This window comes from Salmo trutta, chromosome 8, assembly GCF_901001165.1.
Source record: "Salmo trutta chromosome 8, fSalTru1.1, whole genome shotgun sequence".
NCBI lineage: Eukaryota > Metazoa > Chordata > Actinopteri > Salmoniformes > Salmonidae > Salmo > Salmo trutta.
Genome location: NC_042964.1, coordinates 22,376,759 through 22,520,937, shown reverse-complemented (window position 1 = coordinate 22,520,937; position 144,179 = coordinate 22,376,759). Strand labels below are relative to the sequence as shown.

The window sequence follows — 144,179 nt, the reverse complement described above, 5'->3', positions numbered from 1 at the left end:
CATCTGTCTATAAAAAGTCCCACGGTTGACAGTGCATGTCAGAGCAAAAACCAGGCCATGAGGTCGAAGGAATTGTCCGTAGAGCTCCGAGACAGGATTGTGTCGAGGCACAGTGGCCTCCATCATTGTTAAATGGAAGAAGTTTGGAACCACCATACTCTTCCTAGACCTGGCCACCCGGCCAAATTGAGCAATCGGGGGAGAAGAGCCTTGGTCAGGGAAGTGACAAAGAACCCGATGGTCACTCTGACCGAGCTCCAGAGTTCGTCTGTGGAGATGGGAGAAGCTGCCGGAAGGACAACCCTCTCCGCAGCACTCCACCAATCAGGCCTTTATGGTAGAGTGGCCCGACGGAAGCAAGTCCTCAGTAAAAGGCACATGACAGCCCGCTTGGAGTTTGCCAAAATGTACCTAAAGGACTCTCAGACCATGAGAAACAAGATTCTCTGGTCTGATGAAATGAAGATTGGCCTGAATGCCAAGGGCCACGTCTAGAGGAAACCTGGCACCATCCCAACGGTGAAGCATGCTTGTGGCAGCATAATGCTGTGGGGATGTTTTTCAGCGGCAGGGATTGGGAGACTAGTCAGGATCGAGGGAAAGATGAACGGAGCAAAGTACAGGGAGATCCTTGATGAAAACCTGCTCCAGAGCACTCAGGACCTCAGACTGGGGCGAAGGTTCACCTTCCAACAGGACAATGACCCTAAGCACATAGCCAAGACCACGCAGGAGTGGCTTCGGGGACAAGTCCTTTAGTGGCCCAGCCAGAGCCCAGACTTGAACCCAATCTAACATCTCTGGAGAAACCTGAAAGTAGCTGTGTAGCGTCGTTCCCCATCCAACCTAACAGAGCTTGAGAGGATATAAAAATAAAAAAAATAATTATGTAACCTTTATTTAACTAGGCAAGTCAGTTAAGAACAAATTCTTATTTACAATGACAGCCTACTCCAGCCAATTGTGCACAGCCCTATGGGACTCTCAATCACAGCTGGATGTGATACATCCTGGATTTGAACCAAGTACTATAGTGACACCTCTTGCACTGAGATGTAGTGCCTTAGACCACTGCACCACTCAGGAGCCCACTCAGGATCTGCAGAGAAGAATGGGAGATACAATCTTGGCACACCTATATTTGGGGAGTAAGGTCATACCCAACAAAACTAGCAGAGCAATATGATGCTTTCCTTAAGTTCACTCACGATCAGCTAATGCGTAAATTTGGAGAGCAACCTGCTAGCTATGTTTCCTGAGTGAAACCCCATGTTTGATGGAATACCAGTTTCCCCATTTTATACACAGTCTTGTGGCCTTAGAGAGTGCTTATGTTATTTGTTTAATTATGTCTTCCCTTTCATCATTTGCAATTTTTCAACACATGCAGATATGAAAGTCAAAATCTATTCAAAGTGCAAAGGTACTTCCTTCATTCAAGGGCAAATGTAAAAAAAACGCACACCTGGCCTAATCATAAGCCCCGTGCTTCTCCACCCCGTGCTTCTCATTACGCACACCTGGCTCCCATTCCCCCAAAAAATACCAATAACCATTGTGGCACAGGTCAAACATAAATTCAAAACAGGTCACATGAAATGTCTCATACAAAATAAAATGCTTAAAAATAATGTACCCTGTAATCACTGTCAAACGTGCTTTAAGAAAGTACTGAGTAAAGGGTCTGAATATTTATGTAAATGTGACATTTCAGTTTTAATTTTTTTATTAATTTGCTAACATTTCTAAAAACGTGTTTTTGCTTCATCAGGTAGGCTAATAAACCCACCCAGCAAACTGTCGTTAAAAAGACGTTGAAAAGACGACTATGCCCGACAGCTAATATATGTTCAGTTTTGGTTGAAAGGGAAAGTTGAAAAGATGTCTTTTTTGTGTCGTTGAAAAGACACCTATAAAAAGACGTCCGTCTATGGCCCATTTTGGTTGAAAGTGAAAGTTGAAAAGATGTATTTTTCAGGTCGTTGTTTTAACGACTTGCAAAGAACATAATGTCTATGTAGCCTATACACATGGACACAATAACCCAAAAAATTGTCTGTAATTTTATTTTTTATGAACAATCACGCTACTCATTACACTACTCCAGTATTTGCATGAAACATTCAGTCAAATAATGCTATCTAGTACAGAAATAAGTTCAAATTAATATAATTTATTATATTATATATTCATCTTACAGGTTCCCCACGGCACTTAAATCCGCATTCAGGGTTTCAAACCACCGGTTTATCTTGAATCAATGGTGACTATTATGTGTTGTGCAGTAATAATGATAATGTATTACATTTATTCTGAATAATTTAGAAGTGGATAAATGTGTTTGCTTTTCTGTGTCTATCAAAGACAAAAACCTATTTACAAGATACATTTGGTTAAAGTTGTTCTTCTCGGGCTGACAATTGATTACGGCCGGGCTCAAACTTGCACGCAGTGTAGAAAAGACGAGGGCCTGTTTGAATGGCGTAAGCTGTCTCTTTCACTGCTCCTTAATAAACTTTTATAATCACATTCCTTGGTAAACTCTGAACACTGTAGCCTAATAGATTTGTCAGTATGCGGAGATCGCAAGAAAAAAATTATACTTGAAATGGGGGAATGTTTAGCCGACTGGTTGCGCAGGAGACAAAGGCAATGTCAAACGTATGGAAGACATTTCACTTGAGCTCATAGAAAAAGGAAGGAGCCAGCACTGTGCCAAACAAGTGCTGTAGGCTACTATATATATTTTTGGGGTCTGTGTGTGCTCTTTAGTTACTACATAACTGCTCTCACCTTGTCTGGTAGAGTAACAGGATGGATATGGAGAATGTCTGTGCTCTCTGCTCTGGAGGTGGGACTGGCTAGTAGAAGCCCTGGATGATTCTGCAACATTCAAAACCAATGAATAAATCTTTTTCAGGACTTGACCGGTTAGCTGATTAAGATTTCTGGACTTGTATGGCAAGCTGTACTCTTGACCTATCGTGTGTGAAGTGAGATGGGGAAGGAGAGCATCTGGAATGGCCAGCTGAATCCCTGGATTGTGCAAATCTCTTCAACTCTGCTCTCTTCAAACTACATCTAGCATATTGGCTGATATAGCCCAGTAATACAATGTAAGGATCATGTTAGAATCTCTGGTAATTTAACCTATTTTTGCTCGTTTGGTATTACCAATAGGGCACAAAATTGCTGGGATCATGGCTGGCAAGTGAGCAGCGTCACATACGCCTAAAATAACATTACAAGACTGTGGTTGGGTTTCGGACCAGCTTTTGCGGTTGTGGGTGGGAGTCAGACAGAAAGCCAATCAGTTTCCACATAATTTCAACCAAGAAAATCTATGATGACATTGAATTGACACGGATTCCCCCGGTACTGCTGCTCATTCCATTCACCAGCTCCGGAGGTCTAAGTCATCGGCCTTCTAGGCGTCACTGAGCTGGATCATTACCACCAACCCCCGGACTGTCTTGTCTCATTACGCACACCTGGCTCCCATTCCCCCTGATTGGTATGTGTATATATGTGCCCTCATTTCCCCATTGTCCTGGTTGATTATTGTTCCATGTCCGTTGGTCTTGTGAGTACCTGTGCTTTGTTATATCGGCTTTCGTGTTAGTGTGCACTTGTTATTACGGGTCTCGTCCCGTGTATTGTTATCACGGGTCTCGTCCCGTGTATTGTTATTACGGGTCTCGTCCCGTGTATTGTTATTACGGGTCTCGTCCCGTGTATTGTTATTACGGGTCCCGTCCCGTGTATTGTTATTACGGGTCCCGTCCCGTGTATTGTTATTACGGGTCTCGTCCCGTGTATTGTTATTACGGGTCTCGTCCCGTGTATTGTTATTACGGGTCTCGTCCCGTGTATTGTTATTACGGGTCTCGTCCCGTGTATTGTTATTACGGGTCTCGTCCCGTGTATTGTTATTACGGGTCCCGTCCCGTGTATTGTTATTACGGGTCTTGTCCCGTGTATTGTTATTACGGGTCTTGTCCCATGTATTGTTATTACGGGTCTCGTCCCATGTATTGTTATTACGGGTCTTGTCCCATGTATTTATTAGAGGTTTACACCTCGTGCTTTGTTTGGGTTACAGTCCTGTGTTACAGTGTGTGTGTGTGTGTGTGTGTGTAATATATATATATATATATATATATATATATATATATATATATATATATATATATATATATATATATATATATATATATATATACACACACACGTGTTTGTTTAAGGCTTCGTCCCCATCATGTTCATGACATACTCTATTTTGGGTGGAGAAAAAATATATATATTTCGTATTACTGCGCCTGTCTCCTATCATTATACAACGTGAGGGCATTATTTTGTATTTTTTTTCACCCAACTTTTAACCTAAATCCAATGACATGGTGACATTTTTTGTTGATTTCACATAGCATTTACGTTAGTTGACAGCTCAACCACATGTAAAATCAAAACTAGACGTTAAACTGACATCAGTGGGCTGTGTCTACATAGTTATAAGACATTAACATGGTTAGGATGAGGGGGTGTAGCTCCCTTTTTAGGTGTGAGAGTGAAACTGACTGAAAGGAAGCTAAAAAACCACAAAGCACACTTCCTGTTTATTTGTATGACGAACACCTGTTCAGAAGTTATCTGGTGTGAATATACTCTGATGTGTTCTGCATCACTGTTTTTCCATTGCAAGAAGAATCAACTTTATCAGGCCCACTTTTCATATAATAACTTGGAAAAAGATATGAATCATTTCCTGGCTGATATTGACTCATAGGTGCTTAATTTAGAAATTGATCTTTCCTATATCTAAATATAATTTAGGACCCTAGCAGGTCCGGTTACTAAATTTAGAGTTTTGTCTCGGCTCTGGGTCGGGGCTGATATAATAGCCACGGCTCTCAAATATGTGCAATTAAAATGTATTTACAGGCTGGACCCGTTTACAGACATTTTTGTTGGCTAAACGTATTTAGTTAGGTTAAAAGTAGGCCTGTTGTAAAATAAATTGTGTTAGCCTATTGCTTTCCTTTGTTGGGTAGGCCTACAGGAGACACTCACCTTTTGTTGGTAGGTCTAATTGCTGCAATATAAGCCTGTTCAAAACTTTGAAGGTTTAAACCATTTCTTTAAATATGTAGCAAGTGTTTTGTTTCATTCTGTTGAGACATGTTCTTTGGCCAAATTAGGTTCCAACTGTAATGTTGTGTTTGTCGCAATATAGTACAATTACTAGTAGGCCTACTATGCTACTCGCACTCAAACCATGAAAAGGAAAAACCAGAGGACAAGATGCAAAACTTAATTTAATGACGCAATATAATAACATTTTCACTAAAACAATGACTTGACTGACTTTTGAAGTTACCCTAAAGAAGTTAAGAATCTTTTGTGAAGGTTTATGGTACATGTATGGCTATTATTAAACTTAGCTACTGCAGGGCTATGAAGGCAGTGCACACCAGCTCTCCAACTGACTCTGACTGTTGAACTTGAGGTGAGGAAGAATGTTTTAGGCCTACCAGAGTTAGATTAAAGGACTAACAATATAATGCTTATCGAAATTAACGAATTAGCCTCCTGTACGCCTATACCTTTTATAGTAGTAGTAGTAGTAGCCATTTGACAATTATCTTTCTCTATGGCTACACTGTAAAACATTTCATGTACAATTTACAGTAACTTACTGGCAGCAATTGGCCAGTAAGTTACTGTAATTTATTTTACATTACAGCTACTGTAATCCATTTTATGGTAACACACATTTTAATGTAATCTTATCTACAATACAAAGTCAGTTACTGTAATCTATTTTACAGTAACAATACAGCATATTACTGTAATTACCTAGTGACATAAGACCTGGTGTTCTTTGCAAGTTTTCATTTTTACATTTATGTTTGGAAGGTCAACTGTAAGTGCTGTTATTTTGAAATGGAAACGTCTAGGAGCAACAATGGCTCAGCCGCAAAGAGGTAGGCCACACAACCTCACAGAATGGGACCGCCGAGGGCTGAAGCGTGTAGCGCATGAAAATCGCCTGTCCTTGGTTGCAACACTCATGCACAGTCCCAACTGTAAAGTTTGGTGGAGGAGGAATAATTGTCTGGGGCTGTTTTTCATGGTTTGGGCTAGGCCCCTCACTTACAGTGAAGGGAAATCTTAACGCTACAGCATACAATGACATTCCAGACGATTCTGTGCTTTCAACTTTGTGGCAACAGTTTGGGGAAGGCTCTTTCCAGTTTCAGTATGACAATGCCCCAATATACACTGCTCAAAAAAATAAAGGGAACACTTAAACAACACAATGTAACTCCAAGTCAATCACACTTCTGTGAAATCAAACTGTCCACATAGGAAGCAACACTGATTGACAATAAATTTCACATGCTGTTGTGCAAATGGAATAGACAACAGGTGGAAATTATAGGCAATTAGCAAGACACCCCCAATAAAGGAGTGGTTCTGCAGGTGGTAACCACAGACCACTTCTCAGTTCCTATGCTTGGCTCAGGTAGTGCAGCTCATCCAGGATGGCACATCAATGCGAGCTGTGGCAAGAAGGTTTGCTGTGTCTCTTTCAGCGTAGTGTCCAGAGCATGGAGGCGCTACCAGGAGACATGCCAGTACATCAGGAGACGTGGAGGAGGTCGTAGGAGGGCAACAACCCAGCCGCAGGACCGCTACCTCCGCCTTTGTGCAAGGAGGAGCAGGAGAAGCACTGCCAGAGCCCTGCAAAATGACCTCCAGCAGACCACAAATGTACATGTGTCTGCTCAAACGGTCAGAAACAGACTCCATGAGGGTGGTATGAGGGCCCGACGTCCACAGGTGGGGGTTGTGCTTACAGCCCAACACCGCGCAGGACTTTTGTAATTTGCCAGAGAACACCAAGATTGGCAAATTCGCCACTGGCGCCCTGTGCTCTTCACAGATGAAAGCATGGTTCACACTGAGCACGTGACAGAGTCTGGAGACGCCGTGGAGAACGTTCTGCTGCCTGCAACATCCTCCAGCATGACCGGGTTGGCGGTGGGTCAGTCATGGTGTGGGGTGGCATTTCTTTGGGGGGCCGCACAGCCCTCCATGTGCTCGCCAGAGGTAGCCTGACTGCCATTAGGTACCGAGATGAGATCCTCAGACCCCTTGTGAGACCATATGCTGGTGCGGTTGGCCCTGGGTTCCTCCTAATGCAAGACAATGCTAGACCTCATGTGGCTGGAGTGTGTCAGCAGTTCCTGGAAGAGGAAGGCATTGATGCTATGGACTGGCCCGCCCGTTCCCCAGACCTGAATCCAATTGAGCACATCTGGGACATCATGTCTCGCTCCATCCACCAACGCCACGTTGCACCACAGAATGTCCAGGAGTTGGCGGATGCTTTAGTCCAGGTCTGGGAGGAGATCCCTCAGGAGACCATCCGCCACCTCATCAGGAGCATACCCAGGCGTTGTAGGGAGGTCATACAGCCACGTGGAGGCTACACACACTACTGAGCCTCATTTTGACTTGTTTTAAGGACATTACATCAAAGTTGGATCAGCCTGTAGTGTGGTTTTCCACTTTAATTTTGAGTGTGAATCCAAATCCAGACCTCCATGGGTTGATAAAATGGATTTCCATTGATTATTTTTGTGTGATTTTGTTGTCAGCACATTCAACTATGTAAAGAAAAAAGTATTTAATAAGATTATTTCTTTCATTCAGATCTAGGATGTGTTGTTTAAGTGTTCCCTTTATTTTATTGAGCAGTATATTTATCCTGTCTTGAATGAAAAGGTCACATTTTGCAATCTCCCAAAATAAATGTGATCTCTGATGCAAAACAGGCTACCCTCCATCTTGCTTGACATGCACTACACTTGTCAATTCAGTGGCGGGGCAAGACTGTGAAAATGACATATGGCGTAATGAAATTCGTCGTGATGTAAACGGGGCATAAGCAGCTAACGTCGAAGCAGTGTGCTGATCCATGTGTCACTTTATCAGAAGTTCGTCATCAATGACAACCGAAGCTTCATTTGATCACGTGCTTTTTCAAACCGTGTGTTGCAAAATTTGAGATCCCAATGATTTTTCCGTGGTTATGGTGCTTCCATCAATTCCAAGCTGCTTTCAAACACCGACCTCTACTGGACACCGTACTTACAAATATAGTTAGGATTTTGTACAAACGTTTCACCTGACCGGTAGCTTATTAGGTAGAGTATGGAACATTCAGGGACATGAGGTCGAGTCCTGTTGAAGGCACACTATTTTAAAATGTGTTATATGTGTCTTAAGCATCCTAAATAATGCCATAGATTCAATTTTTGAAAAATAGTCAACAAAGACAAAAATGGAAGCATGAAGTAAGATGCATACCTGGTATTTCAACTGTTTATAGGCTACTAAAGCCAATGACTTACCCCTGCACCATAGTTTTGATATAAACAATGGAGAAAATAAAGTATATCTGATTATGTATTGCTGGAAAGCAGATGTCACTGATGTGCATTGTGAACAGATAATGAAGCTGTGAGTAATTAACCGTTTTTCGGCACAATTTGGTGAAAGCGCTAACGCCTTCAGGAAGCCTCAGTTTCCCATCACTACAATACAAGACTTTGTTGAATTGTATTACAAAAACTATTCAGCAATTGCTAATAGTGAATATGTAATTATATATTACAGCATAAAAACTGATATTTGGTGTTTTACATCACTTGATTTAAGGCCTTAAAGGCTTCTAAACCAACAGTGACTACAGGCCAAAACAGATGAAAAGGACATGTCTAGCCATTCAACCATTAAAGGTTTTAGACTTGCTGCCACTGATCTGTCCCCTATATAAATTAAATTGTTAGGGAACCACTACCACATATCAGTTAAATTCTGTAACGGTTCTGTAACCACAGACGCTGGGAGACAGGAAGCAAGTACAGGGTGAGGATTTAATAATAAATAGACATGAAACTAAACAAGAACAGCATCTGGACAAGAGAAACAAAACAATATCAACGCAGACACGGGAATGAAACTGAGGAAGTGACAGATATAGGGGAGGCAATCAATGACATGATGGAGTCCAGTTGAATCTGATGAAGCGCTGGTGCGCGTAACGATGGTGACAGGTGTGCGTAATGATGATGAGCAGCCTGGCGTCCTTGAGCGCGAGAGAGGAAAAGGGAGCAGACGTGACAAAATTTGTACAGCATCCTCACTAACGAGTGCAAAAAAATATAGCCTATTACAAGACATACCTCATATATTGTTTTATAGATCAGCTTTAATATTGCAGATAGATTGTAGGATCATTTTAATTGTTTGCGTCATTTCTAATCCCCCTTATTTTAATTTTTTTCTCCATACTTTTTCCCCCCAAACTCGACCATCCCTATCGTGATTGAAGTAAACTAACGGACAACAATACTTATACTGCTACTTACAACTATTTTCGCTCACATCTACTGTACCTGTAGTTAAATAACTATTAATATATTCCTAATTTTCCTTTTTCTTCAAGTGCTGAATTTTCACCCACAGCTGCCAATCCACCATTCATTGCTATCTTAACTCCTACCCTCCAGTGTCCACCTATCTTTCCCAGTTTAATGCTATTTTGTTATTTCCTTTTGCAATACATTTCAAAATATGTTAATGAGTCAGAAACAACAATACCATTCACCCACTAGTGTTCAAAAGGTTTTTGGCGCTCCTCTAAGATGCCGCCGTACTGGATGGCCACCGTTTTGGAAGCTCCAACCCAATTTAGCTTTGTTGTGATTCTTTTGTAGTTTATTTTTACTTTCTTTTCATGAAACTATTGAACATCAGATCGGCAGTTACTTACCGCAATTCCGGCTTCAACTTCGACTTTGACTTTGATTCCCAACTCATCTGCCCTGGGCTCTTCCTGTAATTCTGACTAAATTTTTAGTCTACCCAAGTGGAAACGTCAATGTTACACAGGCAAGAAAGGGTGGATACTGGCGAGATTAGGGTGAAGGGAGAACCGGCAACCTCTTCCCTCCATTCTACTGGCCAATGTAGTCACTTGATAATAAGATGGAGGACCTCCAATCGCGCATTTCCTACCAATGGGACTCTCAAAACTGCAATATTCTCTGCTTTTCTGAAACATGGCTCTCAGACAAGACCCCACATGGCTATCCAAGTCAATGGATTCTCCATTCATGGTGCAGACAGGACAGTAGAGTCGGGAAATTGACTTGAGCGCGGTGGAAGTGTTGACCCATTGTTCACCCATCTTGGAATACCTGATGATCAAATGCCGACCATTCTACCTCCCGAGGGAGTTTTCAGCTGTTATCGTGACTGTTCTATACAATCTACCTCAGGACAAGAAAAACAACAAGCTGACACTTAACGAACTGTACGAGGCTATAACCAAGCAGCAAAACTTACATCCAGAGGCTCCTTTTCTGGTTGCTGTCGATTTCGACTCCGCGTCATTAAGACACATGATGCCCAATTTCCATCAACACAACTCGCCACTAGGGACCGAACAGCTGGCAGGCATAGTCAGTCATTTTCAACCTCTCCTTGTCCCAGACTATAATCCCCACATGTTTTAAGATGTTAAGATGACCACCATCATTCCTGTTCCCAAGAACTCTAAGGCTTCATGCCACAATGATTACTGCCCTGTAGCACTCACATCTATAATCATGAAGGTCTTTGAGAGGCTGCTTATGGCACACATCAGTTCCATCATCCCAGACACCCTAGAGCCACTCCAATATAATTACTGCCCCAACAGTTCCATAGACAAAGCAATCTCAATTGCACTCCACACTGCCCTCACCCACCTAGATAAGAAGAATATCTATGTGAGAATGTCGTTCTCACATAGCTATTTACTGTGCATTCTACAGTGTTTTACTGTAGAACTTACTGTGTGCTGTAAGACACATTTACGGTATTCTACTGTGCATTCTACTTTTTTACCACTGTTGAAATTACAGAAAAATATTACATTGTGGGCCTAAGCTTCTCTTCCTTTATATTTATTTTTGGAAATATTAATGTCATACAGTGGATGCCTACTGTAGGCCTATATGCATGCAATGCCCTGACGCACTTACCACAGTTGAACCGTGAGGTGGACAATTATTGTTTTACAAAGGATAAAAACAATAGGCTATAAAGTTTTCAATATGCTACGCATCAAAACACACAAAATTGTTTAATTTGTTATATGCCGTTTTTAAGGACGCGTAACGTTGGATTCTTCCTTCATGTGGTTTTCGGCAGACTAGACGCTTTGTTGCGTTTTGCTGCTTTTCACTGTTCAGAAAGTGCATTGCACATTTGTTCATATATACCACTATCCCCTATTCACCCCACCACCCCTTCCCACTACTTTGGCCCCAACAGATCCTACATCAGGCTGGAACCCCTTCTCTCAAAACTGCAGTTCTTCTGTACTAAAATGTCTGATCTCCAAAGACTTCTCTGCTGCTGCTGCTACCAATTCAATCTTCTGGGATTTCCTTTCCATCTCTGCGGTACAATTAATGACAATAGCAATAAACACCAATAGGCCAACCTTACTAAAGCACAAAATGTTTGGGTCACTCTGTACTGGCCTACTATTCACAGGGATCCTCTCAGGCTCCCTCACCCTTTGCCTACCATGCTCTACTTTCCTCACTCCCTCAGCATATGACAGTTTCTGCACTGCTCTCAACCTGGAAACTTCCACCTGTCTCACTCGCACAGGACATTTCTGATCCCCAGCAACATGGCCACCCCCACAATTGAAACACTCCACTTTTTCCACCGAAACGTAACACTCCTTTGTTGCATGCCCTCCTGCACACTTCTCACACCTTGGAATCTCTCTCCTACAGACTGTTGCAACATGAGTATAAACCTGAAACACTGTAGTGGGTTCAACAACTTATACACCCTAGCGTGACTTTATCCGGCAAACACTCTGCATCAAAATTCAGCAGGACAGACAGGGTCTTCTCAGTCTTGCGCTCGCCACCAGGTCTGCATTTAAAATAAATTCGGGACAACAGGATGATTTTGCGGAACATTTGCGGACAGTGTAGCCTACATGAAAAACAATGTTAGACACGTTCTGCATAATGGCACACGCAGTTGTGTTTTGGCCACATGATCATTTTTGGGGGACTATTCAACTAACCATCTTAAAATTAGGTGGTGTTTCTGGTGTAACAGTAACATTATACTATGTTATTATGTGACCCACCACCCCGATTTGGTCCGATGTAACAACATTTTAAATTCTGTTTTTTACATTGGATAAAAGTAGAGACTCAGAGGTAGAAAATGGTATATCATGCACTGCAGTTGAGGAACAATGGGAAAGTAACTCTGCTTTGAAAGTTGATAGACTTGTAACCCCACTTGAGAAAATGACCTGTGAATATTTTGGTACACCTACTGGAGAGCTCTTTGTCTACACCCATCCAGCATCGTTCACACCCTCTTAAGCCTTAGCCCCACCCATCGCTTTTATGATTCACATGTGAGGCCATGTGCTAAACAGAGTGAGTAAGGTAGTGTAGTAAACAACCAAAGATTTCAAGACTGAAAGTGGTGAAGTTAGTAACAAAAAGTAGTTGTAAAAATACACTTTATCTAGTCCTTGGCCTATATCCTAAACTGGCTTTGGTGCAGGTCATGTTGTTCTCCACATTACTGAACACACACTATATCAAATAAAATCAAGGTTTATTTGTCACATGCACATGATACAGAAGGTGTAAATGGTACAGTAGAATGGTTACTTGCATAGTGAAGTCTTTTGTTTAGACTTCTAGCTAGCTAGACAATGAACCATAATCCCAACCCATACTACCATGCATGGATCTGCAGGTAGCTAAAGCTAAGTGTTAGCTAGCTAGCTAACATTAGCCTTTAACTAGCAATGCAAATGGTTTTCTGAGATACAAATAATATTACTACACCAGGGCTGCCAACTTTTGAAGAAAGTTGTAGTTATATATGGCTTAGGCCTATGACCAGGGTTGGGGAAAAAACACAGATCAGGTGTATTCGGAACGCTTTGAACATTAAATGAACACAGAATTCGACAACTCTTAATTTGAGATTTGTGGGGGATACAATTTAAAGTATGCTAATATCTTGTTCAACATATTTTTAGGGTGGTTTGACACTATTCAGACAGTAATGAAATTAGATGGGGAGACAGGCAAATGTGAGAACAGTGGGAATGTCAGTGGGAATACTCTGCACAAGAAAAACGAATATTAATGCTTATGGCAGTGGGTAACCAAATCATAGATTGCAGTTTCCTTGTCCATAGACTGCTTTCAAACATTTTGTATTTTGTAATCTCTTTAAAATAGGGTTGAAATATCAAATTTACATAAATATTCAGACCCTTTACTCAGTACTTTGTTGAAGCATCTTTGGAAGCAATTACAGCCTCGAGTCTTCTTGGGTATGACGCTACAAGCTTGGAACACCTGTATTTGGGGAGTTTCTCCCATTCTTCTCTGCAGATCCTCTCAAGCTCTGTCAGGTTGGATGGGGAGTGTCACTGTGCAACTATTTTCAGGTCTCTCCAGAGATGTTCAATCGGGCTCTGGCTGGGCCACTTAAGGACATTCATAGATTTTCCCCTAAGCCACTCCTGCGTTGTCTTGGCTGTGTGCGTAGGGTCGTTGTCCTGTTGGAAAGTCACCCCAGTCAGGTCCTGAGCGCTCTGGAGCAGGTTTTCATCAAGGATCTCTCTGTACTTTGCTCCGTTCATCTTTGCCTCGATCCTGACTAGTCTCCTGGTCCCTGCCGCTGATAAACATCCCCACATCATGATGCTTCCACCACCATGCTTCACCGTGGGACTGGTGCCAGGTTTCCTCCTGACGTGACTCTGGCGTTCAGGCCAGAGTTCAATCTTAGTTTCACCAGACCAGAGAATCTTGTTTCTCATGGTCTGAGAGTCCTTTAGGTGACTTTTGGCAAACTCCAAGTGGGCTGTTGTGCCTTTTTACTGCGGAGTAGCTTCCGTTTGGCCATTCTACCATAATGGCCTGATTGATGGAGTGCTGCAGAGATGGTTGTCCTTCTGGAAGGTTCTCTCATCTCCACAGAGGAACTTTGGAGCTCTGTGAGAGTGACCATCAGGTTTTTGGTAATTTCCCTGAACAAGGCCCTTCTCCCCCAATTGCTCAGTTTGTCTGGGCAGCCAGCTCTAGTAACAGTCTTGGTGGTTCCAAACTTCTTCCATTTAAGAATGATGGAGGCCACTGTGTTCTTAGGGACCTTCAATGCTGCAGAAATGGTTTGGTACCCTTCTCCAGATCTGTGCCTCGACACAATCCTGTCTCGGAACTCTACGGACAATTCCCTCGACCTCATGGCTTGGTTTTTGCTCTGACATGCGCTGTCAACTGTGGGACCTTATATAGACAGATGTGTGCCTTTCCAAATCATGTCCAATCAATTGAATTTACCACAGGTGGACTCCAACAAGTGAATGTGTCTGATTACTTCCAAATGTACTGTATATCAATATTCAGGTGGTTTATTCATATAAGCTGAACACTCATGCCATCCTCTTACTCTACATAGACAAAAATATATGATGCGTTTGTGAGTCCCCCTCTACCATCGTTGCCTAGCATGTGCACTATACTAAATTAACCTGGAGCATTTAATATCCAATGTGTATTTGTAGGAGTTATTCAAAACTGTCCATGAATGGCTGAAAAAATACATAGTCACATATAAATAATTTTCAAAGACACAAGTAGGCATGTCAGACACTGGCAAAATTGTGAAGAAGCGGATTAATAAGATACTGTAAGTGTGGGGAATAACAGTAGGGTTCTTGCTGGCAAGTTATTAATTACACTTTGGATGGTGTATCAGTACACCCAGTCACTACAAAGATACAGGCGTCCTTCCTAACTCGGTTGCCGTAGAGGAAGCAAACCGCTCAGGGATTTCAATATGGGGCCAATCAATGGTGACTTTAAAACAGTCACATGGCGGTGATAGGGGAAAACTAAGAATGAATAAACAACATTGTAGTTACTCCACAATACTAACCTAATTGAACAGAGTGAAAAGAAAGAAGCCTTTATAGAATAAAAACATGCATCCTGTTTGCAACAAGGCACTAAAGTAATACTGCAAAAAATGTGGCAAAGCAATTCACTTTTTGCCCTGAATACAAAGTGTTATGTTTTGGGCAAATCCAATACAACACGTTACTGAGTACCACTGTCCGTTTTTAGTGGTGGCTGCATCATGTTATGGCTATGCTTGCAATCGTTAAGGACTGGGGAGTTTTTCAGGATAAAAAGAAACGTAATGGAGCTAAGCATAGGCAAAATCCTACAGGAAAACCTGCTTCTGTCCGCTTCCACCAGACACTGGGAGATGCATTCACCTTTCAGCAGGACAATAACCTAAAACACAAGGCCAAATCTACATTGGAATTCCTTACCAAGAAGACAGTGAATGTTTCTGAGAGGCTGAGTTACAGTTTTGACTTAAATCTACTTGAAGATCTATGGCAAGAACTGAAAATGATCAACAACCAATTTGACTGAGCTTGAAGAATTTGGAAAATAATAATGTTGCACAATCCAGGTGTAGAAAGCTCTTAGAGACTTATCCAGAAAGACTCACAGCTGTATTCACTGCCAAAGGTGCTCTACAAAGTATGGACTCAGGGGTGTGAATACTAGATATTTCTGTATTTCATTTTCAATACATTTACACCAATTTCAAAAAAACACATTTTTACTTTATCATTATGGGGTATTGTGTGTAGATGGCTGAGAAATTTAAGCTGCAACACAACAAAATGTGGATTAAGTCCAGAGGTATGAATACTTTCTGAAGGAACTGTATTTGCTATTCTGTGAGGGCCTATGTTCTGAACCCACTTTGGTGCTTTAGGTGCCAAGGATTCTAACATGTTGCAGCAGTGTGTAGAAGGGAGATTCGACGATGTGAGAAATGTGCAGGAGGGCATAGTCAGATCGAGTGCACAGTTGGGATAGAGAAAGCACTGTGTCAACTATGGGGGTGCCCATGCAGCCTGGTGTAAGATTGTTTAGGGCCAAGTAGTGTGATGGGGTGGGTTTTTGGAGGGGATAGTGTATAGGTGCAGGGTTAGATAGTGGTGCAATTTAAGGTTTTCTCCTTTTCCCTTTTTTATAATACTTTTTTTAGGGGAACTGAGAAAGGCAGAAATATCATAAGCGTCTAGTCTGCTGGAAATTCACAAGAAGTCCTTCACCATAGCAATCATTCTGAGTGCAGGTTTTGGGTGATAAAGGATTCAAATTGTTGGCTATTCATTTTCTGGCTGGATTCCGATAGGAATTACTAATCACTTCACAAACCAGCGTATTGTGACTTGCAGGTCTGATGTGGTCCATGAGCCAGGATCAGACTATAATGTCAATGATAACTAAGCCATAACTAAAGACCTTATGAAATGTATAATTTGTGGTCATACAGGGTTTACTTTAAATTGAAACGCATTAACTTAGGCAGGCGCTTGGTGAAGGCTTCATTGAATGCAACAACCATTTCACTGTCACTAACAAATACAGTCATGGGTGGGTATCTCTCACATTCACTCAAAAGACATGCTGTGTTGTACAGTATGCAAATAGGGCAGTGTTCAAACACCCTCAGTGTTTAAAACCTAAATGCCTTGTGCTGAATAAACGTGTTTATGTGACTAAAAAGTGTTACAGCGAATAAAAATGTTGCGGTGTTTACAATCTAAACACTGTGACGTGTTTTCATCTGAATTATTTGACTGGTTTAAATCCAAATTCAGATCCTAAACACTTTGTTTTACGGTGTAGGGGGAAGATGTTCCATTATTAGAGATGGGCCCTGGCCTGGCAACACATTAAAAACAATCACAGACATGGGGCACGTTCAGCAGGACATAGCATGTAAAAATATGCTATGTAAAACAAACATCTCTGTCTGACATGTAGAATAAGGAATCAGGTCAGCTCTATTCGTGGTATTTCTATCTGCAACGTTTGACAACGTTTGACTACTTAATGTGGCCCTGAAGAACCAAACCATCTGACCTACACAACTCTGACAGGCATTACAAAATACATTTACTGGCACCATAGAAAAGGACTTCAAAATCCTCTGAATGGCAATGCTAATGATATCATAAAAGAGAGGAGTTGGTGTAATGTACAGTCGATGCCAAAAGTTTTGAGAACGACACAAATATTAATTTCCACAAAGTTTGCTGCTTCAGTATCTTTAGATATTTTTGTCAGATGTTACTATGGAATACTGAAGTATAATTACAAGCATTTCATAAGTGTCAAAGGCTTTTATTGACAATTACATGAAGTTGATGCAAAGAATCAATATTTCCAGTGTTGACCCTTCTTTTTCAACACCTCTGCAATCCGCCCTAGCATGCTGTCAATTAACTTCTGGGCCACATCCTGACTGATGGCAGCCCATTCTTGCATAATCAATGCTTGAAGTTTGTCAGAATTTGTTGGTTTTTGTTTGTCCACCCGCCTCTTGAGGATTGACCACAAGTTCTCAATGGGATTAAGGTCTGGGGAGTATCCTGGCCATGGACCCAAAATATCGATGTTTTGTTCCCCGAGCCACTTAGTTATCACTTTTTTCTTATGGCAAGGTGCTCCAACATGCTGGAAAAGGCATTGTTCGTCACCAAACTGTTCCTGGATGGTTGGGAGAAGTTGCTCTCGGAGGATGTGTTGGTACCATTCTTTATTCATGGCTGTGTTTTTAGGCAAAATTGTGAGTGAGCCCACTCCCTTGGCTGAGAAGCAACCCCACACATGAATGGTCTCAGGATGCTTTACTGTTGGCATGACACAGGACTGATGGTAGCGCTCACCTTGTCTTCTCCGGACAAGCTTTTTTCTGGATGCCCCAAACAATCGGAAAGGGGATTCATCAGAGAAACTGACTTTACCCCAGTCCTCAGCAGTCCAATCCCTGTACCTTTTGCAGAATATCAGTCTGTCCCTGATGTTTTTCATGGAGAGAAGGGGCTTCTTTGCTGTCCTTCTTGACACCAGGCCATCCTCCAAAAGTCTTCGCCTCACTGTGTGTGCAGATGCACTCACACCTGCCTGCTGCCATTCCTGAGCAAGCTCTGTACTGGTGGTGCCCCGATCCCGCAGCTGAATCAACTTTAGGAGACGGTTCTGGCGCTTGCTGGACTTTCTTGGGCGCCCTGAAGCCTTCTTCACAACAATTGAACTGCTCTCCTTGAAGTTCTTGATGATCCGATAAATGGTTGATTTAGGTGCAATCTTACTGGCAGCAATATGCTTGCCTCTGAAGCCCTTTTTGTGCAAAGCAATGATGACGGCACGTGTTTCCTTGCAACTAACCATGGTTGACAGAGGAAGAACAATGATTCCAAGAAACACCCTCCTTTTGAACCTTCCAGTCTGTTGTTCGAACTCAATCAGCATGACAGAGTGATCTCCAACCTTGTCCTCGTCAACACTCACACCTATGTTAACGAGAGAATCACTGACATGATGTCAGCTGGTCCTTTTGTGGCAGGACTGAAATGCAGTGGAAATGTTTCTTTGGTATTCAGTTCATTTGCATGGCAAAAAGGGACTTTGCAATTAACTGCAGTTCATCTGATCACTCTTCTTAACATTCTGGAGTATATGCAAATTGCCATCATACAAACTGAGGCGGCAGACTTTGTGAAAATTAATATTTGTGTCATTCTCAAAACTTTTGGCCATGACTGTACTGTAAAAATTACATTGGCATATCAAAAGGCATAGTTAAGTGGCACGTTTTAGAATGGCCACAGAAGTGTTCAGGTTTTGAAGTGCAGTATGAATAAGAAGTACATACACATTCAGAATTGCACTCACATTGACTCATATAAACATGCTTGCACACACACACGCATTTGCATGGCACACAGACACATGCAGCGCATGAAATTAGGAAGTTAGTCCCATTACTCTCCATTGTGTAAAGTACAATTTTCCACCAAGTTAAAGTGCTTTTAGTATTGTTAACATACATCTTCAATGCATATATTCCAGTGAAAAGAAAACATAAAAGAACAAACTCTAGACATCAGGGTTGGTGTCAATTCCATTTCAATGCCAGACGATTGAGGAAGTACACTGAAATTAGAATTATTTTCAATGCTTTTCAAGAAGGACCATTTGGATTTGGAATTTGGTTTACTTTTTTGACTGGAATTGAAACGTAATTTACCCCAGCCCTGCTAAACATATATTCAGAAGAATGAGTACTGCCATTGTTCGCATCGATAGGGACAAATACACATACATACAATATGATATATTCAGTCAAAATCCTTAAAGAAAAATAGTTTGTTTTCCAGTGCTTCCACTCCCATCTCCTGCGGACAGAGTACCTTTTTGTGTAAAAAACAGAAACAGTACCATGATTCTGTGATTATGTCCAAGTAAACCATGTTATGTTCACATAAACCAGTCAACCTTTATAGTTACACAAGTACTTTCATAAAAAAAAATACAGACATATGAAGTTTAAAAAGCCCCCTTAGTCCCTCTTTGATTACAGTACAGTAAACCCAGATGGGATGTACAGTATGTTGTCCCTTTCCAGGTTATCGCTTGTGGAATCCTTATCAACCACAAGGGGTGATACATTCCCATCAAATCCAAAACACAAGCGCGTGTGTGTTTTGTGTTCACGTTTCCCAACAGGGGAGCAGCTCATCTCTATTGCATTCAATAATGTTTTCTCAATTGATAATTGTTCAATCTCCATACATATAATTTCTCCTTGCTCTCTCATTGCATCCTACTCATGCTCTCTCTCTAGACATTGCTGATACGGACACTGAGAAGACTACTATCTCTCCCCCTGCCCCTCCCCCTCTCCTCCCCTCTATAGCTCTCCTCCAGTTTGATCTTCTCCGGGTCTGCCCCTTCCTCCGCGCCCCCTCTGCTGCTGCCTTGGTAACGGGAGGAGCGCATGGCTGGGCTTGGGGGCGAGGACTGTTTGAAGAGGGGGGTGGTCTTTGTTTTGGCCACCTTGTCGAAGAAGGCGAAGTCGGCCACATACTTCCCCGAGGGGGACAGGGAGACCACGGCGGGGAACTCATACCCCCACAGGATCTCGTCAGGCAGGTAGGAGGTGCGCACCTGGCAGGTGGCGGAGGTGGGCTCTACCGTGGCACTCATGATCACCAGCAGCTCAAAGTCTGCCAGATCCGGATCCGTCCATCCCCCTCCTACGACAGAGAGAATGAAAGAAAGATACAAACTCTTTAGCACTAAATATGCATAAGCCAGAATGGGCTGTAACAATAAAAGGCTAAATGTTATCTTAACCTACCATCTGATTTCTCTGCTGAATCCAGATCACAAAATATATGGACTAAATGGCGTGGGACTTCCTTGTGTAAAACCAAAGCTAAAGTGCACCATGGCGACTGAGATATAAACACAGTCCAATGAGAGAAGTTAGTGTGTGGCCTCTTACCATACACACACTCTCTTTCTACAAGCATGCTCCAAAACATAAAACCCACACAGCTACTCACAAAAACACACACTTACTGTAAACACAAATGACAAAACTCATAAAGAACATCAAGCACACAAACACTAAAGATAAAGATACACGCCCCATTCAAACACACTGTTCAAGCAGTTGTTCCTGAAATCCGATCACACATTCATACCAAGACCCATAAAGAAAACATATACATAAGGATACCATTAACATGCGCATCACCTTTTACTAACACACAACCACCATTACACAAATAATACGCTACAAGACATATACACTCCCAACAAGCACACACCTGCGTCAACAGCCCACACTCAGAGATGTTCCGTCATCTGTGAAAACAGCCATTATCCTAACCTGAACCCAGTACTGCTCTCACTGAGGCAAAAACAGTGTTTCGTAACACACACACATGCCCATGCACAAACGCACAAGCACACACACGTACGCATGCACCAGTGGAGGCTGCTGAGGGGAGGACGGCTTATAATAATGGCTGGAACGGCGTGAATGGAATGGCATCAAAGACATGGAAACGATGTATTTGATACTATTCCACTCCAGCCATTACCACAAGCACATCCTCCCCAATTAAGGTGGCACCAACCTCCTGTGGCAAGCACACACACACATACAGCACACAATGCATGGTATGTGGTAGACAGTCTAGTTAGTCAGAGGGGCTATTTCTTCAGAACCTGCCCCAGTTCCTACGCCGGCAGGCCAACACCATAACACCACTCTCTCAAACGGCTAACTCCGCCCTCTCTTGGCACAGGCCGAGGAGGGCCTGAGAAGTGAAACAAATTACCCCAGCTCGGAGCCGTTTCACTAGAGAAGTAGACAAAACTTGAGACGCTGCTGACGGTGTTTCCAAGATGCCGAACAAAAGGCAATTCCCCCAAACAAACAAAAAACAACTCTCTTAGAATGAGTGCACAACTGGTAGTTGCTTATACAGTCGCTTAACAAACTATAGTTTTGGCAAGTCGGTTAGGACATTTACTTTGTGCATGACACAAGTCATTTTTCCAACAATTGTTTACAGACAGATTAATTCACTGTATGACAATTCCAGTAGTCAGAAGTTTACATACACTAAGCTGACTGTGCCTTTAAACAGCTTGGAAAATTCCAGAAAATATTGTTGTGGCTTTAGAAGCTTCTGATAGGCTAATTGACATCAGTTGAGTCAATTGGAGGTGTACCTGTGGATGTATTTCAAGGCCTATCTTCAAACTCAGTGCCTCTTTGCTTGACATCATGGGAACATCAAAAGAAATCAGCCAAGATCTCAGATAAAAATGGTAGACCTCCACAAGTCTGGTTCATCCTTGGGAGCAATTTCCAAACGCCTGAAAGTAACACGTCCATCTGTACAAACAATAGTATGCAAGTATAAACACCATAGGACCACGCAGCCCTCATACCGCTCAGGAAGAATACGCGTTCTGTCTCCTAGAGATGAACGTACTTTGGTGCGAAAAGTGCAAATCAATCCCAGAACAACAGCAAAGGACCTTGTGAAGATGCTGGAGGAAACGGGTACAGAAATATCTATATCCACAGTAAAATGAGTCCTATATTGACATAACCTGAAAGGCCGCTCAGCAAGGAAGAAGCCACTGCTCCAAAACCGCCATAAAAAGCCAGACTACGGTTTTAAACTGCACATGGGGACAAAGATCGTATTTTTTGCAGAAATGTCCTCTGGTATGATGAAACAAAAAAAGAACTGTTTGGCCATAATGACCATCATTATGTTTGGAGGAAAAAGGGGGAGGCTTGCAAGCTGAAGAACACCATCCCAACCGTGAAGCACGGGGTGGCAGCATCATGTTGTGGGGAGGGGTGCTTTGCTGCAGGAGGGACTGATGCACATCACAAACTAGATGGCATCATGAGGAAGGACAATTATGTGGAACCCACTGGGAATGTGATGCTGAAATAAATCACTCTCTACTATTATTCTGACATTTCACATTCTTAAAATAAAGTGGTGATCCTAACTGACCTAAGACAGGGAATTTTTAATAGGATTAACCTCTTACATCTAGACGTTCCGCTAGCGGAACACCTGCTCCAATATCCAATGATAGGCGTGGCGCGAATTACAAATTCCTAAAAAATCCCAAAACTTCCATTTTTCAAACATATGACTATTTTACACCATTTTAAAGACAAGACTCTCCTTTATCTAACCACACTGTCCGATTTCAAAAAGGCTTTACAGCGAATGCAAAACATTAGATTATGTCAGCAGAGTACCCAGACAGAAATAATCAGACACCCATTTTTCAAGCTAGCATATAATGTCACAAAAAACAAAACCACAGCTAAATGCAGCACTAACCTTTGATCTTCATCAGATGACACTCCTAGGACATTATGTTATACAATACATGCATGTTTTGTTCAATCAAGTTCATATTTATATCAAAAAACAACATTTTACATTAGCATGTGACGTTCAGAACTAGCATTCCCACCGAACACTTCCGGTGAATTTACTAAATTACTCACAATAAACGTTCACAAAAAACATAACAATTATTTTAAGAATTATAGATACAGAACTCCTTTATGCAATCGCGGTGTCCGATTTTAAAATAGCTTTTCGGTGAAAGCACATTTTGCAACATTCTGAGTAGATAGCTCGCCATCACAGGCTAGCTATTTTGACACCCACCAAGTTTGACCCTCACCAAACTCAGATTTACTATAAGAAAAATTGGATTACCTTTGCTGTTCTTCGTCAGAATGCACTCCCAGGACTTCTACTTCAATAACAAATGTTGGTTTGGTTCCAAATAATCCATAGTTATATCCAAATAGCGGCGTTTTGTTCGTGCGTTCAAGACACTATCCGAAGGGTAAAGAAGGGTGACGCGCCCGGCGCGTTTCGTGACAAAATATTTCAAAATATTCCATTACCGTACTTCGAAGCATGTCAAACGCTGTTTAAAATCAATTTTTCTCGTAAAAAAGCGATAATATTCCGACCGGGAAACCCTGTTTTCGTTCAAAGATGAAAAAATAAAAACATGGTGTCGGCTCGTGCACGCGCCCCCAGTCTCATTGTTTTCTGATCGACCACTATCCAAATGCGCTACTGTTTTTCAGCCATGGCCTGCAAAGTCCCCATTCAACGTTCTGGCGCCTTCTGAGAGCCTATGGGAGCGTTAGAAAAATGTCACGTTACAGCAGAGATCCCCTGTTTTGGATAGAGATGATCAAGAAGGCCAAGAAATAGTCAGAGAGGGCGCTTCCTGTTTGGAATCTTCTCAGGTTTTGGCCTGCCAAATGAGTCCTGTTATAGTCACAGACACCATTCAAACAGTTTTAGAAACTTTGGAGTGTTTTCTATCCAAAGCTAATAATTATATGCATATTCTAGTTTCTGGGCAGGAGTAATAATCAGATTAAATCGGGTACTTTTTTTATCCGGCCGTGCAAATACTGCCCCCTATCCATAAAAAGTTAAGGCCTTTTTAACGTAAAACTTCAGTAATATTCCAACCGGACGATTCCAATGTCTTGAAAAACGTTATGGAACACAGCTACCTCTCACGTGAATACGCGTAATTGTGGCCTGTCATTCTCTCGGTCATCAGACTCCAGGAGGTCTTGTTCGCTCTCTGTTGACTGCAAAAGCCTGAAACACGTTCTAAAGACTGTTGACATCTAGTGGAAGCCTTAGGAAGTGCAAATTGAACCCTAAGTCACTGTATACTGAATAGGCCCAGTCTTGAAAAACTACAATCCACTTCCTGGTTGGATTTTTTTCTCGGGTTTTTGCCTGCCATATGAGTTCTGTTATACTGACAGACACCATTCAAACAGTTTTAGAAACTTCAGAGTGTTTTCTATCCAAATCTAATAATAATATACATATTCTAGTTTCTGAGCCAGAGTAGTAACCTGTTTAAATTGGGTACGTTTTTCATCTGGCTGTGAAAATACTGCCCCCTAGTCCGATTTACAATAGCTATTACAGTGAAAACATACCATGCAATTGTTTGAGAACAACGCCCCACATCAAAAATATTTTTCCACCGGCACAGGTTTCATAAATTCACAAATAGCGATTAAATATTCACTTACTTTTTGAAAATCTTCCTCTGATTTGTCATCCAAAGGGTCCCAGCTATAACATGTCATTTTGTTAGATAAAATCCTTCTTTATATCCCAAAAGGTTTGTTTAGTTGTCGCCATCGATTTCAGTAATCCACTCGTTCAACATGCAGAGAAATGAATCCAAAAATCTACCCCTAAACTTTGTTTCAACAAGTCAAAATACGTTTCTATTTACTCCTCAGATACCCTAAAATGTAATCAAACTATAATATTTCTTACAGAAAGAAGTATGCTCAATAGGAAACCAATTTTTAGCAGGTGTGTCCTGTCTTCATGGCGCACGCAAACACAAAGTTCCAAGATGGTGTCCCTGTACTAAAACTGATATTTCTTATTTGTTTTGGAAGTTGCAAGCCTGAAACCTTGAACATAGACTGCTGACACCCTGTGGAAGCCATAGGAATTGCATCCTGGGAGCTCATTTTCAGTATGCCCTTATACTTGCCATTGTAATAGGATGGTCTCTCAACAAAAAAAATCTGGTTGCTTTTTATTTGGATTTTCTCCTACCATATCTATTGTGTTATATTCTCCTACATTATTTTACAATTTCTACAAACTTCAAAGTGTTTTCTTTCCAATGGTACCAATTATATGCATATCCTGGCTTCAGGGCCTGAGCAACAGGCAGTTTACTTTGGGCACGTCATTCAGGAGGAAATTGAGAAAAAATGAGTCATAAGAAGACATGGAAACCAATCCATTGGTCAAAAAAACAAATGACTCTCGGTCAACCAAGATTTTTTTTTTAGTCGAGGGACAGCTCTAGTTGGCTTATTGATGTAATTGCTTATTATTTATTGAACTGTTGATTTACTGAATGATTGATTATCTTTTAACATGAAAAAACAAATAAAATGACCTTAAATGATTGTGCATTTTGCCATGTCCTTTTGCCCTGTAGTGGCTGCCAGTTTGGAAGCCTTTGTTAAGGCCTCTAGAAGTGCAAGTAATATAAAACAACAAATATTCATTAATATGCTGTAATGTGTAAACACTTTACCTAGCAGCCAACCTGCTTGCACTAATTCCTTGTAATTACAGTAAAATATTGTGAAATTCAAACCCCTCCTCTCAATGAATTTCATTCATCCATTCATTCATTAAATTTGTCCGATTTACTTTTTTACAGTATAATACAGTACATTTTACGATTTTGTACTGTGTGCGTCATTACACAGTACTTGCTTTGATACAGTATATTACAGTAGGTCTACTGAAATATTAAATAGAGAATTTGACTTGCCACCGAGCTGCCTGACAATTACTGTCAAATTCATGGTAACTACTTTCCAGTCCCTAGAGTTCCAGATATATCTACAGAAATGCATCATGGGGAGTTGCGAGCAGAGCTACTGTGAGAGGAGGACGTAGTAGAAACTAGATCCATAGATACTGCAGGGGAAATTACTGTAGTATTATGTACTATTAGTATTATGATACTTCTAATAGTAGTATTATGCATGCTACTTTTATATAGTATTAAGATTTGTTCAGATATTACTTACATGTTCAAGGTACACAGTGTGAAGCCAAAGCAAAATGGAGTGTTATCTGGGGTCAGGCATCATTAAAAAGCCTTATTAAGTGTACAGTAATACAATACCATATAATCTGAGCACAGTCAATTTAACAGGAGGAGTCTGGCAGCTCAACTAGACAGAAATTCATAATAGACAGGAAAGAGAGAGAGAGAGAGAAAGAGAACTGCTTCGTTGAGTAGAGAAGGATAGGGTGCACAGGAAGAGAGATGTGGAGAGATAAGCATACATACATACCACACAGTACTGCAGATAAAACAGATAGAGAGGAGTGAGTCAGTATCAGAGAGGAGTGGAGAGGTAGAGCAATGGAGGAGTGGAGAGATAGGAGTGAGAGTCAGTATCAGAGAGGAGTGGAGGGGCAGCAAAGGAGTGGAAAGATAGAGGTAGGGCAGTGAAGTAGTAGAGAGTTAGAATCAAAGGAGCGAAGCAATAGGGCAACGAAGGAATTGAGAGATACGCTCTTAGAAAAAGGGTTCCAAAAGGGTTCTTCAGGTGTCCCCATAGAATAACCCATTTTGGTTCCAGGTAGAACCAAAACTCCTCTGTGGAAAGGGTTCTACCTGGAACCAAACCTAGTTCTTCAAAGGGTTGTCTATCCTATGGGGACAGCCAAAGAACCCTTTTAGGTTCTAGATAGCACCTTTTTTCTAAGGGTATAGTTCAGTGAAGGAGTGGAGAGGTAGAGAGAAGTGAGGAGTGAGAGTCAGTTTCAGAGAGGAGGGGATAGGTAGAGTAGCGCAGGAGTGTAGAGGTATATCACTGATCAGTGTGGGTCAGTAATAGCCCTGTGGTGAGTGGTGATGAGAGGTGTGGTGGAGAGGTAGAGCAGCGTAGTAGTGGAGAGGTAGAGCAGCGTAGTAGTGGAGAGGTAGAGCAGCGTAGTAGTGGAGAGGTAGAGCAGCGTAGTAGTGGAGAGGTAGAGCAGCGTAGTAGTGGAGAGGTAGAGCAGCGTAGTAGTGGAGAGGTAGAGCAGCGTAGTAGTGGAGAGGTAGAGCAGCGTAGTAGTGGAGAGGTAGAGCAGCGTAGTAGTGGAGAAGCGTAGTAGTGGAGAGGTAGAGCAGCGTAGTAGTGGAGCGGCAGAGCAGCGCAGTAGTGGAGCGGCAAAGCAGCGCTGGAGTGGCAGCGCAGCGCAGTAGTGGAGAGGCAGAGCAGTGTAGAGGTAGATCAGCAATCAGAGTGGGTCGGTAATAACCCAGTGGTTAGTGGTGATGAGAGGCCTGTCCTCCTGTAACAGGATCCCCCACCCCTCACTGTATCGGACTGTACCCCATTGTCTTCTAATGAGACACCCTGGCACCCACTTACACACACATTCCACAAACACACACACACATACACAGAGAGAGAGCCCTCTCCCTGGTGCGGTCCCTCAAAACACACATAGTATGTAAGAATACACACATAAACATTCAGTACGCATATACACACATACAGAATGCGCACACACACACACACACGCTCCCCCATCCCTCTACTGCCATGTCCCCTCTCTCCATCACAACACTAATCTCTAACCTCCTAAATTCACCCTTCTCTTTCTCTCCACACAGATTTGTTTCAGTTCCCACACCCCAACGGACCCTCTCCTCCTATTGAGGATCAAGACATGTGAGACGTAAACGATAGCAACAACTTCACCTACTTTACACAGACTGTACAGTACTGTAGTTCACTAAACCAAAAACCACTGCTACAACAGCACCTTGGGAACAAGAACACTACACTGTACCTGTAACTACACTCTACCTGCCTACTATATTACTCCCGTGTAAAGACATGGCTTTAAGGACACTTGACATAAAATGGGACCTATAGAACAAGAATACACAAGTCCAATAACTCTTCAGGTTTCAGGAAAGGTTACTTGTCGTACATGCTCTAAGAAAACATAATGGGAGCTTTTTCCTGCAGTCAATGACCAAAGGCACACTCTTTGGCCTTGTGTGTGGAATGTTATTCATATTTTTCATCATTAATCAAGATTATAATTTTTTTTAAATGTCTAAAATCCTGTGTTTCTATGTCAGACTGTTTAGTTATATTTCAGTCTTCTGCGATGTATATAAAGTGTAATATTGGGATGCAAACTCAAAATGTAATACATTTCAACTCTATATCTGACATGGTACAGGTGTCTTCTTTTTTTAAGCCCATAACCATGTGTGTGAGGTGTATACTTTTGTTTCAAAGTAGATTTGTTTAAGACTACTAAGAAACACTCTGTGTGACCCTGATTTAGCCCACTGCAGTAAAAGTTTCAACGTTATTGAGACTCGTACCCATGGAGGCCCAGGCTCTGAGCGGGCTGCTGTCGTCAATGATGTGGTAGAAGGTGAGTGGGAGGATGAGGAAGGGGCTGTCGCTGGACATGTCCACCTGGAAGGGAACATTCCTCTGGTCCAGTCGCACCGTATCCCCCTCCTTGGTCTGGGATGTCTGGAGCAACTTCCCTGTTACCTGGGAGCCAAAATTGAGTCATATTAAATTGGAAGGCGGTACATGAGTGAGAATCCTGAACAAGCTTAACATGACAACAACCTATATCTACCATGGTGATCCATTTTTTCATGAAATATTTTTTCTGTTTGTAATACTCAAACTTAATCACTAACACACACACACACTGTCTATACCGAGCAGCCCAGTAACAGGCTCTTGCGCATGTTGGCCACTCGGATCATGAGGCAGGGTCGGCCCTCGTGATTGGACACCACGGCGTGCTGGCTGAACTTCACTGTCTCGCCTCTCTTCTTGGGCCGCGCCACCTGAGGAAGATGGGGGGAAGAGTGTGTCAGAGCCACACAATGTAGCATGGTGAACTACACTACCCACAATGCTATCTGTAACATATCCTGTTGCACCCCATTTTGCCCTCAGAACAGCCTCAATTCGTCGGGGTATGGACTACAAGGTGTCGAAAGCGTTCGACAGGGATGCCGGCCCATGTTGACTCCAATGCTTCCCACAGTTGTGTCAAGTTGGCTGGATGTCCTTTGGATGGTGGACCATTCTTGATGCACACAAGAAACTGTTGAGTGTAGTGTGGTGCTAGGCTTTATTAATGAATGGGATGGTAATAGTAACCATGATATTGATATGCCCAGGACATGGTGAGGTACCTTGGCGAGGAAGGTTCCTGTGATGAAGATCTCCAGAACCATGGTAATGACAAGCTGGAGGATGAGGAGGATGATGGCGGCAGGACATTCCTCTGTGATGCAACGGAAGCCGTAGCCAATGGTGGTCTGGGACTCCAGCGAGAAGAGGAACGCCCCCGTTAGGGTCTGCACCTGCATCACACACGGGGTGTGGTTGGACGGCGGGTCAAACTCTGGAAAGAGGGAGAGCAGAGATACAGGGAGAGAGGCAAGGTTCTGAGCAGATAGTTTGATATACAAGGTGGTTGAGGAACAAACTGTTGATATGACACGAGAAAGGGCTAAACTAAGGAAGGCACATTCTTACACCTCTCTCGTTTCCCCTCTTTTTGACTAACGTTCTGTATCTCCGTTTCTCTCTTTCTCCGCCCCTGCTCTTTCCACCCTCTGCTCCCCCTTTCCCCTCCCTCCATCCTCACCTAGCAGGTCTCCATGCACCAGCGCCACCAGGTACCACAGAACCCCGAACAGGAACCAGGTCCCGGCGAAGGTGGCCGAGAACAGGAAGAGCTTGTAGCGCCACTGCATGTCCAGGAAGGTCGTCCAGATGTCACGCAGGTACAGCGCCCCACGCCCGCTCACATGCTCGATGCGCACGTTGCTGTGCCCGTCCTTGGAGAGAACACGCCGTCTCCGTCGGAGCGCACAGACCGCTGTCGCTGCCTCCCCTGCCGCCACCCCCACCGCCCCCAGCAGCGGCTTCAGAACCTCCGTCTGAGTCATTGAGTGACACACCTTCTCGGGGGAGGAGCCACGTGAGAACGGGGGAGTGGCCGAGGTCATGGCAGCAGCTTTATGGGAGGAGAGGGAAAGGGTTGAGGGGGAGATTGAGTGGATAAATGGGAGGAAAAGGAAAGTGAGGGAGAGGGGTGAGGAGGGAGAGGTGGGTCAGAAAGACGAAGAGATAAAGTTTATGAAAAGCAAGTTGAAAAGATGGGGTTTGTGAGAAAGGAGAGAATAGGAAAGGAATAGAGGAGAAAAGCTGATAAGGGAATGAATGAAAGAGATGACAGGAGTGGAACATTTTGGGGGGTAGAGGAAGACATTGAGAGAGGGAGAGAGAAAGAGAAAGAGAGGGAGATTATAAATGTGACACACAATAACAAAATTTCAAGTGGACAGAGGCAGGCCTGTTGCTGTCCAAGGTGGTCCATTTAAAACTCTCTCTTACTCGTTCTCTTCATCCTTCTCTTTTCAGATGGAGCAGCAGCTCCCCTTTCAAAGTCAAATCCCCCTTTCAGAGTGCAGTTGCAGCTGTCTTTTCACGTTAAAAAACCCTCTATAATGCTAAAGGACTCCTGTGTCTGCAGCACATCAGGCTGGCTGGATCGAGAGGAACAGAAACAAGGCTTACTTATTCCCCATCCAAAAACTGGAATAGAAAAGCAGCATGTAGTATCAAATTGCATTTGTCACATGCGCCGAATACAACAGGACTAGACCTTACAGTGAAATGCTTACTTACAAACCCTAACCAACAATGCAGTTAAAAAATATATATACCAAAAAAAAAAAAAGAAGAATAAGAAATAAAAGTAACAAATAAAGACAAAGAAATATCTATGAATGAGAGATGATGGATCAACCATTTCCAAATGTGCTTTAATCCCTGATATGGTCTACATCTCTTTCATTATCCCTTCATCCCTAACGATGAAAATAAAATCATTTAATCGTCTTACTGCTTTACACTTTTAGTGGTTGTGGACTTTCATAAGACCTCAAACTATTACCCTAACATGAGCCTATAATAATTGATGACTTTGATGATTAGACCCTCACTACCGCGGTGGTCTACTACCATGTGCAGCTCAAATGGGACATTCATCAGGTCCCATCAGGTGTGTCACTCATTGAGCTTATTTTCACCTCCCATTAAATGTGTTCCTGTGTCAGAGAATGAATTACGTGGTGTGGTTTGTGGAGGCAGGATAGCCAGAGAATATAGCTTGTGTGTTATCAGGGCTAGTAAGAGGCATGTTTTTCTCCTTGTGGATATGGATACTTGTTGTTTGTGTGCGACATTGGCCCGAGCATCCTTCTGGACGTCCTGCTGTATCCTCTCTCTCTCTCTCTCTCTCTCTCTCTATCCTTCTTTCTTTTGCTCTCACACTCTCGCCCTCTTTCTTGGCTAAACGGTCCTTTTGTCTCTTCCTGCATCTGCTTTCCGGATCCAATAAAAAATAACCAACCATAGCAAAGCCAGAGAACTAGGCAGTCGGATACACACTCTCCTTTCTGACCTTTCTCTCTGTGTGTCCCCACTCGCTTACTCTATTCCTCCCTCTTCCCTCCCTCCCTCCCTCCCTCCCTCCCTCCCTCCCTCCCTCCTTCCTCTCTCTCTGGTGCTGGAGCTCACATTGTGAGTATGAATAGGGATCTGTCTACATTTCTGTGCTCAGAATACTAAGATGGGGAGTGAGGAGGCACTTGTGACTTGTGATAGGGTAAGTGCATTCACAGCTGACCTCTGAACCTTATTGAGGCCATACAGTAAACACACTCACATATACGGGGACATACACAACACGGTCATCTCAATGGGCTATACTAATGTTAACTTTTCCCGAAACAATGTTTGTGACACTTTATCATTGTCATAGACCAAACTGTTACAATTATTTCCGCTCCCTTCAGTATTCCTTTTAACACTTCTGTGTCTTCCTCTCGACTATAATCTCTCTTCCTCCATTTCTCCCTCTCTCCATCTCCCTCTCACTCTGTCCTGTGTGCACAAGAATCCTTTGTTTAGAGAGTAGATGAAAGGGACAAAAGCCACCATTGAAAAATACGACTGAGTGAGTGAGAGAGAGGGAATGTGTCTGTGTGTGACTGTGTGTGACTGTGTGATCATATGTGAGTATATGTTGGAGAGTGTGAGGGGGCAACGAAAGGGAAAGAGAGGATTGAGAGAGAGAGAGAGAGAGAGAATCCGAGAGAAAGATATGTGGAGAGAGGGATAGAATCCATGTGTGTGAGAGAGAGAGGTGTATTAAAACAGATTGGTGACAAAAAGATGCTCATTAGTATTCCTGAGTGTTGCACTTCACCACACTCCTTCCTTCCCCTGTGTGTTCACCCTACCAAAATCCCCAAACAACCTCTACACAACACTCCAACGACCTCCGAGCAACCCTTGCAAACACTACAGCAACAGCCCCGCAAAACAAATGGAAAGGACAGTGCAAACAGGACGACAACTTCTCAACCAAAATAAAACTTGTCCAGAAGTGGAGATCGTTTAGTGTCGCACTATGCACCAGCCGGTTTGATGAGGATAAGTTTGAGAGTCTTATGTACCCTACACAGGCTTTCAACGACCACTCAATATGACACCTGAACAACTCTGAAGATAGTTTTTTGTCGGGGGGGGTCATTTTTTCCCCCTGCGCTGCTGACAACTATTTCTGTCTGCTCATACAGGAGTAATAAGGCCCAGTACACTAATATTGTGAAAAAAAGCCGTTTTTATTCTGATTTATCAGCACCCCTACTTCCATGTACATGAACTGTATAAGGTGTAAAAATCCCCACACAGCCTCTCCAAACACTGCAACAAGTAATCCATACAAATTCTAAAACAACTTCTTAGCCAAACTATTTGTGTTTCAAGTACTCAAACTACCCACACATTGACCCTTAACTAACGTCTCCAAATAATCCTTACAGTATGTCTTCCACACTGTACCCTTACCAGTCTACTGAGGACAACGGTGTCAGTTTTACACATTGTAGACTTGACTTGTAAACTGCAGCCAGTGAGTGAGTGGTCTGGAAAGTCCAATTTAAACATTGTGCCAGGGAGATGTTATAATTTGTCGGCACACTCAGTATCCATGGTGATCTTCCTCAATGTGTCCCGGGTCAGGTTGTCTTCCAACAGGTGTGATTTAGAACACTCATCATCGCTAATAAAGTATCTACTGTATAATATATTGTCTACACTAAAATACAGTATCTAAAACTTTTCTTTTCCACTTTAGACATGAGGCTGTAGTAATGCTGCTACTGTATTTAACAGAAACTCCAGAAACAGCTGGGCCTCCAGCAAAGTGAGGATTGATTCCTAAACAGATTCAACCAAGTCGCCAGAAATGATTAATAAACACCTGTAGGATCCATTCAAATCAAATACTGTCACTAAATACAGAGTTTTATTGATTGACTGTGTAGTCAATGCTGTAAAGGTGACTAGAAAATGGACTTATTATTAAGGGGTGATGGAGAGAAGGAAGAAAAATTATTCCAGCATCCAAATGGTAATTTTAGATGCATGCAGGTGTTCACAAACTGCAGCCCCTTTTATAAATGCCACAGACACAGTGGGCTACTGTAAAAACACTCACCTGTAGCCAACATAGGATCTTAATTTGATCACTCTTTTGATTGCTGAGAATTTTCCTGCACAGCAGGAAATGCAAACTTGTAGTGTATTCAAGGTTTAAAAAAGCTTCTCCATTTTTTGATTTGCCCTAATTTTTGTAACAAAAAATTCCCATTAATTATAATCCACATAATAATTCACGTTTACTGTTCCTGCAGGAATGTTTCCTTCTGTAACAAACTGGCTCAAATTAAGATTCTACATCTGTAGCACTGATATGCTCATCCTGTTATCTCTGTGTGGATGCACCTGTGTTCTCTCTGCTTATGTTCTCTTTGCAATACCAAGCTAAAGTAGCATTCAAATTGTGTATTTCTTTATTCTATGGTTATTTCTCATGAAGAGGGTGGAACATGCATACAAACATTTTTTTTACTTAATAACTCTTCATCAAGTGAGTGCTGGCCTTTATATATAGGTCATATATCTACCTATCCCTGCTGTCGCTCATGCGAGAAGTCACCACATCCTGTTGCTCTGTCGCTATCATAACAACTTGGAGATGCATTCAGTTATGTGAATGATGATTTAGTAGTAAAAACGAATTGAATTTAGGCCTATTGATTAATGTGCTGGTCATCACTCACCTTTTGTTGCAATTGTTGAATGCAATTTTGAGACTTGGAAAATGTAGTTTGTATCGCCCAAAAACCATGAAAAGAAATTGATGTAGCGGAATGAGCAAGTTGACTATTTGCCTTTTTGGTTGATCAGAGCGACCTCATGCATTGAAGCAATGCGCACTTGTTGACAGTTCTCTCACACGGATGTTCACAAGACCCAACTTTCATTGTCTACAGATTTCGATCCTGATTATAGTTCTACATATTTCCATTGTAATTCTAATAGGCCTAACAACATTACAGTTATTACAAAAAGTTAAATCAACCACGTTTCAGTAGCTAAGACCGAATTTAGGCTACCAAACACAAATCAATGGTTGCTCTGAAGCTGAAGTGTCAGTCGGTACCGGTTCCGATTGAATGTTACAGAGTTTTCATGTAATAAAATAGTTTCAATGTCCCCGTCGAATCTAAAGCTGTGATGGTTCTCGGGTTCATGTAGAAGTTGGAGTGTCTCTCTTCTCTGACATTTTCTCTTGTCTCTCTTTATAAATGAAAAAGTAGCCTATTCAGTCACTCAACTGGACTCAGGACATTTTAATTCATTAATTCAACTCTCCTCCCAGTTTCTCCTCCCACCCTATCTCTCTCTCTTTCTCCTTCCCTGACTGTACACTGTAAATGGTTCCCTTGTTGAGGGTTCCTCGACTGTTCAGCCTTTGTCAACTTTCTCATGTAAATTTCTGATGGTTAAGATACAAGCCTGGAAGTTATTTCACTATTAGAAAGCATGTAGGTAGTTACAAATCAGAAGTAACAAAATACACTTTATTGTGGCCTTGGCTCCTCGCAATTTTGCATCGGCAAAGTTGGCCAATGGTTTGACTGAAAAAATGTTGGCTTCGCTCTGTGAGGCCATGTCATGTCCGCCTGCAAGGAGAGAAACGCTAGCCTACACGTGCTCCTACTGCAAGGACATCATAGCAAATAAGACAACTGGACACTTATGCCTACCCAGAACAGTGAAACATCTATTACACGTTCATATTGATCTCCTCTCTTATAGAATCCTGCTTCTTAGAAAAATGAAAGGACAACCTTTGAAGTTTGTTTTGGCGAGAGCTGAATTTACCGCGTGCCCCAGCTGAGCATCCCTGGCTGGACCTTTTCACATGCGCATCAATCTCATGGATCCACCCACCTGCCAACAAGTATTGTTCCATCCTGTAGTCTACATCCCGCTGAGTGTGGGGTTCCCTCGTCCGGGCACGGGGGCCCCTAAAGAGTGTGCTTGTGTGTACAGTTGAAGTCGGAAGATTACATACACTTAGGTTGTAGTCATTAAAACTCATTTTTCAACCACTCCACAAATTTATTGTTAACAAACAATAGTTTTGGCATGTCAGTTAGGACATCTACTTTGTGCATGACACAAGTCATTTTTCCAACAATTGTTTACAGACAGATTATTTCACTTATCACAATTCCAGTGGGTCAGAAGTTTACATACACTAAGTTGACTGTCCCTTTAAACAGCTTGGAAAATGCCAGAAAATTATGTCATGGCTTTAGAAGCTTCTGATAGGCTAATTGACATAATTTGAGTCAATTGGAGGTGTGCCTGTGGATGTAAGCATTTGAGAATGGAACAAGGAATGATGATTACAACCTGTAGGCCTATCAGGGTGTCAGAGTCACACTGCCAATACCTGTGTTTCTGTTCTATTTCTTGTTTCTGCATCTTTTACAATCAATAAAACTGAGTAGTCTCAGTTGTCTAAGTAACAGTCCTCTAAGGAATGAATGCGATGATGTCACTCAGTTCATCCAGGCTCTCCTGTAGCTGTTCAGCTGTCTGTCTGATCGTCTGGATGAACTTCATGGTCTCTGACTTGACCTCAGCCTTTGGTTCTTCACATGCAGGGTTCAGCTCAGTGGTGGAGTCTGTGTCCATCCCTTCTAACTTACTGGTATCACCCGGCTGTTCATTCGCCTTCGCCTGTCGGATGTTGTGATCTCTTTGGCAACCATGGCGATGAGGAAGATATCAACAGATACAAAAAAAGCTGAAAATATTCCTGTTGCCACCTCTGCCACACAAACTGTACTGGAAGTTTGGGCTACCACATTGCCAATGGTGCCCACCCGGAGAAATCAGAAGAGCTCTGGTATGCACCCCAGGCCCCTCCCAAACCCGCCCCAGCATTTACCCCAGCATTTGCATTGAAATTGTCTATGTTAAGAGCCACTTGCCCTCAGTGTCTCCAAACCCTCAGTGATGTATTGTAGAGATGTCACCACAGAGTTCATCTTCTCCTGGAACTCCTTGATGATGTTCTTGATGGCTAGGCGGTCGGTAGACTGATTGACCATGTTGGTGATTTTCGATACGCCTGCTGTGGCTCCACCAGCGACAGCCACCCCAATACCTACCCCAGTGACGATCAGGGAGGCGCCCAGAGTGAAGGGAGCCAGGATGAGCCCCACTATAGAGGTGATTCCTCCAGCTGCCCCAATAACACCTCCCGTCAGACTACCTATGGTGGTGCCTTTGTGCATACTCTCCAAGCCATCTGCCAGAGTTCTCAGCTTGTACAAGGTGATCTGGAGTTCCTCCACAGTTCTCACTCAATAGAACATTTGTTTAGACAGATCAAATGATTGAATTAATTAATTTATGGATTAATGGATTAATTAATTAATTAACAATCAAATTATATGAAAAGTTAATATGGTCTTGCATAACAAACCTTTTTTTGTGATGAAACTGATAATGAAGGGCTTTGCCATGATGTCACCAGCTGAAGGCCTAATGGTCGGGTTTTGTTGGAAGATGTCACACAGGAGGTCGCGGAGCTCAGATGAGAAGCTCTCTGGGAGAGATCGGTAAGAACCTTCCAATATTTGGGGGATGAGCTTGATTGTGCTTGCTGCAGCAAACTGTCAAGAAAGACTGGTTAATATTACACCGCATTTTGCATTATCAAGAGGCAAATATGGAGATAGAGGTGTTACTTACTGTACACTGAAGCATGTTTAGGATTTTTTCAGGTGAAGAACAAAAATGATTATTATTTTTGGCGATGGTTGATAGATGTATTGTTGTGTCATTACATAATAATGTTCTCTCTCCTTAGTAAGTTATTTTTTAGAATGCTTAGATTTGATTCGAATTTTAAGTCACATGTACAGGGTTTCAGGTTTATTATACGGTACAGTGAAAATGTTCAACTTAGAGCTCCAACAATGCAGCTCAAAGTGAAATAAAACAGTAAAAGTAATAAAGAATATAAATAAATACACAAAATATATATATACACATATTAACACTGTAAAAATTGTAAATGTCCTGCATATGAGGTTGAAGAAAGGAGTAAAAGAATGAGAGAGACCGGGGGAGAGAGAGGTATAGAGAGGAGGGAGAAAGCAGAGGATCAGAGAGAGAGAGAGGGAGGTATAGAGAGGAGGGAGAAAGCAGAGGATCAGAGAGAGAGAGAGACACACAAGAATTCACAAAATGGGACAAACTGTGACGCTCGTCGTAAGGAGTAGACCAAAGTGCAGCGTGTTGAGTGCTCATGATAGATATTTATTTTTTAACTCAGAACACTATACAAAAACAATAAACAAAAAAAACACGAACGTCACGTTCTGCAGGCTTTATAGAGCTGTGCAAAAACAAGTTCCCACAACTGAAATTGGAAGAAAAAAAAACTACTTAAGTATGAGCTCCAATTAGAGACAACGAGGACCAGCTGCCTCTAATTGGAGATCATCCCAAACAAACCAACATAGAAATACAAAAACTAGAACCTAACAAAGAAATATAAAACATAGAATAAACATAGAAATACAAAATCTAGAATGCCCACCCAAATCACACCCTGACCTAACCAAAATAGAGAAAATAAACGGCAATCTAAGGTCAGGGCGTGACACAAACTCGAAATTGAGACTCTGCATGCAGAATTCTGCAAAAATATCCTCCATGTACAACGTAGAACACTAAATAATGTGTGCAGAGCAGAATTAGACCGATACCCGCTATTTATCAAAATCCAGAAAAGAGCCGTTAAATTCTACAACCACCTAAAAGGAAGCGATTCCCAAACCTTCCATAACACAGCCATCCCCTACACAGAGATGAACCTGGAGAAGAGTCCCCTAAGCAAGATGGTCCTGGGGCTCTGTTCACAAACACAAACACAAACACACCCCACAGAGCCCCAGGACAGCAACACAATTAGACCCAACCAAATCATGAGAAAACCAAAAGATAAATACTTGACACATTGGAAATAATTAACAAAAAACAGAGCAAACTAGAATGCTATCTGTCCCTAAACAGAGAGTACACAGTGGCAGAATACTTGACCAAAGTTACTGACCCAAACTTAAGGAAAGCTTTGACTATGTACGGACTCAGTGAGCATAGCCTTGCTATTGTGAAAGGCCGCCGTAGGCAGACCTGGCTCTCAAGAGAAGGCAGGCTATGTGCACACTGCCCACAAAATGAGGTGGAAACTGAGCTGCACTTCCTAACCTCCTGCCAAATGTATGACCATATTAGAGACACATATTTCCATCAGATTACACAGATCCACAAATAATTAGAATACAAACCCAATTTTGATAAACTCCCATATCTACTGGGTGAAATATCACAATGTGCCATCACAGCAGCAAGATTTGTGACCTGTTGCCACAAGAAAAGGTCAACCAGTGAAGAACAAACACCATTGTAAATACAACCCATATTTATGCTTATTTATTTTCCCTTTTGTACTTTAACCATTTGCACATCGTTACAACACTGTATATATACTGTACATAATATGACATTTGTAGTGTCTTTATTCTTTTGGAACTTTGTGAGTGTAATGTTTACTGTTCATTTTTGTTTATTTCTGTAATGCTTAGGCGTAGTGGAGGAGGAATCAGACGCAGGAAGCAGCGATACGGGTGAGGGCTTTTTAATGTGCGACACAGCTAAACACCTGCCACCCCAAATAGTGAACTCAGTGCACACAAAAATCAAAGTGCCCCAAACACAGGGGACAAAACACAGTGAGCGACAACCCACGCACTAGCGCTAAATACAATACAGCGCATAACAAAGCAACTAACAGATAAACAATCCCGCACAAAGAGCAGGCGGGCCAACTAGCTAATATAGCCCCGCTAATCAACCCAACTAAGGACAGGTGCAAACAATAACAGAAAGGGGGAAACAAAAAGGAATCAGTGGCAGCTAGAAGGCCGGTGACGACGACCGCCGAGCGCCACCCAAGCAGGAGGGGGCGCCACCTTCGGTGGGAGTCGTGACAATTTCACTTTTGTATATTATCTACTTCACTTGCTTTTGCAATGTTAACATATGTTTCCCATGCCAATGCATCTCATTGAATTTAATTGAATTGAATCGAGAGAAAGAGAGAGGAGAGGGGGTAGTGGAAGAGGGTGAAGGAGAGAGAGAGAGACAGAGGGAGGGAGAGAGGGATGCAGAAGGAGAGAGCAGGGAAGAAGGAAGGTGAGAGGGAGGGAGAGAGAGAGCGGAGAGAGAAGCATGAGGAGAAGATGAGGGTGAAAAAGAGAGAGAAACAGGGGGAGGAGAGGAGGGGGAAGAAGTGATTGGGCAGGTCAGACCACTTGTAGGCTTGGTGCTGGTCCATCGGAAGGATTGTTTCCTCCTTTTCTTGCTTTGTTGAAAATGTTCCCTGGCGATGCATTCGGTTTGTTTTTCCGTCACATGGCTCCCCCTTCTCTCTCTCTCTCTCTCGCTCTCTCCACTTTCTTCCATCTCTACTTCTTGACACCTCTTTCTGTGTTGTTGGTTTAAAGGTTCAATGGAAAAGCCCCCTGTGGTTCTCACCCACCCATTCAAACCCACACACAAAAACACAAGCACGCACACACACACACACACAAACACACATGCAAACACACAAACACACACAGATACTCTCGCTCTCTTTCTTTCAACTAAATTCAAAGGGCTTTATTGGCATGGGAAACATAGCAAGTGAAATACATAATCAACAAAAGTGAAATAAACACAAAAAAAATTACAGTAAACATTACACGCAAAAGTTCCAAAAGAATACAGACATTTCAAATGTCATTCTCTCACTCTCTCTCAATTCAGTTCAATTCAAAGGGCTTTATTGGCATGGGCAACAAATGTTTACATATGTTTTCTCTTTCTTTCCCTCTCTCATCCATGTCTCCTTTCTTCTTTCATTGGCTGCACTACTCACTTGAATATGGAGTGAAAAGAGAAAGGAGTAGTAGCCTGGAGAGTCCTTAATGACCTTGTCAGTGGCGATTTTAGCATGTAAATCTTGGTGGGGCAAACTCCTCCAAAAGGTTTTAGATACATACCAGCAAAGCCACTACACAACACAACACTAAACAATACATTAGCTGCACTATAACGGTGACAAACGGTGACCACAAACTGTTAGGGCCTACATAAAGCTGCCCCAACCGCAGAGCTTTCTTTTCGCAATCCGTTATTTCGATGAAGACATTAATGAGCGAGCTAGGTCTGACGTAGTCAATACAACTATTTGTTCAGCACTTTTTAAATGTACAGCCACAGAGTTCAGAACATGGGCCATTGTTACAGTATTCTCCCTGTACACCAAGTCAGAACCGAAGGAAAAATACAGGGGTATATAAGCAGACAATGAAAGCTTTTACAATATTCAATGATTATATTTCTCTAAAACAGCCTATAGGCTACATGTGCACCACCAAGTCAGAACAGTAGGCTAAGTTATGAGGGGGAAAGGGACCACATTTATTAGGGTGAGGCACATTGGCTACTAACAGCTTACTACACAACATACACTTTATTTTAAGAATGTTAAATGTCAGAATAATAGTAGAGATAATTATTTATTTCAGTTTTAATTTCTTTCATCACATTCCCAATGGGTCAGAAGTTTACATACACTCAATTAGTATTTGGTAGCATTGCCTTTAAATTCTTTAACTTGGGTCAAACATTTTGGGTAGCCTTCCACAAGCTTCCTACAATACGTTGTGTGAATTTTGGTCCATTCCTCGTGACAGAACTGGTGTAACTGAGTCAGGTTTGTAGGCCTCCTTGGTCGTACACGCTTTTTCAGTTCTGCCCACAAATTTTCTATAGGATTGATGCCGGCTATTTTGTGAAGCGCACCAGTCCCTCCTGCAGCAAAGCACCCCCACAACATGATGCTGCCACCCCCGTGCTTCACGGTTGGGATGGTGTTCTTCGGCTTGCAAGCATTCCCCTTTTTCCTCCAAACATAACGATAGTCATTATGGCCAAACAGTTCTATTTTTGTTTCATCAGACCAGAGGACATTTCTCCAAAAAGTGCAGTTGCACACTGTAGTCTGGCTTTTTTATGGCGGTTTTGGAGCAGTGGCTTCTTCCTTGCTGAGTGGCCTTTCAGGTTATGTCGATATAGGACTCGTTTTACTGTGGATTTAGATATTTTTGTACCTGTTTCCTCCAGCATCTTCACAAGGTCCTTTGCTGTTGTTCTGGGATTGATTAGCACTTCTCGCACTAAAGTACATTCATCTCTAGGAGACAGAACGCGTTTCCTTCCTGAGCGGTATGACGGCTGCGTGAACCCATGGTGTTTATACTTGCGTTCTATTGTTTATCAGATGAACGTGGTACCTTCAGGCATTTGGAAATTGCTCCAAAGGATGAACCAGGCTTGTGGAGGTCTATAATTGTTTTTCTGAGGTCTTGGCTGATTTCTGTTGATTTTCCCATGATGTCAAGCAAAGAGGCACTGAGTTTGAAGGTAGGCCTTGAAATACATCAACAGGTACACCTCCAATTGACTCAAATGGTGTCAATTAGCCTATCAGAAGCTTCTAAAGCCATGACATAATTTTCTGGAATTATCCAAGCTGTTTAAAGGCACAGTCAACTTACTGTATGTAAACTTCTGACCCACTGGAAATTGTGATACAGTGAATTATAAGTGAAATAATCTGTCTGTTAACAACTGTTAGAAAAATGACTTGTGTCATGCACAAAGTAGATGTCCTAACCGACTTGCCAAAACTATAGTTTTTTAACCAGAAATTTGTGGAGTGTTTGAAAAACGAGTTTGAATGACTCCTACCTAAATGTATGTAAACTTCCGACTTCAACTGTACATATATATATATATATATATATATATATATATATATATATATATATATATATATATATATATTTTAGCTAAACAGGTGGGGTTCAAAACAGTTGCCTGCCCTGAATGACTGGTCGTCACTGGACCTAAAAAAGGAAGATAACAAACATAGACACGCACATATTCACTTTTCACAATTTTTGCATACGTTTTGCGATCTGAGGTAACATTCTTAAATAAATAATAATATGTTTATAGCAGAATGCACACATGAATCCTTGTTTTCAGTCAAGTATTTTGGTACTGGATTATATTTAGTGTCGGCATCATTCCGAGGTCTGAAACGTCTATTCCAGTCAACAGCAAAGCTCCATCGCCACCTAGCGGTCATCATTAGCAAACCTCCACAGTGGTGGACAATGCAGGTTGAATTTAATGTGCGTGCTCAAGTTGATGTTTTCTGGTTACATTAAAATCAATGATATAAGCAGACCAGACCCAGCTTCTGTTGCATGGGTGTCTATGTGAGAACCACCCCCGTTAAGAAGACATGGAACTGACAATTTTTTTCAAAGGTAAATGGCCTATCTTCATTTTTCCATCATCTTTGGTTGAAGTGTTTGAAATTGGCTCTGAGTTCTCAGTTCTACCAGTAAGGGGACTCAGAGGTTTGCATGAAGAAATCTTCACACGTTTATGTGAGCCTCTAGACCAGAGTTTCCCAAACTCGGTCCTGGCCCCCACTTACCCTAGCACTACACAGCTGACTCAAATAATCTAAGCTTGATGATGAGTTGGTAATTTGATTATTTGTGTAGTGCTACGGCAAAAACCCTAGCACTGCAGGAGCGTGTTTGGAAAACCCTGCTCAACTTTTACCCTAGGAGGTCCGGAGCCTGCTGCTATTCTGTTCTACCTGATAATTAATTGCACACACCTGGTGTCCCAGGTCTAAATCAGTCCCTGATTAGAGGGGGAAAATGAAAAAAGCAGTGGGACTGGCTTCGAGGTCCAGAGTGGAATTTGAGGGCTCTAGACATCCAGCCTTAACCATCCCCTGATGGTTAAGGCTGGCATTGGGGAAAAAAATGATCCTAGATACATTATGTGCTCAAGGACAGCTACCCAAAGCTGTCAATACTATCTAACATAGTTAATGGAACCCTTGAAGCTAAGGGATCATTTTAAGGGGTCATGCCTGAAAGTATGTCCCCTCTCCCTCTATGTGTGGTTGATCCTGTGTATGCCACAAAGTAGCTCTATTCTGCACTCCTTAATTGTCAATGAGAGGCAGCATGTCTTTAGAGCCTTCTGGGAATAGATCATTTAATTTTCCTTTTCACGAGGTCCGCACATAACCTCAAACTATGGGTCCAATGAACGTGATCTTCACATCTACACATTGCCGCGTGATTCGTCTCTGACTCAAAGGCCTCGTATGCCCTCTGGTCTAGAAGAATACAGAGCCATTTGGGACGCAGACCTGGTCTACTACACTGTTAGAGAAAATGGTTCCCTCTAGAAAAACACAATATGGTTCCAGGTAGAACCTTTCTACCCAACAAAGAACCCTTTCAGAACCCTGTCTTCCATAGCCAGGTTGCCTGACAACATCACGAAAATGATGCATGTGCATCACAGGGGAAGAAGGCTGTGTGTTGTTATGATTCTGAACTGTCAGATAGCTATCAACAATGACAAGCTGCCATATGGGGAATCGTAGGCAGCTTGTTTCCGCTAGTTGTGTCTTGTGCTTGATACCATGTCTTGTTATGACTTACACCACATCTATAATAATATGGCAAAAATTCGAACTAACAACTGTAACAATGTATTTGAGAGACAACAAGTGCTTATTGTGGAAATGTATTTGATTTCAAAAAACATTTGGAGGCTAAATATAGTTTACATGTTGTCAACAATCCTATGATTCTAAGCCGACCCCGTCTGTTTTGCCCTGAAGATGTGCACTCATCTGTTTTGTTGCTAGACTATGGAGAAGGTTCTATATGAAAAGGTACTGTGTAGAACCCTTGTACTTGTAGAATAACACTTTTAGAACCCTTTTTTTCAGAGTGTAGACTGTATAGTCGTTGTTGACTTTGTGTGCCCTGGTCTCCTAGACTTGAGGGGTAGCTATTCACCAATACGAAAGCCTATGTTGGGGCGTGTTGGGGCGGCAGGGTAGCCTAGTGATTAGAGCGTTGGGCTAGTAACCGAAAGGTTGCAAGTTCAAATCCCCGAGCCGACAAGGTACAAAATCTGTGTTGGGGTGGCAGGGGGGCGGCAGGGTAGCCTAGTGGTTAGAGTGTTGGGCTAGTAACTGAAAGGTTGCAAGTTTGAATCCCCAAGCTGACAAGGTACAAAATCTGTTGTTCTGCCCCCTGAACAAGGCAGTTAACCCACTGTTCCTAGGCCATCATTGAAAATAAGAATTTGTTCTTAACTGACTTGCCTAGTTAAATAAAGGTAAAATAAATATGCATTAGGTACACAGCACTGTTTGTTACAGTAGATTTCACAGAATCCAAAGGGTAGTTATTATGTAATTTCTGCTTAACCATGTTATTTTAAAGTAACAATACCTGGTAAATAGTAGACTTTGTGTGTGTGTGTGTGTGTGTGTGTGTGTACATTATTGTGCCTGTGCATGTTTGTATATGCACATTCAGTACATTATTGTGCCTGTGCATGTTTGTATATGCACATTCAGTACATTATTGTGCCTGTGCATGTTTGTATATGCACATTCAGTACATTATTGTGCCTGTGCATGTTTGTATATGCACATTCAGTACATTATTGTGCCTGTGCATGTTTGTATATGCACATTCAGTACATTATTGTGCCTGTGCATGTTTGTATATGCACATTCAGTGCCTTCTGAAAGTATTCAAACCCCTTATTCCACATTTTGTTGTGTTATAGCCTGAATTCAGAATTGATTCAATAAATTAAAAATCTCACCCATCTACACACAATACCACATAATGACAAAGTAAAAACATGCGTTTTTTAACACCCCTGAGTCAATACATGTTAGAAGTATCTTTGGCAGCGATTACAGCTGTGAGCCTTTCTGGGTAAGTCTCTAAGAGCTTTGCACACCTGGATTGTACAATATTTACACATTATTGATTAAAAAAAAAAATCTGCCAAGTTGGTTGTTGATCATTGCTTAGACAGCCATTTTCAAATTTTTTCATAGATTTTCAAGCCGTTTTAAGTCAAAACTGTAACTAAGCCACTCAGGAACATTAAATGTCGTCTTGGTAAGCAACTCCATTGTATATTTGGCCTTGTGCTTTAGGTTATTGTTCTGCTGAAAGGTTAATTTGTCCCCCAGTGTCTGTTGGAAAGCAGACTGGATCTGGTTTTCCTCTAGGATTCTGCCTGTGCTTAGCTTAATTCCGTTTCTTTTTATGCAAAAAAAAACTCCCCAGTCCTTGCCGATGACAGCCACCACCACGGTTGAAAATATGAAGAGTGGTACTCAGTGATGTGTTTTGTTGGATTCGCCCCAAACATAATACTTTGAATTCAGGACATAAAATTAATTTCTTTGCCACAATATTTGCCGTTTTACTTGCCTTATTCCTTCTTTTCACTCTGTCATTTAGGTTAGTATTGTTCTTTATCCATCCTTAGTTTTCTGCTATCAAGCCATTAAACTCTGCAACTTTTGTAAAGTCACCATTGGCCTCATGGTGAAATCCCTGAGCGGTTTCCTTCCTCTCCGGCAACTGAGTTAGGAAGGACGCCTGTGTCTTTGTGGTGCCTGGGTGTATTGATACACCATCCAAAGTGTAATTAATAACTTCACCATGCTCAAAGGGATATTCAATGTCTGTGTCACACCCTGATCTGGTTCACCTGTCCTTGTGGTTGTCTCCACCCCCTCCAGGTGTCGCTTATTATCCCTGGTGTATTTATCCCTGTGTTTCCTGTCTCTCTGTTCCAGTTTGTCAAGTCAACCAGCGTTTTTCCTTGCATCCTATTTTTCCCAGTCTCTGTTTGTTTCTAGTCCTCCTGGTTTCGACCCTTGCCTGTCCTGACTCCGAACCCGCCTGCCTGACCACTCTGCCTGTTCTGACTATCAGCCTGCCTATCCCCTTGTACTGTTTTGGACTCGGATATGGTTTCTGACCCCTGCCTGGCCTGACCTCGAGACTGCCTATCGTCTGGTACTGTTTGGGCTCTGACCTGGTTTATGAACTCTTGCCTGACCCTGACCTGCCTTTGCCTACTCCCTTTGTTATAATAAATATCGGAGCTCTACCATCTGCCTCCTGTGTCTGCATTTGGGTCTCGCCTTGTGCCCTTATAGTAGGCTGCTTTTTTTTTACCCATCTACCAATATGGTGCATTTCTTTACGAGGTATTGGAAAACCTCCCTGGTCTCTGTGGTTGAATCTGTGTTTGAAAGTCACTGCTCGACTGAGGTACCTTACAGATATTTGTATGTGTGGGGTACAGAGATGAAGTAGTCATTCAAAAATTCATGTTAAACACCATTAATGCACAAAGAGTGAGTCCATTTAACTTATTATGTGACTTGTTGAGTACATTTTTACTCTTGAACTAATTTAGGTTTGCCATAACAAAGGGGTTGAATACTTATTGACTCAAGAAATTTCAGCTTTAAATTGTTTATTAATTTGTAAGCAATTTGAAAAACATAATTAAACTTTGACATTATGGGGTATTTTGTAGGCCAGTGACACAATCTCAAAATGTTAAATTCAGACTGTAACACAAAAATGGGGTGTGAATACTGTCTATGGGGTGTGAATACTTTGTGAAGGCACTGTACGTACTGTGCTTAGCCGATGTCTGTACAGGCCTGTGTGAGCTCCAGACAGAGCTCCAACAGCAGGTCAGTGCCAGATGACTTGCAGAAAGAAAGAACAGGACACTGTGCTGTTATATAATATAACAGGGGAATGAGCTGGAGTTTGATAACCGGGCTGGCTGGCAGGCTCAGGGAAGGAGAAGGGGTGTCCTCCAGTCATAGTCCACTAAACACACACATGCACGCAAGATGCACACAAGGACAAACATTCGTGCAAGAACATGCACACTTGCACACACACACATAACAAAGTAAAACTGTTGATATTGTGAGCGTACCCTTGCTGGTCTGCCAGTACCAGTTGTGTCTCATTTGAAAGCCAAGAGCTCCAGTTTGAAGGAGCTATAGTTCTGGTCTTTCTTCTTTTTTGGATGCATGTTGTAGCTGGCGTAAGTAATTACTCGTTCTTGGCGATCTTGAACTTATGCATCTTGAACCAGCCCAACATCTTGAACCAGCCCCCAGTCCTTCAAGGTTGGCATCCGTGTACAGTCGGAATGGAAGAGAGAAGTCTGCTTAGGCCAGGAAAGGGGCACTCAACAAGGCTTTCTTCAAACGATCAAAGGCCTGTTGGCATACTCGTGTCCAGATGACTGGGACTTCCTGTAACAGTGTTGAGTGGTGCAGCCACTTTGGAGAAGCCTGGATGAAATGCCGGTAATAACTAGCAAAGACAAGAAAGGACCGTACTTGCTTCATAGTCTGGATAACTGGCCACTCCCTCATCAATTTAGCCTTGGAAGGATCTGTAGCCACCCCCTTCTAGCTGATGACGTGGCCAAGGTATGGAGTTTCAACCCATGGTCATGCAGCTTCTGGAAAACCTGTTCCAGAAAGGCCAGATGGCTCTCGATATCCGGCGAGTACACAATGATGCCGTTGAGGTAAATCAGCAGGGAATCCCCCCAGACCCCACTGCATGAGCCTCTGGAGCATGGTGGGGGCATTGGTCAAACCGAATGGCATCCGCTCAAACTCGTAGAGACCCAGGGAGGTGGTAAAGACAGTTTTCTCACGGTCCACTGAGCTTTCTTCAGCCTCGTTAGTGACTCCACTAGGCATCTCTGTGAGTGGCCGCGTTCTTCCTGTAATCGACTCATTGCTTGGAGGAGAGCCCTCAACTTGGGTTACAAGCTCGGGGACAGGCCGATACCGCTGTCCACACACACACACACACACACACACACACACACACACACACACACAGTCTTCCAGTCATATCCTAGTTCCACAATCCTGTGCACCTGTGAGGAGTGGGAGAAGGTAGGTCTGGGATCTCCACCTGAGAACTCACATATCCCTGTCTACATACATGAAGTATGGTGACAGGTTTGTAACACTGTAGGATAGCCCCCCGCTGTCTCTCTCTCTCTCTCTCTCACTCTGCTTGCTCATTTACTGTATATACACTGAGTGTACAAAACATTAGTTCATTTACATTTTTTATTTAACCTTTATTTAACTAGGCAAGTCAGTTAAGAACAAATTCTTATTTAAAATGACGGCCTACCCCTGCCAAACACTAACCTGGACAACGATGGGCCAATTGTGCGCCACCCTATGGGATTCCCAATCACGGCCGGTTGTGATACAGCCTGGAATTGAACCAGGGTCTGCAATGACGCCTCTACCCCTGAGATGCAGTGCCTTAGACCACTGCGCCTCTCAGGAGGTTGCTATTGTTCCTTTCATGACAGACTGACCAGGTGAATCCAGCTGAATGCTATGATCCATTATTGATGTCACCTGTTAAATTCACTCCAATCAGTGTAGATGAAGGGGAGGAGAAAGGTTAAAGAAGGATTTTTAAACCTTGAGACAATTGAGACATGGAATGTGTATGTGTGCCATTCAGAGGGTGAATGGGCAAGACAACAGATTTAAGTGCCTTTTCCACAAGGTATTGTAGTAGGTGCCAGGTGCAGCGGTTTGTGTCAAGAACTGCAAAAGTTGTGTGTGTGTGTGTGTGTATCAAGAATGGTCCACCACCCAAAGTACTAGTAGCTGGCATAGCCACAAAGTCTGATTTTTAACCTAACCTTGACCACGCTGCTAACCCGAATGCCTAACCCTAACCTTAATTTTTGTTTTCATTAACTCTTACAATATAGCACATTTAGACTTTGCAGCTGGCCTATCTAGCGGAAATCACTCAGTTCTGCCTCAAGGACCAGACTCATCCTAAGAAAGCTCAACCTGCTTAAGGGGCATTAGATGAAGAAAAATGTATATTACAAATTGAACATCTATTGCAGAATAAATCAATGTTAGAGTTTACATAGCTTGCCATAAATGGATGTTGCATTTTACTTTATGTGTTGGTTATGTAGGCTTCATTGTTTTCTACTACAGATAATAATATGATTAGGCTATATCTTTACTTTTTTCATTCCAATTAATTTAACTTGATTTTAAAAAATAGGACTTGGAAATATGGAAATATAGATTAGCCAAATTGTTTTACCTAAGAATAACCCCAAAATTAAGGACTAATTAGCCTACTCTGTTGTTCATGATTTGTTGTCATGGAGGACTGATTGGGCTCATTGCTTTGAGTTGAAAAATATATGCAGCTCTCGGAATTACATGCTTTGAGCACTACTGGAAAGTGCTCTTTGCACTTGAAAAATGAATTCCATATGCTGCATTTGCTATTGGCCTGTTGTTTACGTTTTTGTTGGTGACACTTTGATATCTTGATCATTTGCAGCTGTTAAGTTTTCAAACGTGCACGAGTTTGAGCATGTGTCCGTTAGGCCTATGGATTATTTTTTTTTAAATCAGCACGACTTTGATTGAACAATAAAAGCTGTCGTTGTCTTATTAAATTAAACTCGGGGGAGTTTAGAAGGGAGGAACTCAAACTTTAGATGGGAGGAACGAAAGTGTGCATTTTTCACAAGCTGTCCACTGGGGCATATTCTGTTACAAAATGTTTCTTAAACAGAATCAAACGGAAAGAAACAGGGAGGGATCTACCTGAATTTGTTAAATAGAAACTCTCTGCTCTGTTTGCTTCTGGTTGGTTCTTAAACAGTTTTCGTAAGGAATACACCGTTGGTCACAAAAACAATGATTGATAGCCTTCTAAACCCCTGGTTAGGTATTTATTTAATGGTTATGATAAAGCCTGACCTTTGACTTTTCAGCCTAGAAAACATGAAAGTGTTTCCGTTCTTATCTGCTCATTTCTCACATCTCTTTCCCTCTGTATGGCTGTATGTCTGTCTTATCTTGTTCAGTAGATCTTCAGGTTACATAAACCCCTCTCCTCTCTCAATTAAATTCAATTCAAAGGGTTTATTGGCATGGGAAACATATGTTTACATTGTCAAAGCAAGCGAAAAAGAAAATATACTAAAGTAAAATAAACAATCAGAAGTTACCTGTAAACTCTCTCTCTCTCCCTCTCTCTCCCTCTAGAATGTTCACAATCCTATGTTATGTACTGCTGTTTTACGGCAAGATTCTGGTCTGTGTGGCATAATAACGGCTTGTCAACGTTCTGTGACGCCATCCTGTTGGATCAGCCAGACACACACAGGAATGCCTCTGTTCTTATAAAGACCCATCTCATGTCCACGCTGTATTTAACACTGTTTAGCCATGGCTATACAAGGCACGGAAATAATTGTCTACAGCACAGCACATACTTCATATCCAGACAGTGTGTTATGTATAACTACTTTTTTATAGGCCTGGCACAGTTTCAAGTTTCAGTTTCAAGTTGTATTAGTCATATGTACAGGATACACATGGTATACACCGTCCAATGAAATGCTTACTTGCAGGTTCCTTCTCGACAATGCAAGAACAATGAAATACTAAAAGATAAGAATGCTAACATAAAGTAAATGGCTCAGTAGAAAAATAAAACATTTTAGCATAAGTACAATACAGGAATGCACAATTTATAGTCCAATATTTAGTGAGTGTCAGCAGCCCACACTATTTATTTGATCCACACTGTACGTAACACACAATATTATTTCCTAGCAGCTTCCAAACTTTCTCGTCCGAGGCCCAAAAATTGATTAAGTCCAATCAGACATGCCCCCAGTGATTTTAATCTAAAAGGCCACAGTGACTTTTTGTTATGCAACACACGTGCATTTTCATTAGGTGCAATCACTGGGCTCTGTGAAATATTCAGATTTTACTACGTGGTTATGTATTTTTCAACTCAAATATGATCAGGTCCAACAGCAATGTATGCAATGACTTTTATGTATAACGTCTTAATCTCTGTTCTGAAACGTGTCTGTATGTCCTGTCTGCTGTTTTTAAAATGTCTGATGTACGTATCTTGTCCTTTAGTATATAATGTGTTACATTTTACATATTTACCTGCCCCAGGGACAGAAGATGTAGATGAGCTGTTATCTAAATCTGGGGCAATGCATCTCTTCTCACTGCTGAGATGTATGTTTTTGTTGTACACTGTCCCTGTCCAAATAAACGTAATAAATAAATAAAATGTCTTTGAAGGAGCGAGTCAGGAGGTCACCTTCATAGCACAGGACAGTGCGGTCAGGGAGGTGGGGAGTAGCCTATGCCCGTACAGTAGCTGGAATAAAAGCATAGATATTCCTATGCTTTGGACCTAATTTGACCTAATTTTGCATACGTCAAGTGATAATGTGCTTATCATAGTGCTGATCTTGTCACAATGAGCCCTTCATATGACTGGTGTTTATGCATGCTCTGAGGATTCCTGTGAAATTCTACTTCCAATGCTTGATCTGTGTTGTCGATGTGTGAAACAGATAGTCAGCCATGCAGCGGTGTGGTGGACAGACAGGGTGGCAAACACCCGGACGGCTTGTCCTCATGTTTGAAAGCTATGTCCCTAAGTTAAGGCAACTCATGTTTGAGACCAATGTCCCTAAGCTAAGGTAATTCTGGACATTCTGCTCTACTTTGAGTAGACTGAAATGTCCGGAAGTGGTGGCGGTAACCCTGAAGGATAGGAGAAAGGAGCCCATACCCCTGGCCTGGTTGGCTGGCTAAATACCAAACACAACGGCTGTGTCCGAAATGCAGCCTTTTTACAATATAGTGCACTACTTTTGACAGGCCCCATAAGACTCTGGTCAAAAGTAGTGCACTATAGTGAAAAGGGTTCCATTTCGGATACACCTAAACTCTCTCTCGATTGGCTCTCAGCCTCAGCCTTGTCTGAGTCAACATGGCCACAGCACAGCACACATTAATGGGTCAGCAGTTATTCCCACAGCCACTGGTAACATAACGTTACACCACCCTGTCTGTCCACCACACCGCTGCATGGCTGACTATCTGTTTCACACATTGACAACACATAAAATGACAAAAGCATGTAGCGTTCATCCCACTGGTCTGAGTCAGGTATGGGCCCATACCTCACCATCTGCTGGGTTTCAGCTTTCTCCAACGCCTTGCTCACCAACCCTCGGACACAGGGAATAAGACAACAACCACATAATACGAGCATACCCATACAAACAATAGCAGCCCCCAAGATGGTAGCTACTATGGTTTTCCATTTGCCAAACATTTCATCAAACCACCCTGTCACAGATGTATTAACCCCTGAGTTCTCAGGCCATTCTTCACTTAGAGCGGTCAACCCAGCCAAGGCTCTAGTTACAGTCCCTTCTGGTGATGTGTTATTAGGAATAAACGTACAGGAATTACCCCCCGCCATTCTACAGACTCGCCCTTTTCTGCCAATAACATATCGAGAGTCAGCCTATTTTGCCAAGTCATGAGGGAGGTGGCAGATAATTGGTCAGAGATTCCCTTCACCGCATCACCAGTCTGGTTCACAAATCTTTGTTGATTATAGTAGATATAATTGATCCAATCCACATTTTTAACAATAGTTACCCACCCAAAGAAAGTAGTGGTAAAACATTCCCCTATTTGATTCATAGCTTTGTATTCATCAGGTACTCCCCTGGGGATGCCAATAGCATCCATCCAGACAGGGCTACTCCCATCCTGGTCCAAACTTCTCCTGTGCCTACTTTGGCCTCCTATAACTGGCCTCTAATGACTAATTCTAACTGGTTGGACCAATAACACCGGGGCACAAGTACCTACCGACCCTTTTGGTAGTATCTGTCAGATAACAATGACGTTTTCGTCTTTTGAGCTTCTAGTCATGAAATCTATGCAGCCTACTCAATCACTTTTTATAGCTACTGTTTACAGGCCTCCTGGGCCATATGCAGTGTTCCTTACTGAGTTCCCTGAATTCCTATCGGATCTTGTAGTCATAGCAGATAATATTCTAATTTTTGGTGACTTTAACATTCACATGGAAAAGTCCACAGACCCACTCCAAAAGGCTTTCGGAGCCATCATCGACTCAGTGGGTTTTGTCCAACATGTCTCTGGACCTACTCACTGCCACAGTCATACTCTGGACTTAGTTTTGTCCCATGGAATAAATGTTGTGGATCTTAATGTTTTTCCTCATAATCCTGGATTATCGGACCACCATTTTATTGCGTTTACAATTGCAACAAATAATCTGCTCAGACCCCAACCAAGGAAGATTAAAAGTCGTGCTATAAATTCTCAGACAACCCAAAGATTCCTTGATGCCCTTCCAGACTCCCTCTGCCTACCCAAGGACGTCAGAGGACAAGAATCAGTTAACCACCTAACCGAGGAACTCAATTCAACCTTGCGCAATACCCTAGATGCAGTTGCACCCCTAAAAATTAAAAACATCTGTCATAAGAAACTAGCTCCCTGGTATACAGAAAATACACGAGCTCTGAAGCAAGCTTCCAGAAAATTGGAACGGAAATGGCGCCACACTAAACTGGAAGTCTTCCGACTAGCTTGGAAAGACAGTACCGTGCAGTATCGAAGAGCCCTCACTGCTGCACGATCATCCTATTTTTCCAACTTAATTGAGGAAAATAAGAACAATCCGAAATTTCTTTTTGACACTGTCGCAAAGCTAACTAAAAAGCAGCATTCGCAAATGGAGGATGGCTTTCACTTCAGCAGTAATAAATTTATGAACTTTTTTGAGGAAAAGATCATGATCATTAGAAAGCAAATTACGGACTCCTCTTTAAATCTGGGTATTCCTCCAGGGCTTCATTGTCCAGAGTCTGCACAACTCTGCCAGGACCTTGGCTCAAGGGAGATACTAAAGTGTTTTAGTACTATATCTCTTGACACAATGATGAAAATAATCATGGCCTCCAAACCCTCAAGCTGCATACTGGACCCTATTCCAACTAAACTACTGAAAGAGCTGCTTCCTGTGCTTGGCCCTCCTATGTTGAACATAATAAACGGCTCTCTATCCACCGGATGTGTACCAAGCTCACTAAAAGTGGCAGTAATAAAGCCTCTCTTGAAAAAGCCGAATCTTGACCCAGAAATTATAAAAAACTATCGGCCTATATCGAATCTTCCATTCCTCTCAAAAATTTTAGAAAAAGTTGTTGCGCAGCAACTCACTGCCTTCCTGAAGACAAACAATGTATACGAAACGCTTCAGTCTGGTTTTAGACCCCATCATAGCACTGAGACTGCACTTGTGAAGGTGGTAAATGACCTTTTAATGACGTCAGACCGAGGCTCTGCATCTGTCCTCATGCTCCTAGATCTTAGTGCCGCTTTTGATACCATCGATCACCACATTCTTTTGGAGAGATTGGAAACCCAAATTGGTCTACATGGACAAGTTCTGGCCTGGTTTAGATCTTATCTGTCGGAAAGATATCAGTTTGTCTCTGTGAATGGTTCGTCCTCTGACAAATCAATTGTAAATTTCGGTGTTCCTCAAGGTTCCGTTCTAGGACCACTATTGTTTTCACTATATATTTTACCTCTTGGGGATGTCATTCGAAAACATAATGTTAAATTTCACTGCTATGCGGACGACACACAGCTGTACATTTCAATGAAACATGGTGAAGCCCCAAAATTGCCCTCGCTAGAAGCCTGTGTTTCAGACATAAGGAAGTGGATGGCTGCAAATTTTCTACTTTTAAACTCGGACAAAACAGAGATGCTTGTCCTAGGTCCCAAGAAACAAAGAGATCTTCTGTTGAATCTGACAATTAATCTGGATGGTTGTACAGTCGTCTCAAATAAAACTGTGAAGGACCTCGGCGTTACTCTGGACCCTGATCTCTCTTTTGAAGAACATATCAAGACTGCTTCAAGGACAGCTTTTTTCCATCTACGTAACATTGCAAAAATCAGAAACTTTCTGTCCAAAAATGACGCAGAAAAATTAATCCATGCTTTTGTTACTTCTAGGCTCGACTACTGCAATGCTCTACTTTCCGGCTACCCGGATAAAGCACTAAACAAACTTCAGTTAGTGCTAAATACGGCTGCTAGAATCCTGACTAGAACCCAAAAATGTGATCATATTACTCCAGTGCTAGCTTCCCTACACTGGCTTCCTGTTAAGGCAAGGGCTGATTTCAAGGTTTTACTGCTAACATACAAAGCATTACATGGGCTTGCTCCTACCTATCTTTCCGATTTGGTCCTGCCGTACATACCTACACGTACGCTACGGTCACAAGACGCAGGCCTCCTAATTGTCCCTAGAATTTCTAAGCAAACGGCTGGAGGTAGGGCTTTCTCCTATAGAGCTCCATTTTTATGGAATGGTCTGCCTACCCATGTGAGAGACGCAGACTCAGTCTCAACCTTTAAGTCTTTACTGAAGACTTATCTCTTCAGTAGGTCCTATGATTAAGTATAGTCTGGCCCAGGAGTGTGAAGGTGAACGGAAAGGCTGGAGCAACGAACCGCCCTTGCTATCTCTGCCTTGTCGGTTCCCCTCTTCCCACTGGGATTCTCTGCCTCTAACCCTTTTACAGGGGCTGAGTCACTGACTTACTGGTGTTCTTCCATGCCGTCCATGGGAGGGGTGCGTCACTTGAGTAGGTTGAGCCACTGACGTGGTCTTCCTGTCTGGGTTGGCGCCCCCCCCTTGGGTTGTGCCGTGGCGGACATCTTTGTGGGCTATACTCGGCCTTGTCTTCGGACGGTAAGTTGGTGGTTGTAGATATCCCTCTAGTGGTGTGGGGGCTGTGCTTTGGCAAAGTGGGTGGGGTTATATCCTGCCTGTTTGGCCCTGTCCGGGGGTATCATCGGATGGGGCCACAGTGTCTTCTGATCCCTCCTGTCTCAGCCTCCAGTATTTATGCTGCAGTAGTTTATGTGTCGGGGGGCTAGGGTCAGTCTGTTACATCTGGAGTATTCTCTTGTCTTATCCGGTGTCCTGTGTGAATGTAAATATGCTCTCTCTAATTCTCTCTTTCTTTCTTTCTTTCTCTCGGAGGACCTGAGCCCTAGGACTACCTGGCATGATGACTCCTTGCTGTCCCCAGTCCACCTGGCCATGCTGCTGCTCCAGTTTCAACTGTTCTGCCTGCGGCTACGGAACCCTGACCTGTTCACCGGACGTGCTTGTTGCACCCTCGACAATTACTATGATTATTATTATTTGACCATGCTGGTCATTTACGAACATTTTAACATCTTGACCATGTTCTGTTATAATATCCACCCGGCACAGCCAGAAGAGGACTGGCCACCCCTCATAGCCTGGTTCCTCTCTAGGTTTCTTCCTAGGTTTTTGGCCTTTCTCAGGAGTTTTTCCTAGGGAGTTTTTCCCAGCCACCGTGCTTCTTTCACATGCATTGCTTGCTGTTTGGGGTTTTAGGCTGGGTTTCTGTACAGCACTTTGAGATTTCAGCTGATGTACGAAGGGCTATATAAATAAATTTGATTTGATTTTGATTTGATTTAGATACATCCTTTGCTGGTACAAGCCCACCATACATCTCTTATAGGGGCTGTGAGGTTCAGAATTTTCTCCTGTGCTTCCGAATCTGTCAGTCACATTAATTAACTACTGTCTTACAGCCATTAAAATCACCTACATTCTGCCCCTCTCTGATTCCTATTTTGTAGGTCACTCGTCCTTGATGGTTGGTATGTTGGGATCTGGATGTATCAGGAAAATTACCAAGACTATGATGCAGCTCAGGGTCCCCCATATTCCCAAAAACCGCCAACCCTCTCCTGCCCTTAGTCAATCTTCTAGGAACCACCCCATACACACACCTCTATGAGCGCACACAGTGATGATAAGTCAGGGTAGGGAATCTTCGTTAGGGAAGATTCCCTACCGGGCCCTATTAGCACTCGGTTCTGCTCCCTAACTCTGTGTGTTTTCACCGGTGTTTGTATGTGTTCCTACCTTTTGGCAGTGGGTAACGTAACCCAAGTGGCTCTCTCAGCTATTCTAACGGCAAAGGCAGTTACCAACAAAACCTGGTATGGATCTTCCCAACGGGACTGCTTCCAGTCTTTTCTCCTCAGGGACTGGATCCACACCCAGTCTCCTGGTTGGATTGAGTGAATCACCTTTTGTAATTCACCTGTGGGACACAAAAGCTTTGACATACGAGTGTGGTTAACTTCTTATGGATGGTGGCAGTATTGAGTCGCTTGGATGACTGACATGCCCAGAGTAAACGGCCTGCTACTCACTCCCAGAAACTAAGATATGCATATTATTAGTAGACTTGGATAGAAAACACTCTGAAGTTTCTAAAACTGTTTGAATGATGTCTGTGAGTAAAACAGAACTCATATGGCAGGCAAAAACCTGAGAAAAAATCCAGCCAAGAAGTGACTAGTAGTTTTTCTATCTAATCCCTGTTCAAACGACAGTGTCTGTGGGTTATTTTGCACTTTCTAAGGCTTCCATTGGCTGTCAACAGCCTTTAGAAACTTGTTTCATCCGTCTATTGTTACTGGGCAGAGAATAGGAGCTCAGTCAATCAGTGGACTGCCTGGGACCAGTGAGTTGTTTACTGCGCGGGCACGTTTGGCGCACCGCTCCTTCTTTTCTGTAATGAATACGCTATTGTCCGGTTGGAATATTATTGACGTTTTATGTTAAAAAGACCCTAAGGATCGATTGTAAACATCTTTTGACATGTTTTTACGAACGGTAATGGAACTATTTGACTTTTTGTCTCTTGTTTTACGCTCACGCATTATGCCTTTGGATAGTGATCTGAACGCGCAAACAAAAGGAGGTATTTGGACATAAATATGGAGTATTTTGAACAAAAAGAACATTTCTTGTGGAAGTAGGAGTCCTGGGAGTGCATTCCGACGAAGATCAGCAAAGGTAAGGGAAGATTTATAATACTAATTCTGAGTTTAGTTGACTCCAGAACTTGGCGGGTAACTGTATAACTTGCTTTGATGGCTGAGCTCTGTACTCAGAATATTGAAAAATGTGCTTTCGCCGAAAAGCTATTTTAAAATCTGACACAGTGGTTGCATTAATATGATGACTAATACGTTTGTTCGGGATTTCCTTCTGTTAACAAAATACAATTCACTAACGACCAATGCTTATTGGAATTGAATCCTGTCCATTTAAGTCCACATTAATCATACAACAAGCTTATCCCCCCTTGTATACTTTTAACAGTCCTGGACTATCTCAATACAGGGTAGTTTCTTTTGGTAATGGCCTTAACTACCACAAATCATTTTGGACCCGTCCCCTTATTTCAATGATATGTTACCCAGTGCCGTCTAACACGAACGTAGATCATTTTGTAATTAAACTTTCTCTACATTAGATTATATAGGCAGTATACCCGATACAAATCAAACCTTTTTGTTTGCAATTAAATCTCCCTTACAGTTTACTATGACACGAATGCTTATAGGAATTTAATCCTGTCCATTAAGTCAACCTTTTTGTAAATGTAAATTAATCCAAACTAGTGAATAAAGACTACTGACCTTATCCTTGCAGCTGAGATTCAATGTTGTTTGGATCTCGTCACCGTTCCTGTTGTTCCCAGTTTGCCACCGGCCTGTAATGGACCCACAATGTTAGAGGGCTGGTCTTTGTTACTACGGATGTATCATCCACCCATGCACGGTTTTCAGTGTCCCCTGGAACAACAGTAACAGGTATTGAGATCAGGCTCGAAGGACCAAGTTGTCATGAGAATTTTTATCTCAATGTTCTAACTGAACTATTTTATATCTCTGTCTGAATCCTGAAGGTTGTAAATCTCCAGTTCAAAGAAACAGACAGTCTCAGTTCTTTATTCAGAGAGCGCTCTGCCCTTCAAGTGCAGAGCGAATCTTTTATACACACACACAAACAAGTTCAAATCTTATTAAGCTATGCCTTGCTCAGACAGTCTCTACTTTTCCACTACACACATACATTGTTTATCATATTCTGCAACATGTTTCATAAATTTCTGCAAGCCTAACAGTTTCTCCACTCTACAGGTGGGGACAGAATGTCCTGTTATTGGTTTCACAGTTGCACAAGTTGTCTGTCAATAGCTCCTCTTATCATTTGTTTCACACTTGCACTCTGCTTACATAGCTAAAAAGGAACAAAATGTCCTGGTTCTAATTCTAACTAAAACTACACACATCATCAGATTATAGTTTTATGATTCTAATACATTTCACACAGTTATACAGTTTCAGGGTGAAATATCTTAGTCATTACTTTAACCCCTGTGCGGCCTCCGTCCCGTATGCGGGACGGACATCCTGCGAAAAATCCTATCGCCATTAGCATAACAAAATGTAATAATTTTTTTTTTCAATTTTTTTTTCAAATTATATCATTTTATAGATACACCTCTCCTGAATCGAACCACGTTGTCCGATTTCAAAAAGGCTTTACAGCAAAAGCAAAACATTAGATTATGTTAGAGGAGTATATCGTAAAAGTAGCCACATAGCCATTTTCCGACCAACCACATGCATCACAAATAACCAAAAAACAGCTAAATGCAGCACTAACCTTTTACAAACTTCATCAGATGACACACCTAGGACATCATGTTACACAATGCATGCATTCTTTTGTTCGATAAAGTTCATATTTAAATATAAAAACAGCATTTTACATCGGCACGTAACGTTGACTAACTATTTTCCCTCATGCATCCGGTGAAACAGTGCTACAATTTACTAAATTACTATTCGAAAACATTTTTAAAATGTAATATTGTCATTCTAAGATTTATAGATGAATATCTCTTGAAAGCACCTGTAATGCCAGATTTAAAAATAACTTTACTGGGTAATCACACTTTGCGATAAAAGGGGATGCGATACTCAGAACAATAGGCTAGCAATAGCAATAGGCTAGCCATCTTGGAACAATCGCATATCAAATCTAGTCTTGTATACTATTGTCAATAATCCCTTACCTTTGATTATCTTCATCCTTAGGCACTTCCAGGAATCCCAGGTCCACAACAAATGTATTTTCGTTCGAAAAAGTTAATCCTTTATGTTCCGTTAGCTTGTTGTTGTTAGCGCGTTCTGAAGGCTGAACCAAAAGTTCCGACGTGCGCGGGGCTACTCTTTCAACAAAATGCATTTTTTTCTTATTTAGGTTCGTTCAAACATGTCAAACGTTGTATAACATAAATCTGTAGGGCCTTTTTCAATGAGAGCTCCAATAAGATTCGAGGGGGACGATTGCATTGTGTTTCAAAACGTTTCGAAAGGGGAGGGTAACCAGGGGCGCCGGCGTCATAATGGTGATGGCCCTCTCCGTGTGACCACGTTCCACAGCGTGTCAGTTTTCACAGTAGGAGACTCAAATCACTTTGTAAAGACTGGGGACATCTAGTGGAAGCAATAGGAAGTGCTCAATGAACCATAGCTCACGGTGTGATTAATAGGCAACGTGATGAAGTTGAGTTCGCAATTCAGAATTCCACTTCCTGTCTCGATCTGTCTCGGGTTTTTGACTGCCATATGCGTTCTGTTATACTCACAGACACCATTCAAACAGTTTTATAAACTTTAGAGTGTTTTCTATCCAAATCTACCAATTATATGCATATTCCCATTTCTGGAAAAGAGTAGTAACCAGTTTAAATCGGGTACGTTTTTTTTCCGGCCGTGAAAATAATGCCCCCTACCCTAGAGAGGTTAAACATACAAATTATTCTATCAGTACTGTGGTAAGATTGAATTAGTACATCTAGTGGAACCATTGTACTTGGGATGTGGCATGTGACTTCATCAGATGATAGACCTGCTTGAAAAAAATCTGGTACCATGTGAGATATAACAGTGTGGTATATGCAGGACTAACACTGTTTCAGACACAGCAATGTGCACATTATCAGACACAGAAAACATAGTTTTTATATTCACATGGTGGGCATGCAATCAGGTTACAACCAGCATGTATGGTAAACACATACTGCAGGAACATGTACAGAGACAGTTGACCTAGGATGACGTTGGTCGCTAACTCCATTAAACTAGATCACTCGTTCATCGTACAATTCCTGTGACAGACAGACAAGCAATTAGACAGACAGACGTAAAGACAAGCAGACAGACAGACAGACAGACGTTGTCAGTTGACCCGGGATGACACTGGTCCCCATCATGAAGTGTGTGTCCTCAGCAGGCCCATTTCTCCGCTGGATAACAGTATTATGTGGTCTTTAACCCTGTTAGACTACATCCCCCTTTCATAATTCCTGCTGTGTGTGTCTGTCTACTAGTATTTTATCAGGCATTAGGCCTACATCTAAGGATGTACTTTGAGTAGCAAGGTAGGAAACATATTAAGCAAAAAACACAATAACATGCATGCTAACGGGATAATATCACATTACTATCATATTATTCACTGGTATCTGTCTCGTCTATGATGATTCACCTCCACCCGCCAATCCCCGCAACACACACACACCACCATCATTCCTGTTCCCAAGAACTCTAAGGCTTCATGCCACAATGACTACCGCCCTCTAGTACTCCCATCTGTAATCATGAAGTGCATTGAGAAGCTGGTTATGGCACACATTAACTCCATCATCCCAGACATCCTAGACCAAGACCCACTCCAATTAGCATACCGCCCCAACAGATCCATAGACGACGCAATCTAAATTGCATTCCACACTGCCCTCACCCACCTAGACAAGATGAATACCTATGGTGCATTTGGAAAGTACTCAGAACCCTTGACTTTTTCCACATTTTGTTACATTACAGCCTTATTCTAAAATGGATGAAATAGTTTTTTTCCCCCTCATCAATCAACACGCAATACCTCATAATGACAAAGCAAAAACGGTTGTTTTGTTATGTTTGCAAATGTATAAAAAAAAACTAAAACAGAAATACCTTATTTACTTAAGTATTCAGACCCTTTGCTATGAGACTCGAAATTGAGCTCAGGTGCATCCTGTCCACCTGTGGTAAATTCAATTGATTAGACATGATTTGGAAAGGCACACACCTGCCTACATAAGGTCTTCCAACAGGACAACGACCCTAAGCACACAGCCAAGACAACGCAGGAGTGGCTTCGGGACAAGTCCCTGAATGTCCTTGAGTGGCCCAGCCAGAGACCGGACTTGAACCAGATCGAACATCTCGGGAGAGACCTGAAAATAGCTGTGCACCAACGCTCCCCATCCAACCTGACAGAGCTTGAGTGGATCTGCAAAGAAGAATGGTAGAAACTCCCCAAATACAGGTGTGCCAAACTTGTAGCGTCATACCCAAGAAGACTTGAGTTTGTAATCGCTGTCAAAGGTGCTTCAACAAAGTACTGAGTAAAGGTACTGAATACTTTTGTAAATGTAATTTTTCAGTTTACATTTTTTATAAATTTGCAATCATTTAAAAAAAACTGTTTTTGCTTTGTCATTAGTATTGTGTGTAGATTGATGAGGGGGAGAAAAACAATTTAATTAATTTTAGAATAAGGCTGTAACGTAACAAAATGTGGAAAAGGTCAAGGGGTCTGAATACTTCCCGAATGCACTGCATGTGAGAATGCTGTTCATTGACTACAGCTCAGCGTTCAACACCATTGTCCCCTCCACGCTCGCCACCAAGCTTAGGACCTTGGGACTGAACACTTCTCTCTGCAACTGGATCCTGGACTTCTTGACAGACCGATCCCAGGTGTTGAAGGTAGGCAACATCATCTCCGCCATGCTGACCCTCAACACGTGGGCCCCACCGGGGTGTGTGCTTAGTCCCCTCCTTAACTCCCTGTTCACCCATGACTGCGTGGCCACGCACAACTCCAACACCATCATCAAGTTTGCTGATGACACGATGGTGGTAGGCCTGATCACCAGCAATGATGAGACAGCCTACAGGGAGGAGGTCAGTCACCCGGCAATATGGGGCTGGAACAACAACCTCTCCCTGAACATCAGTAAGACCAAGGAGATGATTGTGGACTACAGGAAACGGGGGGGTCGAGCACGCCCCCATCCACATCGACAGGGCTGTAGTGGAGTGGGTCGAGAGCTTCAAGTTCCTTGGTGTCCAGATCACTAAGAACTTAACATGGACCACACACACGCACAGTCATGAAGAAGCCGCGACAGAGCCTTTCCCCTTCAGGAGGTTGAAAAGGATTGGCATGGGCCTTCAAATCCTCAAAAAGTTCTAGAGCTGTACCATTGAGAGCATGTTGACAGGCTGTATCACTGATTGGTATTGCAATAGCACCGCCCTCGATCACATGGCGCTACAGAGGGTGGTGGGGACAGCCCAGTACATCACTGGGTCCGAGCTCCCCTGCCATCCAGGACCTCGATATCAGGCGGTGTGAAAGAAAGGCCCGGAAAACCGTTAGACTCCAACCACCTAAACCATAGACTGTTCTCTCTACTTCTGCACGACAAGCAGTACTGATACGTCAAGTCTGACACCAACAGGCTCCTGACCAGCTTCTATCCCCATGCCATAAGACTACTAAATAGCTAACTAAATAGCTAACAAAATGGCTACAAGGACTATCTGAGTTGACCTTATTTTTGCACCGTCTCTATGCACACACACAGGGCCCTACACAATACACACACTGATACTCCAACACACATCCAAACACTCACTCCATAACACACGCATAATACCCACATACATTTATACTGAATCTACACAGACACACCCACTCACATACAAGCTGCTGCTACTCTGTTTATTGTATATCCTGATGTCTAGTCACCTTACCCCTATACATATCTATCTCTATCAATCCAGTATCCCTGCACATTGTAAATATGGTTCTGGAACTGACCCTGTACATAATATGCTTGCTTACTTTATCATGTTCTTCTGATTTTTATATCTTGTGTGTTTTTGTTTTACCTTGCTATTTTTAGTATTACATTGTTATTGATTACTGCAAGAAAGGCATTTCACTGTACTTGTGCATGTGACATTAAAACTTGAAACTTGAAACACACACAACCGCCATCAGCCGGTCAGATAGTCATATAAACATTGTGCTGACCTTTTATCCCGCCTGAGATCTGATGCAACAAGGGAACAGAAGAGGGGCAAAATGACAGGTCCTTTAGAAGGCTCTAGAACATTTCTATTGATCTTTATTGGGCTGTAAACACCGGCAAACAGGGAAAAGAACAAACAGGTCAGACTGTGACATCACTGAGCTCTCTCTAATTGGTCAAGTGAAAGGCGTACCAGCGAGTCCTGCGGAAAAGGGCCCTGTGTAGTTAGAATCTGTCTGTATGTATTTTAGGTCGGGTGACTCTCTTCCTCCCCTCAAAAAGCAATAACAGATACGGAAAAGCACCCAAACAGATCAGGGTAATCTCTGTCTGAGCAACATAATACAGTACTTCAGGATGGGTGTCAAAGCCAAACAACCCCATAAGGCAAATGCACATTAGAGCTTTACCTCACCACTCTGTTGTGTTGTGGCGTTTACTGTGTTCAAGACTAGTTGCTTTAACTGGAACTGTACAACACTTCTCCCTGAGATTCTTGACACTAAGTTTTTAATGCTAAATCATAAAAAAGAGAGACCATATACATTTTGGGATTATGATCATGTTCTATAATTTCAAAGGCTATTTAGGCCTAGGTAAGCCTTTTTTAATCAATCAATCAATCAATCAAATGTATTTATAAAACCTTTTTTACATCAGCAGATGTCACAAAGAGCTATACAGAAACACAGCCTAAAACCCCAAACAGCAAGCATTATAGATATAGAAGCACGGTGGCTAGGAAAAACTCCCTACAAAGGCCGGAACCTAGGAAGAAACCTAGAGAGCAACCAGGCTCTGAGGGGTGGCCAGTCCTCCTCCGGCTGTGCTGGGTGGAGATTATAAGAGTCCATTAAGGTCAGATTGGTCTTCAAGATGTTCAAACATTCATAGATGACCAGCACGGTCAAACAATAATCACAGTGGTTGTAGAGGGTGCAACAGGTCAGCACCTGGGGAGTAAATGTCAGTTGGCTTTTCATAGCCGAGCATTCAGAGGTCGAGACAGCAGGTGCGGTAGAGCGAGAGAAAAAGAGAGCAAGTCAAAAACAGCAGGTCCGGGACAAGGTAGCATGTCCGGTGAAACAGTTCAGGGTTCCATAGCTGCAGGCAGAACAGTTGAAACAGGGAGCAGCAGCACAACCAGGTGGAATGGGGGCAGCCAGGAGTCATCAGGCCAGGTAGTCCTGAGGCATGATCCTAGGGCTCAGGTCCTCTGGGAGAGAGAGAGAGAAGGAGAGAGAATTAGAGGGAGCATACTAAAATTCACACAGGACACCAGATAAGACAGGAGAATTATACCAGATATAACAGACTGACCCTAGCCCACGGCACATAGACTATTGCAGCATAGATACTGGAGGCTGAGACAGGGGTGGGTCGGGGGACACTGTGGCCCCGTCCGACGATACCCCCGGACAGGGCCAACCAAGCAGGATATAACCCCACCCACTTTGTCAAAGCACAGCCCCCACACCACTAGAGGGATATCAACAGACCACCAACTTACTACCCTGAGACAAGGCTGAGTATAGCCCATGAATTATCTTCGGTTATAGTCACACGATGGCCCTCAAAGAACAACACTGGACTTTATGCATACTGGAAACCACATATCCTAAAGCCGCATTTATTGATGCTGGGATTTTAACTAAGCAAATTTGAGGAAAACGCTACCGAAGTTCTACTAACACATTGACTGTAGTACTCACGCTGAAAAAACATTTGAACCAGTGCTACTCAACTTTTTTTAAATACCCACAAGGCCCTCCCCCACCCTCCCTTCGGCAAATCTGATCACGACTCCATTTTGCTCCTCCCTTCCTATAGGCAGAAACTCAAACAGGAAGTACCCTTGCTAAGGTCTATTCAATGCTGGTCTGACCAATTGGAATCCATGCTTCAAGATTGTTTTGATCACGCAGACTGGGATATGTTCCGGGTAGCCTCTGAGAATAACATCGACGAATACACGGATACAGTGACTGAGTTCATCAGGAAGTATATAGAAGATGTTGTACCCACTGTGACTATTAAAACCTACCCAAATGAGATACCGTGGATAGACGGCAGCATTTGCGCAAAACTGAAAGCGCAAACCACCGCATTTAACCATGGCAAGGTGACTAGGAATATGGCCAAATACAAACAGTGTAGTTATTCCCTCTGTAAGGCAATCAAACAGACAAAATGTCAGTACAGAGACAAAGTGGAGTCACAATTCAACAGCTCAGACATGAGACGTATGTGGCATGGCCTACAGACAATCACGGACAACAAAGGGAAAACTAGCCATGTCGCGGACACCAACGTCTTGCTCCCAGGTGAGTTAAACACCCTCTTCGCCCCCGACTCGCTACCAAGGACTACCAAGGACATCAACCACCCGAAGCCACGGCCTGTTCACCCCGCAATCATCCAGAAGGTGAGGTCAGTAAAGGTGCATCAAAGCTGGGACCGAGAGACTGAAAAACAGCTTCTATCTCAAGGCCATCAGACTGTTAAATAGCCATCACTAGCCGGCTTCCACCCTGTTACACAACCCTGCACCTTAGAGGCTTCTGCCCTATATACATATACTTGGAATCACTGGACACTTTAATAATGGAACACTAGTCACTTTAATAATGTTTAAATAATGTTTACATAATGCTTTACTCATCTCATATGTATATAATGTATTTTATTCTACTGTATTTTAGTCAATGCCACTCCGACATTACTCAATCTAATATTTATATATTTCCTAATTCCATTCTTTTACTTATAGACTTAGTAGGCCATTGTCATCCTTCATGTTGACTATAGTGGAGCCAGGAACATGTAACAGTGTGTCATAAGTAAATAAAAAACAATAAAAATGTGTTATTTATAACTCACTAAATTACCTTCCCATCTATTGATAACATGCAGCTTCATATCAAAGAGTATAAAGGGGTTATACAGTGCCTTCAGAAAGTATTCAGACATTTTTTGAAATTGTAGACATTTTTACAAAAGTATAAAATAAAAAAAAATTGAAATATCACATTTACATAAATGTTCAGACCCTTAACTAAGTACTTTGTTGAAAGACCTTTGGCAGCGATTACAGCCTCGAGTCTTCTTGGGTATGGCGCTACAAGCTTGGCACACCTGTATTTGGGGAGTTACTCTCATTCTTCTCTGCAGATCCTCTCATGCTCCTACCTGATGTTGGATGGGAGCGTTGCTGAACAGTTATTTTCAGGTCTCTCCCGAGATGTTTAATCGGGTTCAAGTCCGGGCTCTGGCTGGACCACTCAAGGACATTCAGAGACTTGTCCCGAAGCCACTCCTGCGTTGTCTTGGCTGTGTGCTTAGGGTCGTTGTCCCGTTGTCCTGTCTCCCCAGTCTGAGGTCCTGAGCGCTCTGGAGCAGGTTTTCATCAAGGATCTCTCAACATCCCCACAGCATGATGCTGCCACTGCCATGCTTCATCGTAGGGATAGTGCCAGGTTGACTCCAGACGTGACGCTTGGCATTCAAGAGTTCAATCTTGGTTTCATCAGACCAGAGAATCATGTTTCTCATGGTCTGAGAGTCTTTACGTGCCTTTTGGCAAACTCCAAGCGGGCTGTCATGTGCCTTTTACTGAGGAGTGGCTTCCGTCTGGTCACTCTACCATAAAGGCCTGATTGGTGGAGTGCTGCAGAGATGGTTGTCTTTCTGGCAGGTTCTGCCATCTCCACAGAGGAACTCTGTGGCTCTGTCAGTGTGACCATCGGGTTCTTTGTCACCTCCCTGACCAAGACCCTTCTCCCCCGACTGCTCAGTGTGGCCAGTCGGACAGCTCTAGGAAGAGTCTTGGTAGTTCCAAACTTCTTCCATTTAAGAATGATGGAGGCCACTGTGTTCTTGGTGACCTTTCAATGCTGCAGAAATGCTTTGGTACCCTTCCCCAGATCTGTGCCTCGATACAATCCTCTCTTGGAGCTCTACGAACAATTCCTTCGACGTCATGGCTTGGTTTTTGCTCTTACATGCACTGTCAACTGTGTGACCTTTTATAGACAGGTGTGTGCCTTTCCAATTCATATAAAATCAATTGAATTTAACACAGGTGGACTCCAATCAAGTTATAGAAACATCTCAAGGATGACCAATGGAAACAAGATGCATCTGAGCTCAATTTCGAGTCTCATAGCAAAGAGTCTGAATACTTAAGTAAATAAGGTATTTCTGTTTTTTATTTGTAAACATGTGCAAACATTTCTAAAACCCTGTTTTCGTTTTGTCATTATGTGTAGATTGCTGAGGATTGCTGAGCATTTTTAAGAATGTAAACCATTTTAGAATAACAAAACGTAGAAAAAGTCAAGGCACTGAGCCTATTTTTTTTCTTAACCATTATTTAACTACGCCAGTCAGGTAAGAACAAATTCTCATTAACAATGACGGCCTACCGGGGAACAGTGCCTTATTCAGGGGCAGAACGACATATTTTACTTTGTCAGCTCAGGGGTTTGATCCAGCAACCTTTCGGTTACTGGCCCAACGCTCTAAACACTAGGCTACCTGCCGCCTATAAGGAAGTTATAGAATCTTACTATCAGGAACACTATCTCAAGTGTCAAGTGTCAAATAACTATGTTTATTGTCCTTACACTATGTTCAAGATGGTAGCCTACACAAAAAAACGGAGGAAAGAGGGATGTGGTGTCCATCACACATGGACCATTTCACTCGTTTTAGAGCTTCTTTCTTATATTTGGAAGAACTGGTAGATCCAAAGATTTAAAAAGTACCAAGCTACTTTTCCCTGTCTTTGCTCATTTCTGCCAAAGTTCAGGTTGCAACATATAATATTTACATTGGTTTTGCGCGCGCCTCCATGTGTTTTCTTTGAGTCTGTCGGTGTCTATAACCCAAATAATGCAATAATCATTGATGGGTTGTGATGAGCGAAGTATATCGAGTCACCTGTGATATTCAAAACAATAGCATTATTCATGTCCAGGCTGTTGAGTCACTTCCTTATGTGAATCCCATCATTATATTATCTATTGTCAAAACATAAAATGCAGAAAAATAAGCAAGATACGTGTTTTTTTACTTTCGCTTTTTCAAATGATCAACAGCTGATGGTTCATATGAAATATGTGTGGTACAATCAGTAGCCTAGGCCCTAGGCTACAACCTATTATTGATAAATATTTATTTGAAGCTTCTGATGTGTTGACCATTCTGAATAGGCGTCTCGGGATTTGCCCTAGAATAAACTCAAACTGATTTATAACTAATTTCCACCGGTCACAGTGCATTATTTCTGTCCAAAATTGCGTAGTTTAAGAGGTGTGCTGTGCAGACCAATCCAAACCTGTGGATCTATTTGCGTCACTCAGGGGGAGGGATAACAGAGAGGGGCTCGTCTATAATTACGCCGCTGACTAAACACTGACGAGACGAGCGCCTAGGCATTTTAACAGTTAACTGAAAGACTACTAAAAAGCCCAATGGTTTTCAACTGACGATTTTGACCGTTTAAACGATATAACATTATTATAAATAGGCCTATCACTTTAATGTATTTATTTTAAGTCTACATTTTGAGAATTTTTTTCCGCTTGACGTTTTGCCGCTAGTCAAGTCTATCTGCTGCAGTTACATTAAGCCAATTGATAAATCGCTGCTTTTGGGAGGATTCAAGAGACATTACATTACTTCAGCATGTTTCCAGACTCAAGCACCGGGTGAGTAGCATAGACTATTAGCTAAATTTCATTAATTCCTTTCATGTTCTGGACGCGCTTCTCACATTGTTTTGCGGGAAAGTGCGTAGCCTAATAAGGAATTGCATCATTCTATCATTGTATTTACTAATAGTACTCATCCGCAACTTGTATTCAATGTGGTACTACTGTAGGCCTATCACACACGGTCAACTGTGCAAGTGGAGAACATAGTAGTGTGTGTAATTTTAGATGAAACACCAGAAATGGATTTATGTGGATCGGACGACTCACATGCGATTGGTGGAGCAGATAGTTTGATATTTTCATTGAGATTAAATGATAGTTGAAATCTAATTATCGAATAATAAAAAAAACTATCCTGCCGTTCAAAAAAACTCCATAGACGCTGAATAGCAGGTTGCCGAACAGGATTTGGCTGCCGAACAGGATTCTTTATTATACAAGACAGATGTGGGATGTGGGAATCTTAATAGTAAAGGGTTGCCCCCCTATTGGCTAACATCGTTTCTGAAAATAAATAAATAAATAAAAAGAAAACCTACAGTAGACGATAATAAATTGTTCAGAAAAGCCTAATAGTGAATTCACTCAATTTACTCTTACATATTGTAGCATAACATTTGACTAAATAATGTGTGTATCTTACACTTTTATTCACAGCTATTCTATAAGCAGGTGTTTGACAATTTAGTAATGCAACTTCACTTGAGATAGGCTATAGCCTCAGATATGAGGTGGGCTCAGATTCATGGTTATGGTTAGGCTATATGATGTAGCACAGTGTACATTAACACCATATGGGCTTGTTTTCATAATATGATGGTTCTTAGAAATGGGTGTGTGTTTAAGGTCAAAGTTGATACTCAGATAAGATAACATAACAAACTGATATAGGCTTGTAGGGTGTTATAATAGGCTAAAACTATGGGATGTGTGTGTGTTGACCTTTGTGAAAGGCAGAGGAGAAAAATAATGACTCCAGTGTGACTCTGATGGAATGTGTGTGTGTGTATATGTATGTGTGTTTGTGTCCTTGGGAGATTCGACACTATGGAGGCTCACACTCATTAACACACACAGACTTAGATTATTGCTCAGAAAACATCACACACACCAACTTCTCATAGACACTCTGAAACACCCCGTGGCACATCAGCTATGTGTCGTGATCGCATCGACCATGACATCCATTTGTTTTATTATAAAGTATAAGTAAATTATATTCTAACGTATATCTCTCTTATTTCTGTGTGTTTCAGGTACAGCTATGAGGACTGCAAGGCCACAGCAGACTGGCTGTTGGCCCAGACCTCCGTTCGCCCCGTGGTTGGCATCGTGTGTGGTTCAGGAATGGGAGGACTGGCTGACATGCTGAAAGACCAAGTGGCCTTCAACTACAAGGACATCCCCAACTTCCCCCAGAGCACAGGTATGTAGTAGTAGTGTATATCTATCTGTCTACCTGTTTTCTTATTTGGTGAATCTGCATTGCAGATGTATATGGGGTCTACATTGGCCATGTTACCTAACCAGGGAGAATTCTGGGCTCAGATTATAGCCTATGAAAAACAGCTGCACTCTTAGAAAAAAAGGGTTCCAAAAGAGTTCTTTCGCTGTCCCAATAGGAGAACCCATTTTGGTTCCAAGTAGAACCCTTTTTGGTTCCAAAAAGGTTCTACATGGAAATCACCTTTTTCTTCTAAGTGTGGTTCTATAAGATGTTTTCTGATTGGTTGCTGTGTGTCGTCAGTGCATTCTAATTGGTCTTTGTGTGTTACAGTGCACGGCCATGCTGGGCGCTTGGTGTTTGGGACGCTGAAGGGAAGGCCATGCGTGTGCATGCAGGGACGCTTCCACCTGTACGAGGGATACGCCATCCAGAAGGTATGTCTGTCTAACAACATACCATGTAGCTACTGTAGGATTCAGACATATGGTGCTCTTCTGCATTACTTTACATGATAGGTAGAGAAGATAAATTCATTATTATGCCTTAATTACAGGGCAATTTTCTTGACAACAAGATGAGTCAGTCAAATACACAGGTAAAATATTCAATATACCGTACACAGAAGTAAAGAGAATAAAAACACATAGTATTAAATCAACTAGCCCAGGTATTCCCAAACTGGGGTACGCGCAATGCTGTAGGTGGTACGTCATATATATATATATATATATATATATATATATATATATATATATTCTTCTTTTTTTTCTTCACATTTTAAACAATACATTTATATTTTCCAACAGGGCTATACATTTGGGTGAGGTTTTTTTCTTGCCTGTGTAGCCTATTTCAGCGAAATAACACCACAATGTCAAATACAGGTAGCCTAGTCAAATAATTAACATCCAATCACATTAACCATTACTCTCTCGCGGGAAACCTTCACTCTTGCGCAGACATTTAGAAACGAAACATGACAATTTGAAAAATAAGCCACAGGAGTTTTTGGAGTGAAAATAAAGACGACTTTCGAGTAGTAAGACATGTATAAAAGCAACAAATACCATTAATAAGGAGGGGCTAGAAGCGTCTTATATGGTGAGCTACTGAGTGGCTAGGACAGGCAAGCCCCATACTATTGTGGAGGACTTAATTCGTCCTGCTGCGGCGGATATGGCTGGGACAATGCTGGGGGAAAAGGCCCAAAAAACTATACAGACAATATCTTCATCAAACAACACTGTTTCATGACGCATCAGTGACATGGCAGGAGATGTTTTGAAACAATTACTGCTTTGCATACAAGCCAGTGAATTATATGCTTTACAGCTGGATGAGTCAACAGACGTGGCAGGCCTGGTTCAGCTCCAGAAGCCGCGCTCCTAGTGGCCAGGGACTTTAATGCAGGCAAACTTAAATCAGTTTTACCAAATTCTTACCAGCATGTCACATGTGCAACCAGAGGGAAAAAAACTGTAGACCACCTTTACTCCACACACAGAGATGCATACAAAGCTCTCCCCCGCCCTCCATTTGGCAAATCTGACCATAACTCTATTCTCCAGATTCCTGCTTACAAGCAAAAACTAAAGCAGGAAGTACCAGCAGTGACTCACTCAATACGGAAGTGGTCAAATGATGCGGATGCTACAAGACTGTTTTGCTAGCACAGACTGGAATATGTTCCGGGATTCATCCAATGACATTGAGGAGTCATCGGCTTCATCAATAAGTGCATCGACGACGTCGTCCCCACAGTGACCGTACGTACATATCCCAACCAGAAGCCATGGATTACAGGCAACATCCTCATCGAGCTAAAGCTAGAACAGACGCTTTCGAGGAGCAGGACACTAATCCGGATGCCTATAAGAAATCCCGCTATTCCTCCGACGAACCATCAAACAAGCAAAGCATCAATACAGGCTTAAGATTGAATCCTACAACAGCAGCTCTGACACTCGTCGGATGTGGCAGGGCTTGAAAACTATTACGGACTAGAAAGGAAAGCCCAGGCGCGAGCTGTCCATTGACGCGTGCCTACCAGACAAGGTAAATGCCTTTTAGGCTCGCTTTGAGGCAAGCAACACTGAAGCATGCATGAGAGCACCAGCTGTTCTGGATGACTGTGTAATAACGCTCTCGGTAGCTGATGTGAGCAAGATCTTTAAACAAGTCAACATTCACAAAGCTGCGGGGCCAGATGGATTACCAGGACGTGTACTGAAAGCATGCACGGACCAACTGGCAAGTGTCTTCACTGACATTTTCAACCTCTCCCTGACTGAGTCTGTAATACCTATAGGTTTCAAGCAGACCACCATAGTCCCTGTGCCCAAGGAAGCGAAGGTAGCCTGCCTAAATGATTACCGCCCCGTAGCACTCACGTCGGTAGCCATGAAGTGCCTTGAAAGGCTGGTCATGGCTCACATCAACAGCCTCCTCCATGATACCCTAGACCCACTCCAATTTGCATACCGCCCCAACAGATCCACAGATGATGCAATCTCTATTGCACTCCACACTGCTCTTTCCCACCTGGAATAAAGGAACACCTATGTGAGAATTCTGTTCATTGACTACAGCTCAGCGTTCAACACCATAGTGCCCACGAAGCACATCACTAAGCTTAGGACCCTGTGTTTTAACACCTCCCTCTGCAACTGGATCCTGGACTTCCTGACGGGCCGCCCCCAGGTGGTAAGGGTAGGCAACAACATGCCTGCCATGCTGATCCTCAACACTGGGGCCCCTCAGGGGTGTGTACTTAGTCAAATAAAATAAAATTGTATTTGTCACATGCACCGAATACAACAGGTAGACCTTACAGTGAAATGCTTACTTACAAGCACTTAACCAACAATGCAGTTTTAAGAAAATACCAACAACAAAAAAGTAATAGATAAGAATAACAAATAATTAAAGAGCAGCATTAAATAACAATAGCGGGGCTTTATACAGAGTCAATGTGCGGGGGCACCGGTGTTGAGGTAATTGAGGTAATATGTACATGTAGGTAGAGTTATTAAAGTGACTATGCATAGATAATAACAGAGAGTAGCAGCAGCGTTCCGAGGGGGGGGGCAGCAATGCAAGTAGTCTGGGTAGCCATTTGATTAGCTGTTCAGGAGTCTTATGGCTTGGGATTAGAAGCTATTTAGGAACCTCTTGGACCTAGATTTGGCGCTCCAGTACCGCTTGCCGTGTGGTAGCAGAAAGAACAGTCTATGACTAGGGTGGCTGGAATCTGACAATTTTTAGGGCATTCCTATGACACCGCCTGGTGTCGTGGGTGAACAGGGAGTTCATTCACGTGGCCAAACGTGAGTGAACTGCGTGGCCAAACACGACTCCAACACCATCATTAAGTTTTCTGACGACACAACAGGCCTGATCAGGCCTGATCACCAACAACGATGAGACAGTCTATAGGGAGGAGGTCAGAGAACTGGCAGTGTTGTGACAAGTAGGGGTGGTGTACAGTATGTAGCCCTATTTGGTAAAAGACCAAGTCTATTTTATGGCATAACAGCTCAAATAAGCAAAGAGAAACGATAGTCCATCATTACTTTAAGACATGAAGGTCAGTCAATGCGGAACATTTCAAGAACTTTGAAAGTTTCTTCAAGTGCAATTGTAAAAACCATCAAGCGCTATGATGAAGCTGGCTCTCATGAGGACCGCCACAGGAAAGGAAGACCCAGAGTTACATCTGCTGCAGAGGATAAGTTCATTAGAGTTACCAGCCTCAGAAATTGCAGCCCAAATAAATGCTTCATAGTTCAAGTAACAGACACATCTCAACATCAACTGTTCAGAGGAGACTGCGTGAATCAGGCCTTCATGGTCGAATTAGTACAAAGAAACCACTACTAAAGGACACCAATAAGAAGTAGAGACTTGCTTGGGCCAAGAAACACGAGCAATGGACATTTGAGCAATGGACATTAGACCGGTGGAAATCTGTCTTTGTGAGACGCAGAGTAGGTGAACTGATTATCTCCACATGCGTAGTACCCACCGTGAAGCATGGAGAAGGAGATGCTTTGCTGGTGACACTGTCAGTGATTCATTTTTTAATTTTTTTTATTCAAGGCACACTTAAGCAGCATTGCTACAACAGCATTCTGCAGTGATATGCCATCCCATCTGGTATGCGCTTAGTGGGACTATCATTTGTTTTTCAACAGGACAATCACACAACAGACCTCCAGGCTGTTTGACCAAGAAGGAGAGTGATGGAGTGCTGCATCAGATGACCTGGCCTCCACAATCACCCGACCTCAACCCAATTGAGATGATTTGGGATGAGTTGAACCGCAGAGTGAAGAAAAAGCATCTAACAAGTGCTCAGCATATGTGGGAACTCCTTCAAGACTGTTGGAAAAGCATTCCAGGTGAAGCTAGTTGAGAGAATGCCTAGAGTGTGCAAGGGTGGCTACTTTGAAGAATCTAAAATATATTTTGATTTGTTTAACACTATTTTTGGTTACTACATGATTCCAAATCATGGAAAACCCTAGAATGAGTAGGTGTGTCCAAACTTTTGACTGGGAATGTATGCGTGTTCCAGATCACCCTGCCTATGCGTATCTTCAGCTTGCTGGGTGTAGAGACGGTCATCCTGACCAACGCTGCTGGGGGTCTCAACCAGGACTTCAAAGTGGGAGACATCATGATCATGAAAGACCACATCAACATGCCCGGCTTTGCTGGCAACAACCCACTTGCTGGAGCAAACGACGACAGGTAGGTAGTGTGTCTGTGTGTGTGTGTGTGTGTGCGTGCGTGTGTGCGTGCCAGAGAGAATTTTGTTCAACTTCTTTACACTCACAATAGTTATGTGTAGGGATGCACTGATATGACATTTTTGGCTGATACCGATGTCCGATATTTTCCTTGCCAAAAAACCCGATACCGATATTTAACATTTTAGTGGCCTTTTAAGCATTCTAGTACAGTTAAATAGTTGAAAAACAAACACACACACACTAACCAAAAAGTTATTTTGTTGGCATTTACGTATGTCCCCATTACCAGTAAAACATAATCAAAACCTATTTCTTTCACTTACTTGCTGTGCTGTTTCGTTGTTCGTTTGTTCAGTCTCAACCAGGATTTCATCATACATGTCAAGCAGTGAAGTTTCAGCTCTGTCTGTCCGTGGCCTCTCTTCCTTGGTGGGCCCTGTCACCGTGTCCGTTTCCATCTTGTCCAGCTGTGTCTGTAACATTTCACGTAAACTCTGTTTCTTGTCTGCATCGAAGTAGTGGTCCTTGTACCTAGCATCGAGCATGGTGGCGACACAGCAAAGAGGCTCAGAGAGAATGCCACCAAATCACTTGTTCACAGCCTCTAGTAGAGTACTTCTGTAAGTTTTAACCCCACGGTCTGTGTCAGCAGTTTTATTGAGCAGGCATTTCAATGCCATGACAGAGGGTATCACGTCTGCTGCAGATGCAGGTGATTAGCTTATTTCTCGAGTCAGTTGTTCGAATGGAGCTAGGAGTGTGTTCAAGTTCTCAAATGCCATTGAAATGACAACAGAGGTATGAGAACCAGGACATTCTTGAGAATGCAATACGGCTTTTCTCAGTACGAAATCCTTGTTGACCCACTGTGCTGTCAGACTCGGCATGCTCATGGGGCTGACATCGCTCATCCAAATGTCAGTCGTGAAGCTAATAGCAGTGACGCCCATAGAAAGTAGCTCATGGATGTGCGTTTCAACAATACTGTGTAACTCCGGTAGGGCAACATCTGAAAAATAGTGGCTACTTGGTAGTGTGTACCGGGGCTCGAGGTGCTCGACAAGTCGGCGAAAGCCAACATCATCCCGACAGAGAACGGTTGACTGTCAAGGGCAATGAATTCCATTATCTTGGTGTTAATGGATTTCACCTTTGAGTTGTCTTGCTGAAATGTTCTTACTCTTTCAAATGACTGCTCGACTTGAACTTGTTTAGTTGTTGGAAGTGTGCACTTAGTTTTTTTCCAGCTTTTTTTCTAAGTAGTTGCTGAACGTCTGGGGGGGATGCACTTTCAAATGAGTAATTAGGTTTGTGGTATTGAAAGATATCACTTTCTCGCCTCCTTGGGAAATAATAGCAGCACAAACGTTGCATATGGCCTTTTTCTTATCTTCCTTTGAAACATCAAAATAGATCCACACAGCAGACATTCTGGGCTCGGTTAGGAATGCTGTGTTGCACGTGTAGCGCTGTATTTTTCGTGGCGTCGTTATGTCATCTACCTATGTTATATAGGTCAGCTTTGACATCGGTTTTGCACATCGGCGTTAAACTAGACATGCCGATGTTGGCATTCTTAGCTAATATCGGCCCATTCCTATATGCTTACCGATATATCGTGCATCCCTAGTTTTGTGGCATTGAGGTGTAACTATCTCTCCCTTCCTCCCTCCCTCTCGCTTTCCTAGGTTTGGTGTGCGGTTCCCCTGTATGTCTGATGCGTACGACAGAGAGCTGCAGCAGCTGGCTGTGGATGTGGGACAGGAACTAGGCTACGGTGACTTCCTGCGTGAGGGCGTATACTGCGTCCTGGGAGGGCCCTCGTTCGAGACCATTGCGGAGTGTCGCATGCTGCACAAACTGGGAGCTGACGCTGTCGGTAAGTCTCATCTCCAGCGTGCCTTCCCTCTTGGAGTATTTTTAATCACAAGACCTTCACAATGCTCCGTTCATTGCATTTGACATATTGAACTCAATCTTTTCTCTTATATTGAGGAAACATAAATGATGCGGTTATCAAACGTATTATCCCTATGTCTGCACTGCTCTAACATTCTCTCTCTCCCTCTCTCAGGCATGAGCACGGCTCACGAGGTGATAGCGGCGCGTCACTGCGGCATGCGTGTGTTCGCCCTATCCCTGATTACCAACAAGGCTGTGATGGACTACGACAGTGAGGAGAAGGCCAACCATGAGGAAGTCCTGGAGACAGGCCAGCACCGCGCCATCCAGCTGGAGAAACTGGTCTCTACCATGGTCACCCGCATGGAATACAACAACACCAACGCCTAAATGAACGAATGGAACCAACAACCAAACTCATCGAAATAGAATTCCTACAATCGGAATCTCATTTTAGACAATGGGTGGACTGGTGGCCCTTTTGAGTGTACCAATGAAGTGTAAGTGAAATTGCCTTGGTCTGAGGTGCAAAACCCATTCTAGGAATACAATTTCTATGGTAAAACTGGCTCTGGATCAGTAGAAACCGACCGCCTTGAACTTATGAAACACAATGACCTGCTTTTGACACAACATTGCCTGATCTGAGAGCTGTGTGGAACAGTCACTTACTGGCTGACCTCTCACCCTCACAGTCCCTCTTTTTAAAACATTCTTCCCATTTTCAAGACGAAGGTGTACATTCCTGTCATGAGCGGCTCTACAGGCTGTCTCAATTTTCTTTTTTATCATTGTCTATTATAAGTTGATAATGTTGATAATGTTAACTTAATATTGATTTGCATGTGTAAATGTCTTCATTTAACTTAACAATGAGAAAGCTATGAATCTGCTGTAAATGTCTTTTAACGTATGTATCCTGTCTATAATGTACATTAGCTGTTGATGTAAAGTATTATTTCTGCTCTTGTTCCTTTTTAATATGAATGTGCTTACTAAAGTTTATATTTATTCATGTGATCAAGTCGATTTGGAGGATTTATTGGTCAATGATTCCAAAGATTGTCTATTACAGTGACAAGATAGTCAAATGACCGCTCTAACAATGGAAATAAATGTCCTCAAAGATGGAAGGCAGGCGGGGGGAGGTGAGATCAGGTGGGACCATTCTAGCCAATGAGAGGGCATATACGCATGTGAACAACAGTAGTTTTTCTCAAAGTTGCCTGAATGCCACCACGTACATCAGTACATTTGTAACAGGCGAAACATTATGAAACTTCTATTCGATCAAATACGCTTAATGTAAATCGACATACAAAAATCCCCACTTGGGTCTATTTATCTCACACAGACAAATTTTGGGCAGAGTAAATCCTCTCGCTTCGCCTTTTTCCCCTCTAATACTCACCTGTGTGAATAAGTTCAGAAAAGTTTGAGGAAGAAACTTGAGTATTCTTCATGGGTTTATATATTTACAAATGGGACACATTCCATGAGTCTGATATTGATTTTAGAAGAGATGTTAACTTTGCTCAAAACCCAAATTATGACATATCCACATGAATATAATTGTGTTCAGAAAAAGTTTATTGAAGTTTTGTATAGATAGAAATGGAAAAGGTACATAATTCCATAATAAGAGAGCATAACACAATTCCAGAGTACACTGTAAATAACAGTCGTGATTGCGTAATGCATATAAGACATTTTTTATCAATCTACACAGAAAAATGGCAACTATAGAATTGAATGTCATGGCAATAAGAGTGTCATACTGTTTCTGGTTCCCTCAGTCTGTTTGGCAAAATGTCTCCAACTGCACATTACCTTCCTTCATCCATGAATACATCTGACATTACATGCGATCAGGTTGATGCCTGCTATTCCAATCAAAAATCAGTCATCGCTTATAACCTACATCACAAATACTAAAATAAAAATAAAATAGCCACTGGGCACACACTGGTTGGATCAATGTTGTTTCCATGTCATTTCAATGAAATTACGTTGAACCAACGTGGAATTTACGTCAATGCCCAGTGGGTAGTTTCATGTTCCCCATGGAACACAAAAAAAAAATTAAGATAAAAAGCTGGGATATCCTTGAAGTGTCTTTGGCATCCATTCAAAATGAGGATATCAAGTTTTGAGTATGCGGCATTACAAGGATATTGTGGGGGTTTTCCCACTGAAAAGTACTGACATATACGACTTCTAAATAAAAATTGTCATGCCGGTGATTCGATCCTCTAAGGATGATGAAGTACTTCCAAATTACAACATCACTTTGCCTTCTTTCTCAGCAGAGAAAATCATTTTGACCCAAACTCCATACCAGCATCCCCATTGCCTATTCCTGAAACACAGGCCCCAAAATGGCTTCCAAAAGGAACGTTGAAAACATGACAAGGCAATTGTGAAAATTGGCACAAGATGTAAAACTAAAACTTTAGGAAGTTTCCTTCCTATCCAATTGGAGGGAGTATCAAAATGCCCTTCCGTCTTCCTCTATGTTGTGGCGCCATGTGAGTAGAGTTGTCTCCCTCTGTTTCTAAGGTAACAGGCAATGCTTTGGCACATGATCCCCATATTAAATGTTGTAAACATTACTCAAGTTTTTTGTTTTTATCCATGGATCTCTGCAGTGCAGAGAGGAAGAGCCAGAGAAAGGCACTTCTGAAATTACATTAGTGTAGTCTGGTGCAATAACATCAGTGAGTCCATCATCTTTAGGCAAACATGGTCAGGGTGATCCACTGTAGACAGAGAGGAGGGGGAGATTTAGAGAGAGATGCAGTGAGAGAGTACAGAGGGGGAGAGAGCACATAGTCACTTTAATAACTCTACCGACATGTACATATTACCTCAACTAACCGGTGCCCCTGCACATTGACTCTGTACCGGTACACCCCTGTATATAGTCTCGCTATTATTATTTTACTGCTGCTCTTTAATTACTTGTTACTTTTATTTCTTATATGTATTTTTTTTTAACTGCATTGTTGGTTAGGGGCTCGTAAGTAAGCATTTCACCTGTTGTATTTGGCGCATATGACTAATAACATTTGATATGATTTGATTTGACGTTTACATCATCAGTACATTGCTCATTATGAACAGTGACATAAGAATCACATAACAAGCAACCCCTTTCAACTGTGTAGGCTAGCTATGACTGAGACAACACTCTTATACTTAGATCAACTGAACAACAACAAAAACGTAACAGATGAGAGATAGAAATGTGAGATCAGACCTGGAAGAAGTTGAGTTCTATGACTCCATCAGAATCTGTGTCCATCGTCTTGAAGGTTTCTATAAGTACAGTAGTGTTACGAAAGTCAGTTAAAAATGTAAAGCACCCATATTAATATGACATTCACTATTCTGAACATTGGGAGCAAGATCATACATCATTGGCCAATCTGAAACATCAGTGTAAAATATACCTTACACAGGACATCGTATGGATGATGGATAACGTCGATCTATAAGCTGACTCGGTGAGTGAGTTTATAAGGAAGTGCATTGGAGATGTTGTATCCACTGTGACTATTAAAATCTACCCTAACCAGAAACCGTGGATGGATGGCGGCATTCGCACAAAACTGAAAGCACGAACCACCGCATTTAACCATGGAAAGAGGTCTGGGAATATGGCCGAATATAAACAGTGTAGTTATTCTCTCCCCAAGGTAATCAAACAAGTGAAATGCCGGTACAGGGACAAAGTGGAGTCGCAATTCAACGGCTCAGACACAAGACGTAGTCCCACGGACTACAAAAAGAAAACTAGCCACGTCACGGACACCGACGTCACGCTTCCAGACAAACTAAACAACTTCTTTGCCCGCTTTGAGGATAATACAGTGCCTCCGTTGTGGCCCGCTAACAAGGACTGCACCCCCCCCCCCCTCTCCTTCTCTGTGGCCGACATGAGTAAAACATTTAAACATGTTAACCCTCGCAAGGCTACTGGCCCAGACGGCATCCCTAGCCGCGTCCTCAGAGCATGTGCAGATCAGCTGGCTGGTGTATTTACGGACATATTCAATCTCTCCATATCCCAGTCTGTTGTCAACACATGATTCAAGATGGCCACCATTGTTCCTGTACCCAAGAAGGCAAAGATAACTGAACTAAATGACTACCGCCCCATAGCACTCATGTCTGTCATCATGAAGTGCTTTGAGAGACTGGTCAAGGATCATATCACATCCACCATACCGGCCACCCTAGACACACTTCAGTTTGCATACCGCCCTAACAGGTCCACAGACGAAGCAATCGCCATCACACTGCACACTGCCCTATCCCATCTGGACAAGAGGAATACCTATGTAAGAATGCTGTTCATTGACTACAACTCACCATTCAACACCATAGTACCCCCCCCAATCTCATCATCAAGCTGATGGCCCTGGTTCTCAACCCTGCCCTGTGCAATTGGGTCCTGGACTTTCTGACGGGCTGCTCCCAGGTGGGGAAGGTAGGAAACAACATCTCTACTTCATTGACCCTCAACACTGGGGCCCCACCAGGGTGCGTGCTCAGCCCCTTCCTGTACTCCATGTTCACCCACAACTGCGTGGCCATGCACGCCTCCAACTGAAGTTTTCAGACGACACAAGAGTAGTGGGCTTGATTACCAATAACAACGAGACAGCCTACAGGGAGGAGGTGAGGGCACTCGGAATGTGGTGTCAGGAAAACAACCTCTCACTCAATGTCTACAAAACAAAGGAGATGATCGTGGACTTCAGGAAACAGCAGAGGGAGCACCCCCCTATCCACATCGAAGGGACAGCAGTGGAGAAGGTGGAAAGTTTTAAGTTCTTCGGCGAGCACATCACAGACAAACTGAAATGGTCCACCCACACAGACAGTGTGGTGAAGAAGGCGCAACAGCGCCTCTTTGACCTCAGGAGGCTGAAGAAGGCTTCCCTGTGGCTCAGTTGGTAGAGCATGGTGTTTGCAATCCCAGCATGGTGTGTGCAACGCCAGGGTTGTGGGTTCGATTCCCACGGGGGGCCAGTACAATACATATTTTTTAAATGCATGAAATGAATGCATTCACTACTGTAAGTCACTCTGGATAAGAGTGTCTGCTAAATGACTAAAATGTAAAATGTAAAAAAATGAAGAAATTTGGCTTGGCACTCAAAACCCTGACAAACTTTTACAGATGCATAATCGAGAGCATCCTGTCAGGCTGTATCACAGCCTGGTTTGGCAACTGCACCGCCCTCAACCACAAGGCTCTCCAGAGGGTGGTGCGGTCTGCACAACGCATATCTGGGGGCAAACTACCTGCCCTCCATGACACTTACACCACACGATGTCACAGGAAGGCCAAAAAGATCATCAAGAACAACAACCACCTGAGCCACTGTCTGTTCACCCCGCTACCATCCAGAAGGCGAGGTCAGTATAGGTGCATCAAAGCTGGGACCAAGTGACTGAAAAACAGCTATCTCAAGTCCATCAGACTGCTAAACAGCAATCACTAACTCAGAGAGGCTGCTGCCTACATTGAGACCCAAACACTGGTCACTTAAATAAATGGATCACTAGTCACTTCACATATCTTACATTACTCATATCATATGTATATAATGTATTTTATTCCATCTACAGCACCTTGCCTATGCCGCTCGGCCATCGCTCATCCATATATTTATATGTAAATATTCTCATTCACCCCTTTAGATTTGTGTGTATTAGGTAGTTGTTGGGGAATTGTTAGATTACTTGTTAGATATTACTGCATTGCACTGTCAGAACTAGAAGCACAGGCATTTCGCTACACTCGCACTAACATCTACTAGCCATGTGTATGTGACCAATAAAATGTGATTTGATTGGACTGTACTCACTGAACATGGTCTCCAGCCTAACCAGGCAGGTAACAAAGTTGTCAAAGTCAACTGTCAGGTCAGCCTCAGTGTAGCGCAGAATTATCAGCTGGAACAGGTGGTTCGTCAGCTTGAAACCTGATGACACAGACAGAAAAATTACAAAGGCAGGAACCATTTAAAATGGGTTTAAAACAGCCAGATATGCTTTCATAGAGAACAATGGGTCAAACGTATGAATTTCTATTTTCAGTTATTGTTGGTTAGTCAGGTGTCCTTACTGTGGCTAAATAAAAAATAGTGATGATGCTCTACAAAAAAAAAACAGATTGAGATTTAAGGGAAAGAGGTACTGTACCTGCCGCCTCCAGGGCCATCCTCATCTCATAGGAACTCATGGTGCCTGACTTGTCCAGGTCAAACTGACGGAATACAGTCTGGTGGAGGGATGGAGACAGAGAGCGAGAGCGAGAGCGAGAGAGAGACAAGGAGAGAAAGAGAGAGAGAGAGAGAGAGAGAGAGAGAGAGAGAGAGAGAGAAGGAGAGAGAGAGAGAAGGAGAGAGAGAGAGAGAGAGAGAGAGAGAAGGAGAGAGAGAGAGAGAGAGAGAGAGAGAGAGAGAGAGAGAGAGAGAGAGAGAGAGAGAGAGAGAGAGAGAGAGAGAGAGAGAGAGAGAGAGAGAGAGAGAGAGAGAGAGAGAGAGAGAGAGAGAGAGAGAGAGAGAGAGAGAGAGAGAGAGAGGAGAGAGAGAGAGAGAGAGAGAGAGAGAGAGAGAGAGAGAGAGAGAGAGAGAGAGAGAGAGAGAGAGAGAGAAGGAGAGAGAGAGAGAGAGAGAGAGAGAGAGAGAGAGAGAGAGAGAGAGAGAGAGAGAGAGAGAGAGAGGAGAGAGAGAGAGAGAGAGAGAAGGAGAGAGAGAGAGAGAGAGAGAGAGAGAGAGAGAGAGTCAAAGGCAGAGAGGGACGGAGATTGCGAGAAACTGGTGAAATGCTCTACTGAGACTGGACAAGGAACTAATGACGAGAGCGAACGCTCAGTTCAAGTGAATGATGTAAGTGAATAGGAGAACAGGATTTTCAGCTCAGCTCACCAGGTATCGTTTAATTTTCTCCCACAGCACGTGGAACTCTGCCAGTCCCAGTTTACCACTACCATCAGTCTGAAGGACACGGTCAAGGAACCCTGTTTATACAGACAGTCACAGAGAAAGAGAGACCAGACAGACGCTGAAAGACCAGACAGATGGGACTAGTACTGTATAAAGAATTGATTGAAGTACACCAAGGATACATCCATCAGGTTGATCATAGTGCGACAAGCTTCTGGTCCAAATCCATCTGTCTTCAGATCTTTGTCTGTATGTGTGTGTGTGTGAGACAGAGAGACAGAGCATGAGAGATTTATAGGCATCTGTAAAATACAAATCTGCCTGGAAGGACCGACAGTGTGGGTCTCAGTTCGAAGGATTGTGAAAGATCTCGAGTAGACTCACATATACAGAGATACAGTGCATTCGGAACGTATTCAGACATTTTTATAAATGATTTGCAAATAAATAAAATAAATAAAACATGTAAATACCTTGCCTAAAAAAATACCTTTCCTAGTTAAATAAAGGTTAAATAAAAAAACGGAAGTATTCAGACCTTTTGCTATTAGAATCGAAATTGAGCTCAGGTGCATCCTGTTTCCACTGATCATCCTTGAGATGTTTCTACAACTTGACTGTAGTTCACTGATAGAAGAATTTGTATGTTTAAGATAATGGCTAAAGTATTCCACCCTGAAACCATATAATTGTATGAAATGTGTTAGAGTCATAATCCAATAACATGTGTGACTAGACCTTTTAAGACTAGGCCATTGTGTTACTATTTCGCAATATGAGCAGGGTATAGTTGAGACATTCAAGGACAACTGAACTGTCGACTTGTGATAACGGTGAAACTAATAACTGGAAAGAGGCCTCCCCACCCTTGGGAGGAGACTGTTATCTAACTGTTAGAAACGGATAGGCTTGCAGAAGATAATGAAACATGTTTCAGAAGTGTGATAAACAATGTATGTGAACTGTGGAAAAATACAGCCCACCTAAAGCGAGGTGGAGTTTCTACTGATGTGAGTTCATTTGTGTGTGTGTGCTATAAAAAGACTGTTCTCATTTTGAAGGCAGAGTACTCTCTGAATAAAGGACTGATCTATTGCAGGCTGAGACCTTGTCTATTTCTTTGAACTGGAGTTTTACAACCTTCAGGAATTAGACAGAGCTTTTGTAGTAGTTGAGTTCAACCATTGAGATAGCAAATTCTCGTTACATCCACCTGTGGTAAATGTAATTGATTGGACATTATTTGGAAAGGCACACACCTGTCTATGTAAGGTTTTCACAGTTGGCAGTGCATGTCAGAGTGAAAACCAAGCCATGAGGTCGAAGGAATTGTCCATAGAGCTCCGAGACAGGATTGTGTCGAGGCACTGATCTGTGGAAGAGTACCAAAAAATGTGTGCAGCATTGAAGGTCTTAAATGGAAAAAGTTTGGAACCACCAACACTGTTCCTAGAGCTGGATGCCCGGCCAAACTGAGCAATCGGGGGAAAAGAACCTTGGTCAGGGAGGTGACCAAGAACCAAATGGTCACTCTGACAGAGTTCCAGAGTGCCTCTTTGGAGATGGGAGAACTTTGCAGGGCAACCATCTCTTCAGCACTCCACCAATCAGGCCTTTATGGTAGAGTGGCCAGACAGAAGCCACTCCTCAGTAAAAGGCACATGACAACCTGCTTGGAGATTGCCAAAAGGCACCTAAATACTCTCAGACCATGAGAAACACGATTCTCTGGTCTGATGAAACCAAGAGTGAACTCTTTGGCCTGAATGCCAAGCATCACGTCTGGAGGAAACCTGGTACCATACCTACAGTGAAACATGGTGGTGGCAGCATCATGCTGTGGGGATGTTTTTTAGCGGCAGGGACTGGGAGACTAGTCAGGATCGAGGGAAAGATGAACGGAGCAAAGTACAGAGAGAACCTTGATGAAAACCTGCTCCAGGGCGCTCAGGACCTTAGACTGGGGGCGAAGGTTCACCTTCCAACCGGACAACAACCCTAAGCACACAGCCAAGACAACGCAGGAGTGGCTTCTGGACAAGTCTCTGAATGTCCTTGAGTGGCCCAGCCAGAGCCCGGAATTGAACCCGATCAAACATCTCTGGAGGAACCTGAAAATAGCTGTGCAGCAACGATACCCCATCCAACCTGACAGAGCTTGAGAGGATCTACAGAGAAGAATGGGCGAAACTCCCCAAATACTGGTGTGCCAAGCTTGTAGCGTCATACCCAAGAAGACTCAAGGCTGTAATCGCTGCCAAAGGTGCTTCAACAAAGTAAAGGGTCTGTAAATGTGATATTTCCGTTTTTTATTGATAATAAATGTGCAAAAATAAAAAATTAACTGTTTTTGCTTTGTCATTATGGGGTATTTTGTGTAAATTCATGAGGAGAAAAAAATGATTTAATACATTTTAGAATACGGCTGTAACGTAACAAAATGTGGAAAAAGTCAAGAGGTCTGAATACTTTCCGAATGCACTGTATAAAGCACAATACTATGTTTTAATTCTATTCCCAGGGACTCACGCTTGCTTATGATCCTGTTGAGTATGGTCTGCAGCTCCGTGGCACTGATCTCCATGTCCTGTAGGCACAGAAACAGAACATGAGGATATACTACATTTCCCATCAGCCCATTCGCCCTGCTGTCCCCTCACTTCCCCTCCCTAGTCTCCTCACCTCCCCAGCCAGCTGTCTGAACAGACTCTTGAAGCCAGCGTCAATCTGGCTCTCGTCCAGCTGAGACTGAAACAGAGATACAGAGGAACGTCAACTCTTCTTGTTGGCAGTACTGGTGTTGGCATGTTACAGTACGGGCTTGTTTATCAAACAGGATTCTCCATGGTCTGCATCTGAAATGGAACCCTATTCCCCACATAGAGCACTACTTTTGACCAGAGCCCTAGTCAAACGTAACACACTATATAGGGAATAGGGTGCCATTTCAGCCCTTGTCTCTTCCCCTCACCTCTGCAGGAAGTTCAGCTGTGACGTCATCATCCAGCTCCCTAACACAGACAGAAAAGAACACTAGTATCAATGTCCTTACATTAAAATCATTGCCTTTCTACTGTCCATAATCTCTATTCCCTCATATGTTTCCCTACTACTCACTCTGAGTTAGCTGGTTTCTCAGAGAAGACTCTGAGGACAAAGTCTCCCTCCTTCTGGGGTTCGAAGGTGGAAGGGACGATGATGTACTCCCCGGCGGGCAGCTGGAAGCGAGAGCTCACCTCTCTCAGGTTGATGAAGAGCTCAGAGCGGGCACTGGAACCGTGCGTCAGGAAGAAATCTCTCTTCAGGTGGATGCCTGATCTACCCACATACTGAGAGGACAGAGAGAGCAGGGGGAAAATCTTGTGAGGTGAACTCACTAACCCCTGATCTGCCCACATACTAAGGACAGAGGGCAGGGGAAAGCAGTATGAGTGAGTTAGTTAAACTATGTGAACCTAACCCATGTACTGATAGGATGGCGAGAAGGGAAAGCTCTGTGTGACATCTTACCCTTAAACTCTAACCCCTGTCCCAACCACATACTGAGAGGACAGAGACAAACGTAAAGAACCCCTGACCTCTAATCCCTGACCTTATGTCTATGCTACCATAGAAATTAGGAGAATGCTACCATGCATCTCCATATGAGACAATTGGCTGTGAGCCTAAGCACAAGCTACATTGGCCTTTGAGACATGCAGGTCAATATAGGCCTATTGGCTACATTCCACTTCAGCTATGACACACTGTCCAACAGGTTTTTAATGCACTGTCCAACAGGTTTTTAATGCACTGTCCAACAGGTTTTTAATGCACTGCCCAACAGGTTTTTAATGCACTGCCCAACAGGTTTTTAATGCACTGTCCAATAGGTTTTTAATGCACTAAATATCTCTCAAATACAGTTATGCTGTCCAACAAGTGTTTTAATTATTACACAGTTACCTCACAACCCAATGTAAGATAATACTGGCCAGCAGAAAATACATACCTCATTAGGAACCTGTAGAAAGACACAGAAAGACAAGTGTTAGATAGAAACATACAGTCAATTACTAGTTACTCAAAACACTGTCTTTGATGAACAATCCTACCGCCTTGCTAAATATGTAAAAAGAAGAAAACGTCTCTTGCCTCTGTTGGGGTCAAATTGGGGTCATAATAGGGGCTGCACCAAATGTTTGATGTATTATAATAACTGATTATGCTTATGTTGTATTAATAGAAGGGGAAGGGTTATAAGACCCCTCTACATTTATAGGGTCCTAGACTACAGATTAACTATATATATATATATATATATATATATATATATATATATAAGATAAACACAGAACCCTGCAGGGGATTGAAAGAGATAAGAGACTAGTCAGACACACCACTATAAATCAACTTGGGGAGTGGACATTTACTGCTGAGCCTTTAGATAACACTGAAACTATGTTTGTATAGCTGTGGATGCATGTGCTTGGTCTCATGAGTAGAAAGTAATGACGAAGGCAGTTCCATCACAGGGTGTTGACTACAAGCATGATAAAAGCAACTTGGACTTTTCCTATTTTGCAGAACTCAGGAGAGACATCAGTTGTATGTGTGATGTTTGATCTTTGACTTCTGTCTACAGCTGTATTTTGATAAAAATTGTTATGATTTATAAGTGCACATTTTGAGTGTTCCTTATTTGTTAAGTAAAAAACGGAACCAACATTTGGCGAGCTTGCCAGGAGGGAGTGAGTGCAACGCTACTGGACGGAACCTGAACCCCCTTCTCTGATCACCAAATGGTAAGGTAAGCAGACACCTGTTATATCAAAGTCTGTAATTTAAAAGAAGTGGGTGTTCAGTGTTTCGCTGGTATGTAAAACCACCGCCTCCCTCTTGTAATTATAAAAACAAAGGAACCTAAAATGTGCATGTATAAGTCAACGAATGTGTGGTAACTGTTGTATGTCAATGTGTGTTATATGTTTTATGTATTAAGAACAGTAGCTCGCCTTCTTGCGTGTTGGGGGTGCTGGGGTAACTTCCGGAAGGGTACTCAAGAGTAGTTAGGGAGCAGAAGCTGTATCTAGCGTGAAAGTTCTGAAACAGGCGATAACCTATGGGGCACCTGGAAGATAGAAATAATATGTTGTCTGTCCTTATATGTTTGTTTGGTGTGAGTGAAATGCGCAGTGGGTGGGGAGATAAACAAATCGAGAATTGGTTATTTGGTCTGAGGACTGAGAGCCGTTATAAGTGGATTTTTGATAATGAGGAGGATGAGGAACAATATATAGATAAAGGCATTACATGTAAATAATATAAGAAAGGGATTTTTGGAAGTGAGGACGGCAGGAAGGAGTTCTGTCATTGTATAAGAAAAGGCGGGTATGATAAAGATATCATATAAGACATATAAGACGTATATTACCCTACACCATGAGGAACTAGTAATACCCTTAACATATTTTGTATTAGTTGAAATACGACCTATAATTACTTGTAGAAGGAGAGTTAAGGAGCCTTTTAAGTGGAATTGGTGGAGATGAGGTTTTGTTTTATGGGCATATGAGAAGACAGTGGAGGAAATAGAGTTCAAACTGATACAACACCCACTGACATTATTGCAAGTTAGATAATAGGTAGGAAAGGCTAACATAGGGCACCTACACCATTATCATTACACGGCTGACTGTCAAATAAAACCAAACTGAAGCTCACCATGTCTGCAAAGGCCTGTAAAGGGGTTTTTATTAGGTAATGGCCCAATGGTGGAATAAAAAGTTAGGAGTAGGACAGAAGTTATTTGAATTAAAGGTTGAACATATTTGTTAGTGACACTTTCCTACCATAGGATAGTAAAGGAAATGTACAACCCTTAGTATACCAATACAATTATTACAAGGAAGTTGAGTTCTGTAGGGATTTCCATAGAAAATTACTTTGTGACGCTATCGTCCAATAATATATCACTGTTACTCTACACCCTTAAGATATAATATTAGGACTTGAAGTCGAGCATGCGGTTGTCTATGTGAGGCCCATGTGTGAAATATATTTGAGTTTAGTAGAACCATTTACTATAGCCTGGATTAAGTGAGATTAGAATTAGGATTTCAGTATCACCCACTGTTGTTTAACACACACTGAAAGGAGATAGAGAAGAATTTATATAGGCAAATTCATACATATTACACCCCAACACCTCGTAAATGGCGAATCCGATGGTCTCCATGTCCTTGCCCTCCTTGCGTTTCTTTCTCCGGTCCTTCTGCATCAGCGCCACCAGGAAGCTGCAATCTGATTGGCCGGCTGTGTCGGGGTGCTGCAAGCCGATCTTGAATTGTGGGTTGATCCAGAATGTGGCTAAGCATTGTGGGGGGGGAAGTTATCAGAAGACATTTTCTAATCAACTGTGTACAACTTCTTTATATCCTCCCTCCCTCCTTACCAGGGAAGTTCCTGCAGCCGCCGGCCGTGCTGCCCCTCCTCCACTCCCCCTGGTAAACGGCTGAGCTCCACTTCTTCTTCTGGTTGGCCTCCAGGGCGTCTGCTGTGAGGTTACAGATCTCCAGACGCGTAAACTCACGCAGGAAGTCGCTGAATGACATCCTGAGAGGAGGGATGGAGAGAGCGAGAGGTGGAAGGCAGGGAGGGAGAAGGGGAGAGGAAGGGACAGTCTGTAATGTGTATGATGCAATAACTCACACATTCTCTCAAGTATCATACCCAGAGGCCATCAGACTCGGTGACACAAATACACACTCCCGCACACTCACCAGAACTCTCCGTCCTCACTGCGGTTCTGGAGTCGCCCTCTGACTGACCGGTCCACGCTCTCCCACTCTCTGGAGCTAAAATATTCGCAAATGAAAATACATTACCGACTGTATTCCATATCAACAGGGATAGAAAACCACTCTCACTAGTTACACAGTGTGATATGTAATATGACACCTGCAGTATAAAATCACTCTCACTAGTTATATGATAGGTAATATGAGAGGTGTATAACAGTGTTTCCTTCTCTTACTTGTCACTCCAGGCACCAGTCCACTCTATCTCTCCCCAGGGGTTGCGGATGCGGACCAGTTTGGTCATATTCCCCCTGTACACCACCTGATGGAGAGGGATACTGCATTACACAGATGTATAGTAGATGGGAAAATGGCCACCAAATCCAAATTTGATTCATGTACAGGTTAAGGTAGACACATTTGTATTCGTTTTAATGCTGTCTTTTGTGTCCGACTGTTCAGAACTCCACTAACACATGATGCAATTGACCCCTTAGTGCCACTCAAACCAGAGCAGTCATTGGCTCACCTCGTCGACCCCGGTCACTGAGTAGGCGTGACCTTTCACCAGCTTCTTAAAGGTCACAGCCTCCATGTCCTGACTACCGGTGATCTGGGGACAGAAGACAACGTCAGAGTAAGTGTTTCACTGTACTGTTTACACCTGCTGTATCATGGTGCACGTGACAACCTTTGACTTGATTCGATTTGAGAGGATACACACACAGGGACTCTTGACACACTGTTACATGTTCCAGTCAGGGACATGATATGATAAAGTCTGTGAAAATGATGACGTCTGTGAAACATCCTGGTTCTTAGCGCCGCATCAAGCTTATTAAAATAGGCAGTGTTTTCTATGACATAATCGAACAAATGAACGTAACAAATCTGAGTACTGACGTCTATGGAGCAGCCCAGCAGCGATCCTCTCTCCACGGCCCGACTGATGATACTGTAGAGGTCAGAGGGCGCTTTCCTCAGCTCATACATCTCTGTCACCCCTCCTGTGAAGTCCTCAAAGCCCTCTGACGTGCTGCCTCCCGACAGGGCCTCGTAACAGCCATGCAGCCTGCAACGAAGGTGGACAATTCTGTTTCAAAAGACTATTTAAAAACAGACATTTCTGTACAATATACACACACGACACATGCATATAGACATATCATTTTACATAATTTGTATTTACATTATGGTCATTTAGCAGACGCTCTTATTCAGAGCGACTTACAGATATCATAACCCATACCAACATACACAGAGTGAAATAAATGCAAAGCCCATGTATACACTTGAATCCTTCTAACCACCCTCTTCTCTCCTTTTTCTCCTCTCCTCCCATCCCTCATCCCTCCTTACTTGGCGTAGGCTTTCTCCAGCAGGGCGCTCCAGAATTCTCCTCCCTCGGCAGAGTGGACGAAGAGTAGCTTCCCATCCTTCACCGGCAGCCTGTCATCGATCACCACCTCCACCCACTCCCCATACTGCCAGAACTACAAAACACAGACAGTAGGGAGACTATCAGAACTACAAGACACAGACAGTTGAACTACAAAACAGACAGTAGACCTACAACACACACATATTAGGGAGACTACCAGAACTACAACACACAGACAGTAGAACTACAAAACAGACAGTAGAACTACAACACACAGACAGTAGAAATACAACACACAGATAGTAGGGAGCTCAATATCACTACCTTTACCCACTCTCCAACCTGCCACTGCAATTTGAATAGGGATAGGATGAAGTGAGATGCAGCTAAGCACTGATTTAAGGTCAGTTTTACAAGCGGTGCCTTACTTTGCACAAGCACCAAGAACGAATACATTGAACATTGAAGACAAGCTCTGACGTCCCCTCTAGTGGTGAGGGTGAGCTGATCGCAGAACTGTGCCCGGGGGTAACTTTAGCGTTTAGTCACTTACATCCAATGACCACCAGGGGGCAGAAGTGGCATTAGAACAATATCACCATAGGGCTCAACAGGGAAGGAACTAAGATTGAGGCAACAACCACAGGAATTTATGGCAAGATCACGCTATCTTCCTTCCAATACACATGGGTTCCATGTAGCCTGCCTACACCACTGTGATGTTAGTATGCTTTTAGAGGGAGAAATACAGGCTGTCCAATAATGTATGTACCATTCTCCTCAGCTGCACGTAGTTGACTGATGCAGACCTACGGCAAGGCAATATAGCTCCACCACCACAAAATCACATCAGGGACACCAGAACATTATATAGAGTTTGAAGTATGTGGCTCTGGGATACATGAATGTAACAATACTGAAGTGTCAAAACCAGTAGTTACAATGACACCTAATTAGATTCAAACTGTTCTGACTCGTGACTTCCAAACAGTGGCAGGGGGAGGGGATGTAGAGCAGAGAGCCACAGCTGAGTTGTTATTGTGTGTGTGTGTGTGTGTGTGTGTGTGTGTGAGAGTGAGAGAGAGACAGAGAGAGATAAATGGATAATTTTGCATGCTCTGCAGGGCTAAAGTGACTGCTGGGACTGTACGGTCGACTGCAGAACAGGACAGAACAGGGTTGACACAGAAGTATCACAACACCCCCTACCCCACCAACACACACAGAGGGGGAACCAAACTATGAGCCACTGTCTACCCTGTTAGCCTTTATGGGGCAAATCCTAACTTCCACGTTAAGTAGAATTTTCCCCTAGACATGCATTGATGTCAAATGGGAGAAAAAGTGAAAATTTGACGTAGGTGGAAGTTAAGGTTCAACCCTATCATAACTATCTCTTACAGTATCTATTTAGCAGAGTTGGGGTCTGTTCCATATAAACACCAATCAATTTGAGAACTGAATTGCATACTAGTTCAACGGACAGGAGAACTGAACTAAAATTGACCCCAACGCTATCACAACGATCTCTGATATAAACACACCAGTGCAGGCCACAAGGAAAGTAAACCAAATATCCACATCTGCGTAGCAAGCTCGAGGGAGTGTAGTCTGTCCTAGAGCTGCAGCACTTCAACCGTGCAGTTCCTTTCACCTTCTGATAAGAATATCCCGTCAGCAACCTAGAGATTTCCAAACTGAAAATTACAGGCATACTGTAGTCTGTTTTACAATACAGAATTTGTTGAGTCTCACAGCTCATCTCTGCGCCTAGCTAAGCTACATACCGCATTCCCAGAATCTGCAGCACAGCTCCCCCTTTGTCTGGCTAAACCAATTAGAACGTCCAATTACATTTGGGAGGATGAGTCACCCAGGCGTACGAGATCTGGCACAGGATCAGGAGATCTCAACAAAACACTGTATTATTGGGTTTAGACGGTGTGTGTGTGTGTGTGTGTGTGTGTGTGTGTGTTCTTAGTATCTTTGTGGGGACCAGAATTCCTCACAAGGATAGTGAAACAAGGAAAATTCGGACAAGTGAGGACATTTTGCCGGGTCCCCACAGAGTAAACGGCTATTTTAGGCTAAGGGGTTAGGTTTATGGTTAAGGTTACAATCAGGGTTTGAATTAGCGTCAGGGGTTAGGTTTAGGAGGTGGTGTTAGGTTTAGGGTGGTTAGGTTTAAGGTTAGGTTAATGGAAAATAGGATTTTGAATGGGAATACATTTTTTGGTCCCCACAAGGATAGTAAAACAAAGTGTGTGTGTGTGTGTGTGTGTGTATAGAGGGAGATCTCAACAGAACAATGTATTATTGGGTTTAGACCTTCAACTGTAAACTAACACACAGGCCACACAATGGAGGAAGGGATACATGGTGAATTAGATCACATGCACATACAGTTGAAGTAGGAAGTTTACATACACCTTAGCCAAATACATTTAAACTCAGTTTTTCACAATTCCTGACATTTAATCCTAGTAAAAATTTCCCGTCTTAGGTCAATTAGGATCACCACTTTATTTTAAGAATGTGACACGTCAGAAAAATAGTAGAGAGAATGATTTATTTCAGCTTTTATTTCTTTCATCACATTCCTAGTGGGTCAGAAGTTTACATACACTCAATTAGTATTTGGTTGCATTGCCTTTAAATTGTTTAACTTGGGTCAAACATTTCGGGTAGCTTCCACAAGCTTCCCACAATGAGTTGGGTGAATTTTGGCACATTCCTCCTGATAGAGCTGATGTAACTGAGTCAGGTTTGTAGGCCTCCTTGCTCACACACACTTTTTCAGTTCTGCAATTTTCTATAGGATTGAAGTCAGGGCTATGTGATGGCCACTCCAATACCTTGACTTTGTTGTCCTTAAGCCATTTTGCCACAACTTTGGAAGTATGCTTGGGGTCATTGTCCATTTGGTAGATCCATTTGTGACCAAGCTTAACTTCCTGACTGATGTCTTGAGATGTTGCTTCAATATATCCACATAATTTTCCATCTTCATGATGCCAACATAATGCTGCCACCCCCGTGCTTCACGGTTGGGATGGTGTTCTTCAGCTTGCAAGCCTCCCCTTTCTCCTCCAAACATAATGATGGTCAGTTCTATTTTGTTTCATCAGACCAGAGGACATTTCTCCAAAAAGAACAATCATTGTCCCCATGTGCAGTTGCAAACCATAGTCTGGCTTTTTTATGGCAGTTTTGGAGCAGTGGCTTCTTCCTTGCTGAGTGGCCTTTCAGGTTAAGTCGATATAGGACTCGTTTTACTGTGGATATAGATACTTTTGTACCTGTTTCCTCCAGCATCTTCACAAGGTCCTTTGCAGTTGTTCTGGGATTGATTTGCACTTTTCGCACCAAAGTATGTTCATCTCTAGGAGAGAGAATGCGTCTCCTTCCTGAGCGGTATGACGGCTGCGTGGTCCTATGGTGTTTATACTTGCGTACTATTGTTTGTACAGATGAACGTGGTACCTTCAGGCATTTGGACATTTCTCCCAAGGATGAACCAGACTTGTGGAGGTCTACAATTTATTTTCTGAGGTCTTGGCTGATTTCTTTTGATTTTCCCATGATGTCAAGCAAAGAGGCACTGAGTTTGAAGGTAGGTCTTGAAATTCATTCACAGGTACACCTCTAATTGACTCAAATTATGTCAATTAGCCTATCAGAAGCTTCTACCGGAAGCGGGAACAGGATAAACTGGACCGTGAAGGCGCACTGGCGGTCTCGAGCGCGGTACTGGCAAATACGGGGCGCTGGTACCGCGCACACCGGCCTATAAATGCTTGGCCTCGACGCCGTGCGCATTACTCCAACGCACGGGACCTGTCCAGTCATGGGTTGCTTGACAAAAACACGGGGATTTGGCTTGGGGCTTAATCCTCACCCAGCCAAACTACCCGTGTGCCCCCCCCAAAAAAATTATTGGGGCTGCCTCTCCACCTTTACCCGCTTCCCAGGCAGGTTGTCACAATAGTCCAGTAGTTGTTCACACGTCCAGTCTATCCTTGCCTCTAATACCTCCAGCGACCAGGATGCCATCACCTCCCGAGCGCGCTGCTTTCTCCGCTCCAGGTGCTGCTCCCTTCTTTCCCTGGCCAGGATCCTTCCTCCTCCTGGGCATGCTGCTTGGTCCGGGTTTGGTGGGAGGTTCTGTAACGGTCGTCGTGGTGGATGGACCAAGGTGCAGCGGGTTGAGTGCTCATATTCACTTTATTAGAACACAAGAAAAAAACAAACCGAACGACACCCAGTCGTGCAGGCAACACACAGCTATGCAACGAACAACCTCCCACAACACCCCATGAAAACAAACTCCTAATTATAGGACCTTCAATCAGAAGCAACGATAACCAGCTGCTTCCAATTGAAGGTCCAACCCCAATAAACTAAACATAGAAATAGACTAGACTAGACAGAACATAGAAATACACTAACATAGAACAGTGCCCAAAAAATCCCGGAATACATAAATCAAACACCCCTCTACATACACACACAACCCGAACCATATAAAACAAATACCCCCTGCCACGTCCTGACCAAACTACAATAACACATAACCCCTATACTGGTCAGGACGTGACAGTGACAATGAAAACATGTTGCAATACTTCTGCAATCAGTCAATCATCTTTTTAAATGGGGGTTTCCTATAGTCACTTCCTTTTGGCAGAGGGCTGGGGTGTAAATTCCAGTTAGTGTGTTAGTAGTGTTACTTTTGTGTGGTATGCAAATGTAATAGCACTGTATCCATTAATGAATGTGTTCATGATGGATGTGCTGTATTTAGCTTGGCTGCCTGCTGCTCAGTGTAGCAGCAGTAATGGTTACTTTGAATGACTGGGCAGTGGTCAGCACTAGGCTAGCAGGCTCCGTATTGGCTCCTGTCTCTCTGTGTGTCTCTCCGTCTCTGTCCTGGCACCCTGGCCCCCAGCTGAGTCGGACTCTATTAATGTGGGCAGCTGGCTGCCATCAAAGGGTTCAGTGAGAGGAAAGCTGAGTGAAAGTGAGGGCTGCTACAGTGGGCATTGGACACGGACACGCAAGCACCACCTGGTCGCCCATGCATGGAGACGTCCATTTAGAGGGCAACTGTGGTGTCGCTTTAAGGTCCTATACAGAGAATGATAGGTGTGTCTGTGTGTCAGAGGATTGGTTTTGTGTACAAAGCAAAGGTCATCGTGATAAGGCCTGGCAAGAAGCAGGAAGCTTGCCTTGGAGTGAATTAAGATACATTTTTTGTTTTTATTAGCCCACATGAGATGGAAATTTGTCTTCTGCTTTCATCCACCACCCCATCCATCCGCCCCTCCCTCCCTCCCGATATACATCCACACGAACACATATTAGGTTGGAGATGCTGGAGCAGAGGGCAGCCACATGTGCTGCACCCAATGAGCAGTTTAGGGGGTGAAGTTCCTTGCTCGAGGGAACATCGGCGGTAGGTGGCACCTGAGATTGCCTCCGGTTGCCAGCTCACTCCTCGCCACAATCAGTAGCTGAATATCTGTATTACTGTATATTAGTATATATTATCGTATAGATGGATATACAGTCAAATCAGAAACAGGAAGTGAGTGTGTGGTGACCTGGAAGTGGAAGATGCCAGCGTACTGGCCTCCGAAGTCCTGTCCATGAGGCACCACTCTGTGGAGGAGGTTGTCGTTCAGAGTCAACGAGGCTATGGCTGCCAGCAACCAGCAGTCACCTGAAACAAACACACACACACACACACGTACACACAAGTACACAGACAGGCACACACACAACATATTACATCAGTCATAGGTAGACTATGTTAATGATAGCAATGCATTGTATCAGTCCCTTAAAAAAGTAACCAAACATTCATTAGTCGGATGAGTTTGTTTTGACCACCTGGAAATACTCTGGCCGCTACTCATAAGCATACAAGTAACGCCCAGAGTTTTTCCCTGATCTAGTAACACGGTAAGAAAAAACTCCTGGCCCTGTTCATCATTCATCTCTTCAAAAGTTCCCGACTGTTCTTCCTTTGAATAATTTCTAGCCTCAAGGCTAGGTGAAGCTAACTGACTAAACTCTCCGCTCTGGTTAGACATATTAATTACAGATAGATACCGCTGACTGTTTCTCACTGCTGTGGGAACGGAGCACTTCAGGCTTAAGTGGTTTAACCTTGTAATACTGGAATGCACCTTATAAGGAAACCGTAACGAGAGAGAGGTCCGAGAATCTGTTAACACACACTTCATCCTGACCCTATGTAACCTCCGAGGAGTGTGTTCGAATTTGAACTGTCTGGACCTACAGTATGCTGATTAAATAGCTAGATCTACTGTAAGTCTAACAGAAGAGGCCATATAATACAATGCCCATGCAGGGCAGAGGCATAGGCTGAAAAGCCCACAGAAGACACCACGGTTGGGTTCGGCATGCTGAAAAAGAAAGAAGGAAGCAGTACTAGAAATGTGACATCATCTATAAATAGGGGTGAATGCCTATTGTTATCCAAACGCAGACGAAGACTGTATGCTACTGCTAAAAATACATTCAAACTTAAAGACTACTCCAGTGAGTGCAGGTTTTATGTAAGCCTTTTAAACCCGGCACAAAATACTTTTTGCTACTACACACTTTAGAGTTGAGCACGCCACATCCTCTTTCTGGGCTCGGCATGCCCCATATTTAAGAGAGAGGTAGGCAGCTCTCTCCCAGCTAACACAGCATTTGATTCAGTACAAAGAGATGAGAAGACTTTCAAATCAACCATTCAGCTCAGAGTTAGTATGCGATGCAGTACCAGGCAACGTGTATACCTTTCCTATGTTTACTGTAGTGGTGGTATAGTACCAGCACATCTCTGCCAGAGGGAGGTTGTTACATTGTTTAAAGATGTGAGATAGCAGAGCAGAGTATAAATTATGCATCCCACACAGTGTTTATAGAGGAAAACACAAGAGTACCAAGATTGCAATCAAATCAAATCTCTGTGCTCTCTCTCTCTCTCTCCTGACTAAGTGGTTGTTCCATCGGGCTCTCAGGCTCTCCACCAACCCTCCTTCTGAGACCTGGACTCACCTAAAGCTCCCTGGCAGATATCAGTGCGAGTGGCTCCATCTACTATGAACTGGGGACGGGTACAGATCTCCTGTAGACAAAAAGAGAGGGGGAGAAAGAAAGAAAGAAAGAAAAAGAGAGATAGCGAGAGAAAGGGGGAGAGAGGAAGAAAAAGAGAGGTAAGATATGCCAGGTTGGTGTTGTTGTTGCTCACACACACACACACAGCAGTGACAGGTAGGCTGACATTTCACTTTTTCTTTCACCACAGTGTTGACACTGCACTGCAGCACTGGTAAAGCCTGTCGTCCTTGTTGTCATGGCGAACGGCGTCCCCATCAATCACACAAGTGCCTCATAGAATACATTAGAAAATGGCTGAGACATTCCTGCTAAACTACCGAGTACTGCATCTCCTCTCTCTGCCTCCCAACCATCCCTCATCCACAGATAACTCAAGACACGAGCAGCGTGAGAGCTAGTTAGCTAAGCTATAAAAAGCTCTTTCCGCATTTTGAGCTGAGGAGTGGAGCAGCATGGTGTGTGTTCTCTCCAGGGATGTCAATATTACAGTTCTGAGGAGCGAGTTGCTGGAGGAGATGCATTATGAAAGGGAATGAGGAGAGACGGAGTGTGAAGAGCATTAGGATAGACAGGCACGCCAGCTAGGACACACACACATGGCATAAGACTAAGACACACACACACACACAAACTATTGCCAAAGACAAATAATTATGTCAGAGTCATCTGAGAATAGTCTTATATAATACTTATAGGGGGCCTTTAAGGATCGGGTCTAAGATTCATCTCAGTAAGGCTCAGATACGGTCTAGGTTCAGTAGGTGAGTTGTTCCTGGTCAGGTAATATGGTCGGGAAAAACTTAAGAGGCTCAGTAAGTATAATAACAGGCAGTCCCAGCCGCAGTATCATCTCACCGTAGGTCTCATCCAGCGTACTCCCTGGGTCTTGGAGGAGCGTGGTCCCAACTCATTGAACCCCAGAGAGGAGGAGGCGCAGGTGAACAGGCTGTCCTCAAACAGGCTGCGGCTCTGGAGGCACCGGGCCCTCAGCGACTCAAAGTCCTGGCCCTGGAACTTGACTGCGTTGTGGTTCTGGCCCAGACCCTCGTCCCGGTCCCACTGGCTGCGCAACTTGGCGGCCATCCCCGACGCATACACCTGCTCCATTCTCACCTGGCCGTAGTCGTATTTGGCTGTGGCAGAGGTCAAAGTTCAAAGCTAATCCAGGGAGCCAGTCAGGGAGGAGGTTAATGGCTGACGTTCAATTAGGAATCAGACATAGAACAGCAACAGCCAATTATGAGGTTAGAATTGTAGATGAGGTAGTGATAATAGGCTGTGACAGGCTTAATGGAGATCAGTGACAGTCCTAGTCATGTAAAAAGTGGTAGAGTGGGGACTGGAGGATGGGCTCAGAAGGAAAACGTCTTCTTCACAGCACCAGGCAGATCTCAGAGTCACGGCAACAGTTCACTGATTGGCTGGCTGTACCTTTAGCAGACAGGGCTCAGAAGCCAATAGAATGAGGTGAGACTCAGCGAGTTGGCTGTACCTTGTTGTCCCACCAAAAGCCCCTGGAGAAGAAAGCGAGAGAGAGAAGGATATTAGTGAAATTCAAAACACATAAATATCTGTTTAACTCCTGTAAGAATGTATACTTCATTCAAATACAGCCTGTACAGCACAGACAAAAGAAACAAGATACACATAGCAAAGTGCAAATAGCACTTTGCCCCCCTCCCCCCGCCTCCTATAAATTGTCAACCCACTGTGCACGCTAGCTAGCAGAGGATTGCACTGGGATTACTCACAATAATAGTCAAACTGACTTCAGTTCAGTTCTCTAGTGAATAACATAGTTACTCATTGTGAACAAAGTTGAGTCATAGGTGCTTGTCTTGGGGAGTCCCAGCTAGCATATAACGCTCTGAGAACCATAGGTTTCTTAGGTGGGAATTACAGTACTTCAACATAACATTTCCTACAGGTTCTATTTAAAGTAATGTTCTCAAATTGTTCAGAAACTGTTTAGAAACAACGTTCTTCTGTGGGAATTTCAATACTTCGTGATAACGCTTTCTACAGGTTTCCTCATGGTTCTATTTAAAGTCATGTTCTCAGAAAGTTCAGAGAAAGTTAAGAAACAACGTTCTTCAGTGTGAATTTTAGTACTTCAGCATAACGTTTCCTACAGGTTTCCTCATGGTTCTATTTAAAGTAATGTTCTCCAATTGTTCAGAGAACATTAAGAAACAACGTTTTTCTGTAGGAATTTCACTACCTCATGATAACGTTTTGTACTTCTTTCCTCATGGTTCTATTCAAGTCATGTTCTCAGAACTTTCAAAAACAATGTTCTTCTGTGAGAATTTCAGTACTTCAGCATCATTTTTTCTGCAGGTTTCATCATGGTTCTATTTAAAGTCATGTCCTCAAAACATTCAGAGAACGTTCAGAAACAATGTTCTTCTTCTCTATCCTGTTAAGTGTGTTCAGGTGTGTTGTCTGCGCCCACTAACTGGCCACACCTGATCTTAATGAGTGCTTGTTTACTTTGAAATGGGGTTTGAATAGACTAATTAAATAGCTTTGTACAAGTAAAAAAAACATGGCATGCTAGCTCCATCCTGGTGGCACGGTGGAATAACTCCATGGATAGAGAACATTACAGACATTTACATTTTAGTCATTTAGCAGACGCTCTTATCCAGAGGGACTTACAGTAGTGAATGCATACATTTTAATTTTTTTTGTACTGGCCCCCCGTGGGAATCAAACCCACAACCCTGGCGTTGCACACACCATGCTCTACCAACTGAGCCACAGGGAAGACAGATTTGAATCTCTGCCAGAATAAAATAAATACATGTGTTTGTATGATTAATGCCGAAGCAAATGAATTTCTGTGTGTCCTATCTGTGCTTGGAGTTCAAAACAGTTAACCCAAACTAAGCTACCAGTGTTATTAAAAGTCTTATTAAAATGTTCTCAGAACGGTATTTAATTACCTTCAAATAACCTATAATTTCTGTTTTCAGAACGTTTATAAAAACCTCCCAGGAAAAATGTCAAGGAACCATAGTAAAATGTTCTCATAACCTCCCTGCAACCTAAAAATGAACGTTCCCAGAACAGGCAAAATTTTCACTTCTGTTCTCTAAATGTTTAAAAAACATATGGCTTTGTTCCCAGAACAAAATATTCCAAGAAACTAAATGTGCTATCTGGGTTCTATTCTGCAAATGTAAAACTCTCTGAATGTTTTGCATGGACTTTGTACCACAGAAGGTTGGTGGCACCTTAATTGGGGAGAACGGGCTCGTGGTAACGCCTGGAGCGGAATCAGCGGAATGGTATCAAATACATCAAACAAATACATACTCCGTTCCAGCCATTATTATGAGCTGTCCTCCCCACAGCAGCCTCCATTGATTTGTACTGAAGAAACAGCTACTAATCATGAGCAGAGACTAAGGTAAAGTTGTGTGTGTGTGTGCGTGTGCGTGTGTGTGTGTGTGTCACAGTGTAAACAGCGCAGAATGGGAGGGAACACAGCCAAGAACATGCAAAAGACTCTCAGGCTCTTTGGTAACTACTGCACAGTCGGGGGAAAGGGAGATGTTGCCTGTTTGAGTTTTCTTTCATGGTTCCACAGCCTCCCTTTCCCGTTTCCTCACATCACAATCGCTCTATTTTTTCTCTCTCCCGCTTTCCCACTCATGCTCTCCCACAAACAAACAAAACATTGAGAGAGAGAGAGAGAGAAAGTTTGAGGCACACAATTGCTTCTAATATATTTGAAACCTTTCCTCGGATTCTGAAGTGAAGTCTATCTCACCTCTTTCTCTCTCTTTCTTTTTCAGCCTCTCACTTTCACTCACTCACACATGCTGTCTCTTATTCACACTGAGCTCTCTTCTTGTTCTACCCCTCAACTGTCAGTAAAAACAAACCCTAAGCCTTGTCTGTTTCTCATTGGTGCAGAAAGAGAGCCTGGTCAGGCACAGCTGCCACCCACTACTCTGCCACACCCATTGCTATTGCCTGTTGTTCCCTGACTCAAAGATTTTTCCCACTGGTCAGAGTTGACTTTCTAACTGACTCTCACCACTCCTTTAGAGTCTCGAGGGTAATACTATGGGGAACGATAATGGAATCAAGTTCTACCATCTTAGATGGAAGACAATAAAGTGGAAATTGAACAAATCTCTTTTAGTAGAAAAATACCATATTTTGGGACAGTTTCAGCACGTACTGAATACCTACTCAACCCCTATACATGCATGTCAGTTACCTACACATCGTCTGGGTAGAAACGTTCACATTTCTGTGACTGTGGTGGGTTGACAGACAGGGGAGCGTGCGTGTAGTCAGGAGTCTTCTCATCAAGTAGGGTTTTCAACTCAAATGAATATTTGATGTTCCTCACATGGAATATTTCTCTGTTTGCGCCTCACTGCAAATAGTTTCACTAACGTGAAATGACAGATTAGTAGTCCAGACACATCACGATCAGCCCCACTGGTGTGCCCAATTCAAGACATATTGTTTCTTACTGATCTGTAGCCTATCACTATTATATTATTACTGCTAATCAAATAGCCTAAAACTTAAGACAATTAAGCAATGAAGTGATCATTTGTCACTATTGACATCTGTATCACATGGGAGATAGCCTTATCCCCAGGCTAACTGCTACCGCATATAGAGAGCAATAGTAATGGCATCTTTTTGTAGACGCTAATGTAGGCCAACTCTGACATGGCTCGTTGGCCAAAGCCTATGGGGAAATGAATGGCGTTTTTGGACAAACCCAGAGAATAAGGTCTGTGGTAAACACAGGATTGTGAGATGTTATACATTTTATTGTATCAGATAATCTTCATCATAACCACATAAAGCACATAAAGGCTTCATAATTCATAAAGGTCATGTTAACTGAACAAAACGTATCAGATCTCCTAAACCTGCGTTAACCTCAGACCTTATTTTCAGTGTTAACCCCAAAACCCCATTAATCTCCCCCATAAGAATGGGCTGAACGAACTAGAGGTTTAATTTACGCTTTTTAAGACTACAACTGGTGAGCTCTATATAGGCAGAGAGAGAAGACTGATTGGGATAATAGATAAACCCCTCTGGAGCCTACCTGTGCTGGAAACTGCCTACCACTCACACATGGACGGTGTGTACAGTTAGACAGTATAATACTCTATCAAGTTTTGCCTGCGGTAATTAAAGCTTTACGAAAGGTGTAGTGTAGCCTAACTACTGTTTCATACAAAGAAAGGATTGACCACAAACAGGCAGTTAGACCACACCTGAAAGCACTACTATACTGTATAGGCCACACACACACATAGAGAGAGACAGAGTGCGCAAGTGTTATTCTATTAAGTGTTATTATACTGTATAGGCCACACACACACATAGAGAGAGACAGAGTGCGCAAGTGTTATTCTATTAAGTGTTATTATACTGTATAGGCCACACACACACATAGAGAGAGACAGAGTGCGCAAGTGTTATTCTATTAAGTGTTATTCTATTAGTGTTATTCTATTAACCTGCGCAAGTGTTATTCTGCATGTCTTCCAAATAGCAGGGAGCTCACATTTCAACCACCCTCTGGCCGTGTCCGAACACCCATACTAGCGTACTATATACTTAAACTGCATACTATGTACTCATCGTCGCATACTATTTAGCATGTACCGTTAAGAAAAAAAGTATGCAGTATTTCACCGCCGCAACGCAGTAGCAACTCCTGACTGGCTGGCTGAGTAGGTGGGGCGGGGTCGACTGCGGGTTGATTTTTACAAATTCAACAGACATGCATCTCATTAACTTGCCTGATAATAGCTAATTTCCAATTCGATTAATTTCGCTAAATAGAAATGAATAAAATAGGAATGGAGTTACATGCCTACTCAGGCTGGTTATAGACAGACAATCACATTGAACATATACCGTCGCCCACATAGCCCATATATCCTATTTAAACAGGACTGAAGACATGGACAGTGAGGTACATCGCAAATTCAGAACCGCTGTTGGGTACATCGCAAATTCAGAAAAGCAACATAATAAACTAAAGCACTGATCATTGGGAACAAGATCAGAATGACTGCAATGGCTTGATCCATGAATGAAATAAGGAAATAGGTAGCCAAGCCTACAAAACTAAAACAATCCATGTTCAAATCAAAAGGCCTAATTAACATGATATAAATAACGCAGACACATCACGAGACCCCGGTGCAGACACATTCAGTAATCAAAAGATGCTTAAGTATTTCGTTTTAAAGCTCTGACGAAGGCCAAGCGAACAAGAAACAATTTTCAAAATACTTCACCAGAGAGCATTACTTAGCCACAGATAATCATGTGCTTCTTTTATCTGTGGATAGTTTCAAATCACAAGCGTGGAGGCTAATATGCCAAGCTGGGAAACCCGCAATTTGGTCTGCGTGCATGGCAATAGGCCTAGCTGATTATTGAGATGCGGCTGGTAGTGAAAAGCATTGCATCTAAAAATATGTGTGAAGATAAAATGTCTAATCACACTCAAGACACATTGAGACAAGAAGAGGGGGAGGGGTGTGTGGCGAAGATATTGGCACTTCTCCCTCCCGAATGTGCTCAGCACTCCAGAATGCAACCAATTCTTGCGCATTCGTTGCTTTATTGTGTTAATAGTTTGCCCTTTTTATATACAGTACCAGTCAAAAGTTTGGACACACCTACTCATTCAAAGATTTTTCTTTATTTTGACTATTTTCTACATTGTAGAATAATAGTGAAGACATCAAAACTATGAAGTAACACATATGGAATCATGTAGTAACCAAAAAAGTGGTAAACAAATAAAAATATATTTTATATTTGTGATTCTTCAAAGTAGCCACCCTTTGTCATGATGACAGCTTTGCACACTCTTGGCATTCTCTCAACCAGCTTCATGAGGTAGTCACCTGGAATGCATTTCAATTAACAGGTGTGCCTTCTTAAAAGTTAATTTGTGGAATTTCTTTCCTTCTTAATGCATTTGAGCCAATCAGTTGTGTTGTGACAAGGTAGGGGTGGTATACAGAAGATAGCCCTAATTGGTGAAAGACCAATTTCATACTGTGGCAAGAACAGCTCAAATAAGCAAAGCGAAACAACAGTCCATCATTACTTTAAGACATGAAGGTCAGTCAATGTGGAAAACTTTGAACGTTTCTTCAAGTGCAGTCGCAAAAACCATCAAACGCTATTATGAAACTGGCTCTCATGAGGACCGCCACAGGAATGGAAGACCCAGAGTTACCTCTAATGCAGAGGTTAATCATTGGAGTTGGATGGCCTCCCGAGTGGCACAGTGGTCTAAGGCAGTGCATTGCAGTGCTAGCTGTGCCACTAGAAATTCTGGGTTCGAGTCCAGGTTCTGTCGCAGCCAGCTGCGACCGGGAGACCCATGGGGTGGCACACAATTGACCCAGCATCATCTGGGTTAGGGGAGGGTTTGGCCGGTAGGGATGTCCTTGTCCCATCGCACACTAGCGACTCCTGTGGCGGGTCGGGCGCAGTGCACACTGACACGGTGGCAAGGTGTACGGTGTTTCCTCTGACACATTGGTGCGGCTTGCTCCGGGTTAAGTGGGCATTGTGTCAAGAAGCAGTGCGGCTTAGTTGGGTCGACCTTCGCCTCTCCCGAGTCTGTACGGGAGTTGCAGCGATGAGACAAGACTGTAACTACCAATTGGATACCATGAAATTGGGGAGAAAAAGGGGTAAAAAAAAAGTTCATTAGAGTTACCAGCCTCAGAAATTGCAGCCCAAATAAATGCTTCATGGAGTTCAAGTAACAGACACATCAACTGTTCAGAGGAGACTGTGTGAATCAGGCCTTCATGGTCAAATTGCTGCAAAGAAACCACTACTAAAGACACTAATAATAAGAAGAGACTTGCTTGGGCCAAGAAACATGAGCAATGAACATTAGACCGGTGGAAATTTGTCCTTTGGTCTGATGAGTCCACATTTGAGATTTTTGGTTCCAACCGCGGTGCGGGTGAACGGACGAACTGTGTATTTCCCACCGTAAAGCATGGAGGAGGAGGTGCTATGGTGTGGGGGTGCTTTGCTTGTGACACTGTCTGTGATTAATTTAGAATTCAAGGCACACTTAACCAGCATGGCTACCACAGCATTCTGCAGCGATACGCCATCCCATCTGGTTTGGGCTTAGTGAGAATATAATTTGTTTTTCAACAGGACAATGACCCAACAAACCTCAAGGCTTTGTAAGGGCCATTTTACCAAGAAGTAGAGTGCTGCATCAGATGACCTGGCCTCCACAATCCCCCGACCTCAACAAAATTGAGATGTTTGGGATGAGTCGGACCGCAGAAGGAAGGAAAAGCAGCCAACAAGTGCTTAGCATATGTGGGAACTCCTTCAAGACTGTTGGATAAGCATTCCAGGTGAAGCTCATTGAGAGAATGCGAAGAGTGAGCAAAGATGCCATCAAGGCAAAGGGTAGCTACTTTGAAGAATCTCTTTGAATACTTAGAAGAATGATGGATGCCACTGTGTTCTTTGGGACCTTCAATACTGCAGAAATGTTTTGGTACCCTTCCCCAGATCTGTGCCTCGACACAATCCTGTCTCGGAGCGCTACGGACAATTCCTTCGACCTAATGCCTTGGTTTTTTCTCTGACATGCACTGTCCACTTATGGGGTATTGTGTGTAGATGGATTAAATAAATTAAAAACAAATCAATTTTAGATCAAGGCTGTTATGTAACAAAATGTTGAAAAAGTCAAGGGGTCTGAATACTTTCCAAATGCACTGTACTACCATATACCTACTGTAGGTTTTCTTAACTCAGCTACTAGGAAGCTAGCTACGTGAATAGTGAAGACATCAAAACTATAAAATAACACATTTGGAATCATCTAGTAACCAAAATAGTTAAACAAATCAAAATATAATTGATATTTTAGATTCCTCAACATTGCCACCCTTTGCTTTGACGACAGCTTTGCACACTCTTGGCATTCTCTCAACTAGCTTCATGAGGAATGCTTTTCCAACAGTCTTGAGTTCCCACATATGCTGAGCACTTGTTGGCTGCTTTTCCTTCACTCTGCTGTCCAACTCATCCCAAACCATCTCAATTGGGTTGAGGTCGGGTGATTGTGGAGGCCAGGTCATCTGATGCAGCAAATTAACTTTTAACAAAGCACACCTGTTAATTGAAATGCATTCCAGGTGACTACCTCATGAAGCTGGTTAATACATGATTCCATGTGTGTTATTTAATAGTTTTGATGTCTTCACTATTATTCTACAATGTAGAAAATAGTGAAAATAAAGAAAAACACTGGAATGGATAGGTGTGTCCAAACTTTTGACTGGTACTGTATAAATGTTTCTACACATATTGTTTTTCTTATAATATTACATTTCAGGGAGCTGTCTTCTAAAGACAACCTACAATGCTGCTTAGTACTGTAAAATAATTGTATTTTACTGTAGGTTTTTCCCTATAAATGTACAGCATTATACTGGCACCACAGTCACCAGTTTAATACTGTAATTTTGCTTTACAGCAGAGATGCTGTAATATAGGTTACAGCACTATTTTCCTCACTGTAAAACATATTACAGCATCCTTGCTGTGGTGCCAGTATAATGCTGTAAATTTACAGGGAAATGTTTTACAGTGTAGGCTATAAACAGACAAACCGTAAAAACAAAATTCTGAAGGTCAGGAAAGTTTCCCCCAGAAAACAACTGATGGGCTGGCCAGCTGTCAAAGGCATGCTCTCATCGAGGTGACACAGTGAACAGCTGGACAAGCAGAGTTGAAGAACATATCCTCTCATCTCGCCGCCCATGTCTTTCACACAATTGACAGTTACCCCATTTGGATTTAGTTGTGGCTTTTTAATAAACAAGCGACAAGTCCGACCATAGTAGTCTCTTTGTTGAGTACCTGAGAGGACAGAGAGGCTACTAGACGCTAAGCTATTTAGTTAATAAATTCGAAACGTACTTAACACCCGCTGCCTTCAGAAGAAACTGAAGAATTGGTCGGTCTAAAACAAATATAAAAGTAGCCTAACACACATGGAATCCTCACTGGAACAGGAAGATGTCAAAACACTGTTACAACACTGCTTGCTACAGCCATATATATATTACAACTACTACATGATGTTACATGGTTTCAAAACTACATCCGCTTATGTTCTCAAACTCATTGCGAGCCAGATGCAGAACATTTAATTACAGTATTAAGCTGGTGACTGTGGTGCCAGTATAATGCTGTACATTTACAGGGAAATACCTACAGTAAAATACAATTATTTTACAGTACTAAGCAGCATTGTAGGTTGTTTTTAGAAGAAAGCTCCAATGTAGTGACGTCGCCCTTCTTCATAGTAAACTAGTAATCGCCCTAATCAGTAAAAAGAAGTTACACGTGTGACATATTTTAAGAACAGTTAAATAAATGTCCTACCTTTTGGTGGTTGTTTAGCGGTTCAATGTGTTGTTTTGTTTTCTTTGTTCTCCAGTCCGTTATGTTTAGCCCTGTTCCATCCACAGCCCAGCGTGAAGCTGTTTAGCCCTGTTCCATCCACAGCCCAGCGTGAAGCTGTTTAGCCCTGTTCCATCCACAGCCCAGCGTGAAGCGCATGAGTATAACCAGTGGGTGGATTCGATTATGCTTAGCCGCTGGGCACCGGGAAAAGACCCATCACGTCATCGGGCGAAAGCGGGGAGGGAGAAGCGCAATTCTGAAATCGAACAGTAATCTGTAGCGCTCGGCCATTTTGTCAACAAGGTAGCATGGTGCCGTCCAGAAAGATACATTTTCCATTAAATAAATGTTTGAATTTTCTAACTAGTTTTCAATCATTACATTTTTATTGTGATTATACACTTCTGTTATTTTAATGTAATAGATGTATCATGGGATGACATAGAGACCTCTGGCTCTGAGCAAGACAGTGAGCCAGAGCTGCCAGGAGATGTCATTGATCCCCTCCCAACTGCATCAAGCACCAGATATGCTGTTCCAAAAGGACCCAATGGTAGGCCAGGCCTATACTTTAAACTACACATTTTAGTCAGCAGCTGTTAGTATCTAATCTTGTGGATCCCTTAGTTATACATTTCCTTTTAACTGCCACTCAAAATAATGCGTACAGAGGTCATCGAGAGTCTGATAACTCTCACAACAAGGGTAATCACAACAAGGGTATGAAGAAATAGCAAAGCATGACCCTCTCAAAGAGAAAAAGATGAATGCATGTGGCAATGCTAAGTACACAAGCCACCAAATTTAGAACAAAGGTATTGAGGGCTTAGCTGAGATGGTGCAAAGTGAAATAAAAAGAGAAGTGAAGGAAAGTGAAGTTTGTAGTGTAATTGTAGATGAAACCAAAGATTTAAAGAAAAAATAACAAATGTCTTTAGTTGTGTGGTACTGTTACAACAGGGCCATCCACGAAAGCTTTTTACACTTTCAGTCAGCTGAAAGCTTAGATGCAGCAGGTCTCCCAAAAATGATAATTGATGGCCTTGAAAAAAACATGGTCTGGACTACAAATAATATTGTGGGGCAAGGCTATGACGGTGCATCTGTCATGAGCGGAAAGCATTCTGGTGTGTCTGCATGGATTAAAAACAGTGCAAGATTTGCATTTTATGTGCACTGTCATGCACATTGTTTGAATTTGGTTCTTGTCGATGCTGTAAAATCAGTGCCTGAGGCAGTTAACTTTTTTGCTTTCCTGCAGAAGCTTTATAACTTTGTATCTGGCTCGTACGTTCATCTCAAGTGGCTTGCGGTTCAGAAAGAGCTGTATCCACAGCAGCAGCCCAGGGAACTACAGAGACTTACGGATGTAAGGTGGGCATGCAGATACATGGCATGCTGTAATCTGAGGGACAGGCTTCCAGTAGTTCTGAGAGTGCTACAGGATATCACACTTGAAAATAGTGGTGATAGATCAGTGGAGGCAAGGGGCCTTCTTTCTCAGATAGATTTACATTTCATAGGGCTTTTGGTTACCTTTTGTAAAGTGCTTGGTGATGCCAAATGTCTTTCTGATATGCTCCAATCAAGCTCTCTTGACCTCGCAAGGGCTATGGATCTAGTACGTGCCTTTACAGACACATTACAGGACTACTGTCATGTTCGTTAGATGAAGGATCGGACCAAGGCGCAGCGTGAGTAGCGTTCCACATAATTTATTATAAAGTGAAACGTAATGCAATTACAAAACAAATAAAGAATAGACGAACCGTGACTACAATGCAACTATACATAAACAATATCCCATAACCCCAAGTGAAAAACAAGCTACTTAAGTATGATCCCCAATTAGAGACAACGATTACCAGCTGCCTCTAATTGGGAATCATACCAATCACCAAACATAGAAAAACTAAACTAGAACCCCACATAGAAAATAACAACTAGAAGACCCCCTGTCACGCCCTGACCTACTCTACCATAGAAAATAAAAGCTTTCTATGGTCAGGACATGACAGTACCCCCCCCTCCCCCCCCCAAAGGTGCGGACTCTGACCGCAAAACCTGAAACAATAAAAAACAAGGGAGGGTTAGAGGGGGTGTCTAGTGTCGGTGGCGGCTCTGGTGCAGGACGAAGAACCTTCTCATCCCGCGAACCCGCCATCATAGGAGGCGGCTCTGGTGCAGGACGAAGAACCCTCTCATCCTGCGAACCCGCCAGTATCGTTGGAGGCTCCGGGCCGCCGACCATCGCTGGAGGCTCCGGACCGCCGACCGTCGCTGGAGGCTCCGGACCGCCGACCGTTGCTGGAGACTCCGGACCGCGGGCCTTCTCAGGAGGTTCCAGACTGTGGGCCTTCTCAGGAGGTCCCGGACTGTGGGCCTTCTCAGGAGGTCCCGGACTGTGGACCGTCGTTGGAGGTTCCGGACTGTGGACCGTCGTTGGAGGTTCTGGACTGTGAAACGTCGCTGGAAGCTCTGGACTGGGAACTGTCGCCAGAAGCTCTGGACTGGGAACTGTCGCCGGAAGCTCTGGACTGGGAACTATCGCCGGACTGGGCAGGCACACTGGAAGCCTAGTGCGTGAAGCCGGGACAGGTGGCACCAGACTGGTGACACGCACTTCAGGGAGAGTGCGAGGAGCAGGCACAGGACGTACTAGACTGGGGAGGCGCACTGGAGGCCTAATGCGTAGGACCGGTACAAGTGGCACCGGACTAGTGACACGCACCTCAGGGAGAGTGCGAGGAGGAGGCACAGGACATACCTGACTGGGAACACGCACTTCAAGGCGAGTAAGAGGAGCAGGCACAGGACATACTAGACTGGGGAGGCGCACTGGAGGCCTGATGCGTGGGACCGGTACAGGTGGCACCGGACTAGGGACATGAGTGTCAGGGAGAGTACGAGGAGGTGACACAGGACGTTCTGGGCTGTGAAGGCGCACTGGAGACCTGGTGTGTATAGCCGGCCTCAATTGTACTGGAACTTTAACACACTTCTCAGGACGAGTACGGGGAGCTGACACAGGTGGCATTGGACGACTAACACGCTCCTCAGGGCGAATACAGTGCATACTAGGCCAAACCAACAGCTCTCTCTCTTCACTCTCCTCCAATTTATCCAACAATTCCTCAAACGTCTCTAAATCTCCCCTCCGTTCACTCTCCTCCAATTTATCCAATATCTCCTCAATGGACTCTGACTCACCCCAATATGCCTCTTTGCTCTCTGACTCGCCCCTCGGCCTCACCGACCAACCCATGTGCCCCGCCAAAAAATATTTTGAGGTTGCTTGTTGGGCTTGTGTCATGGCCGCAAACCCTGTCGTCGTCGCTGTCCTTCCTTCACCGTTTGCGTCTCCCGCCATGGAAGGCGATCCTGTCCTGCCTGGATTTCCTCCCAAGTCCAGGATCCCTTCCCATCCAATATCTCCTCCCAAGTCCAGTATGTCCCCCACTCCTGGTCACACTGCTTGGTCCTGGTCGGATGGTATATTCTGTCACATTCGTTAGATGAAGAATCGGACCAAGGCGCAGCATGAGTAGCGTTCCACATAATTTATTATAAAGTGAAACGTAATGCAATTACAAAACAAATAAAGAATAGACGAACCGTGACTACAATGCAACTATACATAAACAATATCCCATAACCCCCAAGTGAAAACAAGCTACTTAAGTATGATCCCCAATTAGAGACAACGATTACCAGCTGCCTCTAATTGGGAATCATACCAATCACCAAACATAGAAAGACTAAACTAGAACCCCACATAGAAAATAACAACTAGAAAACCCCCTGTCATGCCCTGACCTACTCTACCATAGAAAATAAAAGCTATGGTCAGGACATGACAACTACAGAAGTGAGGGTTACTTTGGAGAACTTTGGAACGAGGTTGAAGAGATTGCAGAGCACTGCAAAATAAGTGTACAAACAGTGTGTAAAAGACAGCCTAAAACAAGCTTAGGATTTCACGACTTATTGATGATGAGCACTATAGGACAGAAAAATTGTGACCAAAGTGATGTTGAGAGCTTCCAAAGAGCTATTTTTTATCAGGTGCTTAACAGTCTCACATCTGAGCTGCAAAGGCATTTTTCAAAGAAGAATTGTGAGATAATGCAAGGGATCAGTCTCTTACCCCAAAGAGTACAACATTCTTGAATTAGGAGCCTCTATTTGCCTTTGCTCAGACCTTTGAGTCAGATATAGAGGACCTCAAACATGAGGTTCATCAAACCAAGCGGCTTCTTGATAGGAGAGAGAAAAGTGGAAGGGACAGACCGTCTACTCTCCTTGACTTTGTTGTGTATCTAGAACCTTATAAAGAGGTCTTCCATGACCTATTTCGACTTTGTAAGATTTCTGTTGTTACAGCAGTCAGCAGTGCTTCTTGCGAGAGAAGCTTCTCAGATTTAAAACTGATTGAAACCCACCTTAGGACAACAATGGTTGATGACAGGTTAAGTCACCTCGGAATTCTCAGTGTTGAGTCAGGGCGGGCACGCTCCCTCAACATGGATGAGTTTGTGAAACATTTTGCCAGTTCTAACCAGAACTGCAGAATTATGCTGTTTTAAATCTACCTAGGATAATTTGGCACTTAGGCGGTCCCTCTGGTCATGATTAAAACCTCTCTTGGGTAGGGGGCAGTATTTTGAAGTTTGGATGACAATCATGCCCAAAGTAAACTGCCTGTTACTCAGGCCCAGAAGCTAGGATATGCATATGCATGGTAGTACTGGATAGAAAACACTCTAAAGTTTCCAGAACTGTTAAAATATGTCTGTGAGTATAACAGAACTGATATGGCAGGCACAAACCTGAGGAAAATCCATCCAGGAAGTGGGATATTTTTGATGTGGGTACTTTTCTATTGAATGCCAATACAATATGTATTTGGATAGGACCCAAATTGCAGTTCCTATGGCTTCCACTAGATGTCAACAGTCTTTAGACATTGTTTCAGGATTGTATTCTGAAAAACGAGGAAGAATGAGAACATTCTTTCAGTGGACTAAATGAACCAGAGCTGTTTTGAGCACGTGACCCATTGCGCGCCGTTCGTTGTTTTTCTTTCTATTGAAGACGCAATTGTCTGGTTGAAATATTATCAATTATTTAGACAATAGACAACCTGAGGAATATTTATAAACATCGTTTTACATATTTCGATGAACTTTACAGGTAGTATTAGGATGTTTTCGTCTGCAAGCCGTGACCGCCTTTGAGCCAGTGGATTACTGAACAAAACGCGTCAACAAAACTGAGTTTTTGGGACATAAAGAGGGACTTTATCTTGTTTGAGGCAGGGGGCATTATTTTCCCATCCGGATGAAAAGCGTGCCCAGAGTAAACTGCTTACTACTCGGGCCCAGAAACTAGAATGTGCATATTATTAGTATATTTGGATAGAACACACTCTGAAGTTTCTAAAACTGTTTGAATGATGTCTGTGAGTATAACAGAACTCATATGGCAGGCGAAAACCTGAGAAAAATCCAACCAGGAAGTGGGAAATCTGAGGTTTGTAGTTTTTCAAGTGATTGCCTATCCAATATACAGTGTCTGTGGGGTCATATTGCACTTCCTAAGGCTTCCATTAGATGTCAACAGTCTTTAGAACGTTGTTTCAGGCTTCTACTGTGAATGGGGAGAGAATAAGAGCTATTGGAATCAGGTGTCTGGAAAATTGACATGAGCTCAGTCATGCGTGCGGCCGTGAGAGCGAGCTGAGTTCCTTTACATTTCTGAAGACAAAGGAATTGTCCGGTTGGAGTGTTATTGAAGATGTATGATAAAAACATCCTAAAGATTGATTCTATACATCGTTTGACATGTTTCTACAAACTGTAATGCAACTTTTTTGACTTTTCGTCTGGATTTAGTGCATGTGCCTTCTGCATTTGGAATAGTGAACTGAACTCACGAACAAAAAGGAGGTATTTGGACATAAATATGGACTTTATCGAAACAAAACTAACATTTATTGTGGAACTAGGATTCCTGGGAGTGCATTCTGATGAAGAACATCAAAGGTAAGTGTATATTTATAATGCTATTTCTGACTTTTGTTGACTCCACAACATGGCGGGTATCTGTAAGGCTTGTTTTGGTGACTGAGCGCTGTACTCAGATTATTGCAAAGTGTGCTTTCGCCATAAAGCTTTTTTGAAATCTGACACAGTGGTTGCATTAAGGAGAAGTTTAACTTTAATTCTATGCATAACAGTTGTATATTTTATCAACATTTATGATCAGTATTTCTGTAAATTGATGTGCTCATTCACCGTAGGTTTTGGAGGTAAAACATTTCTGAACATTACACACCAATGTAAAATGGGGTTTTTGGATATAAATATGAACTTTATCGAGCAAAACATACATGTATTGTGTAACATGAAGTTCTATGAGTGCCATCTGATGAAGATCATCAAAGGTTAGTGATACATTTTAGCTGTATTTCTGTTTTTTGTGACACCTCTCCTTGCTTGGAAAATGGCTGTGTGGTTTTTCTTGTCTAGGTGCTATCCTAACATAATCTAATGGTATGCTTTCGCCGACAAGCCTTTTTGAAATCGGACACTGTGGTTGGATTAACGAGAAGTTTATCTTTAAAATTGTGTATAATACTTGTATGTGTGAGAAATTTGAATTATGAGATTTTTGTTGTTTTGAATTTGGCGCTCTGTTATTTTACTGGCTGTTGGGACGCTAGCGTTGTTTTGAATTTGGAGCTCTGCTATTTCACTGGCTGTTGGGACGCTAGCGTCCCACATACCCCAGAGAGGTTATCGAACAAAATGAACATTTATTGTGTAACATGGACTCTTGTGACTGCAAACATGTGAAGATCATCAAAGGTAAGTGATTAATTTTATCGCTATTTCTGACTTTTGTAATTCTTTACTTGGTTGTAAAATGTTTGTATGCTTTTGTATGCGGGGCGCTGTCCTCAGATAATCGCATGGTATGCTTTCGCCGTAAAGCCTTTTTGAAATCTGACACAGCAGCTGGATTAACAAGAAGTTAATCTTTAAGCCGATGTATAACACTTGTATATTTTATGAATGTTTATTTTAAGTATTTCTGTATTTTGAATTTGGCGCTCTGCAATTTGACCGGATGTTGGCCAGGTGGGACGCTACCTTATACTGTAAGTTTGTATATTGGTGGGCACCAACATTTTTTTTTTTTCAAGTCCATTTCTGCTTGATACCTGGTATGTCAAATTGCTGTGTTTTTTTTTGTAAATTTACTATTTTGTAAATAAACTATGCAATTTATGTAACACAAATGCTATCTTATCTCCTTGGTGCTTGAGCTTTATTTTCAGAAAATATTTTGGATGTTCAACACTTATAGATCCAGATTATATATTCATGAAAACAGAGTGACCTAAGTCTCTCCAGTATGTGAGTACAGTGTGTGTGTGTGTGTGTGTGTGTGTGTGTGTGTGTGTGTGTGTGTGTGTGTGTGTGTGTGTGTGTGTGTGTGTGTGTGTGAAAGAAATTGAGCTGCAGTTCCGAGGTAAAGACACTGACTATTCATGGTATGTTAAATAATTCGATATGAGGTAACTCTTTTGGACCACACTATCTGCCACATTGAAGAACTCCAGGTTAAGTGAATTATTACTTCTACCTCTAATCAGCAATCATAGGATTCATTCATGCTCATTAGATGCCAGGTTAGGGTTACACACACATTTTCTGTCATGGTCAATGGACTCCTGAAGTAGCCTTGGCCACCCCCTGGCCACCCCATGTATAAAACTCTAGTTCCGCCACTGCACTTGGGTACACTGCAGCATCCACCGAGAGGGTCTTGCTGCCAAGGGAATGCCTGACAGCTTGAAAGATGTTTTGGACACTACAGTGAAAATTGTAAACTTTTTTAAAGCAAGGCCCCTGAACTATCATATATTTTCTGCACTATTCAATGATATGGGCAGCAACCATGTAACGCTTTTACAACATACAGAAGTGCGCTGGTGATCAAGGGGCAAAGTATTGACACGTTTTTGTGAATTGAGAGACGAGCTTAAAGTTTTCTTTACTGACCATAATTTTCACTTGTCTGACCGCTTGCATGATGACGAATTTCTCACACGACTGGCCTATCTTTGTGATGTTTTTTCTCGCCTGAATGATCTGAATCTAGGATTACAGGGACTCTCCGCAACTATATTCAATGTGCGGGACAAAATTGAAGCTATGATTAAGAAGTTGTAGCTCTTCTCTGTCTGCATTGACAAGGACACCACATAGGTCTTTCCATCATTGTATGATTTGTTTTGCTGCATATGAACTCAAGCTTACAGACAATGTCAAATGTGATATAGCGAAGCACCTGAGTGAGTTGGGTGCGCAATTACGTAGGTACTTTCCCAAAACGGATGAAACAAACTGGATTCGTTATCCCTTTCATGCCCTGACTCCAGTCCACTTATTGATATCTGAACAAAAGAGCCTCATCGAAATTGCAACAAGCGGTTCTGTGAAAATTGAATTTAACCAGAAGCCAATGCCAGATTTCTGGATTATCCTGCCTTGGCAAATCGCGCTGTTAAGACACTGATGCCCTTTGCAACCACTACCTATGTGAGAGTGGATTCTCGGCCCTCAGTAGCATGAAAACTAAATACAGGCACAGATTATGTATGGAAAATGATTAAAGACTGAGACTCTCTCCAAATCAACCCAACATTGCAGTTATCTGCATCCTTTCAAGCACACCCTTCTCATTAACCTGTGGTAAATTATTCAACATTTTCGATGAACAAATAAGGTTTTATATGGTTAAATAAAGAGCAAAATTATTGATTATTATTATATTATTATTTGTGTTCTGGTCCTATAAGAGCTCTTTGTCACTTCCCATGAGCCGGGTTGTGACAAAAACTCGAACTCATTCTTATGTTTAAAAAATGTATCGTATAGTGTGTGTGTGTGTGTGTGCGGCAGGCTTACAATGATGGCAAAAAACAACATTGAAGAGTACGCTGACCCTGGTGCTAGAGGGGAGTACGCAGCTGGAAGTTGAATGTTTGAAAGGGTACGGGACTATACAACGTTTGGGAACCACTGCTCTACAGGATCAGTGGGTCCCTCGCGGGATGGTTGAGCTAATGTAGGCTAATGCGATTAGCATGAGGTTGTAAGTAACAAGAACATTTCCCAGGACATAGACATATCTGATATTGGCAGAAAGCTTAAATTCTTGTTAATCTAACTGCACTTTCCAATTTACAGTAGCAATTACAGTGAAATAATACCATGCTATTGTTTGAGGAGAGTGCACAATTTGAACATGAAAAGTTATTAATAAACAAATTAGGCACATTTGGGCAGTCTTGATACAACATTTTGAACAGAAATGCAATGGTTCATTGGATCAGTCTAAAACTTTGTACATACACTGCTGCCACCTAGTGGCCAAAATCTAAATTGCACCTGGGATGGAATAATACATTGTGGCCTTTCTCTTGCATTTCAAAGATGATGGTACAAAAAAATACAAAAGAACGGTTGGTTTTTTCTTTGTATTATCTTTTACCAGATCTAATGTGTTATATTCTCCTACATTAATTTCACATTTCCACAAACTTCAAAGTGTTTCCTTTCAAAGGTATCAATAATATGCATATCCTTGCTTCAGGTCCTGAGCTACAGGCAGTTAGATTTGGGTATGTCATTTTAGGTGAAAGTTTTAAAAAAAAGGGGCGGATCCTTAAGAGGCATTGGGTAAAATGTGGAAGACACATTTCGGTTGAATGCATTCTGTTGTACTACTAGCCTAAACTTAAATGATGACAAAAAAGCTCATTTTTGTTTTCATTAATCATTACGATATAGCCAATTGTGACTTTGTGGCTGTGGTAACTAGTGACAATCCATTTTCTTCAGTAAAACTGGAGATAAGTCTGAAGAATTGCATGACAAGATGAGCTTCAAGACCATCCTGCCGCTGTTCATCCACTCAGCATCATCTATCATGAGCAAGAAGTCACCACCAACAGCTGTTTTAAGAGCTTAATACTGCTGTTCCTCTCTCTATCGGTGGCTTTGGACTCACATGTGTTTTGATTGCTTGGGCCCAAAACACACCAGGGACAGCATCCAGGAACCCTGCAGTGTGTCAGCTGCGCCCTGCTGTCCTCCAAGGGGATGCTTGCGGGAACGCTTGCCGTTTTTCGGTGTGGATGTCCCCCTAGAAATCGTTATCGCCACAATCTCAGGTTCTGGGGGTTCTTCCAGAGATGATGACATTGAAGGGAACAACAATGGGGATATGGAGGACTCTCTTTTTGAAAAGCCGACTTCACTGACACAAATTCAGGGCCCCCTTCCCCCTCTGGGGAGGGTGAGTGTGGCGGTGACAACGAGGAGATGGAAGAGTTTTTCGACCTCTCCTTGGGACAATCATCCACTCTGCCAGCTTCCCTATGCTCTGACTTCCCGGGGCTTATTGAGGGAGCTGCCAGATGCCTCGGAACCCACCTCCTCTCCTGACCCCCGGCCAGAGATCATGACATGATGGTGGGTGGGCCTTGGGCTCAACAACAGATAGTGGCGGAACCTATGGCTCCCGCCATACCTCGCTGGACAAGTATGCAAGGGGTATGGGTGTTTTGTGTTAAGAGAATGTGTTTCTTGTTAAAAGCCTGAATAGCACTAAGTAAGCAAAGGCACTATGTGTAATCCTGGGATTGAGTGTATTTATTGGTATAATTCTATAATGTCCTATCGTTATCTGTACTTAATCCTATAATGACCCGTAGTAATATTATAGTCCAATAATGGCATGTAGCAATCTTAAAATTGCCTGTAGTAATCTACTTATTATTTTCGGGAAATAATGTATAGGCGCGCCACCAATATAATTGAGTCAAGGAACTAGGGGGGGGGGAGAAACCTCGCCTAGAGGAAAGAACTTAGATTTGGAAACAATGGTGGAGCAAAGCCGAGGGGATATGGTTATTAGCATAAAGTGGAGGGACTATGAAACTTGTATAAGCATGAAACTGTATAAAAGGAGTGGGCTGAGACTGAGTCCGGCAGTTGCTCCATGGACCAACTCGGCTTGTTACTTTGTAATAAAGTATATTTGAATTCCCAGGCTCTGGTATCTGAGAGATATTATTGAACCAATATTTCCACAACAGGGGCTCATGGGACGAAGGGCAAGGGCACCGGCAAAATCATATTTGCCCTTTACCACAGTGGATGGAGGGCAAGACCCCATCACTAGTGGTTCCCTCGGCTGGAGAAGACTCTGGCTGCCCACTTCGTTCCAGGTTGCAGCCAATGGAATGCAAAGATGCCTTCTCTGTCCCCCTTCAAAGACCGCTTCACTGCTCAACTGGCAGACACGAGCTATACCCTCAGCTGGCAAGCTGTGGCAGCGGCTAACAATGTCACTTTGCTTACTGCGGCCCTGTCTCGAATGTCAACCCGTCAGACATCCTTCTCCGAGGCCGAAGTTGAGGAGGTGTCACATCTGTCTGGCGACGTGCTCCACCTTAACCAGGCATTGGCTGTGTGCTCGGTACGAGTTATTGCCATCTCTGTAGTTACACAGAGGCACCTTAAGCTTTCTTTGACAGCCATCAAAGAAGCTGACATAACGCTCCTACTGAATGCTCCCATCTCTGATGACAGCATTTTGGGAGTCACCGTCGTGGAGGCTACGGAGAACTTTTAGAAGATGGAGGAAGATATGTGACAGCTGTCTAAGTACCTTCCTCTAGCCAGATTTGTAGCTGCCCACCGAGACTCGGCTCCCCACGCCTCCACCTCATCGCGGGCCCAACCTGGAGCGATGGCACTTCGTTGTCATACCTGTGAAAACCTCTACTCCTACTCTGGCGCCACCAGCCGCCTCTACGGCCAGGCCCACAGTCAACTCATAGCTGGTTGTGGCCCCTACATGGCAGAATGTGCCTCAAAGTTCCTACAACAAGAGACGCCGAGACTGACGTGACGCGGGAGAGTGTGTCAAGGACTCAGTGACCAACTGCTCTGTCGCTAAGCCTCCTCTCGGCCTCCTCTCTCTATTACGGTGGGTCCTTCCCGTCCTCGGCCCCTCCCTTCCTGCACTATACTGTAAGTGCTGGAGCTGGTCATCTCATGCACACATACGTGCGGTCAGCAATGATAACCCTTCCAGGTATAGTAAAACAGCGTTTGCATCACATTTCAGTAATTTAGCAGACGCTCTTATCCAGAGCAATTAGGGTTCAGTGCCTTGCTCAAGGGCACGTCGGCAGAGTTTTCATCTAGTCGGCTCTGGGATTTGAACCAGTCATCTTCTGTTACTAGCACAACGCTCTTAACCATTATGCTACCTGCCGATACCACATACGTGCATATGCTCTCTTGTGTCATATGCTCTACGGCCCCTGCACTACAGGTTTCAACCATGCCAAGTAAAGGCATGGGGCCTACACACATTGTGTTTGCGGCAGGCTCAAATGCTGGGGTTACAAATGTAACCATCGCGGCGATGCCTCCGGTTCACACAGAGTGTAACACACTTTCCTCTCCCTTTCAAGGGGGGCCCCCTTGGGCGGACAGGGCCATAGAGGAGTAAAGACGTTATGGACTGAATGCTCCTCCACTTTGCACTCAGAGCATTATTGGGGATGGCATCGAAGCTGTTCTCTGCCCACCTGGTTAGACTGGAAGTTGAGGCGGGGTGGAAGTTGAGACCTCCTGCTCTTCTCTTGTTGACGGCATGCCACCTTCCAGGCCACCTCAATGTGGGGGCAGACCTCATATCCTGTGGAAGCCCTCTAGATGACGAGTGGCGCCTACACCCTGAAATTGTCCTCCAGCTATGGGAACTTTTCGCACATTGCCCCTTCTGGGCCTCTCTTTGGGCCCAGGATAAACCGCCACTGGGATTGGATGCGTTTGCTCACCACTCATGACCGAGGGTTCTCCTGTACGCTTTCCCCCAATAATGGGGGGGCCTTGCGGTCGGAGGCCGAGCAGTTGCCATACCAGGCATTGATGCAACACGTCGGATGCTGTCGATGGCCTCACACTCCAGTAGAGTAGGTGGTGGTGTATGCACCTTAAAATTGGATGCGATCCGTCAACAATTCTAAAGAAGCCAAATTGAGCTCAGTACCGCATCGCCTTGCGCCTCCATATAGCTCCGCATTGACATGATTGGTTGACGGTAGGTGAGGGCGGGAGGTCCTGTATAAACACAAACTGACTTCTTTAACAACTTGCTTCACAACAGCTCTGCGCTGCTCAGCGAAGCACAAGAAGTATGAATTCCCTGACATCTGCAGAGGCAGTATCACCATAACACTTACAAAAAAAAGATTGCGGTTTTGAAACTGCAGTAAAACTCCAGTAACTGCAGTCGACTGTGGTATTTTGGACGCAGTAATTGCAGTTATACTCCACTGACTGAAATCTTTTTTCGTAAGGGAAATGCTGCAAGGCCCATGCAGGTGACAGATTGATCATACAGCGCCTTGTATGGAGCTCAATTTGGCCTCTGGAGGCTCCACAATTGTGTCACACCATACATACAGCGCCTCTGACCACATTTCTCGGATCAAGCATAAATTGCCTCTTACTTCACATTGGCATGTCAATTTGGCAATGAATCAGGATCGTGTTTTTCTTATTTAAATACTGCGACCTAGTGGTTGTAATTTGGAAACCCATGGATAACATTATTCCTCCTACCACAAACTACATTACCCAGATGTCTCCAACTGCTTTTTCCGGTTTCCCCATAGTTCTTTGCGAGATTTGTCAGGTTTTCGTGTCTGTTGTTTCTGTAGAGTCCCATTGCTCAGTAGAATTTCAACATGGCTTCCGACGGACCGCCGGGGACTGAACCCATGCCTTCCGACTTGGGGAGCTCTGTAGCGGCCCTGAATACATGGAGCAATCCGGAGCTTCAAGCCAAGCTAGGCGAGCTAGGCGCACCCAACATGGGTATGATTAGAAGCCGATGAGCAGCAAGATTTGAATTGAATGAATTGTGTGTAGCAGTAGCTAGCCGCTAACATGCTATCCATACATATGTACTTCCGCGGCAAAGTTAGCTAGCAGGCCCTCATGGAAGTAATGGAGAGTGCAAACTAACGTTATCATAACTCGCTCGCTATCTACACAAACAATACATATTAGCTACAAGTTCATGTTCAACACCTCTACGCATAGTATTTTGCTTAACGTTAGTGAGTCATCATGGTTGATAGCTAACAGCTAATCTTAACTTGCTGTTTTGGTTGGGTGTTTGATAAAAGGCGCTGCATGGTCAATCTGTTTGCATTGGCTGTACAGCATTTAAAGCCAATTCATGCTTGATCCGAAAATATGGTCGGAGGCGCCGTAAGGATAGTGTGATGCAATAGCGAAGCCTCCAGAGGCATGCAGAGCCCAAAATGAGCTCAGTATTGCATTGCCATGCCCCTCTCAAAATGTGTAACAATGTGGAGGGCTCAATATAGGTCCGGCATTGACATGATTGGTTGAGGGTAGGTGAGGGCGGGAGGTCCTGCATAAACACAAACTAACTTCCTTTTTAACTTTCTTCACAACAGCTCTGCACTGCTCAGCGAAGTACCAAGAAGTATGAATTCCCTGACTTCTGTAAAGGCTGTATCACTGTAAATGCTGCACTGCCAATGCAAATATCGGATTGACCATGCAGCAGCACAGAGCTGTTGTGAAGGAAGTTGTCAATGTTTGTGTTTATACAATACCTACCATCAACCAATCAGGTAAATTCAGAGTTATATTGAGCCCGCCGCATTTTTACAAAATTTGAGGCGAACAGTGGTTCCATGCTCAATTTGGCTTCCTGAGGCTCCGCATTTGCGTCTCATCATCCATTCGGCACCTCCGACCACAGCCGCGGGAAGTAGGGCTGCTAAGGTACAGCACCCCCTGAAAAAACTGAAATAAAAAATAAATCAAACGGGTAGAAATATATTCTTCCACAAAAGTATTGCTAGGCCTTTGATAGTCCTATATTATAGGACCGATATAGCCATCTGCAGCACGGGCGGAAACGTCCTCCCCCCAAGAAAAAAAATTGCAGCACCCCCAAACCTTCCGAACACATTTTTGGATCAAGGATAAATGGTCTAATAGCAAGTCATGCATGTTCCGATGCTTTCCACGAAGTGGCTGATTTAACTACATAGCAATATAAATTAACCTTTCATTCCATCCATTTGTAATGAAATCATCATTGTTGTTGTCCCAGCTGTATTGTTCATTGTTGGTTTACAGTTGTCTTTTCCTCCTTCCTTAGGCCCCAGAGAGGAGATGCTGGACAGGCTCAAGGGATACATGATGCAGGTCAGTGTGTGCTAGTGAGGGGGAGAGTGGAAGAGTGTATTGCATCTTATGCGTTTATCTGATCCATTTGTCTTTGTGTGCATCTGCGTTTTTCCACTCAGACTGGAGTGATGCTCAGCAAGCCCAACCAAGGGGGTGATGACAAACCTATGACCACGCAGGTCAGCACCAACCGACCCTATAAGGTTTTTAGACAGTCCAATCTAATTCCTCTCATTCTTACATTTCATCACTGTGATTATTTAGCCATAGACTCTGCAGCATGTCATCAATCTGTCATGAACAGGACCAGGAGTTTTACCTTTACCATGTGACCTGACCAGTAAAAACAAAGGGGAGTTGGTTAAGTCACATGGTGCCGGAAGAACTACTTACCCAAATCAAAAACAACCTTACCAACAACCACCCTTCCCTCCTCCTCTACCTTTGTCCCCCAGATGCCAGGCATCCCCCCCATGCCCCCGATGCCCATGCCGCCCATGCCACCTGGTATGGGTATGCTCCAGGCGATGAGCATGATGGCGGGTGGACCCCCTCCACCAGGGATGCATATGGGAATGGAGCCTCCAGGCATGCCCCCTGGCCTCTCCCAGGAGGACCAGCTGAAGATGGTGCAGCAGAGGGCTGCCATGATGATGCAGCATGAGGAGAGGGCCAAGCAGCAGGTAAGACCAAACCACCAGAGAGGGTTTTATCTAGGCCCCTGAGTTTTACCTGACTAGGAAATACACTAGGCCCTAGTTGTAAGGTAGTCTGTATTATCTTGCGATGGGAAGGAAGCAGTGGCTCTGGAGGGGTTCTGGTATGATGTTCAGTTGGTGATGAATAGTTTCAAAAGTTGACATTTTGTGTGTGTGTTCAGGGGGATTCCCGTGCTATGGAAGAGCACATGAAGGAGCAGGAGCTTCTGGAGCAGCAGAAGAGGGTGAGGACTGGAGGCTTTCTCCCATCTAAATGATTTTGTTGTAATTTATTAATAGTTTTGTGTCACAACCAATCATATAGTAATGTTACAGTCCCTTTACTTGCTTGAAATATATCACATCTTCTAATTCTTGCTCTTCCCTACCTCTCTTCCCTTCATCCATATCTCCCTTCTCTCTTCTTTCCTTTCTTCCCTCCTCTCTTCCTTCCCTGTTCTCTTACTTCCCTCCTCCTCATATCTCATCTCTCTGTCAGGCGGCAGTGATGATGGAGCATGAGAGGCAGCAAGAGCTCGCTAAGATGCAGCATGGAGGACCAGGGCCCAGGATGTCTGACCCGGGTCCACGACCCCCTGGCATGATGCCCCCAATGATGAGAGGTCAGTAGTGCACACCGCTAGAGAACGACTGGTAATTGGTCGGGCCGATATTAGCCCTTAGTTATCGGCAATCGGCCCTTGAGTTTCGGCACAGCCGATTTTCCCCTTTATAGCACGTTAACACACTTGCCTCTCGTGTGAAACTCCTGCAATCCGGCGCCACTGCTAACTAGTTAGCCTGTCCTTGAGGAACCTCTGGGCTGCTTGCTAGCTACCCACTCTAGTCCTTTCATGCTGCATATACATTTTGCACACTTTAATGATGCCACACGGAATGTAGACGTTTTTAAGGTGATAATTGATTAACTGTTAGGCAAGACAATGTCCATACAAGCTGCAGCACTTACAAAGCAACCAGGGGTTCCGTTTCCGGTAGAATACATTTTTTTGATTGCGATATAATGCTTGTTATTCATTGATGGTGTGCTCCAACTTCAAAGTCAAATATACTTCATAGGTTAATAAATCCTCAAGCTGCTTGGAAATTAAGCGTTTCCATTTTTGCCCACGCAAAAGACGCAAGTTCCTTCAGATAAGTGTACCCCGATTGGGCAAAATTGGCGACGATTGTGTTGATTTTCTCTGTGTTCAGTGTGCCCACCGAGGGGATTCTTTCTCCAAAACAGTAAAGACTGCCTCAAGATCTCGCTTTTTCGAGGAGAAAGTAACGAGGCTGATGCAAATCGCAAGCTGCTCCAAGGAGTTGTACAGTTTTGACTTTCCAACAGCAGCGACTCACTTTGAGCATGTCAAGGTCCAACGCAAACACAGGTAAATTAGAGGCAAATTGTGTTCGTCAGGCCCAGTCATAACAGTTCTGCTGTCGCCCTAGGCAGGATCAACATATCCCGCCCTGGTGTCATGTATAGTATACAGATTTGGAATGGATTGAGAGAGGAGAGTAATTATGTGTAGGCTTATCATATGAAATTGGTGCATTTCATTTGAGCTTATTCAGTAGCTCTTGGAAACGAAACATCGTTGCCAACTATTCACATCGGAGAGTTGCAATCATTAGTCAGCCGACGGCATATAGTAGGAAACAGAGTTGTTTATTAATAAGCCACGTATATCACACGTGACGAGTCACGACCCCACGATAGTTGAAATTATAACGTACCGTTTATTTACATCCAGTAGAAGTGTAAAAAGATATATTATTTGAGCTATGCTTTCATAAATGCATGGCATGGGCCTCGTTTTAAAGGACCATAAGCTTTCTCTTCATGAGCCAGCCTTAACGAATGTTGTTTATTTACACATCGGATTTGATTGTCCAATATCAGTTGGTTAATTTCTTTATTTTATGGCCTAGAGTGGCCTCTTTCCACTGCTTTGTTGCTGATTAGCATCGGGAGTGGGGCAGGCTAGCCCTGGTGTTCATACACTGCCATGTTTTGTTATTTATTAGGCCTAATTAAAATGTTCAGGCCTAGATTGTATTTTAAAACAGCTGTGTTTTGTTATTTATTCATAAAAAAATATTCATACAAATAGTCTATAGGACAGGTCGTTCGCAAGTTATGTTAAACACATTATATTTTGAAGTTTTATTACTGTGTAGGCGGCTTGTTCTTCTAGGCGTAATGTTTTTTAAAATGTACATATATATTAATTTATGATTTATAGCAGGGAGGAAGACGCAATGGGCAATGTTTTGCTTTTCAATAAAACCTGTCATGTTGGTATAAGAACATCGTTCTACTTTGTTTTATTACCTTTACAGGCACATTTCTATTCTGTTAAGATGAATTACAATCATCTAAATATGATTTTGATCACTGTGGGTGGACACCCTAATGCGTTAGTGTTCAGGTAAATTATAATCACACTGTCCGGCGGCAAATTTTTACGAAAACCCTGAAAGCAACATACCAGTAGCTAGCTAGGTAAACAACATTCAGCATAGAGCTAACTTTTGCTAGCTAATCAAATCAAATTTTGTTAGTCGCATGCACCGAATACAACAGGTGAAACCTTAGTGAAATGCTTACTTACAAGCCCCTAACCAACAGTGCAGTTTCAACAAAAAAATATGGCTAAGAATAAGAGATAAAAGTAACAAGTAATTAAAGAGCAGCAGTAAAAAATAACAACATATACAGGGGGGTGCCGGTACAAAGTCAATGTGCGGGGGCACCGGTCAGTTGAGGTAGTATGTACATGTTGGTAGAGTTATTAAAGTGACCAAATAGTTTGGGTAGCCATTTGACTAGATGTTCGGGAGTCTTATGGCTTGGGGGTAGAAGCTGTTTAGAAGCCTCTTGGGCCTAGACTTGGTGCTCCGGTACCGCTTGCCGTGCGTTAGCAGAGAGACAGTCTATGACTTGGGTGGCTGGAGTCTTTGACCATTTTTAGGGACTTCTTCTGACACCGCCTGGTATAGAGGTCCTGGATGGCAGGAAGCTTGGCCCCAGTGATGTACTGGGCCATTCACACTACCCTCTGTAGGGCCTTGTCGTCGGAGGCCGAGCAGTTGCCATTCCAGGCAGGGATGCAACCAGTCAGGATGCTCTCGATGGTGTAGCTGTAGAACCTTTTGAGGATCTGAGGACCCATGCCAAATCTTTTCAGTCTCCTGAGGAGGAATAGGTTTTGTCGTGCCCGCTTCACGACTGTCTTGGTGTGCTTGGACCATGTTAGTTTGTTGATGATGAGAACACCAAGGAACTTGAAGCTCTCCACTGCAGCCCCATCGATGAGAATGGGATGCTAGAGAACTTCATTTCACTACACTAACTTTATTTGTGATTGCTAATATGCAACCCTGACGCAAAGTATGCTAACTTTAAAGCTGTGTTTGTGCTGAGCGATTAACCAAAATGTAAGTTATTTTTCAGTTTTAAAAAAAACGAATTTCGTCGTCGGTTCAATTATTTGAATTCCATTTAGTTCGTTTTTTTCTTCTGTGAGCTCAATGCGCGCATTGCACAGTTTCTCTAGAGATAAATCATGTCCAGCCTGAACTGTGTGATGTAGTTTCCAATAGGCCAATATTCTACATAGTCTAGCGCATAAAACGTGGTAATTAACTACAATGATCATAAACCATTGCACATCTCTACTGAACAAAAAGATAAACGCATCATTCAACAATTTCAGTGAATTTACAGTTACAGTTCATATGAGGAAATCAGTCAATTGAAATAAATAAATGAGGCCCTAATCTATGGATTTCACCTGACTGGGAATACAGACGTGTATCACAGTGGGCCTCAGGATCTCATCACGATATTTTTGTGCATTCAAATTGCCATCAATAAAATGCAATTGTCTTCGTTGTCCATAGCTTATTCCTGCCCATACCATAACCCCACCACCACCATAGGGCACTCTGTTCACCACATTAACATAAGAAAACCGCTCGCACACAGGACGCCATACAAGTGGTCTGCGGTTGTGAGGCCAGTTGCACGTACTGCGAAATTCTCTAAAACATCGTTGGTGGCGGCTTATTGTAGAGAAATTAACATTCAATTCTTTGGCAACAGCTCTGGTGGACATTCCTGCAGTCAGCATGCCAATTGTACGCTCCCTCAACTTGAGACATCTGTGGCATTGTGTTTGTGTAACAAAACTGCACATTTTAGAGTGGCATTTAATGTCCCCAGCACAAGCTTATCATGCTGTTTAGTCATCTTCTTGATATACCACACCTGTCAGGTGGATGAATTATCTTGCCAAAGAAGAAATGCTCACTGACAGGGATGTAAAATTTCTGTTATCTTTTATTTCAGCTCATGAAACATGGGACCAACACTTTAAATGTTGTGTTTATTTTTGTTCAGTGTACTTGACCGGTCTGTTTATTTTTCACGCCTGCTACAGAAGAGACAAGAATGCATGATCGTGAAGGGATATAGAGAGCAGCTGTTGCTTTGCGAGGTATCTCTAACTGAAAATACATGATCAAACTTATTGGTAGTTGGTATTCAGCAGTCATAAAAGTATGCCTTATTTACTTTGAAGAACTACAAAATAGTGATTTTGTCAGACGCATAGGCAACAGCTGATGATGACTTCGAATGAGATAATAGTAATCAATACAACAAATGTAATATACACAACTGAAGTATTTTATTAAAGTACATTTAATAAATTATTCAGTGGTGTTACAGTATTCAACCCAAATAATCTAAACCGAGATTATTTCTAGTAATTCAACCGAAACTGAACCGACCTCAAAAGGCACAAATTGTTCAGCACTACCAAAAATGTTGTTACTTCACTGAGTTAGCTAAATGACTTGTCTTTCCCTTGCTGAGCCGACCTGCCCGAGCCGAACTGCCTGACTTACATGCAGAGTATGTGAGCGGAGTTGAGCATCGAAAATCCCGTTCTTCGCTCACGGAGCGGTGCTTGCGCACCACTCTGGCGCTCCACATCCTTTCCAAGGAGCCAGACAAATAGTCTAAGAAGGAAAATGTATTATTTAGGCGCTATTATTAGCCTATTTCAAGGCTATGGCCTAGAAATTAATAAATTGTGAAGCATTTACGAGTGCAACACACTAGGCTGGCAGGAACATTACGCGTTCAGCATTTAAACATTTAATTGTATTAAATCACCATAGTCTATAAATTGCGCATGTAGGCCGTGACTTAAAACTAAATAAAAATGAAATTAAAAAATGCCTTATTAGGCTCCTCATCTTAGTAATTAACCTTGATTTTGCATCTGTCTGCTTTTTCAGTTTATTTATGAAAATATTTAGTGAACTCCATGACAGTGCCTTTTGAAATCACTTTTATAAACACAAGTTTGGCTAGAGTCTGTGGCTTCAGGCTCATGTGATGGTGCCTGGAGAGTAGGCCAGTAGCGGAGAATACCCTCTCCGCGATTGCAGAGCCAAGGGATGCTAAACACCCTTCCGCCCACTCTTGCCAGGCTGGGCAGGGATGATGAGTTTTTCTTTATGTAGGCGTAAAGGTTTTTTAGGAAAGATAACCCTATCGAAACAGAAATCCACTTGAAAGAGGTAATATGTTAGGCCTATTTCGCCAAAATCATTGATAGCCTATTGTATAGATAATAGAACAAAAATGAAGCACACTTTTTAAGAGCTCAGATTTTTTGTTTATGAATAATTAGCTACATTGATACACGTAGCTAGCTACCCACCTCGTTCCTTTCTGTTAGCATGTGCATGTAATACAGCATCATGCTTTCGGGATACGTGTCTTTTCAGATTCCACAATGATTCTTTAGCGGACACTACATCACCGCACTCCCTCTCTTGCTCTTGGTCCTCCTCTTGTAATCACCTTGATTTTGCACCTGTGTTTTTTCAGTTTCTTTATGAAAATCTTTAGCAAACTCCATGACCGTAGCTAAAGCAAGGGGCTATAGCAGCACACAAGTAGACTACAAATGCATGTGCTGATCTCGTGAAATAAGTGGTACTGGAGCGAAATTGGAGCAGTTGCTCCAGCCTTTGGGGAAACTCGCTCTGCGCTCCAGTCAAATTAGGCAAGCTCCTCTCTAGGCTCCACTCACATGCTCTGGTTACATGACACAGGAGTGGTGTCATGTCTCTTAAAGAGACAACCCATTTTAAAAAAAGAAGACAATGGGCTACTTCTATAAAAATTGGATTGATTAGTAGGCCTAACGTGGTCTCAAATGAAAGGGCAACAGATTGTCTTCTGTTGCCCCGTAGACTACTGAAAAAGGCCAAAAGGAGTCAATAAATCAATGCATGAAGACAGTCCTCTTAAATATGAATTCAGCTGTATTGTGAGTAGGCCTATGCAATCTTGCTTCACCCAGTTTATCAAGAAATGTACTATTGTGTAAATAGTTGTATTGTTAAAAACAAAATCAAATTGATTGTATGGTTGTATAACTGATTTGTTGAAGCCATATATGGCTGTATATGGGAACATTTGTTATTAAAATGTTCAAATTGAATTATATGTATTATCGCCATAAAATATTGGCAATTTTTTACAATTTTTCTCAATATCGGCCCTTCAAAACCCATATCGGTCGTTGTCTACAGAAAATTATAACAATCGTTTCTTAATGGACATGTCCAGATAGTCCCTCCCTGTTTCTGTCCATTTTCTTCTGTTTCGTGCTTACATAACACCACCGCGGTACATCGACATGGTTGGTGTAAATGAAAATGTGGGTCTTGTTGTGTTGTAGGTATGAACCCACCCCCTCCTGGTATAAATCCTGGTGGAATGAACCCACCTCCTCCTGGAATGTCCATGATGCATACCCAGAGACAGAGAGTTCCCCCACCCCCAGGAGAGGACGCCAGAGAGGTACGACTCAACGTCAAACTAATAGACATTTTCCTTGTAAATATTGTTTGTCGTAGTCTACTTTGTGCTCTTAAACATAAGGGACAAAATACTTAACACCCATGTAAATTGAACTGGATGCTTGCAACTTACGTTTTCATTTAGTGAGTTATCTCAGGTAAGAATTCAGCCGCTATAGAAGTCTGCTCAGTGTAAGATTTAGAAGAAATTGATTTGTGATATGTTTAGTATCAGGAGACACCTGACGTAAGAAAATCTAGTGTGTGTGTGTGCGTGTGTTTAACAGGTGTGGCAGGGAGAGGAGGTGGGCATTGGCCCTAAGATCCCTCAGGCCCTGGAGAAGATCCTCCAACTAAAGGAGATCAGACAGGAGCAGCTAAGCACCGCTCCCACAGGTCAGAACAGTGGAGTTGGATTATGCATAAATCCTTATCAAATGACAAAATCATGACTTAAACAAATAAATTAAGCTAACTTTATTTATAAAATATATTTATTGAATATTTCTTCATATCTTTCAGTAAGTTAACATCAACCAAACCTCTAACTCTCATGGTATCTTTCTATTCTAAGTACTGCTGTCCTAGTTCTTGTTATCTAGGTTCAGAGCCTTGTAGGACTTGAACTGGTCAGTGAATGTCCTGTTGTTTTCTATCCTTTTCCAGAAGAAGAGGAGGAGGAGAGCCAGGAGATGGAGATGAACAACTCCTCCGCCCCCGTCCTGTCTGAGACGGAAGAGGATGACAGTTCTCTCTCCAAGAAAGATGTGAGCATTGTTCTCATTCACAACTTCTCTCCTGCTGTCTGTGGGTGAATCTCAATTGTCTTTTCTTGATTCCTCGCGTCCTCTCTCCTTGCCTTCTTTTCAAAAGGCAACAGAGGGGAAGAACCTTAGAGCTTCTCCAATGCGAATTCAGAAGGCTGCGACTCAGCAGGGAATTGAACTCACAACCTTAGAATTGAAGGGCGGACACTAACCACAAGGCCACTGAGTTGGTGTGCGGATTAAGAAATGGTGCTATTTCCTGACATTTTCTCTCTTCCCTTCTCAGAAAAACCGCAAGCGCAGGAACCGCAAGAAGAAGAACAAGAAGAGGCGTGTGCAGGAAAAGAGGGAGCAGGCGGTGGAGAAGAAAGAGGATGGCGGGAAGGAGAAAGAGCATGAGGTGGAGATCGAGTACGTCACTGAGGAACCGGAGATCTACGATCCTAACTTCATCTTCTTCAAGAGGATCTTTGAGGCCTTCAAGGTGAGAGCCTGCTCCGTTTTGATTATTTGTTTATTAATAACGAATTAACAAATGATCCGTCAAAACATCCTACAGATTTGTCCACAATCTTCTTGACCTTATTATTTACCGTTTTCATGACCTCTTATGAAATACAATATATTGTTGTTCAATTTGGTTAGGGTTTTCTGTTTGAGTGTTTAGTAAATTTCTTCACTTAACTGGCTTTGTCTCCATCCCTCTCACTGTTTTTTTTTTTTTTTTCATCCCTCAGCTGACTGACGATGTGAAGAAAGAGAAAGAGAAGGAGCCGGAGAAAGAGAAGGAGGCTCCTACCATGTTGAAGAAGAAGGGGTTTGAGGAGGAGGCAAAAGACAGCGATGACAGTGATGATGTTAGTATTCATCTATCCTATGTTTTCCTCATTCCTTGGCTTGGATGAACAAGACAAATTCTCGAGCAGGACTGTTTATACTCGGTGTCTCAATTATCTAGCCTACTGCCCTAAGTAGTGTGCACTTGTTCTCTCCCTTTCAGAGAGAAAGTTAGAGGATTGGGACATGGGGATAGTGTCTTCCTGTTCATGTTGTCAATTACTCCTTTGGAACTGTTGACCATGGAAGTCGTCCTCCTTACTCCCCTTTCTCCATCTCTCCATCTCTCTCCATCTCTCTCTCTCTGTGTGTACAGGAGATCAGACCAGATGTTCCCAAGCTATCTAAGAAGAAGCTGAGAAGGATGAATAGACTGACTGTGGCTGAACTCAAACAGGTAAACCACTTTCTTATAACATAGTGGTTATAAGATCTAGCTGGTGTCATTAATGCTGTGTATCATTAATGTTATAAGTACTGACTATACACACACACACACAGTACCAGTCAAAAGTTTGAACACATCTACTCATTCAAGGGTTTTTCTTTATTTTTTACAGTTTTCTACATTGTAGAATAATAGTGAAGATATCAAAAACTATTAAATAACACATGGAATCATGTAGTAACCAAAAAAGTGTTAAACAAATCAAAATATATTTTATATTTGAGATTCTTCAAAGTAGCCAACCTTTGCCTTGACAGCTTTGCACACTCTTGGCATTCTCTCAACCAGCTTCATGATGTAGTCACCTGGAATGCATTTCAATTAGCAGGTGTGCCTTGTTAAAAGTTTATTTGTGGATTTTCTTTCTTTCCTTCCTTCTTAATGCATTTGTGCCAATCAGTTGTTGTGACAAGGTAGGGTTGGTATACAGAAGATGGCCCTATTTGGAAAGACCAAGTCCATATTATGGCAAGAACAGCTCAAATAAGCAAAGAGAAACGACAGTCCATCATTACTTTAAGACATGAAGGTAATTCAATCTGGAACATTTCAAGAACTCCCGGAGTCGCCTCTTCACTGTTGACGTTGAGACTGGTGTACTATTTAATGATGCTGCCAGTTGAGGACTTGTGAGGCGTCTGTTTCTTAAACTGTTTCTTAAACTAGACACGCTAATGTACCTGTCCTGACAGGTGTGGCATATCAGGAAGCTGATTAAACAGCATGATCATTACAAAGGTGCACCTTGTGCTGGGACAATAACAGCACTCTAAAATGTGCATTTTTGTCACACAACACAATGCCACATATATCTCAAGATTTGAGAGAGCGTGCAATTGGCATGCTGACTGCAGGAATGTCCACCAAAGCTGTTGTCAGATAATTTAATGTTCATTTCTCTACCATAAGCCGCCTCCAACATCGTTTTAGATAATTTGGCAGTACGTCCAACGGCCTCAACCGCAGACCATGCGTAACCATGCCAGCCCAGGACCTCCACATCCGGCTTCTTCACCTGCGGGATCGTCTGGCGTGCTGACCACACCAAAAATAAATGTACACATACATGTTATTGATTCGTTTCAACAATAACCGCTCGCACACGTCAATGAGCGTCTGCGTAGCCAGGCGCTAAAATAGTCCTGCCTCTCCCATCTCGTTATTGGTTTTTAGAAGCATATACCCACGTGGGTGATTGAAAGCTGAACTGAGGTCCACACTCCAGTCGGGGGTTATAATGCACCATAAAGTTGGGGCGGCAGGTAGCCTAGTGGTTAGAGCGTTGGACTAGTACCCGAAAGGTTGCAAGATCGAATCCCTGAGCTGACAATGTAAAAATCTGTCGTTCTGCCCCTGAACAAGGCAGTTAACCCACTCTAGCCATCATTGATAATAAGAATTTGTTCTTAACTGACTTGCTTAGTTAAATAAAGGTAAAATAAAAGTTGGTTGCCGACCGCCATATAAAGTCCGAAGAAGACTGAAGGATGAGAGATTACTAGAATCTTACTAGGTTTACCCTTTTCTCTGTGGATTGTCGGAGTAGAGGACCTTGTGCATTTCAGGTAAACTAACAACCCAGTATTTATATCCCAGGACAAATTAGCTACAACTGCATGCTAGCTACTGCAAGCTAGCTAAATGGCCTTGAATGTTTCATGCGTTTCGACCTGTCCCCAAATTAATATAGTTGGTTCAGAGTTAGTTTTGATATTTCAACCTGCGTGTCCTGATCGTGTCTGGTGTGGATGGACAAAATTAACATGCGAGCAATGGCGCATGCGCGTCCCCGGTCTAGTCAGCATGTGACCAACTATATCAACTCTCTTTTTGCTCCCTTCTCTCCTGTCATCCCCCTCCCTCTCTCCTCTCCAGTTGGTGGCGCGTCCTGACGTGGTGGAGATGCACGATGTGACGGCCCAGGAGCCCAAGCTGCTGGTACACCTGAAGGCAACCAGGAACACGGTCCCTGTCCCCCGACACTGGTGCTTCAAGAGGAAGTACCTCCAGGGCAAGAGGGGTATAGAGAAGCCACCCTTTGAGTTGCCAGAGTTCATCAAGAGGACGGGCATCCAGGAGATGAGAGAGGCTCTGCAAGAGAAGGTGGGTGACTAGTTGGGGTTGAATGGGCACAGGGGGCCACAAGCTGGTGGCAATATAAGTGGATCCATTTTGGGATGTACTCATGTTTGAATGCTTTCCTCTTTGAGGTAAACAAGGATCCATCATGACTAGATAGGTGTAAGAATGTGGTTGGGGCATTGCTTTTATCTGTGATTACCTAGTACGGAAGGACCATGTTTTTCGGGGATCATCAACTTGATTTTTCTTGAGCGGATGGTCAGGGGCCCGGAACATAATTACAATTTTGTTGACTGCAAGAAGCACAGATATCAAATTTGACTAAAACATAATAATTTCTAACCTTGCTTGCATTTGTATATGATCACGTAAAAAAAAGTATATTTTTCTGCACATCTAGGCATACCTCTTGAGCTGTCTGTATCCTCCTGACTGGTGGTTATTTATTTTTTAAGAAACAAAATTTGAATCTCTGCTAAAATCGGCGTAAAAGATTGAAAGGAATGTGAGTCTTATTCAGTACGTTTAGTAATTGCTTGCTTTTCTAAAGTCTACCAACCTTGCTAGCAGGCATGCCAGCTAAGATAATTAGACAAGCTAGCTACTCTAACTTGATTGATAGCCTGAAATGGCTTCTTGGTATCTAATTGAGGTTGGGAGATTGGGAACCTGTCTGGGCTAGCTAAAACCTACTTTATAAAATTGCTAGGTGGCTAGTAGTATTACAGAAAAACAACAACAGGACAAATCTGATGGGGCACGTGCCGTGTTTGATCACATACAGTATATCTCTCTATTATACTTTGGAACAGATTTCTAAAATGAAAATCACTTGAAGCTGATTTGCTAGTGTTTTTACAGTCCCCCCAAAAAGTAAAATAAACTCGAGGGGCCAAATAAAATCACCTGCGTGCCAAATTCGACCCACGGGCCTCCAGTTGGGGAACCCTGATCTATTTCTATTGTAGTAGGACACAATCTAATATGCATCTGTTTTATCCTGTGTAAACTCTTTAACGCCATGTTCCCTGTTCACAGGAGGATGCCAAGACCATGAAGACCAAGATGAGGGAGAAGGTTCGTCCCAAGATGGGCAAGATCGACATTGACTACCAGAAGCTCCACGACGCCTTCTTCAAGTGGCAGATGAAGCCCAAACTCTCCATCCATGGAGACCTCTACTACGAGGTAGATATACTACACCAAAAGAATGTGGACACCTGCTTGTCAAACATCTCATTCCAAAATCATGGGCATTAATATGGAGTTGGTCCCCCCCTTTGCTTCTATAACAGCCTCCACTCTTTTGGGATGGCTTTCTACTAGATGTTGGAACATTGCTGCGGGGACTTGCTTCCATTTGGCCACAAGAGCATTAGTGAGGTCGGGTACTGATGTTGGGCAATTAGGCCTGGCTCGCAGTCTGCATACCAATTCATCCCAAAGGTGTTTGTCTTGAATGTCATTGTATGCTGTCACGTTAAGATTTCGCTTCACTGGAACTAAGGAGCCTAGCCCAAACAATGAAAAACAGCCTCAGACCATTATTCCTTCTCCACCAAACTTTACAGTTGGCACTATGCATTGGGGCAGGTAGCATTCGCAAGTTTAAACAAGTTTTATTAGTTTTACATGTATAGACAGGTTGGTTGTTTAGCAGCAAAACCGATGCGTGCGCAACAGTGGGGCAAAACACACAGGGTTGGGTTAGATTGTTGACAACATGTAAACTATATTCTATGTTTATTGAAAACATAAATACATTTGCACAAAGAGCACTTGTTGTCTCAAATACATCGTTACAGTTGTTGGTTAGCTAGCTAGCACATTTTTGCCATATTAGCATTGACATGAAATTAGTCAAAACACCTCAAAACAAGACATGGTATCAAGAACAACATGAAATGAGCTTTTATTTATTTAACCTTTTATTTAACTAGGCAAGTCAGTTATGAACAAATTCTTATTTACATTGACGGCCTAGCTGAAACGAGTCACTTACGATTCCCCTGCGTTTTTTTGGGTGACGTTGTCAACTAACCCGTCTCTTTCGACTATCCGGATATCCCCCCCCAAAAATGTCATGACATTATTTGAATAGTGAATTATTTCAAATTCACTTCCCTAGCATTCACTTCCCTAGCATTCACTTCCCTAGCATTCACTTCCCTAGCACATGAACGTTATGAACTTACTACTCTATTTATCATTATCACATACATTTAGGGGATTTATCGCGATATGGATTTTTGTCCATATGGCCCAGCTCTACTATGTGGTTGATTTTGGGTTTCCTTCAATAGTTCCTTGTTGAATGAAATCCTGGTTGTCAGTGGACTGCTCTGGTAGGTTTCTGGTTCTCACACTGACCTCTCTCTCTCTCTCTCTCTCTCTCAGGGGAAAGAGTTTGAGACGAGGCTGAAGGAGAAGAAACCAGGCGATCTGTCAGATGAACTGCGTATCGCTCTGGGCATGCCGGTTGGACCGGTGAGTAAATATTCATCCTCATCTACTACTTCATGTTATTGTTATCTCGCCACTAACGTTATTGTTGCTGGACAGCTTTATAGTTATCCTTTATTTGATTTGACTAAAATAATTGTATTGATGATGGTCGTCTTTTTGAGAGCAGAATGACACTGATACACAATGGTCTTGTCAATAAAATTGCTTCACTCTCCCCTCCCCCCTCTCTGTGTAGAACTCCCACAAGGTGCCCCCTCCCTGGCTCATCGCCATGCAGAGATACGGCCCCCCTCCCTCCTATCCCAACCTCAAGATCCCTGGACTCAACTCACCCATCCCAGAGGTAAGCCCGACTTTAGCAGAGACACGCTCTTTAACAATTTACCGACTTGTTACAAAAGTATTAACGCTGTATTGAAATGTTGCAGTATCGTGAAGCTCATTACAGACGTTTGACTCCCCCTCTTCCGCTCTCGTTCTCTCCCTCCTCTCAGAGCTGTTCGTTTGGTTACCATGCTGGTGGTTGGGGGAAGCCTCCTGTAGATGAGACCGGCAAGCCTCTGTACGGTGATGTGTTCGGGACCAATGCAGGAGACTTCCAGGTAAGATCCTCCTCATACACTGATGGATACTCTACAATCCTGCCTCATACCCCTAATATCTACCATACACCAAACTTCCCTACACTCACTACCACATATGCCTATATCATACAACCAGTCTGCTTTTAATCTATTGGTGTATTGACTGGTGCCCTAATGTGTGTGTGTGTGTGTGTGTGTGTGTATATGTGTCTCTCTCTGAGTAGGCTAAGGCTGAGGAGGAGGAGGTGGATCGTACGCCATGGGGAGAGCTGGAGCCTTCAGATGAGGAGTCTTCAGAGGAAGAGGAAGAAGATGAGAGCGACGAGGAGAAACCAGACGAAACCGGCTTCTTCACACCGGCCGACAGGTAGACATTCACATGTTGTTTACTGGACGTTTCAAACACAACATGTTGACATTGACTTGAAATGAACCAGTCTCTTTATACTGTTGGATCAATTGGCCTTTGATCGCACGGAATAACATTTGCATTTGGTTGACTTGAGTACCTTGATCAGTGTTCTAACTCCAAACCTGTGTGTGTTTTGTATATGCCTCTCCCCCAGTGGTCTGATCACCCCAGGAGGCTTCTCGTCAGTGCCTGCTGGTATGGAGACTCCAGAGCTCATCGAGCTGAGGAAGAAGAAGATCGAGGAGGCCATGGACGGGTGAGTGTGTGGCCTTACTTAAGCTGTGTGTGTGTATTCTCTATTGTGTGTGTTGTGCTACCTAGGCTGTGAGTGTGTGAGTTTGTATCTTCTAGTGATTTATTTCTACTGAATTATGTGTAGGAATGAGACTCCTCAGCTGTTCACGGTGCTCCCAGAGAGGAGAACGGGCTCTGGAGGGGCAGCCATGATGGCATCCACACACATCTACGACGTATCGGGGGTAAGAACAACGTCTGCTTTCATGCGAGTTTTGATACATACTGTACACGAATGCATTGCGTAGTCAACACATCTACATCCATCCTCAGGATCATACACACACACACACTATGACTGCGCCCGAATCAGCACCCGATCTATAGTGAACTATTTTCGGCCAGGTCTCCAAACCATTTGGACGCAGTCGTACCACACACACACACACACACACACACACTAGGAAATTAGGGTGCCACTACCATTTCAGATTGTCTTTTGTTTGAACCCCCCTCTCGCTCTCTCTCTGTCCCTCTCCAGGCGATGGCTGGTCGTAAGGCGGGTGGAGGCCAGGAGTCCCAGGGGGTGGAGGTAGCCCTGGCCCCAGAGGAGTTGGAGCTGGACCCAATGGCCATGACCCAGAAGTACGAAGAGCACGTCAGGAACCAGGAGGCCCAGGTGGAGAAGGAGGACTTCAGCGACATGGTGGCCGAGCACGCCGCCAAACAGAAGGTGAGAGGAGGGAGCGACTGCAGGCTAGCATACTGGAAATCTTATTCTCGGTTTTTGAAATGTATTAGACCACTAGAGCCTTGCTGAGGTTAAGAGTGTTTGTATTACCAGTTTTCAGTTCAAAAGGAAACAAAAACAAACTCTAGATGGGAAGACTAGAGGGCCATTTTTATGAGTGATTTCAACACCTAAATCCCTATTACAACTTTAGCTCCAGAAATCCAATGTTTTTAAAATCCACTTTCATAATAACTAATATTGCAAGGTCTTGCTTTTTAAAAATGTAATCTCTATGCTTGTGAATATGGCTATCCTCCTGTAATATCAGTGTTTGAAAGGGGCGTGTACACGCACAGCTATCTCCCTCCCTCCTTCCTCTCTCCCTCTTATCAGCCCTGTAGAGATAATGTGTGTGCGTGTGTGTTGGAACCCCTCCTGCCTCATAACGACTGTTCTGTACTCAGTAGCACAGAGACCTATGTCAACATGTTGTGCCGGGATAGGGGGTTAGTAGAGGGGTAGAAGTAGTGTTTTCACTGTTGTATGACAATATTGACAACCTATTTTTTTCTCTCTCGCACTCTCATTTCCCTTTCTCTCTCTCCCACAGCAAAAGAAGAGGAAGGCCCAGCCCCAAGACACACGAAGTGGTGCCAAGAAATACAAAGAGTTCAAGTTTTAGACCAGCAAAATCACACATGGAGGAAATGGTAAGGGAAGAGAGGACAGGCAGAACGAGACTAACGGGGCTCAGATTTTAAACCACGAGGAACCAGACTGTTTCACTACCACAAAACCATAAATTATCACTGTTGTTTTATTTTCCTTTAAATGATGATGTAAATAAGTGTCTGGCAGGGTTGGGGTCAATTCCATTTCAATTCCAGTCAATTCATAAAGTAAACCAAATTTCATTTCCCAATGTTCCTTATTGAGCGTTGAAGATAATTGGAATTATATGTTCAGTGTAATTCCTGAATTGAAATGAAATTGACCCCAAGACTGGTGTCCAGTAGAACCACTGCCAGGTCTCCTCCGTATGCAGCATTTGTATGACCCATCAATTCTATCCTGTGTGACTGTTATTTGTTCATGTACGGTAACTGTGCTTTTCTGTTTTTGTAAATAAACGACTCCATGCCAATCCAATCTATGGATCCATATGGTTAATATTTTCAGGGTTTATTGTTTTTTTTCCTGGCCATGTGACCTGTCACCTGACCAGGAAAACTCCTGTCCCTAGTTAGTGATTGCCAATAACAAGTCGAGACACACGGTGCGGAAAAACTCTGGGCCCTACATTGCTATAGTCCTTACTTTAGTAATCTACAGCTTTAACATTCTGTCAACATGCCTATGGCTATATGAAGTCAAACCTAGCATGAAAAACCATGAGCTGGCCTCATGCTTCGCCGATATACCCCCTGACCAAGTCATAAGGCTCTCTAGAGCCATAGAGCTGACTGACGTACTAA

At 42.9% G+C, this 144,179-nt stretch overlaps 4 protein-coding genes and 1 pseudogene across 6 annotated transcripts; 2 read left to right on the top strand and 3 right to left on the bottom strand.

Moving 5' to 3' along the window:
- Nucleotides 1-19,018: 19,018 nt before the first annotated feature.
- LOC115198476 (ATP-sensitive inward rectifier potassium channel 10) lies at nt 19,019-35,198 on the bottom strand. 2 transcript variants are annotated; one of them, XM_029760444.1, is made up of 6 exons: nt 34,359-35,198; nt 29,807-30,178; nt 29,349-29,560; nt 28,863-28,994; nt 28,509-28,686; nt 19,019-20,263 (listed from the first exon to the last, which is right to left on the bottom strand). In XM_029760444.1, exons 2-6 carry the CDS (start codon nt 30,168-30,170, stop codon nt 19,848-19,850), a joined length of 1,302 nt encoding a protein of 433 aa, XP_029616304.1. In that variant the 5' UTR covers nt 30,171-30,178; nt 34,359-35,198; the 3' UTR covers nt 19,019-19,847. The 2 variants fall into 2 exon arrangements, with proteins under 2 accessions (XP_029616304.1, XP_029616303.1); XM_029760443.1 differs by having other exon boundaries at nt 29,807-30,369; nt 34,359-35,197.
- Nucleotides 35,199-35,924: 726 nt separating this feature from the next.
- LOC115199258 (apolipoprotein L3-like) lies at nt 35,925-48,394 on the bottom strand (annotated as a pseudogene).
- A 21,683-nt stretch (nt 48,395-70,077) lies between these two features.
- Nucleotides 70,078-79,505, top strand: LOC115198490 (purine nucleoside phosphorylase). The gene is made up of 6 exons (XM_029760464.1): nt 70,078-70,376; nt 71,639-71,808; nt 72,160-72,263; nt 76,406-76,581; nt 78,272-78,462; nt 78,658-79,505. Exons 1-6 carry the CDS (start codon nt 70,354-70,356, stop codon nt 78,873-78,875), a joined length of 882 nt encoding a protein of 293 aa, XP_029616324.1. The 5' UTR covers nt 70,078-70,353; the 3' UTR covers nt 78,876-79,505.
- A 549-nt stretch (nt 79,506-80,054) lies between these two features.
- Nucleotides 80,055-111,503, bottom strand: LOC115198469 (calpain-1 catalytic subunit). The gene is made up of 22 exons (XM_029760432.1): nt 111,200-111,503; nt 101,600-102,258; nt 100,682-100,751; nt 99,211-99,329; nt 93,586-93,719; nt 93,130-93,298; nt 92,756-92,839; nt 92,463-92,548; nt 92,209-92,283; nt 91,881-92,041; nt 91,635-91,795; nt 89,439-89,450; nt 88,565-88,776; nt 88,419-88,458; nt 88,130-88,195; nt 87,977-88,034; nt 85,630-85,694; nt 85,430-85,498; nt 84,702-84,780; nt 84,365-84,481; nt 81,745-81,803; nt 80,055-81,244 (listed from the first exon to the last, which is right to left on the bottom strand). The coding sequence occupies exons 2-22, from the start codon at nt 101,849-101,851 to the stop codon at nt 81,218-81,220; spliced, it is 2,115 nt and encodes a 704-aa protein (XP_029616292.1). The 5' UTR covers nt 101,852-102,258; nt 111,200-111,503; the 3' UTR covers nt 80,055-81,217.
- A 13,528-nt stretch (nt 111,504-125,031) lies between these two features.
- Nucleotides 125,032-143,853, top strand: LOC115198466 (splicing factor 3B subunit 2). Of its 2 annotated transcripts, none has more exons than XM_029760427.1 (22): nt 125,032-125,193; nt 126,521-126,567; nt 126,669-126,752; nt 127,005-127,232; nt 127,430-127,492; nt 127,747-127,870; nt 134,021-134,142; nt 134,429-134,537; nt 134,808-134,908; nt 135,195-135,392; nt 135,646-135,765; nt 136,062-136,142; nt 138,069-138,296; nt 139,314-139,463; nt 140,673-140,762; nt 140,977-141,084; nt 141,236-141,343; nt 141,550-141,692; nt 141,892-141,993; nt 142,117-142,216; nt 142,513-142,704; nt 143,315-143,853. In XM_029760427.1, exons 1-22 carry the CDS (start codon nt 125,064-125,066, stop codon nt 143,384-143,386), a joined length of 2,700 nt encoding a protein of 899 aa, XP_029616287.1. In that variant the 5' UTR covers nt 125,032-125,063; the 3' UTR covers nt 143,387-143,853. The 2 variants fall into 2 exon arrangements, with proteins under 2 accessions (XP_029616287.1, XP_029616288.1); XM_029760428.1 differs by having other exon boundaries at nt 125,064-125,193; nt 126,669-126,728.
- Nucleotides 143,854-144,179: the final 326 nt, after the last annotated feature.

What these genes read in the sequence shown, in the direction of transcription:
- LOC115198469 (XM_029760432.1), bottom strand. Translation starts at nt 101,851, where the DNA reads ATGGAGCAGGTGTATGCGTCGGGGATGGCCGCCAAGTTGCGCAGCCAG. An exon ending in AGTGAGGACGGAGAGTTCTG is followed by an intron (nt 92,042 to 92,208) that starts GTGAGTGTGCGG and finishes CCCTCCTCTCAG; the next exon opens with GATGTCATTCAGCGACTTCC. An exon ending in GATGGCCCTGGAGGCGGCAG is followed by an intron (nt 84,482 to 84,701) that starts GTACAGTACCTC and finishes CTGTGTCATCAG; the next exon opens with GTTTCAAGCTGACGAACCAC.
- LOC115198466 (XM_029760427.1), top strand. Translation starts at nt 125,064, where the DNA reads ATGGCTTCCGACGGACCGCCGGGGACTGAACCCATGCCTTCCGACTTG. An exon ending in TTCTGGAGCAGCAGAAGAGG is followed by an intron (nt 127,493 to 127,746) that starts GTGAGGACTGGA and finishes TCTCTCTGTCAG; the next exon opens with GCGGCAGTGATGATGGAGCA. An exon ending in CAGGAGAGGACGCCAGAGAG is followed by an intron (nt 134,143 to 134,428) that starts GTACGACTCAAC and finishes TGTGTTTAACAG; the next exon opens with GTGTGGCAGGGAGAGGAGGT.
- LOC115198476 (XM_029760444.1), bottom strand. Translation starts at nt 30,170, where the DNA reads ATGACCTCGGCCACTCCCCCGTTCTCACGTGGCTCCTCCCCCGAGAAG. An exon ending in GGTGCATGGAGACCTGCTAG is followed by an intron (nt 29,561 to 29,806) that starts GTGAGGATGGAG and finishes CCCTCTTTCCAG; the next exon opens with AGTTTGACCCGCCGTCCAAC. An exon ending in GCCTGTTACTGGGCTGCTCG is followed by an intron (nt 28,687 to 28,862) that starts GTATAGACAGTG and finishes TTTGGCTCCCAG; the next exon opens with GTAACAGGGAAGTTGCTCCA.
- LOC115198490 (XM_029760464.1), top strand. Translation starts at nt 70,354, where the DNA reads ATGTTTCCAGACTCAAGCACCGG. An exon ending in CAACTTCCCCCAGAGCACAG is followed by an intron (nt 71,809 to 72,159) that starts GTATGTAGTAGT and finishes TGTGTGTTACAG; the next exon opens with TGCACGGCCATGCTGGGCGC. An exon ending in AGGGATACGCCATCCAGAAG is followed by an intron (nt 72,264 to 76,405) that starts GTATGTCTGTCT and finishes TGCGTGTTCCAG; the next exon opens with ATCACCCTGCCTATGCGTAT.